Raw genomic sequence first — 144,179 nt, forward strand, 5'->3', positions numbered from 1 at the left:
CCATGTACACACTAAATTAATGAAACACCCGAAAAGGACAGGCGTCCCCATCAACTTCTCGCACAAAGAATCCTCTTTGTGTATGAGCCCCGGTCATCTAAGTTTACAGAATCCACCGTAAAACCTCACGGAATCCACCGTGGAATATGCCTCCTGGCATCAACTATGAATCCATATTTTCATGTAAACTTCATCAGTACACAATCTTTAAACTATATGGTTGCTTCAAAGTAGGGTGATGGGGCTACATGCAAAGTCCCTTTGACCTAGGTTACATATGTAACTAGCCACTAGTAGGGGGTTCGTAGGGGTAGCACTTTGCACCCATATGTGAGTTTCATAATGTCTCATATCGTAATTCCACCCATAGTATGAAGAATGTTGTTAATGGTCATTTTGGTTAAGTGCTTGAGGCTTAGTCCAAGATGGTGCCCCAACCACCACTTACCTCCACATGATATCATGAAAATGAGATGGTTACCACCAAACAGTTTTGGTTGTCAATCACCACTCCATGTGACTAGATCCACAATGATATTTTCTTAGCAACTAGTAAACAAAGAGACAATGATGATATATGTGAAGCTAATTTCATGAGAGCTTTGTGCCATTTGAACCCCTATGTTGTTACATTTTCTAGGATGAAAGGGCCAACAATAGTACATCTAAGGTCTCTTGATTAATAGCACTAGATAATAAAGTTTGGGCAAAAAAGCATGTGTATGGTGCTTGCTTCAAAACCATTTTAGTGACTTTTATTAGACCATGGATGATGAAATTTGGATGCAATGTGTAAAAGCAATAACTTCCTATACATCAACATAATTGGGCTAGTAAGAGCACATCAACACATCAACATTCTATATGTTTTACACTCTTTGAGGCTATCTTTACTTGCTAGAAGGTATCATAGTATTGGCCCTCACTAGTGTAACTTATTTTTGTCATTACTAGTCCTTGTGATGTTATTAACCCTTTATTTAAGATATTCATCTCTTTTTTGAACAAAGTTACAAACAAAAATAGATGCATGAGAATCATTGGCTTGTAATTGATTAGAAGGAGAATGGCTTTCGTGTGGCTTCCTCAAAAGAGTTTCCCCCTCCTCTTGAGATATCTCCACTTCTTTGAGAGGTTTGTTAATGTCATGCTCATTAGAAAGTTTTGAAGGTTTACAAACCCTTGTTTTGGATCCAAGAGCTATTTTCAAACTCTTTTTTATTACATTATGTAAATGAACTTCTCTTTGTGTGTGAGTGTGCGTGAATAGGCATGCATCTATGTATGGATATACATATGTGTATATATATATATATATATATATATGTACATATATAAAGAAAGTGCATTTATGTATATGTACATGTATATGTATATGTATATGTATATGTATGTACATGTATGAAGAAAGTGCATGTTATATTAAAGATAAAGACAAAACATAAGGTTTTTACAATAGTTATTATTAGGAAGCTTAACATGTGCCTTATGATAGTAGGATAATATCAATTTTGAAGGCATATGTTACAAAATCATGTAGTTTATTTACTTACATAGCTACTTGCTAATTATATGTCCCTTGCATCTTAAATTGGAGTGTTCTCAAGATTACTATTTTATACCTCCTAAGAAGAGAAAAGAATGTCATCAATTGTTCATGGTCATACTCCTTTGAGACTTGTTTCATATATATATATATATATATATATAGGTCATATAGAGGAATAAGAAACAGTCACGCTATATACATAATCTATCTATTAATAATAAAAGAAGTATAAAGAATTTTGATAGTCGCCTTCAGAAAGAGAATATTTCTTTTGATTAACTTCTAATAGAAGAAGGAAGATTCATTCCATCTTTTTCACATCTTTGTGAGAGAGAGAGAGAGCATGAGCTCTCATGCAGCTCCACAAAATAATGTAACAATCACTCTTTCTCTTCTTTTGGGCTGGCTTTACAAAATCTAAGTCCAAGTGCTTGACCACTTTAGAGAATGTCTCTTCAATATTATGTCTTTTCACTCATCCTCCACCTCTTGTATGCGAGAGAGAGAGAGAGAGAGAGAGAGAGAGAGAGAGAGAGAGAGAGAGAGAGAGTGTGTGTGTGTGTGTGTGTGTGTGTGTGTGTGGGTGTGTGGGCATAATACCCTAAAGATTAGGGGTACTAGGTTTACTTGTTGATGTTCATCATACCCTTTTGTTAAAGATCCATGTCAGTTTTATGATTTAATAATATCCTTTTGTAAAAACATTACATGTTCAATATAAAGAACCCTTTTGTGAATAGATTTAATGCTTTTAAAATATTTTCTTCTATAAATGTACATCTGTAAGCCTATGTATTTTTATATTCCCTTTTTTTGAACTCACGTTACACACATTTTTATACATAGTCACTACAAGGATATGGAGGCATAGCAACGGTGCTTTCCGATATAAAATAGTGGCATCGCTATTTGCATCGTAAATGCGACGCAAACAGCGATGGTTAACTCGAGTGCGTTATTTTGTGTGAAAAAATGAAAGAGAGAGCGAAACGGAGAGCGAAAGGGAGAGCAAACTCCATCTTGCATTGAGAGGGAGAGGGAAAGAAATAGAGAAAGAGGGAGAAGGAAAGCTTCTCACCACTGCCACCTCCATTTACGAAGAAGAGGAGGAAGTGTACAGAGGGCGAAGAGGAGCCCCCATCGTGACACTACAAGATATAGACCTTATACTGACGTTTAAAGCGACGAAAATACAAACAACAAAATTTGCCCCCGTCATCGCAAAAAGCGTCGTTATTGACGATGCCATAGAAACGTCGCTATTGGTGTCACTATATGCGTTGCATTTGTGACGCATATAGCGACACAAATAGCGACGCATATAGCGATGCAACCAGTAAATTTGCGACGCACATAGCGAGGCCAATAGCGACGCGAGCAGTAAATTTGCGAGGTAAATAGCGACGGTAACAGGGAAAATTTTGTGTGCTGTATGAGAGACATACAAAATAGTTTCTGCACTACTGCATAGAAAGCGCTTGCAAAAAAAAAGAATGTATACTGAAATCATAAAACTGATACATGAAATAAATACATGATCGCATAAAATGCGATTGATACAATCATGAAAGGATATCACTAATACATAGAAAATGTTTACATAGATCAGGCGACTAAAAACTAAAGGTGTGTGAGCTCCAAGGATCCAAGGGCGAGCTATAAATCCTCGTCCCCCAAAATCTCGTCCCGCCGCAAAGGAGCATCGAACGGATTCTGCAGAAAAAGAAACAACATATCAATCCACCATACAATAATGCATTCAAATATCTCATGGTAACTACGGACAAGAAAGATGAGTGACTTACAGGGCCGCCGCGTCTATACAATCAGTTGATCAATGCATTGAGACCGTGCCTCTCTGCATATCGAGTCTCAAGGCCTTGCGGATCGCGATTTGTAATGGAGTGTTGCAAAGAGAAAAAAATGCTAACTGTTAGAAACATGATTGTCAGTACAAAGAATATTTCAAAAAAACAAACAAGCAAAACAAAAGAGAAACTTACAAAGTCCTCCAAATATGTCCTGTGGCTGCCACTCCCAAGATGATGCACCACTCCGGCCTCGAGTCGTGCCCTCGCCGCCTCCCGCTGCTGACTCCAACGTCCTGGCGAATCTGTAGCCTCCTCCCTCAGTCGGTGCTAGTCGTCTGCATCTAATCACTCGGGCTATGTAGCCCCACTCTTGATTGCCTTGCGTGCGTCGAATCATCTATGTGACATGTATGCACGCATGCAATCTATCATCCAGCCCATAGAGAATTTATCTACTGCGGCTGGCACCGGAAACTCCTCGTGCAAGGATGCTACTATGTAGTCCTTGCTTCCCTCCGGTATGTTCTTCCAATGATCCAGGACGTTGTGTCGAAAAACTTGTTGGCACAACTCTCTCATGCGAGCCATCACCCTCCTCCCCTCATCATTCATGATGATGGCTCCTGACCTACTATCAACCAGGTATCCATAACCCCTAGGAGTCTACCTAAGATGGGTCCTCTCCCATCTCCGTCCACGCTCCTGGGCATATCCAGGAGACCCCTCTACATCCGGTGTACTGATGGGGGTAACCTCTCTCAGAGTGGCACTCAAAGGGGTACCACCAAAGGGGATGCCACCAAAAGGGGTGCCACCAAAAGGGGTGCCACCTGTGCTGACGGCTGCGCAAAAGCCAGAGTAACTGGAGTAGACGTCCCCACAGGTGTGACAAATCCTGGAGGTGACGTAGCTCCAGCTGAACGATGAGACGGAGACACCACATCCGTGTCTCCACAGCAACACCCCTTGATCCCGATGCAGTCCCTCCCTCTGGCCCAAGTCGTGAGAGTCGAGATCGTCTCGAAGCTGAAGCATCTGATCGCGCTGAAGCAGATCTAGCAGAGCGGCCTGACGAAGAATGAGACATCTCCTGGTCTACCATCTCTCTGAATCTCGTGAGCTAGTCTGGAGACATGCGTGCCATCATGTCCTGAAACTCCTCATTGCTGATCCCTCGACTCATCCTGAAAATGTCACCTGCACAAATAAAAAATGGTGTTAGAATAATCAATTTAAACTATACAAAGCACAGTAATATAAATCATTTTTGAAAAATCCCTCTTAAAATCCATATCTTATGTACCTTTATGGAAGATCTAAACAACGAATTGAGTAATACAATTCTCCAAGAATGAAGTATTCTATGGTCCCATGTTAATCTCCTGACACAACTCTGCATACACTGGAAGGTCGATAGACATGTCACCACAAAAGAACGAGTCTGCCTCGTTCTCAAAAAATTCTTGGACTACTGTATTTCCATCATTGTTAGCCGATGCGGGCTCCAAGCTTGCGGTGGCCTCCACCCCTTGTAATATCAACTCCTCTATTTGCATATTATCTTCATCTATGCCCGGAACATCGCTTTGATCATATACTCTCGCACTTCAAGGAGTTGAAGGTATAACATACCACCATCGAGGTTGTCGGGGGTTTGGATAGAAGATTACCTGTTCACAAACACGTACAAAGCGAGTTCAAACCATTGTGACATAAACCATGTCGTATTACAATTAGCAAGCAAATGACTCTCTGCACCTGTTCACAATGGGCCGGCAACATAAAGGTGTCGTGCAAATCCGTCCATTTTTTTTCGGAATCTATTTCGAGAAATCCAGATGGACCTCATCGAACTGTTGCTCCAGCTCCTCCAAGTACCACTTTGAACCATTGCACATTGAATAGTATCATGGAGAAGCTACGATAATCTACCGTAATAATACTTTGCAAGTTCCCAAAATACTCCATCTTGTCCACAATCATGTTCGGATCCGTTGCTCCTCGGCGGCTCTCTTTCTCAAACCTTGCCATGACACCACAGTCCATTGTGGAGCGCATTTTGTCAATACGCTCCACGCGAAAATGACGTCCGCGCGACCACGATGCACTATATATTTTGTACTGTACATTGAAACACTCAAATTAGATGTCGCATATAAAATTTAGATATGACATATTCTAAACCCCTCATCACCTTTGGACTACATCCCCTCGAGAACTCCCACTCCTCCATTGAGACCTCTGTCCCTTCGCTGGATGCTGCGGTCAAGGCTCCATGCAACCATCGTGTTGACATGAACCGCGGCATCTCCTCCATGCCTTCGAGATATCGAATCGGTCGATGACGCGTACTGCGTCGGAATTTAGCTCGCGCTTCCTCTCAATCTTGCCTTGCAATCTGGTACTTGGCGAGCCACATCTCCATGGAGGCATGGTGCAACATACAAAAGCGATTCACTTTCTCTTCCATTGAGGCATCCATTCTTTTTTCTACCCCATTTCCAACCACCACATCTCCAGTCAGTCTATCATCGTCCTTCAGCATCCATAGCATTTCATTGTCTGGTTCCACCGTTGGTAGCCATTGTGAGATATGCACTAACGCCTCTGACACCAACCAACCTTCCGCCATGCTACCTTCTGGATGAGCTCGTTGTTGCACAAAGCCTTTCAGGGTTTTCATGAAGCGCTCCAGGAAGAACATCCATCGTGTATGGACAGGTCCAACAATCTCCACTTCGACCACAAGATGCACAAGAAGGTGAACTTGTATCGTGAGCATGCTAGTGGGTAGGTATTTCTCAAAGAGTTAGACCGTCTCCACTGCTCCCCACCTCGCGGATTCAATAGAGGACGTCTTAATCTCTTTTTGTGAGATCCATTGCACCAAAGTCAACAACTTGTAAATGTCCCCGCGAATTTCTGGAGTAAGGCATCCTGCGATCGCGATCGGTAGGACAAACTGCCATAAATGAGAAAGCATTATGAATAATGGCCACTTTTCAAATTGCAAAATTTCCACGCTAATTACAATCCATTCTGTTCACAAACCTGACATATCTTATGCCAATCATGGGATTTTAGCCCCGACAATTGGTCATCTTTAGAAAATGCGGACCTGAGAGAACGCATCGTACCCGTCGGAGTGCGGATAGACTTGATTACTTGCTTCACAATGCGCTCTTCTTTGGTGGACAAAACCCAAGGAGGACGGAAGCTGCACTCACCCTTCAGCACTTGACTGCGGCCAAAGCGCCTCCATCTTACCTACCTCCTTTAAATCCATTCGTGACCCTATAGTGTCTCTCTTTCCTGTGATGTGGTCCCATAGCAAGCTGCCCAGATTCTTGAAAATATGCATGGGATCCAACAAGTAGTTGACCTGTAATAAGTGGGTCCAATATGGCAACTCGTAGAAAACTGAGAACCGTCACATTCCATTTGGATGTGATTCCGGGTTTACCATTTTCAGCTCGTACCAGCTTGCAGCGTTCATACATGTTGGAGGTCGTCCAAGAAAACCTTCCTTGAGTTCATGATCCTCCGGCAAGAAAGCGGCGTGTCCTTGATATACCATCTTCTTCATGGTTCGTGACCTTCAGGAGTCTAACTGTGGCCCACACAATGGACATGCATGATAACCTGAGGTAACCAGACATGTAAGGCGAGCCACGACCTAGTGAATACTTGATTGAATGAAATAAAATATAGATATTACCAGCAAGAACGGAGGTCTGCTCACCTAAGCACTCTTCCAATCTCGGAAAGTCATGCATCGTCCACATGAGAATGGCTCGAATGTTGGCTGACCGCCGACCATCGTGCCTGCTCATATCTTGCACAGTGACCCCCTCCTCCCACAAAGTCTTAAGCTCATCGACTAATGGACGAAGATACACGTTCATATTTTTTACTTTGTAGTGACCCCGGACAAGCAAGCTAAGGATGAGATGTCCTTTCTTTGTAGAAAGCCATGGAGGGATGTTGTAGTTGACAAGCACTATAGGCCATACACTGTAAGAAGTCGAGCATAGACCGAATGGGTTCACACCATCCATGGCGAGACCGAGCCGAAGATTCCTTGGCTCTTGCGCAAAGCTTGGGAAGGTAGAGTCAATGTGGCTCCATGCGCGCGAATCCGCTGATGTTTGTTGAACTCCATCCGTGGACCTATTCTGCACATGCCACGTTGTCAAGCTTGCCATGCCAGACATGCGAAACATGTGGTTTATGCGGGGGATGAGCGGAAAGTGTCTGAGAACTTTTTGAGGGATGGTTTGCCCTTGCAAATCCTGTTGATACCTGTGAGCACCACACTTTGGACATGTCTCCATAGTCTCGTATTCATCTCGAAACAGTATGCAGTCGTTGATACATGCATGGATATTATTGTAGTCCATGCCAAGCTTTCGTAAAACATGTCGTGCATCATCACGAGACTCAGGCATGGTATTTGCAGGTGGTAATATATGATATTTCAATAACCTGAAAAAAATCATAAAACACCTTGAAAAAGCACAAATGTTTGCAATAATACTGTTAAAAACAATAATCAATGAAGCCTATGTGCAAGGTACCTCAGTAACTCAGTCACACTCATATCGCTCCAACTGTATTTTTCTTGCACACTTAAGAGTGCAAGCAATGTCTTCAACCGAGATACTCGGCACCCATCATATAATGGTATGGATGCTTCCTCTCTAAGCGGGTCAGATGTCTCAACATCTATGGGAATCAATGCATCGATCATTGCCTCCATCTCAGGCTCCAAGATTGTAGGTAGGTCGGGAAGGTTGTCTGTCTCCTCTGGCATTGACGGTATAGATGGGCCTTGCGAGTGGTGGATTGGCTCCTACAATCCATCCATCACACATCCACGAACTCTTCTAATTGGCCGCAAAGGGTGCACTCCCCCTTGGGTCGAGACATCACCCCCCTGGATAGAAAATTTGCCAACAAGATCCAATCTTATTATGTATGATTTTCAATTAGCTTGCAAGTATAATGCATGATTAATATTAACTTCAAATTACCGTTTGCTGAAAATCCGCAATCGCCTGATTAATGATCTTAGATTGAAAATCGCCAAATCGTTGTACATGTTCTATAGACAATCGACGTTTTCGTCTAATTGCCAACTTGCATTGAGAGCAAGGACATGGGACACGCTGATTAAGATACATCTCGCGATCTTGAACAATAAGACCTTCTTTGTTTTCCATCTTATCTACATTACAACAAACAAGGCTTAAATGGATAGCTTTATGGAGATGTACGTCAAGTTGCAAGATAACCATAAATCTTGCATTGTACATAGTAGTTGAGAGATTTTTTGATATTATATCTCGGCCTTGTATCATGCTCAAGGATTTGTTTATCCCGGTAGATAATTATTCGTTATTGTAAAAAACTGTACTAGAGGGCTTTGAGTATAAGTAATCCATTTATGAGCATCATTGAGGATCTCTTAGTCTAATAATAAATCAGTCTCAACAAAAAGCATCTTAGAAATGTGGTTTTTTTGTCCTAGGATCGCATATTAAAATTAATGCCATCTATGAAATTTATCAACTATAGTAATAAAATTTATTTCGATCAATTCTACTCATAGTCATAAGACCTGAGAGAAAATATCCTATACTCAATTTAATGGATTCTTCTTCTATAACAATACTTTTGGGTTCATTTTGATGAAGTACCGTAATGACCATTAGCTAGGGTATCATTTTCTTTTAGTCCTTCCGTTGACTAGTTGGCATGATTTCTAATTTGTTATGCCTATAAAGTTAATACAAAAACAATGAATTATGCATATCACAATTAGATCCCCTACTTGGACATTATGAAGGACATGACCAATTTTAAGCCATCTTAAAGAGTCACCAATGTACGTGGCCCATGGCAAGGCACATTTCATACCATTATCGATAAGTCTATTATCGTGCATCTTAAATCTCCTAATTAGACTTTATAAATGGTATGACTAATTTTTAGCCCCCTTAAGGAGTCAATGTAATGGTACCCATAAAAAAAGTAAAGTGGATACCATTACCATAATCATGGATATGCTATCATTCCAATATATGTTATCTTTCTCTTTCTCTCCCTCTCCCTCCCTCTCTTTCTCTTTCTCTCGTATTTCCTCTCCCTCTCACAATATATCTTAACACTCTCCAAAAGCAAAAGGGAGAGGGAGAGAGAGAATGCACTCTCCCTCTCCCTCCCTCTCGCTCTCTTTCTCTTTCTCTCCCTCTCTCATTTCCTTCCCCTCTCTATCCCTCTCTCTCTCTCCCTCTCTTTCTCTCTTTCTCTCTCATTTCCTCTCCTAAACAAGCAAAAAAGAAAGTGATTCAAACATTAAACAAGCAAGAGGGAGAGTGAGAGAGAGAATGCACTCTCCCTGCCTCTCCCTCTCCCTCTCTTTCTCTTTCTCTCCCTCTCTCATTTCCTTCCCCTCCCTCTCCCTCTCCCTCTCCCTCTCTTTCTCTCCCTATCTTTCTCTCTTTCTCTCTCATTTCCTAAACAAGCAAAAAATAAAGTGATTTAAACATTAAACAAGCAAAAGGGAGAGGAAGAGAGACAATGCACTCTCCCTCTCTTTCTCTTTCTCTCCCTCTCTCATTTCCTTCCCCTCCCTCTCCCTCTCCCTCTCTTTCTCTCCCTCTATTTCTCTCTCATTTCCTCTCCTAAACAAGCAAAAAATAAAGTGATTTAAACATTAAACAAGCAAAAGGGAGAGGGAGAGAGAGAATGCACTCTCCCTCCCTCTCCCTCTCTTTCTCTTTCTCTCCCTCTCTCATTTCCTCCCCCTCCGTCTCCGTCTCCCTCTCTTTCTCTTTCTCTTTCTCTTTCTCTCCCTCCCTCTCCCTCTCCCTCTTCCTCTCTTTCTCTCTTACTCTCTCGTTTCCTCTCCTAAACAAGCAAAAAAGAAAGTGATTTAAACATTAAATAAGCAAAAGGGAGAGGGAGAGAGAGAATGCACTCTCCCTCTCCCTCCCTCTCCCTCTCTTTCTCTTTCTCTCCCTCTCTCATTTCCTCCCCCTCCCTCTCCCTCTCCCTCTCCCTCTCTTTCTCTTTCTCTCCCTCTCTCTCCCTCTCCCTCTCTTTCTCTCTCATTTCCTCTCCTAAACAAGCAAAAGAGAGTGATTTAAACCTTAAACAAGCAAAAGAAAGAGAGAGGGAGACTCACCGATGAGATATGGCGAGCGTGGGGCGGCTCCTCTTTGCGATGAAGGCTCCTCCTCTCCTTCGCAAACAATGGCGGCGGCGGCGGCGGCAAGTCTTATTCCTCTCCTTCTCTCACGACGGTCGCTCTCTCCCTCGCTCTCGCTCTCAAAACTCACAAGCCGCAAACGCGAAATGAAAACCGCGCTCGGTTTCAGTCACTTTTTTTCCCTGTGGAGCGTCGCTATTTGCGTCACTATAATAGCGACGCTATTAGCGACGCCGCTATCCGCCGTCGCTAATCGGCGTCGCTATAGCTCAAATTCTTGTAGTGTGAAGAGGTCTTGTTCGGTGAAGAGTCCCCGTAGTAGTAGTATTTTCTTCTTTTCTTGTTTGTTGTTATTATAGTAGTAGTAGTAGTAGTTGTTGTTGTTATTGTTTTTTCTTTTTTTCTTATTTATTGTAGTGGTAGTGGTAGTGGTTTGTTGTAGTCGTAGTCCTAGTCGTAGTCATAGTCATAGTCGTGGTTGTAGTAGTAGTAGTAATAGTTTTTTTCTTTTCTTGTTTATTGTTATTTAGTTTTCTTGTTTGTTGTTATTGTTGTAGTAGTGGTAGTAGTAGTAGTTTTTTCTTCTTTTCTTGTTTTTTGTAGTAGTAGTAGTAGTTGTTGTTGTTGTTATTGTTATTGTTGTTTTTTCTTCTTTTCTTGTTTATTGTAATGGTAGTGGTAGTTGTTGAGATGAGAAGCTCAACACATGCGGACATTAATGATGGACCGCCTAGTTAGATGGGTCCACACATCTATACTTAGCACATCGGTGGTCATTATGACTCTCAAATGGCCACTGACTCATTACTTATTATATTCAGGTTGTTACATCTATTTATATTGGAATAGTTATAGCCCCAATCGACTAGTGTAGTCGGTTATACATTGTTTGACTTAGTAGGCCACTTTCCTTTATGTTGTATATTATCTATAATTTGTCTACATTGTAAAGAGTGTGGAAGAAGAAGAAGAAACTAGCAAAAAAATATTTTGGCCTCCAGCTCTCTTCTTGTCTCTTGAGTGAGCTTCTCCTTGTGCATTCTGTGTGTGTTCGGCGCAGCATCTTGAGCAAGTCCCTCCACCACGTGATTCTTGACATGGTATCAGAGCCACGCCACTAAGAGAGGCTGATTTCGAAGGCTGAAGTGAAGGAGAAGAAGTAAGGTTCGAGCAAGCAAGCCATGGGTGAGAAGCTCTCCCATTCTTCCACTCTTTCTCTTGGACCATGCATGTGGAGGCACTAGAAGCAGGGCAAAGCAAAAATCTTAGATTGCAGTGAGATTTAGTGTGCGCGAAGAGCATTGTGTATTATGCAAATTAACCCTTTATAGCTTTCCTGCTGCTATTTTGGCCATTCAAGGTCATTTCAGGCCCCATTTTAGACTCGCAAGGTTGCGGACAACAGTTCGAGGTATCCTGCAATTTCAGCTATGTCGATCGTATATAGGTGCACAGGTTATAGATTTCAGATCTGTAAGTTCAAAGGTGTTTACCAACGAATAAACACAAGGTTTATCTGCAAACTGCAGATTGCATGTATTGTTGAGCAGACAGTGAAAAAGGCTATCTAGTGTATTACAGTGCACTACAGGTCAAGGGTTGCAAAATATTTGCTTGCTGTTTGATATTAGTTTTGTGATAATGGCAAAGAACAGTACAAACCCCATCATTGAGAAGCTTGACAAGAACAACTACCCTTCATGGAAGTTCCGTGTCACGAACTTATTGGAAAAGGCCTCTATGAGTTTGTTTCAGGTTGGAAAAGGCCTCTATGAGTTTGTTTCAGGTGAAGAAAATGAGCCAGAGGTGAGTGATCCTCCAATTGTAGAAGAGACAAAGGCACGGAATGAATGGAATGCAAAAGACAAAAAGGTCATGTATTGGCTATCTACACTAATTGACAATAATATGCTCGGACATATTAGAAATGCAGAGACTTCATATGCAGTTTGGACCATACTTGAAAGTATGTTTTCCGTAAATACAAAGGCACTAAAAATTCAACTCAAGCAAGAGTTGAATACATTGAAGAAAGGGAAGATGTCTATCAATGAGTATGCACTGAAGGTAATGATCATTGCATATGCCTTGGCAGCGATTGATGCAATGCCTGATGATGATGATTTGGTGTCGTCTACCTTGGGTGGACTTAACAATGAAAATGTTCTCTTCAAGAGGCCGTGGTACAAGACGTAGGTTCTACTCCAGATTTGGTGTGTGCGAAGATCGTTGTGTATTCTGCAGATTAACCCTTTATAGCTTTCCCGCTACTATTTCGGCCATCCGAGGTCATTTTAGGCCCCATTTTAGAGCCGCAATGTTACGAACAACAGTTCGAGATACCCTGAAATTTCAGTTGTGTGTGCCGTATACAGGTGCACAGGTTACAAATTTGAGATTTGTAAGATCAAAGGTGTTTACTAGTGAATAAACACAAGGTTTATCTGAAAATTGATTATAGATTGCATGTATTGTTGAGCAGACAGTGAAAAAGGCTATCTGGTATATTGTTGTGCACTATAGGTCGAGGGTTGCAAAATATTTGCTTGCTATTTGGTATTAGTTTTGTGATAATGGTAGAGAACAGTGGAAACCCCATCATTGAGAAGCTTGACAAGAACAATTACCCTTCATGGAAGTTCCATGTCACGAACTTCCTTAGTGGAAAAGGCCTCTACGTGTTTGTGTCAGGTGAAGAAAAGGAGCTGGAGGTGAGTGATCCTCCAATTGCAGAAGAGACAAAGGCACAGAAGGAATGGAATGCAAAAGACAAAAATGTCATGTATTGGCTATCTGCAGTAATTGATAATAATATGCTGAAACATATCAGAAATGTAGAGGATTCATATGCAGCTTGGACCATACTTGAAAGTATGTTTTCTGTAAATACAAAGGCACAAAAGATTCAACTCAAGCAAGAGTTGAATACATTGAAGAAAGGGAAGATATCTATCAATGAGTATGCACTGAGGGTAAGGAGCATTGCAGATGCCTTGGCAGCGATTGATGCAATGCCCGATGATGATGATTTGGTGTCCTCTACCTTGGGTGGACTTAACAATGAAAAGTCCTGGAAGTCTTTTGTAACTTCCGTATATGTCAGAAAGCCATTTTTATATTTTGATGAGTTGGTCTCCCTTATGATCACTGAAGAGATCAACATGCAGAGTGAGACATTTGAAAGAAGTGGTGAACAGGTCCAAGCTTTCTACTCTAGTTCAGGAAGGGGATGTGGTAGGTTCTCTTCAAGAGGCCATGGTACAAGACATGGTAGTGACAACCAGCAAAACAGATTGAATTAGCAATTTGGCGATATGCAGGTTTCAGGAGGTTGTGGTAACTTTAGAGGTAGGGGGAGCTTTAGAGGAAGAGATGGATGGCAGAACAGAGGTTCTAACAACTCTGGTATTGTGTGTCACTACTGTGGCAAAACAGGTCATATTGCAACCCAATGTTATGCTAAGAAAGATGATATTCGCAGTGGTAAGTTTTAGCAAGGAAACTATGCATCGTCTTCATGACAGAATGAAGACAAAAATGAACATTTGTTTGTTATGCAGCATATGCTGAATGCTATTACAGGAAAGGGAATACATGATGATGTTTGGTATGTTGATTCAAGTGCATCCAATCATATGACCAGCCATGCAGAATGGTTTGGAGAGATGTAAGATTTGTAAAATGTAGGTTATGTGCAGAAGGGTGATGATTCATGCCACCCAATTTAACACACTGGAAAAGTTACCTTATCCTTGCATGATGGTAAGACAAAGAGTCTTTCAGATGTATTACATGTGCCATCTATTACAAAGAACTTGGTGTCAGTTGGTCAGATGGTAGAGCAAGGGCTGCAAGTCAAATTTAATGCAAAGGGCTACTTTGTAGAAAACTTCAATGACAAGTGCAGGTTTGTTGCAAAGGGAGTTGGACATATGTTTAGGATGCTGGAATTCCTACTATGAATGTTGCTATGTATGCTATGTATGCTAAGGGAGTTGGCACAAACGCATTGTACTTGCAAATGTGCAAAGGCTGAAATTAATGCAATCCAAAGGGTTGGTTACAGGTTTGCCTACATTTAGAGTTGCAGAACTTCATAAGGTATGCGAAGCATGTCAGTTTGGTAAGCAAGCAAGACAACCTTTTTCACATGACAGAGATGTAAGAAGAAATATCCTTGATATTGTGCATATAGATATTTGGTGGCCTACAAAAAATGTATCTCTTAGAGGCAGTTCATGCTTTGTCACATTCATTGATGATGGTTCTAGAAAGCTGTGGGTATATTTTATGAAGAAAAAGAGTGAAGCGTTTGAGCACTTTAGAACTTTCAAGGCTATAGTTGAAAGAGAAACATGCTTGAAAGTAAAGTGCTTGAGGTTAGATGGAGGGGGAGAGTACCGCTTGAATGAGTTCAGAGATTTTCTGAGGTCTCATGGGATAAAGAGACAGTTCACATGCAGGTATACCCCACAGCAAAATGGTGTTGCAGAAAGAAAAAATAGGTATATTGCAGAAGTTGCACGCGCCTTGATGGTTGAAAAGAATATGCCTAAGCATTTTTTGTTTGAGGCTGTTCATAGTGCTGTTTATATTATGAACAAAACTCCCACAGCTGTGCAGTTCATGGGAGGACTCTTGAAGAATGCTTTACTGGTAAGAAGCCTGATGTATCACACTTGAAGGTATTTGTCTATGTTGCATATGTTCGTGTGCCAGATGAGCTATAGAAGAAGCTTGATCCAAAGGCAAAAAAATGTGTCTTTATTGGATATTCTTTAGAGCAGAAAGGGTATCGCTGTTATAACCCTGTCACATGTAAGTTCAAAGTGAGCAGGGATGTTATCTTTGATGAAATGAGCAGTTGGTATGCATCTAGCGGTGATGCATTGGATGATGATGATGATCGTGACACTTATGTGCAGGCTCAAAAGCAAGAATCACGAACTCTTAGTGGACTAGAGACATCATCTGGTAGTCCTTGGTCTGGGAGACTAAGGAGTAGCTCTACATCTTCACGTGCATCTAGTAGCACTATAGGTAAAGACAAAGAAAACAATAAAGTGTTAGATGGAATTGATGCAGTTCTTGATGGAGACTCCAGTGGCTTAAAGAGCTTGGACGATGAGCTTGGTATTCCTTCTGTCAAGACACCAGGTGTACAGAGAGCTCATAGTAATTGAAAGGCTCCATTGAGTGATCCCGTGGTACGCAAATCTAGCAGGGTACAATGCTAGGCTGGTTGCAAAAGGCTATGCCCAGACATATGGCATAGATTATGAAGAAACCTTCAATCCAGTTGCTAGGATGGCAATTGTCAGATGTGTGATTGCTTTGGCAGCAGCCAAAGGTTGGAGGTTGCAGCAAATGGATGTGAAGAATACCTTCTTCCATGGTGATTTGCAGGAAGAAGTGTATATGGATAAGCCAGCAGGTTATGAAGATTTAGAGCATCCCACGTATGTGTACAGGTTGAAGAAGACACTCTATGGGCTCAAGCAAGCACCTAGAGCATGGTCTAACAAGATCAGAGTGTATCTTGTCAATATTGGCTTTTATGTTTCTGATGCTGATCACTCACTTTATGTGAGAAAGGGAGATGCAGGTTTGGTCATCATAGTCATCTATGTGGATGACTTGATTATACAAACCACTTTCAGTCCCATTGGAGCAGAATGTAAAGTTGAGTGCTGATGTTGGGGATGAGATAGAAGACCCTACTATGTTTAGTAGGATAGTGGGGAGTTTGATCTACATTACCATTACAAGGCCTGACTTGAGCTACGCTATTGGTCTTGTGATTCAGTTTATGCAAGTATCTAAAAAGCCACATTTGGATGCAGTCATACGCATATTGAGATATGTGAAGTCCACATTACATTATAGACTTTTCTATGAGGTAGGTACAGATGTACAGGTGTTTGGATACATAGACGCAGATTGGGCTAATAGTATGTCTGATAGAAGATCTACCAGCGGGATACATGTTCTCTCTTGGTAGTGCAGCAGTTACTTGAAGCAGCAAAAAGCAATCTACAGTTGCTTTGTCGAGTACAGAGGCTGAGTATAGAGGTGCTATTATTGTAGCACGTGAGGTAGTATGGCTGCAAAAGTTATTGGTTGATTTAGATGTGTAGGTGGAAGGTCCAGTTGTCATTTATTGTGATGACATGAGCAGTATACAGTTGGCTAGGAACCCTATGTTCCATGCTAGGACAAAACATATTGAGGTACACTACCACTTTTGAGAGAGAAGGTACTAGCATGTGAGATTGACTTGGTGTATGTCAGCACAGAGGATCAGAAAGTTGATATCTTCACGAAGGCATTGGGTACAGAGAAGCTTCAAAAGTTTCGAAGCTTACTTGGAGTTGCAAAGATGTAGCTGAGCTTGAGGGGGAGTGTTGAGATGACAAGCTCAACACATGCGGACATTAATGATGGACTGTCTGGTTAGATGGGTCCACACGTCTACACGTAGCACGTCCGTGGTAATTATGACTCTCACATGGCCACTGACGCATTACTTATTATATTCAGGATGTTATAGTTATTCACAGCTGGCATAGTTATAGCACCAGTCGACTAGTGTAGTCAGTTATGCATTGTTTGACTTAGTAGGCCACTTTCCTTTATGTTGTATCTTATCTATACTTTGTATACATTGTAAAGAGTGTGGAAGAAGAAGAAGAAACCAGCAAGAAAACGTTTTGGCCTCTATCTCTCTTGTTGTCTCTTGAATGAGCTTCTCCTTATGCATTCTGTGTGTGTTCGGCGCATCATCTTGAGCAAGTCCCCCCACCACGCGATTCTTGACAGTAGTGGTAGTACTAGAGAGAGAGATGTTTTGTTAAAGGAAATGAGATAGGAATAGGAAGAGAAAAAGGAAGAAGGAATGAGAGAGAGGGAATAAACATACAACATAATAAAGAAAGAGAAAAAGAGAGAGATGGAAGGAGAGAAGACAATGAATGGATTAAAAAAAATAGAGTGGTGGTGAGGTCCGGTGAGGTCTGGTACAATACCATGAGACGGAAAACACTCCGACATATGTTAATTTGGGGGTGGATGGAGACTTTACATATGTTAATTTTGCTGAGTTACAAGAGAAGAAATCCCTTCGCAAACAATTTAAGAAAGAAAAAAAGAATGATAACAAAAAAAATTATTTTTTGTAATGTAGACCAAATGGAAAATGATAAAGGTCATGATGTTCAAGATTCTGAGGCGTATCTTAATCAGCGTGTCCCATGTCCTTGCTCTCAATGTAAGCTGGCAATTAGATGAAAAGATAGATTGTCTATAGAACACATACGACGCTTTGGCGAGTTTCAGTCTGAGATCATTGATTAAGCGATCTCATATTTTGAGCAAACGGTAAGAAAAGTGTATATCAATCATGCATTATATTCGCAAGCTAATTGAATACCATATACAAAAACATTGGGTGTGGTTGGCAAATTTTCTATCCAGGGAGGTGACGTCTCGTCCGAAGGAGGAGTACACCCTTTGTGGCCAGTTAGAAGAGTTCATGGGCATGCAATGGATGGAGTGCCTGAGCCAATCCACCACTTGGAAGATACTACTCAATCTATACTCTCAATACCAGAGGAGACAGGCAACCTTCCAGACTTACCTACAATCTTGGAGCCTGAGATGGAGGCAATGATTGATGCATTGATGCCCATGGATGTCGAGAATTCTGATCTGCTTAGAGAGAAAGTATCCATACCATTATATGATGGGTGCCGAGTATCTCTCCTGAAGACACTACTTGCACTCCTATGAATGCAAGCAAAATAAGGATGGAGCGATGTGAGTGTGACCAAGTTGTTCAGGTACCTTGTACGTACGCTTCGTTGATTTCTTTGTGGCACTATCATTAAAAACATTTGTGCTTTTTTAAGGTGTTTTATGATTTTTTTAAAGATTACTGAAGTATCATATATTACCACTTGCAAATATCATGCATCAGTCTCATGATGATGCACGACATGTTTTACGAAAGCTTAGCATGGACTACAACAACATCCATGCATGTATCAATGATTGCATATTGTTTCGAGGAGAATACAAGACTATGGAGACATGTCCAAAGTGTGGTGGTCACAGGTATCGACGAGACTTGAAATGCCAAATCATCCCTCAAAAAGTTCTTAGATACTTTCCGCTTATCCCCCGCATCAACCACATGTTTCCTACATCCGACATGGTGAGCTTGATAACATGGCATGCAGAGAATAGGTCCAAAGATGGAGTTCAACGAATATCAGTGGACTCACGCGCATGGAGCCACATTGACTCTACCTTCCTAGGCTTTGCTCGAGATCCAAGGAATCTTTGGCTCAGTCTTGCTATGGATGGCATGAACCCATTTGGTTTGCGCTCAACGTCTTACATTGTGTGGCCATGGTCTCATTGCATTGATCGACCGATTGTATGGACACGACGGCCCTGTAAGTCACATATTCTTCTTGTCCATAGTTACTATGTTTAATAAGAATGCATTATTGTATGGTGGGCTGATGTGTATTTGTTTCTTTTTTTTGTAGAGTCCGTTCGATGCTCCTTGGCGGCGAATGAGGTTTTGGATGGTGAGGATCTATAGCTCCCTGTTCGATCCCTAGAGCTCATACACCCTTCTTTTTTGGTCACGTGATCTGTGTAGATATTTTCTATGTAGTAGTAGTGTCTTGCCATGATTATACTGGTCGCTTTCGTTACACGATCATGTATTTATTTCATGTATCAGTGTTACGATTTAAGTACACTTTACCTTTATTTACACGAGCATTGTACACATTGTTGAAACTATTTTGTATGGCCCAAATAAAGCACATAGTGGTTTGTCCTGCCACAAATTTTTTTTTCCATGTTACCGTCGTTATTAGCATTGCAAATTCACTGCACGCATCGCTATTAGCATCGCAAAGTGTCATTATTAGCATCGTTATTTGCATCGTTATCAGTGTCGCAAATAGCAACATTGATAACGATGCTGATACCGTGCTGATACCGACTATTCTATGGCATTGCCAATAACAACACTTTTTGCGACAATAGGGAAAATTTTCTTTATGAACATTTTCGTCGCTTTTAACGTCGGTATAAGGCCTATATCTTGTAATGAGTGACACCCCTCTCCTCCCCGGAGGACATGATTTATGTACTAGGTGGCTCCTAGTATGAGAATGTGCCCTAGAGGGAATAATACCTCTTTGTGCATTAGATACCCCAAGAACTTGTGCAACTCATAATGCTAAAGTGTTCGAGTGTGTAGTGCCTAAGTGACTAAGTGAAGTGACTTAATTGTGGTCAAGTAATCTATATGCCTAATAGTGTTGAGATGACAAGCTCAACACATGCGGACATTAATAATTGACCACGTGGTTAGATGGTTTCACACATCTACACTTAGCACCTTGGTGGTCATTATGACTCTCACATGGCCATTGACTCATTACTTATTATATTTGGGTTGTTACACCTATTTACAGTTGGCATAGTTATAGCGCTAGTCGACTAGTGTAGTCAATTATGCATTGTTTGACTTAGTAGGCCACTTTCGTTTATGTTGTATCTTATCTATACTTTGTGTACATTGTAAAGAGTGTGGACGAATAAGAAGAAACCAGCAAGAAAACGTTTTGGCCTCTATCTCTCTTCTTGTCTCTTGAGTGAGCTTCTCCTTGTGCATTCTGTGTGTGTTCGACGCAGTATCTTGAGCAAGTCCCCACACCACGCTATTCTTGACATGGTATCAGAGATACACCACTGGTTGAGGCTGGTTTTGAAGGCTAAAGTGAAGGAGAGGAGCCAAGGATTCAAGTAAGCAAGCAATGGGCAAGAAGCTCTTCCATTCTCTACTTCTTCTCTAGCCTGTGGAGGCACCGAAAGCAAGGCAGAGCAAAAATCTTAGATTGCAGTGAGATTTGGTGTGCACGAAGAGTGTTGTGTATTCTACAAATTAACCCTTTATAGTTTTCCCGCTGCTATTTTGGCCATCCGAGGTCATTTCAGGCCTCATTTTAGACTCGCAAGGTTACAGACAGCAGTTCGAGGTATCCTGCAATTTCAATTGTGTCTGCCGTATATAGGTGCACAGGTTACACATTTCAAATCTATAAGGTCAAAGGTGTTTAACAACGAATAAACATAAGGTTTATCTACAAACTGGTTGCAGATTACATGTATTGTTGAGTAGACAATGAAAAAGGCTATCTGGTGTATTGCTGTGCACTACAGGTGGAGGGTTGTAGAAGATTTGCTTATTATTTGGTATTAGTTTTGTGATAATGGCAAAGAACAATGGAAACCCCATCATTGAGAAACTTGACAAGAACAACTACCCTTCAAGGAGGTTCCATGTCATGAAATTTCTTATTGGAACAGGCTTCTACGAGTTTGTTTTAGGTGAAGAAAAGGAGTCGGAGGTGAGTGATCCTCCAATTGCAGAAGAGACAAAGGCATGGAAGGATTGGAATGCAAAAGACAAAAAGGTCATGTATTGGCTGTCTGTAGTAATTGACAATAATATGCTAGGACATATTAGAAATGCAGAGAATTCATATGCAGCTTGAACCATACTTGAAAGTATGTTTTTTGTAAATATAAAGGCACAAAAAATCAACTCAAGCAAGAGTTGAATACATTGAAGAAAGGGAAGATATCTATCAATGACTATGCACTGAAGGTAAGGAGAATTGCAGATGCCTTGGCAGCGATTGATGCAATGCATGATGATGATGATTTGGTGTTGTCTACCTTGGGTGGACTTAACAATGAAAAGGCTTGGAAGTCTTTTGTAACTTTCGTATATGTTAGAAAGCCATTTCTAGATTTCGATGAGTTGGTCTCCCTTATGATCACTAAAGAGATCAACATGCAGAGTGAGACATCTGAAAAAAGTGGTGAACAGGTCCAAGCTTTTTACTCCAGTTCATGAAGGGGAGGTGGTAAGTCCTCTTCAAGAGGCCGTGGTACAGGACGTGGTAGTGACAACTAGCAAAACAGATTGAATCAGTAGTTTGGCGATATACAGGTTTTAGGAGGTCGTGGTAACTTTAGAGGCAGGGGAGATTTAGAGGAAGATGTGGATGGCAGAATAGAGGTTCTAACAACTTTGGTATTGTGTGTCACTACTGTGGCAGAAAAGGTCATATTGTAGCCCAATGTTATGCTAAGAAAGATGATATTCGCAGTTGTAAGTTGCAGCAACGAAACTATGCATCGTTTTCAGGATAGAATGAAGATAAAAATGAATATCTGTTTGTTATGCAGCACATGCTGAATGCTGTTACAAGAAAGGGAACACATGATGATGTTTGGTATGTTGATTCAGGTGCATCCAATCATATGACGAGCCATGCAGAATGGTTTGGAGAGATGCAGGATTTGCAAAATACAGGTTATGTGCAGACGGGTGATGATTCATGCCACCAAATCTCACACATTGGAAAAGTTCCCTTGTCCTTGCATGATGGTAAGACAAAGAGTCTTTTAGATGTATTACACGTGCCATCTATTACAAAGAACTTGGTGTCAGTCAGTCAGATGGTAGAGCAAGGGTTGCAAGTCAGATTTAATGCAAAGGGCTACTTTGTAGAAGACTTCAATGACAAGTGCAGGTTGGTTGCAAAGGGAAGTAGAGTTGGACGTATGTTTACTCTGGATGTCGGAATTCCTACTATGAATGCTGCTATGTATGCTAAAGGAAAATGTGTTCTTGTAGATATTGAAATTTGGCACAAACGCATTAGACTTGCAAATGTATAAAGGCTGAAATTAATGCAGTCCAAAGGGTTGGTTACAGGTTTGCCTACATTCAGAATTGTAGAATGTCATAAGGTGTGCGAAGCATGTCAGTTTGATAAGCAGGCAAGACAACCCTTTTCACATGACAGAGATGTAAGCAGAAATATCCTTGATGTTGTGCATACAGATATTTGGGGGCCTACACAAAATGTATCTCTTGGAGACAGTTCATACTTTCTCACATTCATTGATGATTGTTCTAGAAAGCTGTGGGTATATTTTATGAAGGAAAAGTGTGAAGCGTTTGAGCACTTTAGAACTTTCAAGGCTACAGTTGAAAGAGAAACAGGCTTAAAAGTAAAGTGCTTGAGGTCAGATGTTGGGGGAGAGTACCTCTCGAATGAGTTCAGTGATTTTTTGAGGTCTCATGGGATAAAGAGATAGTTCACATGCAGGTATACCCCACAGCAAAATGGTGTTGCAGAAAGGAAAAACAGGCAAATTGCAGAAGTTGGACGCGCCTTGATTGGCTGAAAAGAATATGCCTTAGATTTTTTTGTCAGAGGCTGTTCATACTGTTGTTTATATTATGAACAGAAGTCCCACAGCAGTTGTAGTTCATGGGATGACTCTTGAAGAATTCTTTGCTGGCAAGAAGCCTGATGTATCGCACTTGAAGGTATTTGGCTATGTTGCATATGTTCATGTGCCAGATGAGCTACGAAAGAAGCTTGATCTAAAGGAAGAAAAATGTGACTTTATTGGATATTCTTTAGAGTAGAAAGGGTATCGCTATTATAACCCTGTCACATGTAAGTTCAGAGTAAGCAGGGATGTCATCTTTGATGAAATGAGCAGTTTGGTATGCATCTAATGGTGATGCATTGGATGATGATGATGATCATGACACTCATGTGCAGGCTGAAAAGCAAGAATCACGAACTCTTAGTGGACTAGAGACATCATCTGGTAGTCCTTGGTCTGGGAGACTAAAGAGTAGCTCTACATCTTCAGGTGCATCTAGTAGCACTACAGGTAAAGACAAAGGAAAGAATAAAGTGTCGGATGGAATTGATGCAGTTCTTGATGAAGACTCTAGTGGCTCAAAGAGCTTGGATGATGAGCTTGGTATTCCTTCTGTCAGGACACTAGGTGTATAGAGAGCTCATAGTAATTGAAAGGCTTCATTGAGTGATCCGGTGGTACGCAGATCTAGCAGGGTCAGATACCCTGTTAAAAGATTTGGTTTTGAAGGTTATGCAACTCACCATTATACTTATATGGTGAAACTAGTTGAGGATCTTGAGCCCACTTGTTTTGAGGATGTTGTTGGTCATACTCATTGGGATGCGCCAATGGATGAGGAGATGGTTGCATTAGAGGCCAATAAGACTTGGGATCTAGTATAATTGCCTAATTAGGGAAAGAAAGCTATTGGATGTAAGTGGGTATATAAGATTAAGCACAATGCAGATAGTTCTATTAGTAGGTACAAAGCTAGGCTGGTTGCAAAAGGCTATGCCCAGACATATGGCATAGATTATAAAGAAACCTTCAGTCCAGTTGCTAGGATGGCAACTGTCAAATGTGTGATTGCTTTGGAAGGAGCCAATGGTTGGAGGTTGCAGCAAATGAATGTGAAGAATGCCTTCTTGCATGGTGATTTGCAGGAAGAAGTGTATATGGATCAGCCAGCAGGTTATGAAGATTTAGAGCATCCCATGTATGTGTGCAGGTTGAAGAAGGCGCTATATGGGCTCAAGCAAGCACCTAGAGCATGGTCTGACAAAATCAGAGAGTATCTTGTCAATATTGGCTTTTATGTTTCTGATGCTGATCACTCACTTTATGTGCGAAAGGGAGATGCAGGTTTGGTCATCATAGTCATTAATGTGGACGACTTGATTTTTACAGGTGATAGTGATAGTGGAATTGCTAAAGTCAAGGAATTTTTGAAGAAGAAGTTTGAGATGAAGGATTTAGGTGAGGTAAGGTACTTCCTTGGCATTGAGGTGATCAGATGTGATGATGGTATATGGCTATCCCAAAGACAGTATGGCTTGGATATGTTGTCCAAGTATGGTATGACAACATGCAAACCACTTTTAGTCTCGTTGGAGCAGAATGTAAAGTTGAGTGCTGATGTTGGGGATGAGATAGAAGACCCTACTATGTTCACGAGGATAGTGGGGAGTTTGATCTACATGACCATTACAAGGCTAGACTTCAGCTATGTTGTTGGTCTTGTGAGTCAGTTTATGTAAGTACCTAGAAAGCCACATTTGGATGCAGTTAGACGCATATTGAGATATGTGAAGTTCACATTACATTATGGACTTTCCTATGAGGCAGGTACAGATGTACAGGTGTTTGGATACATAGATGCAAATTGGGCTAGTAGTATGTCTGATAGAAGATCTACCAATGGATACATGTTCTCTCTTGGTAGTGCAGCAGTTACTTGAAGCAGCAAAAAGCAATCTACAGTTGCTTTGTCGAGTACAGAGGCTGAGTATAGAGGTACTACTGTTGTAGCACGTGAGGTAGTATGGCTACAAAAGTTATTGGCTGATTTAGATGTGCAGGTGGAAGGTCCAGTTGTCATTTATTGTGACGACATGAGCAGTATACAGTTGGCTAGGAACCCTATGTTCCATGCTAGGACAAAACATATTGAGGTACACTACCACCAAGAAAATGGATTTGAGAGACTTTGGATCCATCTTGTTGTGCTTGTCCTTGTGAACATGGTAGAAAGAATCACATAAAAATACCGTTAAATGAGTATATGACAGAGGTTTTCCAGACCATACCTCCTCTATAACCTAGTAATTAAGAGCAATGCATGGGGATCTATTAATGAGATGCATGAGAGTAGTAATTGCATCAGTCCAAAAGTAATGTGGTAAACCTACCTAACTAAGCATACTATGAACTCTTTTCTAAACATTCCTATTCACATGCTTTGGGTTGTATGGGACAACCAACTATATCTTAATACCCTATTCATTGCAAAATTGCTCAAATGCCTTAGAGACATATTCACCTCCATTGTCAAAACTTAGGTATTTATCCTATACCTAGACTGATTCTCAAGAAGAGCAACAAGGCACTAAAATGTAGCCAAAACATTCAATTTTTGCATAATACGATAAGTCCAAATCTTATGCAAAAAATCATTAATAAATGTCCCAAATTACTTCCACCCAATGACTACCATGGCATGGGATTACATACATCATAATCCACAAGAGCCAAAGGCTCACCCATGCTCAAAGAGCCAAACTTTTTCTGAGTGCTACATGTCTACATGCCATAAATACAATAATCACATGAATCAAAATGCAAGTAATCAAGAGCTAGAAGATATTGCAAATGAGTAAGGACTTTCATTCCTTTCAAAGGTATGTGCCCAATCTAATGATTCTATAAAGATACATGGAACAAATGGGTCACAACCAATACAAGGTTGATAGACCTAGATACAAATAAAGGATAGAGGTTGCTAGCCTTGGTATCTTGAGCAAAAACAATGCACCTGAGGGTAATCTTCCATACAGAATCACAAAAGAGATATGATAGCCTGCACTATCCAACTATCTAGCATATCTTCAATATTGAGAAATTGGATGGGACCAACTACAACTATTGGAAAATACAGATATGGTAGGTTTTAGCGATGTCATATTGCTGCGCATCCAAGGTGTGGAATCCACCAAAAAGTTGTGTGTGTGACATTTGTTACTTTGTACATACTTAGTCGTTGTGTTTACATTTTTTTTCTGCGTGCAAGTATAGTGGAGAGAAGTTTGGAAGCATAGTGATGGGTATGTATGGGAAGTTTGGAAATATTATGGATGCGGAGATCGTGTTTTGTGAACATGCTGAGCACAATGTTGTATCATGGACTTTATAAAAAGTCTGAGTCTTTATGGCGAGAATGCTATAGTTGAACAAGTTCAGGAACTTTTGGGGATTGTAGAAGGTCAGGCTGGTTTAGATCTTCAGCTTACCACATTTAATCCAGATCATATTGATAGGATCTTATCATGCTTTGATATTGCTCTACATAAGATGATACGATTGATTACAATGAGCTTGGGTGGAGAAGGTTATCTAAACTTTATGGGAAATGAATTTGGTCACCCTGAATGCCAGGGGAGATCAACATCTTCCCAACAGCAAATTTGGCCTGGGGAAAGGAAAAAACAAAGCCACGGATGGCTATTTTCGAAAAGAGGATTTTTTGGGGGAAAAGAAAAAGCGGTGACAGGAAGAACAAGAAAAGCAATCGTAATCAGGGAACAACGTCAACTATGTATAGTGGGAGCGAGGTTGAAAGGGGAGATCATAAGGGAAAGAAATCCAAGGAAGAGAATTGTCTTTAAAGGTCAGTGAAAACTCAGCGTATTTTTTTTTACTGGAGCAACAATTGGGTAGCTCCCATGTCTTGAAATATCAAGTAGTGTGACGAGCTATGGGAGACAGATGATTGAACACACAAAGAAGTTCGTTGAAGATCGGTTTAACCTGAGGAAATGATATCAGTTCGATGCGGAGGTTGTTTATGGAGACACAGATTCAGTTATGGTGCAAGATATGGGGAATCCAAGCTCAGCTCAAACGCGCGCACACTTTGCTAGCGGCACAGGGTATTGTTCTTGATAAAGATTACATTTGTAGTGCATATGTAATTGACACGAGCGTGCGTGCCAGGAAAAATCCACGATGAGAGAGATCATCTCCTCCACCAACTCCATTCGGTCGCTGCTACCAGCAATGCCTGTCATGTGGGAAGTTGATGAATAGAAGAAAGACTATGTGACACAATCGGAATGTTAAGCATATCCGAGGGGTATTGTTGAAGCAGTGGGCTCCTTAGTTTTCACTGTATCTGATTATGGAGGTGCAGACTTGTGGAAAGCCTATCGATTCCCTTCTGGAGAAAGTCGTATGCATGAGCATACTGTCGTCTGACTATTTCAAGGAACTATACAGATTGAAGGCTTACCATGAAATCATCGATGAGATTTACAATGAGGTGGACCATGTGGAACCTTGGATGACTAGGAAAACAGAGGAGTTGTGATCAGATCATGCTTTTCCTTTAAAACAAAAGGAAGTACGCTAAGGAGAGCTCAAGGTTGTGAATGTGAATTTACCAAATACAACAGAGAGCTACCGCAGATACATGCAGCTAATATAAAAGAATCTATTTGCCGTGTTCCAGAATCAAGCTTTGATGAGGCTGCATATGCAAATATTCGGACAACACCATAGGAGCTACCTGACGGACAAGTAATTGAGATTGGAGCTGACCGTTTCAAGATTCCAGATCTGTTGTTCAATCCTTCATTGATCCAGAGATACAGTACAAAGTATATGCAGATTATAATTTTGAGACAGAACCTCAAAATTGAAGGAATGCATAAAAGCCATGTACGATTTGCAGAGCAATACTAAGAACTGTACTTTACCTGCGATTAGAAAGAAGTACAGGCAAGGCAAGAACTGAGGCAAAGGTCTGATGTATGGAGGCTCATTGAATCTGAAAGAGGGATACATTATGTCATTGATTTCTTGTGGAATGTATTTGTGCTTCGTTAATCATGCTGATGGATCTTTGGCGCTCTAAGAGGCTGTGCCCAAGATACTTTCTTCCACACAGCCTTTTAGTAAAGGCTCATGCAGGGTCAAGCAAGTTTTCAACTATGAGAATTTTGCAGATTGAGATAGGTATAACAGTGACATGAGATTTATTGTCAACATCCTAATCTCTTCTAACACCTAAGGAAGTAAGCGCCTGCATTTGAAGACCTTCGGGATTCAGGAATTTTGCAAAACATCTTGTACGATTGGAGTCTTAAAGTGCCTTAGGAATGGACTCCTAAATCTTTTGCTTCTTATTCATTACATCACTTTGACATTATGTATATGTGTGGTTTTGGATATACCTAAGCATCTTCTTAGTAGGACTCATTGTTCAAAGCTTTAATTGACACTAACCTGCACTGCGCAGATTAGAATTGGTCTTCTTCTTTTGGGAAATCTCTGAGATGCATGTTAAATAAACAATCTTTGCATTCAATATCAAGATTCTGGAGTCTACTACTGCATAGCTTGATCTTGCTAGATTGATCTTCTATCTTGGAATTTCTCAAGAACCTCTGTGGTTGCAACTTTGCTTTTGAGAACCCTTCGACATCTTTGGTGAACCTGATGTGAGAGCGTCGCATAAATTTTAGGATTGGAGATACTTCAGCATCAGTTTCAACCTCTTCTACGATTCCTGCTTTGTCCTCTACTTCAGCTCCATCATTGACTGCTGCTTCAAGTACTTCAACGAATGATTTAAAGCAGATTTTAAAGAATATGTCTATGTATATGCAGCTTCAAAATCAGCAGACACAATTGTATATGCAGCAACAGCAGCAATTGCATCAACAACAGTTGTCTCAGCAAAGGCAACTATATTCGGAGCAAGAGAATGCAATCAGCGCGACTAAGGCGATTGAAGCAGTTGAGAATGAGAAGAAGCTATTTGATGGCCGTAATGTTTCAACTTACTTGAAGATATATGAGATCAAGATGGGATTTTTTGGAGTACCAGCTGGACTTATGAGTAAGTATTTCCTTCGTCTTGTCACACCCGCCTTGAGGGCAAAAGTGACTGATCTTTTTATTCAAAATTCACATTGGCAAGATTTTAAGAAGGCCCTGAAAGAAGAGTATTTCCTTGAGGACTTTGGGATGGCTACACGGCGGTCATTCCGAGAGTGAGTTTACATGCCAAATAAAGGTCTAGCTGCTTCAGAGTTGATACGAGAATTTTAAGAGAGGTATAGTCAGCTGGATGCCATTGAACAAAGAGCATTGGATGTTGAAAAAGTTGAGATTTTCTTGCAAGGTGCAGATCTTGCTCTTTAGGAAGAATTAGGAGAGCTTCTTGAGGATCACATGAAGCCTATGGGTCTTAAAATAGATTGGCAAGATGCCCAGGATGCAGTCTCAACTTTGACCAAGAGAAGGATATGGAAGGCCCGCCTACAGATTGGATCTATGACACCGACGCCGTCTTCTGCTCCTGTGCCTGCTTCTATCCCTGTTATTTCTTCTCTTTCTCAACTAGTTTTTTGGCCTATGCCAGTGCCTACTATTTCTACTCCTCCTGTTCCAAGACCAATGCCGGCTCCTTCTGCTTCAAAACCATCCGCTCCGTCGGTGCCTTCCTCTCTTGATGACATAATCAAAGGCATAACAGATTTGACACTGGAGTCAGTTAAAGTAGAATTGGTGGAAAATTTGAAAGAGCAGTTTGCTTCAACTGCGCCTACTATTTCTTCTAGTGCTCCTACTGCACCTAGGAGTGCTCCTAGTGCACCTAGGAGAGATCGAAGATGTATTTGGTGTGATAGTACAGACCATCAGCATTGCAAGGATTGTGAATCTTTTCAGGATGCAAGGAGGAAGAATTTGGTATTTTGGGGACAAGATGGTATGATCTGGTTGACTGAAACAGGAGCTCTGCTTGCTACCAATTTTGGGAAAGGCGGAATGAAGAAATTAGTGGATGACATGGCTGCACGTACTTCATATGTGGCAGCTAGAGGAGATGGTTCCTACTGCACCTAGGAGTGCTCCTAGTGCACCTAGGAGAGATCGAAGATGTATTTGGTGTGATAGTACAGACCATCAACATTGCAAGGATTGTGAATCTTTTCAGGATGCAAGGAGGAAGAATTTGGTATTTTGGGGACAAGATGGTATGATCTGGTTGACTGAAACAGGAGCTCTGCTTGCTACCAATTTTGGGAAAGGCGGAATGAAGAAATTAGTGGATGACATGGCTGCACGTACTTCTTATGTGGCAGCTAGAGGAGATGGTTCTGCATATGGAGTTCAGATTGAGAAAGGATTAGAGAATCAGTCAACATTATGGACTTATGCTATGGAGACGGCAAACAAGGGAAAAATTCAGCAAACTGTTTTGACTAGTGTAGGCTCTAGCATCAGATCTGAGACAGGTTGGGATTCGCCTGTTGACATGTACACTATTTATGCCTACTTGGCTAAGTCTTAGGGAGCAGATGTACTTGTTGAGGAGAAGTGTAAGAGGGATGAAGAAAATCCAAATGCAACTAAAAAGACTAGAGGGGGTGAGTTTGTTACTCCACCTATTGCAGGACCGTCTTTGAGACTAGGGCCAGAACGACAGATGGAAGATGCTTAGAAGAAAGAAAAGAGGCAAGAGCCTAGAGAGAGAAAGCAGCCAGGGTTTAGATTGATGTCCGATATTGAGACATCTATGGACATGAAGAAAATCTTTAATGACAAGATACTTGGTAGTGAGGTGAATTTTACTATTTCTGAGGTTTTGGGCATCTCGAAGAGAGTTTCAAGATCAATTCCAAGAGGTCCTGAAGAGGAAAAGACATGCATTGCCTACTACTGATATACAAGGAGTTTTGATTGGGGAGTTGGATGAGGATGAGGATGAGGTTATGGTTGAGAATGCTTCTGTTTTTCCACAGATAGAAAAGAGGGTTCAGCCTATGCATTATGTTGAAACTGATGAGCCTGTCTTGATACCGCGTAGTCACTTTTCGTGGAGTCATTGGGCTAGGGCAACTACAGAAACGATGGTAAAAATTGGAGAGAAACAGGTGCCTTATGTTGCTTTGGTGGATCATGGTTCAAAGATTAATCTCATAGTTCGTGGAGTTTATGAAAGTAACAGATGGCCTATGGATGTAGAGCATGGGTGGCGTATGAGAGCTGCCAACAACACTGCATGTGATTTGTATACTGCCTGTCCCAGTGTCAGGGTTTCTATTGGAGATGTAGAGGAGGATTTCCATTTCTTTGTGCAGGATTCATGCTCTTATCTCATAATTCTTGGACAGCCATTCATCACAGAGATGCACATGGAAACAAAAGTAATGGATGATGGATCTGCTTATGCACGGATTCGCAGCAAAGATGGTATGAGAGCAGTTCAGTTTATGACTGTGTGTGTGAACCATGTTAGAAATAGGGGTACTCTTAGAGATGCACCTTTGCCCACTGTGAGGGATTCGGGTTTTCATTAGGTACCGCTGTTTCGCGAGACGACGGTGGTACAGAGCAGAGGAGATTGGAGTTCTTGCCTCCTGGCAACAGTGTTTTCTCCTCCATTTTTGTTGGAATTTCAGTAAACAATTCGATGAGTTATCAGAAGATTTCTAAGTTGCCTAGAGCTGCCAAGCAGTACATATGCAGGAAGGAGAAAAAGTTGAAAAATGCAGGTATTTTAGAGGATGATGAGCATATAGATGGGATGTATGATAGTATGATTTGTGTAGATACGATGACAGAGATGGAAAATATGCTGAAAATTGATATGCAGAGTTGTCATAGTAATGTATCAGTGCAATCCCTGGACATGTTTCATGAAATTGCAGATTTTGTGTCACAGATAGAGTAAGAGGCTGAGGTGACTCAGCAAAAAGTATTGATTGCTGAAGAAATTCAGCAAACAGAGTTTCCGGCTGATTATGATCAGCTTACAAAGACACAGAGGGCTGAAAACTTTCAGCTAACAGAGTTTATTGCTAAAATATTTCAGCATCCAGAGTTTAGGGCTATTCCTATGCAGTCCATAGAGTAGAGGGCTAAGGATATTCAGCCACCACTGGAGTGCAGAATTGCTGATTTACAACAAGATTTGAGTAATGCAGAGGATCATAATGAAGCCAAGGTTGACACAAAACACAAAACTGTGGATAAGAAGGTGAAGCCAGTAGCTGTACCGCTTCCACCTGACAGTGATCAGCAAATAGAGAGGGCTGCCAAACAGCCAATTTTGAGGAATCCAGAGCATATAGGCCATAAATTTTTAGCAGAGACTCCTGCTGAATTAAAAGTTGGAAATGGTGATTTCTTGCTACCCACAGAGAAGCAATGCTTTCAGGAGATGCTTGAGTGACATGGAAGGGGGTTTGCTTTTTTCCCACATGAGATTGGATGTGTGAATCCAGATATTGTTGCTCCTATGGTGATCTTTACTATTCCTCATATTCCATGGAACCTTCGACCTATTCCAGTGCCTAAGGCACACCTGCCAAAGCTGATTGATTTGTTGAATGAGAAAATGAGGATGGGAATCCTAGAGCCTTCATCTGCACCATACTCAAATAGGTGGTTTATGGTTCCAAAGAAGAATGGTACTCTCCGATTTATACAGGACATGTAGCCAGTAAATAGAGTTACTATTAGGAATGTTGGTATAGTCCAGTTGTGGATGAGTTTGCAGAAGCATTTTCTGGACGTGCCATCTATTCTTTAGGTGATTTGTATTCAGGATATGATCAGTTTCAGCTGGCTTTGGAAAGCAAGGGCATAACCACTATGAGAACTCCTATTGGGCTTGTCAGGATGTGTACCTTGCCTCAAGGTGCTACTAATTCTGTTGCGCATATGATGAATGCCATGCGTAAGGTCCTTCATGATTACATACCTCAGCTTACCATGCCTTTCTTGGATGATGTGCCCATTTAGGGGTGTGTAGAAGAAGAGAAGAATGAGAGTCTAAATGAGCAGGGATGCATATATTTTGTGGCTGATCATATTTCAGCTCATGAATAGATTTTGGCCAGGTTAGAAGAAGTGAATTTGACACTATCAAGGCAAAAATCTATTTTTGGAGTAAATGAGGTTGTCATTGTTGGACATATGTGTGGGTATTATGGCAGGAAACCCTCACCTGAGAAGGTGGATGCTATAGGAAAGATTACGGAGTATTGTTCTACCACTTCAGAGGTACGGAGATTCATTGGAGCTTGTGTGTTTTATATGATTTGGATATCCCATTTTGCACACATAACAGATTGTTTATATCAGCTGCTTCGAAAGGGGCAGAAATTTTATTGGGATGAGAGCCACACTAGAGCCATGCAGAAATTGAAGAAGTTATTGGAGATTTCTCCTACTCTCAGGAAAGCGGATTATAATTGCGGAAGGCCTATTGTATTGACAGTTGCTAGTCCAATTGGCATAGGTTGGGCTGTGGGTCAAGATGATGCAGATGGAAATAGGTATGCTATTCGGTTTGGGGCGAAAGTCCTAAATGAGAGACAGAGGAGATATCCGCAAATCAAGAGGGAGTTACTGGGGATTGTTACGGCTCTCAAATGTGACAAGGAGTACTTTATTGGAGCCTCAGTTGTGGTAGAGACAGATTGCTTGCCATTGATAGGTATGATTACGAGTTTCTCTACTCCGGATATAGCTGTGCTGAGATGGATTGCATACATCAAGTCATTAAATCCAGAATTTAAACACATATCAGGAAAGGATAATCCAGTAGCAGATATGTTGTCTAGAGCTAGATATGATGATGAAGAGACACTACTTGCAGAAGAGGATGATGCAGAAATTTCAGCCGCTATGGTTGATCATGTTTGCCATGTCTATGATATTGTGGCTTTCATAGAAGAACTCTATGTTGGAGATTGGTTGCAGATTGTCAAGTACCTTAGTACACTAAGCAAAAGAGATGAATGGACAGATGAAGAGTTCAAGAAGATCAGAAGAAAATCCTATGGTTATTTTCTCAAGGACGGATTTCTTTGGAAGCATCTGAAGAAAAGAGGTGGATTACCTTTGCGGGTTGTCTGCGATAGAGAGACACAGTTACAGGTGATGAGGGAGTTTCATGAGAGTCCTTGGGCTGGTCATAGAGGAGTGTGGGCTACTTATGAGAAGATCAAGGAGAAATATTGGTGGAAAGGCATGTATAGAGATGTTTCTCACTTTGTAGAGACTTGCAGAGACAGCCAGATGAATTCGGTAGTGCGTCATCGAGATGAGCTTCATCCGACCTATCCGCTATGCATTCATTATAAGTGGGTAGTTGATTTGGTTACTATGCCTATGGGTCTATGGCACATGAGATATATTGTTTTGGCTAGAGAGGATCTTAGCAATCATGTTGAGGGCAGACCTTTGAGAACGAATACCACTAGTGCAGTGTGTAAGTTCTTATTGGAAGAAATTTTCTGCAGGTATGGCTGTGTGGGTAAGATCACTGCAGATCACGGTGAATTGGATGCAGATGAAGCTAGGGAGTTTTTCTCTCAACTAGGAATCAAGTTGGCTCTAACCACATCATACAATCCACAGGGAAATGGGAAGAGTGAAAGAGGACATTTGCCGATAGTGAAAGCATTAGCCAAAGCATGTAGAGAACAGATTGGAGAATGGCCGAGACTTCTACCATTTGCTTTGTGGGTTGATCGTACGAGTCACAGTGTTACCACATGATATATGCCTGCAGAGTTGATGTATGGTCAGAAATCGGTTATGTCGACTGAGACTTGTGCTTTGACATGGTCAGTTTTACCTTAGCAGGAGGATTTGACGAGAGAGGAGCTCTTAGCTCTTTGGATTCGGCAGTTGGAGAGAAGACCAGAGGATATTCAGCTAGCTATTGACAGGTTGAAGGTTGCTAGATTAAGAAATAAGGACAGGTTTGATAGTAGGCATTGCTTGTGGCCTAGAGCAATAGAAGAGGGAGACTAGGTATTAGTCTTTTATAGCAGCCTTGAAAATCAGTATACTGCACTTCGGAAGATGGTGAAAAGATGGTTTGGGCCGTACATAGTCAGACATGTCTTTGACAATGCAACATATGAGCTGACAGAATTGGATGGGACAGTGCTTAGAGTGCCTATTGCAGGAAAAAGAATTAAGATTTTCAAGAAAAGAGATGATGAGGATTATGCATTGGAAGAATTTGTAAGAGAAGAGCAACGAGAAGAAACTCCAGTAGAAGAGACAGATGATATGACAGATAATCTTGCTGATAACCCGGAAATACACAATGAAGAGATTGATCTATTTGTGGATCTTGATGATAATGATCATGGATAGTTGGCCCATCCGGAGGATGCGCAGGATTAGAGGGGGTGGATGTCGTACTGTTGCGCATCTGAGGTGTGGAATCCACCAAAAAGTTGTGTGTGTGACATTTGTTACTTTGTACTTACTTAGTCATTGTGTTTACGTTTTTTTTCTGCGTGCGAGTATAGTGGAGAGAAGTTTGGAAGCATAGTGATGGGTATGTATGGGAAGTTTGGAAATATTATGGATGCATAGATCGTGTTTTGTGAACATGCTGAGCACAATGTTGTATCATGGACTTTATAAAAAGTCTGAGTCTTTATGGTAAGAATGCTACAATTGAACAAGTTCAGGAACTTTTGGGGATTGTAGAAGGTCAGGCTGGTTTAGATCTTCAGCTTACCACATTTAATTCAGATCATATTGATAGGATCTTATCATGCTTTGATATTCCTCTGCATAAGATGATACGATTGATTACAATGAGCTTGGGTGGAGAAGGTTATCTAAACTTTATGGGAAATGAATTTGGTCATGCTGAATGCCAGGGGAGATCAACATCTTCCCAACGGCAAATTTGGCCTGGGTAAAGGAAAAAACAAAGCCACCGATGGCTATTTTCGAAAAGAGGATTTTTTGGGGAGAAAAGAAAAACCGGTGACAGGAAGAACAGGAAAAGCAATTGTAATCAGGGAACAACGTCAACTATGTATGGTGGGAGCGAGGTTGAAAGGGGAGATCATAAGGGAAAGCAGTCCAAGGAAGAGAATTGGCTTTAAAGGTCAGTGAAAACTCAGTGTATTTTTTTACTGGAGCAACAATTGGGCAGCTCCCATGTCTTGAAATATCAAGCAGTGTGACGAGCTATGGGAGATAGATGATTGGACACACAAAGAAGCTCGTTGAAGATCGGTTTAACCTGAGGAAATGCTATCAGTTCGATGCGGAGGTTGTTTATGGAGACACAGATTCAGTTATGGTGCAAGATATGGGGAATCCAAGCTCAGCTCAAACGCGCATACACTTTGCTGGCGGAACTGGGTATTGTTCTTAATAAAGATTACGTTTGTAGTGCATATGTTATTGACACGAGCGTGTGTGCCAGGAAAAATCCACGATGAGAGAGCTCATCTCCTCCACCAACTCCATTCGGTCGCTGCTACTAGCAATGCCTGTCCTGTGGGAAGCTGATGAATAGAAGAAAGACTATCTGACACAATTGGAATGTTAAGCATATTAGAGGGGTATTGTTGAAGCAGTGGGCTCCTTGGTTTTCACTGTATCTGATGATGGAGGTGCAGACCTATGGAAAGCCTATCGATTCCCTTCTGGAGAAAGTCGTATGCATGAACATACTGTCCTCTGACTATTTCAAGGAACTATACAGATTGAAGGCTTACCATGAGATCATCGATGAGATTTACAATCAGGTCGACCATGTGGAACCTTGGATGACTAGGAAAAGAGAGGAGTTGTGATCAGATCATGCTTTTCCTTTAAAACAAAAGGAAGTAGGCTAAGGAGAGCTCAAGGTTGTGAATGTGAATTTACCAAATACAACAGAGAGCTACCGTAGATACATGCAGCTAATATAAAGAATCTATTTGCCGTGTTCTAGAATCAAGCTTTGATGAGGCTGCATATGCAAATATTCGGACAACACCATAGGAGCTACCTGATGGACAAGTAATTGAGATTGGAGCTGACCATTTCAAGATTCCAGATCTGTTGTTCAATCCTTCATTGATCCAGAGATATAGTACAAAGTATATGCAGATTATAATTTTGAGACAGAGCCTCAAAATTGAAGGAATGCATAAAAGCCATGTACGATTTGCAGAGCAATACTAAGAACTGTACTTTACCTGCGATCAGAGAGAAGTACAAGCAAGGCAAGAACTGAGGCAAAGGTCTGATGTATGGAGGCTCATTGAATCTCTAAGAGGGATACATTATGTCATTGATTTCTTGTGGAATGTATTTGTGATTTGTTAATCGTGCTGATGGATCTTTGGTGCTCTAAGAGGCTATGCCCAAGATACTTTCTTCCACACAGCCTATCAGTAAAGGTGCACGCAGGGTCAAGCAAGTTTTCAACTATGAGAATTTTGCAGATTGAGATAGGTATAACAGTGACATGAGATTTATTGTCAACATCCTAATCTCTTCTAACACCTAAGGAAGTAAGCGCCTGCATTTGAAGACCTTCGGGATTCAGGAATTTTGCAAAACATCTTGTACGATTGGAGTCTTAAAGTGCCTCCTCTTTGCTTTCAAATCCAGATTTCCTACACTTTGGATCCAAGCAATAATTAGGAATGGACTCCTAAATCTTCTGCTTCTTGTTCATTACATCACTTTGACATTATGTATATGCATGGTTTTGGATATACCTAAGCATCTTCTTAGTAGGACTCATTGTTCAAAGCTTTAATTGACACTAAGCTGCACTGCAAAGATTAGAATTGGTCTTCTTCTTTTGAGAAATCTCTCAGATGCATGTTAAATCAACAATATTTGCATTCAATATCAAGATTCTGGAGTCTACTACTGCATAGCTTGATCTCGCTAGATTGATCTTCTATCTTGGAATTTCTCAAGAACCTCTGTGGTTGTGATTTTGCTTTTGAAAACCCTTCGACAACGTAGATGTAGTAGGTTACTACTAAAAAATGAGGATGCCAAACTTGAAAACATTATGGCTTAGGATTGAGTTGAATTGGATGAGTTATGAAAGTCCACAATCATTTTAATACTCTGTAAGCATGTTCACTATAATGTTATAATTGACAATTAGACTACATATGAGCTTTGGACATAGATTAAAAATATTTATAACGAGTAGTGTCTTGCATATCAAATGTATTGGTTGAAATAGACTTTTACATGAAGGAACTTCTATGTCTGTACATTTGAATGAATTTCACTCTATCATTAGCCATTTAGCTTCACAGGAGATTGAGTTCAAGGATGCTTTTCATTCTTTATTCTGCTTGGTACTCTACCTTAGCCTTGGGACACTTTTCATGTAGCTCTATGTGCTAATACCTCAAAGGATGGGCTAAAATTGTAGGATATTGAGAGTGCCCTCTTGATAGAAGAGGTAAATAAAAAGAATGTAGAGGTAAGAGGTCGGTAGGATGGAAATGGCTATGGTAGAGACTCTCAAAGGTCTTCATCTAGGACATGTGGATAGCCTCATCATAAGTCTAGTGGCCATAAGTTTAGTCTTACTTGTCATTATTGTCGAAAAGCATATCATATTTAGCCATAGTGGCATAAAATGCATGAAGATATGTACAAGGAAAAGGGAAAGGATAAAGTGCAAGACAAGAATGATGTTTGTAGCACTGTTCCTATAGTAAGTCTAAAGTCAAGATTGAGAAGATTAATGTGGTGCAGCTTGAAGTGTCTGATATCTCATATTGGGGCAGCCTCTTCCTTGGATGCTTCACAATTCATTGATGCTTTGTCAGAATATACTTAGTGTTGGTTGATAGATTCAAGTGCTTCCTTCCATGTGACCCCTCATAGAGAGAGTGGTTTCACTCCTATCACAGTATGACTAGATCTATTCATTTGGATAATGACCTAGCATTAGAGATAGTCGGTATTGTTGATGTCTAGTCACAATTTGGTTCAAGCAGCATGTTCACTCTTCATGATGTACATCATGCACCTACTCTCAAGAAGAACCTTAGCTTTGCTAGCAACTTGGATCATGCAGGTCATGTTATATCTTTTGGTGATTTCTCATGGAAAATTACTTGTGGAAATCTTGTTATTGCATGTAATGCTAAGTCTAGTACCCCCTCTATCCCTTGCTTGTATATGGGTCAGTTGACCAAGTTTTGGCTATGGCTGTAGTTCCACATATATCTCTTTGGCATTGTCACCTCAAGTACATGTCTTTGAAAGAAATACAAATGCTTACCAGTTTGCACTATCCTCTATCCCTTGATTATGAGTGTTTTGAGTCTTATGATCATTGTTCATATGTTCATATGGTAGGCACACATGTAGTATGTATAAGAAGTCTAGCATTAACCACATGGATGAGCCTTTGGCTCTTATTCATTCGAATATATGTGGTCCCGTGCCCTCTCAGTCACTAGGTGGTGTGAAGTACTTTGTCACGTTTATTGTTATTATATTTCAAAAGGTTTTGAGTATCTTTTTGATAAGCATGATATTAAGCATCACTTGACCACCCCTACACCCCTCTCTAGAATAGTATTTTCAAATGCATGAATAAGATGATTGAAGAGAGAGTCAATAGTATGCTTAGCTAGGCAGGACAGGACAGGTGCACGCAGCATTTTTTGCCAAGATTTCATTGGTGAAATCTGAGGGACCCAATGCACCCTAAGGTCAAGTTTTGTTGAATAAAAATATATGGTAGTTAGAAATCTCACCTTCACCAAATCATCTTGTATCTTCATTTCCTCATGTGTCAATGAGACATCTCTTTGGGTAGAGTGATCTACAAAATCATTGGTAGGAAGCTAGGGCCTTGGTTCGAATAGATCATGTTGTAATTCTTCAAATTCAGCATCTTGCACAAGGTAATCTTCTTCAACTAAGGTAATATGCTTTTGTGATGCTATGATGGCACTCACTGTATCTAAGCTCGTGCCATCATATCTTCCAATGTTTGCCATCCTCGGATGTACATCCATATAATCATAATTGATCAGGTCTTCCATCGAATCCCTAACTAGGACGGAAAACAACTTTTCTTTCTTCATTTCCAAGTATTGCAGCACATCTGACAGAAGCAAGTATTGCACACCATCTATTCACTACAAGGATATCAGGCCATAGCGACACAGATTAGCGATAATAAATAGCCGTGTCACTATTAGCGTCGCAAATGTGACACAAATAGTGATGGTACCGAGAGCAAAAAAACGCAGGCCGAAATCCAAGTCCGTTTCCTTTCGCACATTCACGAAAGAGAGCGAGAGGGAGAGCGAGAGAGAGGGAGAGTGACCGTCTTGCTTAGAGGGAGAGAAAGAGAGAAAGAAGGCTTCTCATCGTCACCACCGCCACTGCCACGGCCGCTGCCATTCGCGAATAAGAGGAGGAGGTGTACGAAGAGCGAAGAGGAGCCACCATCATGAAGGGGAGCTGCGAAACCCTTCTTTGAGTCTTTATGGTGAGTGCATTCTCTCTCTCTTTTACTTGTTTTTTGTATAATTTGTGTATATTGAGAGAGGGAGAGGAAATGAGAGAGAAACAGAGGGAGAGGGAGAGGGGGAGGAAACGGGAAAGGAAGAGGGAGGGAGAGGGAGAGGGAGGGAGAGAGAAAGAGAGGGCGAGGGAGAGGGAGGGAGAGGAAATGAGAAAGGGAGAGGGAGAGGGAGACATTAAACATGATAGGGAAGTGAGAGAGGGAGAGGGAGGGAGACATTAAACATAATAGGAAAATGAGAGAGAGGGAGAGGGAGAGGGAGGAAATGAGAGAGGGAGAGGGAGGGAGAGAGAGAGAAAGAGAGGGAGAGGGAGAGGGGAAGGAAATGGGAAAGGAAGAGGGAGGGAGACATTAAACATAATAGAAAAATGAGAGAGAGGGAGAGGGAGAGGGAGGGAGAGAGAGAGAGAGAAAGAGAGGGAGACATTAAACATGATAGGGAAATGAGAGAGGGAGAGGGAGAGGGAGAGGGAGAGGGAGAGGGAGAGGGAGGGAGACATATAGGAAAATGAGAGAGAGGGAGAGGGAGGGAAAGAGAGAGAGAGGGAGAGGGGAAGGAAATGGGAAAGGAAGAGGGAGGGAGACATTAAACATAATAGGAAAATGAGAGAGAGAGAAAGAGGGAGAGGGAGGAAATGGGAGAGGGAGAGGGAGAGGGAGGAAATGAGAGAGGGAGAGGGAGGGAGAGAGAGAGAAAGAGAGGGAGAGGGAGAGGGAGAGGGAGAGGGAGAGCAAATGGGAAAGGAAGAGGGAGGGAGAGGGAGAGGGAGAGGGAGGGAGAGAGAAAGAGAGGGAGACGGAGACGGAGACATTAAACATAATAGGGAAATGAGAGAGGGAGAGGGAGAGGCAGACATTAAACATAATAGGGAAATAAGAGAGGGTGTAACGTGTCCACTTAGTATCATCTACGACACGTCTTAGCAGTCCATCGGAAAGGATGTCTAGAAAGCTCCGCCAGGCACTCCCATGGAATGTTACGGGATTTGCGATCTAGGTCTTCCTGCGTCTGCCACGTAGCAGGAGTATTCTGGCCGTTCCCACTTAGGATCGACCAAAATTAGGGTTTTCTTGATTGGTCATTACCTAACAGCAACTAGCGTCGGACCTAAGCGAACTAGTTTATGCAGAAATGCCAGATCCGAAGCAAATTTACGTTGCACTTGGTTCAAGGAGAATGGAAAACGAGACGGTTGCAAAGCTCAACCTCTCTGCCATAAGGCATAGTCCCATTCCGTTCCCCTAAAACAACGTAAATCGGTTAAGTCATAACTCTAGGTCATCGCTTTTGTTATTCCTTTCCTTTGACGATCATCCCGCTGTTCTTTGAGATTTTGAGAAAAGTTCCTGGCTAACCAGGACCACCCAACCGTAGGATGGACCCATGGCCCATCCTCCTCACTTTCCTCGGTTTGTTTTAGTTATGTAATTATCTAACACATTAATTTGACATGTAACAATCAGCTTCTTTAATTAATCCGTTAAGTACTGGTTCATTCACGTAATCTTATCACGTGACATAGAAAAACAATATCAAACAAGTTCTTTTATTAACATATCATCATTTTTATCTTTGAAATACAAGGAGTTCCGCCCGTAGGCTTGTCTATAATCTGCCTGAATGCTATCCAGTAATCCATGGGGATCACTAATCCAAGCTTCTGCCCGTAGACTAGTATGCGGCCTCGAGATCCAATCGCGAGTCACGTTAGCCTCTTGTGCAGGACCCGGAAGGCGAGGGATTTACGGCTAGAGCCCCCCCTGGCACCCAAGCGTCCTCCTACTCCAAGTAGAGCTCAACAGAGAGACCTCTCGCGGCGGGTTCGGTCCATGTTCCCGGCACGGTCAACAACCCCCTTGGTTAGGGTCAGGCAGCCAGTCGGGGGTAACTGAAACTACCTCTCCCTTCAGACCTTCAACCTGAAGTATAGATATTCATTTAATTTGTAATCCATAAATCAAACAGTGCTCTAAAATCTCTAGCAAGCACACACATTTCCATTAATCGACCTTGTTGTTTGGCAAACTGCTAAGGAATGATTCTTCCTTTCGAATGCATCAGCACTCGTTCCAGGGTGTCTTGCAACTTGGCAAGATCCCTTATATTTTGGGTTAGGGCGTACCCTATTAACCCAACTTGGTTAACCCTAAAGTTCATTGGATACTTTAGTTTCCGATTTTTAACCTTCCTTATTTAGAAGAATATCAAAGAATACATCCTTTTGCAAGATAACTTGCGTAAGGATCTGCCATCCTTGCTGAGGGTATTCAACCTTCCTTCTTGTGAATCAATCACAAGACCATATGACTTCCTACTTGTTGCGCAAATCCTGCATCGTAATATACGATGAAACAATCCATTTTAGTTTCTTTAAGCTGATGTTTGTCAGACCTAGGATCTCTTTTTAAGAACCTCAGGGACAAACCCTAGTTCTGTTTTATTTACGATTTATTGACCCTACAATCAGGGAAGGTAGTCAAGTGTTTAAGGTATAAACGCTTCTTGGTTTTTAAATCATTTCCAAGATATATTTCGCAGCATAGGTATTTCTAAGTTTACATTAATTCGATTAACTTTTAGAAGGTAATATCGAGATCACCTAGGCACGATTTGTTATCTATGTGACGATTGATTTTTCAGTCCTTAACTTTATTGCATCGAGGTTAGATAAATTCAAGTAATATTCCTTTTCCCCTTGCGAACAAAACTCATGCCAAATAAACAATCTTTTCCTTGCTAGGATATACAGTTAGCAATGATAACTTCCTAGATTTCAAGCAACGTAAGAAACCTTTCATGATTTTTCATCTTCTATGTTGATTCGTTGCAAAGAAGAATAGGGTTAATAGTGCAAGATGCAGTTTTTTTTATACCTTCAAGATTTAACCGAAATATACTACTATAGTAGGTAGATAATCTTGCTCATAATTCGTTTCAAAGCATGATGCTATTTGAAGGAAACTATGTTTATTATATTATCATTTTTGCATGTTCAATTAAACTAAACTCCTTCATCGTAAATAACTAGGACAAAATATATCTTATCTCAAACAATTCATCTTGCATGATTAAATTAAAACCGATATAAAACCAAGAAGGAAAAACCTGGTTTTGGGGTGAGATATCCACATGGATACCGGGAGATGACCCTCCTGCAGCTACTCCTTGGACTTTCTTAGGCGGCATCGCAGTTCGAGCGTGAAGGCAGCTTTTACTCTTTCTTTCAGATTTCCACCGTCTCTCTTTCGAGGCAAGGAGCCGTTTAAATGATTGACCATGAGAAGGAATAATAAGACCTTTAGGTTCTTAGCTTCTTCGGAGAGGAAAAGGTTTATAAAGCCTAAGAAAGCCCTATAGGGTATATACAAGGCAAAAAGGTTATGGGTGAGTGTGGCTTTGCAACCATATGAACCTTGGGAGAACTTTGGGCTTGGGGTAAAAGGTATGGGAAGGGGGATTTTTAATAGGTTTTTGGGATACGAAGTAGTAAAGGTTTTAGGGATTTTAACTTGGGGTGAAAAATGGAAAAAGTAACGGTTGAAGGGCTTATAGCGTGGGGAAGGGAAAAGGGAACACAAGTTCAAGAAGGGCTTAGGGGGTGTGTCGAAAAAAAAGAATATGAGGGGGTGAAACATGGGGTTTCAACACCAGAAGGGACTTATAGATTTAGGCACGGGGTTTTTGCGAAAAGGACCTTACGAATGGTGCTTGCGGGAAAGGAGCTTACAAATGGCTTGTGGCCTTTGAAGCCTATTTGAGAAAAAACCTCTTGCAAATGAAACTATGGGATTTAGGCCTATGGGGAAATAGGTTTTAAGGGAGAGCTTTTAAACCCCCTCCCGGAATGGACCCGTGTGTACAAGGTCTTAGGCCTTGCTTCTTTTAAGAAGCTTCCAAAACTTAGGAAGCTTTTGTTTTTCCCCCTAAAAGCACGTGGTCAAAGAAGAAGAAAAGGAAAAAACACGAAATGGGGGATGACGAAATGCTTGTCAGGGAGTCCGTGGATAAAGATGGCGACGCTAGCGTCTGGTGTGGGCAGTGGCTCGTGGCTCCCTCTCTTCCTTACAGCGTAGCGACTTATCTCTCCCGTCTTTCACCCCGTGAGTTGGAAAAGCTCGTGGGGCCAAAGAACAACGATGTAGAGGCGACAAACGTCTGGATCGTGCTATTTGCGCTTGACTACCTGCACGTCACCGTTCTGATTGGCTGCCACGAGAGTGTCGAGCTGCCTCCTGATTGCATCCATGACTGGCATAAGAAGCTCACGGGGCAGCAGCAGCTATGGTCTCGGCAAGATGCGCAGAAACGCAGGTTGAATAGAGAGGGGAAAACAAAGACAAAGATCTCTCTTGCTTTCTCACTGTCTATCAACCTCACGACCTCCTCACAGTTTTTTTTTTTTTCACGACCTTCCTCCTTCTCACCCCTTAGAGGGGGGTATTTATAGGAAGGGATAAGGCCTCCCCTTCCCCCCATGTGGTGCCCACATGTAGTCCCTCCCTTCCACCTCTTCACTCTCCCATTTTAGCACCATCCCCTTCCCTCAGCCATGCTTCGGCTTGGGGAAGGTAATAAATTTTTTTGCATTAAATCCAATATTTATCCCTCCTCCTCCTCCCAAGAGGAGGTTCTCATGAGAAATAAGCGGTTTTCGTTAAGCTATGTCTCGTTTGGGCTCAGTGGAGAGTGTTTTAGATTAACCCGTCCCAACCCACAATGTAACATTGTCACTTCCCCGAGACTTCACATGGCCTTTATAATATTTTTAACAAAAATTTTACATTCTCTTCCCCTTAGAGGAATTGAGATGACCTCATCTCGAGATAAACGGGGGATATTGATGGTTGAGAGTGCCTTCATCTACCCAAGTGGCATCCTCTTTGGGATAATCTTTCCACTGGACGAGGCATTCTCTCAAGGTTCTGGATCTTAACTGTCTCTCCCTAACATCTAAGATCCTATCCCTCCTTAGTTCAAGGACTCCTTGACTAGGCATTACAATTTGTTGGTCATCAAGTACATGGTTAGGGTTGGGTACATATTTTTTCAATAGGCTGATATGGAATACATTGTGAACCTTTAGGTTCTCAGGGATTTGCAATCTATAAGCATTGGGTCCTAGGATTTTGAGGATTTTGTACGGCCCACAATACCTTGGACTTAGCTTCTTGCAATCTCCTAGGGATAGAGAACTCTTTTTAGGGCGTACGCGAATGAAGACCATGTCTCCTTCTTCCAAGACTCTTTTTTGATGCTTCAAATCCGCATATGCCTTCTGTCTATCCTTGGTCGCTTGTATGTCTTGTCTTATTGACTTTATTTGACCATCCATGTCTTCCAACATCTGTCTTTACGCTTCAACCCTTAGGGTTGGATCAAAAAAGTTTAGGGGACTTCAACCATCATGACCATACAATGCTTGGAAAGGAGTCATTTGAATGCTCTGCTGGTAAGAAGCATTGTAGGAAAATTCTACCAATGTCAAGTATTGAATCCACCTTTTCGACTCTTGACAGCAGTATGCTCTAAGCATATCCTCAATGACTTGATTTACTCGCTCTATTTGGCCATCAGTTTGGGGATGGTAGGCAGTACTAAAACAGAGTTGAGTCCCAATAGCTTCAAAGATAGCTCTCCAGAAGTGTGATGTGAAGAGAGAATCTCGATCAGTAATGATTCTTCTGGGTAAACCATGTAGCTTGAATATCTCCTTGATAAACAATCTTGCAATGTCGGAGGCTTTATAGTTTGTCTTTACTGGAATCAGGTGTGTAACCTTGGTAAGCATGTCAACCACAACCATGATAGAGTTGTATCGTCCCTAGAATTGGGGTAAGCCCACAACAAAATCCATACTGATGAATTCCCATTTCATTTGGGGATGTCAAGCGGTTGCAGTTTCCCTGGCATCATGACATGTTCGGCTTTGATACGTTGGCAAGACAAACACTCAATGACATATTTGAGAACATCACCTTTGAGCCTCTCCCAATGGTAGCTCTTCCTAACTGCGTTAAGAGTCTTAGCATAGCCAGGATGTCTTGAGAAAGGGGAATCATGAGCTTCCCACATTATCTTCTGCTTAAGTGACTGGCTTGCTGGTATACATAGCCTTGTTCTGTAGTAGACAAGTCCATTATCAATGGAAAATTCCTGATATTTAGCTTGCAACTTTTTATTCTGCTCCTTGGTAGAGATTTCCTTTAGCGTTGTTTGGTAGGCCAAATCATGGCATGCTTCCTATCTAGCTAACTCAAGTATAGGGTTGTTTGGCATGGATACTTTTGTAGCTAGAGATTTGGCCGTTGATGGATTCTGTAAGATTAGGGAATTTAGGAATGCCTTGCGACTAAGTGCATCGGCAACTACATTCTCTTTCCTTGATCATTTTTAGGTTGGTCTGTAGATAAGCAAACCGGTGGGCGGCTATATAGTAGATTCCTGAAGACCCCGTCCATCTTCATTCTATGTATAAAGGTGATGGATTATAAATCTGCTCCAAGATGTTCATCATCCCAATTCTTTGTCTATAAAGCGGAGAATGCATTGCAGTCATAAACATGACTTGAAATACCAAAAACTTGTTCCACGCTTCGTAATGCTGCAAGACAGCATTGAAGATAAGAAAATGTTTGGACAACAACAATTTCTTTACTTCATTTTATTGAGATCTCATAAAAACAATTCCGTTGTTGGTCGGCTCTGATACCAACTGTAATATGTCCGCTTAGTATCATCCAGGACACGTCTTAGCACTCCATAAAAAAGGATGTCTAGAAAGCTCCGCCCGGCACTCCCACGGAATGTTACGGGATTTGCGATCTAGGTTTTCCCGCGTCTACCATGTAACGGGAGTATCCTGGTCGTTCCCACTTAGAATCGACTAGAATTAGGGTTTTCCTGATTAGTCATTACCTAACAACAACTAGCGTCAAACCCAAGAGGACTACTTTACACAGAAACGCCAGATCCGAAGTAGATTTACGCTGCACTTGGTTCAAGGAGAATGGGAAATGAGAGGGTTGCAAAGCTCAACCTCTCTGCCATAAGGCATAGTCCCATTCCGTTCCCCTAAAACAGTGTAAATCGGTTAAGTCATAACTCTACGTCATCGCTTTTGTTATTCGTTTCCTTTGATGATCATCCCGCTGTTCTTTGAGATTTTGAGAAATGCTACCGGCTAACCGGGACCACCCAACCATAGGACGGACCCATGGCCCATCCTCCGCACTTTCCTCAGTTTGTTTTAGTTATGTAATTATCTAACACATTAATTTGACATGTAACAATTAGCTTCTTTAATTAATCCGTTAAGCACTGGTTCATTCATGTAATCTTATCACGTGACATAGAAAAACAATATCAAACAAGTTCTTTTATTAACATATCATCATTTTTATCTTTGAAATACAAGGAGTTCCGCCCGTAGGCTTGTCCATAATCCGCCCGAAGGCTATCCAGTAATCCACGAGGATCACTAATCCAAGCTTTTGCCTATAGACTAGTATGCGGGCCTCGAGATCCAATCCCGAGTCACGTTAGCCACTTGTGAAGGACCCAGAAGGCGAGGTATTTACAGCCAGAGCCCCCCCTGGCACCCAAGCATCCTTCTGCTCCAAGTAGAGCTCAACGGAGAGTCCTCTCGCGACGGGTTTGGTCCACGTTCCCGACGCGGTCAACAACCCCCTTGGTTAGGGTTAGGCAGCCAGTCGGGGGTAACCAAAACTACCTCTCCCTTCAGGCCTTCAACCTGAAGTATAGATATTCATTTAATTTGTAATTCATAAATCAAACAGTGCTCTAAAATCTCTAGCAAGCACAAACATTTCCATTAATCAACCTTGTTGTTTGGAAAACTGCTAAGGAATGATTCTTTCCTTTCGAATGCATCAGCACTCGTTCCAGGGTGTCTTGCAACTTGGCAAGATCCCTTATATTCTGGACGGGACATGAGCAGTATACAGTGTGTGATGGCTACTCTAGCTACTTCTAGATTCACATTGCAAAGGAGGGCCACCAAGCACTCAAATATCAAAGTATTACGTTCAAGGAAATAAGACACATCCAATGCACACTAATTCCTTATGAGAAAAAGGAGGATCAATAGGCACCATGACCTCCTGGAGACCACCGTAATGCGCTACAGAGGTTTCCCCCACCTATTTTCAGGTCCAATGGCTTCCACGGCCACCACAGCATGCAGTTTTGCAATTGGCTCCCCAAAGAGACAATGATTGTTGGATACCATCTTCTCATCAGTCCGCTCCTTCAAGAGACAAACGTTGTTCAACTCCTTTCTATTCTTCTATTACACAGGCTGCTCCACTAAGAGATGGTGCCTGTTGTCTTACCCTTGGCTCCCCAAGAGCTCTCACCTCCCTTGTCTTGCTCCACAAACACAAAACTTTCTACTTGTTGCGCAAGTCCTGCATCGTAATATACGATGAAACAATCTGTTTTAGTTTATTTAAACTGACGTTTGTCAGACCTAGGATCTCTTTTTAAGAACCTCAGGGACAAACCCTAGTTCTCTTTTATTTACGATTTATTGACCCTACAATCAGGGAAGGTAGTCAAGTGTTTAAGATATAAGCGTTTCTTGGTTTTAAATCATTTCCAAGATATATTTCGCAGCATAGGTATTTCTAAGTTTACATTAATTCGATTAACTTTTAGAAGGTAATATCGAGATCACCTAGGCACGATTTGTTATCTATGTGACGATTGATTTCTCAGTCCTAAACTTTATTGCATCGAGGTTAGATAAATTCAACTAATCTTCCTTTTCCCCTTGCGAACAAAACTCATGCCAAATAAACAATCTTTTCCTTGCTAAGATATACAGTTAGCAATGATAACTTCCTAGAGTTCAAGCAACGTAAGAAACCTTTCATGAATTTTCATCGTCTATGATGATTCATTGCAAAAAAGAATAGGGTTAATAGTGCAAGATGCAGGTTTTTTTTATACCTTCAAGATTTAACCGAAATATACTACTATAGTAGGTAGATAATCTCGCTCGTAATTTGTTTCAAAGCATGATGCTATTTGAAGGAAACTATGATTATTATATTATCATTTTTGCATGTTCAATTAAACTAAACTCCATCGTAAATAACTAGGAAAAAATAAATCTTATCTCAAACAATTCATCTTGCATGATTAAATTAAAACCGATATAAAACCAAGAAGGAAAAACCTGGTTTTGGGGTGAGATATCCACATGGATACCGGGAGATGACCCTCCCGCAGCTACTCCTTGGACTTTCTTAGGCGGCATCGCAGTTCGAGCATGAAGGCAACTATTAGTCTTTCTTTCGGATTTCCACAGTCTCTCTTTCGAGGCAAGGAGCCGTTTAAATGATTGACCACGAGAAGGAATAATAAGACCTTTAGGTTCTTAGCTTCTTCGGAGAGGAAAATGTTTATAAAGCCTAAGAAGGCCCTATAGGGTATATACATGGCAAAAAGGTTATGGGTGAGTGTGGCTTTGCAACCATATGAACCTTGGGAGAACTTTGGGCTTGGGGTAAAAGGTATGGGAAGGGGGATTTTTAGTAAGTTTTTGGGATACGAAGTAGTAAAGGTTTTCGGGATTTTAACTTGGGGTGAAAAAGGGAAAGAGTAACCGTTGAAGGGCTTATAGCGTGGGGAAGGGAAAAGGGAACACGAGTTCAAAAAGGGCTTAGGGGGTGTGTCAAAAAAAAAGAATATGAGGGGGTGAAACACGGGGTTTCAACACCAAAAGGGACTTATAGATTTAGGCACGGGGTTTTTGTGAAAAGGACCTTACGAATGGTGCTTTCGGGAAAAGAGCTTGCGAATGGCTTGTGGCCTTTGAAGCCTATTTGAGAAAAAACCTCTTGCGAATGAAACTATGGGATTTAGGCCTATGGGGAAATGGGTTTTAAGGGAGCCTGGCTTTTAAACCCCCTCTCGGAACGGACCCGTGTGTACAAGGTCTTAGGCCTTGCTTCTTTTAAGAAGCTTCCAAAACTTAGGAAGCTTTTGTCTTTCCCCCTAAAAGCATGTGGTCAAAGAAGAAGAAAAGGAAAAAACACGAAATGGGGGATGACGAAATGCTTGTCAGGGAGTCGGTGGATAAAGATGGCGGCCCTAGCATCTGGTCTGGGCGGCGGCTGGCGGCTCCCTCTCTTCCTTATGGCACAGCGACTTAAGTTCTCCCCTCTTTCACCCGGTGAGTTGGAAAAGCTCGTGGGGCCAAAGAACAACGATGTAGAGGCGACAGACGTCTGGATCGTGCTATTTGCGCTTGACTACCTGCACGTCACTGTTCCGATCGGCTGCCACGAGAGTGTCGAGCTGCCTCCTGATTGCGTCCATGGCTGGCATAAGAAGCTCATAGGGCAGCAGCAGCTATGGTCTCGGCGAGATGCGCAGAAACGCAGGTTGAATAGAGAGGGGAAAACAAAGACAAAGATCTCTCTTGCTTTCTCACTGTCTATCAACCTCACGACCTCCTCACAGTTTTTTTTTTTTCACGACCTTCCTCGTTGTCACCCCTTAGAGGGGGTATTTATAGGAAGGGATAAGGCCTCCCCTTCCCCCCACGTGGTGCTCGCATGTAGTCCCTCCCTTTCACCTCTTCACTCTCCCATTTTAGCACCATCCCCTTCCCTCAGCCACGCTTTGGCTGGGGGAAGGTAATAAATTATTTTTCATTAAATCAAATATTTATCCCTCATCCTCCTCCCAAGAGGAGGTTCTCATGAGAAATATGCGGTTTTCGTTAAGCTATGTCTCGTTTGGGCTTAGTGGAGAGTGTATTAGATTAACTCGTCCCAACCCACAATGTAACATTGTCACTTTCCCGAGACTTCACATTGCCTTTATAATATTTTTAACAAAAATTTTATAGAGGGAGAGGGAGAGAGGAGAGGAGAGAGAAAAATAGAGAAAAACCATAAATCTAATAGGGAAAGAGAGAAAGAGAGAGGGAGGGAGAGGAAATGAGAGAGGGAGAGAAAGAGAGAAAATGAAATAAGACCTTACAATAAGCTCATCCTAGGCTCATAAGGGTTAGGTTGATCCTCAACAAACCTAAGGGATATATAGCTAGAGAACCCTAGCACAGTTGCGCCTCCTAGCATAATGTTCTTCTTACAAAGAGACCTCTCATACATGGGGCTTGTCCTAGCCTCCACCATGCAAGTATACAACGAAGGCAATCATCCTATCAGTTAGAAAAACATTCATTTTTCATAACGTAAATCCAAAAATAACTTTGGATATTCCATAAAAATCAATCTTTTCTTAAAAAGACAAATACAAAAAACTAAAACAGCATCATTCATATACTTCGCAAAACTAAAACAACATCACCACAATATCTCTTAGGAAACTCATCTTCAACTATCAATTTTAATTAAATAATATAATATAAAATCACTTGCAAGGAAGGATACTCTTTTATTATTAACCCTCGTTCTTCCTTAGAATATTCTTAGGAACAAATTTTTGCTCTAACAAATATATATTTGATCATAATAATTATTTTAAGGTTTATTCCATGAGTAGTAGTAGTATATATGCAACCATCAAGCTAGAGATCATGCTTTGGTATCTGTTGAGATCCCAATCTCATGCCCTCATAGAGATTGTAGTATGCAATAGTGTGGAGAGAAGGTGGGTGAGTTGTAAATGGTAAAGGAGAATTCTATTAATGATGGAGAGAAGATGAGGTGAATCGCCAATTCTATTCTTAGTGAGTGCAACCTACCCATAGTATGGTTTCCATGACTGATTGAAATCAGTAAGACTTTGAAATCCTACCTCGAGTATTATAACTATTGTTTTGTAGTCGTAGTCGTGGTTTTCATCGTAGTCGTAGCCGTGATCGTTAAAGAAAATGAGAGAGGGGGAGGAAGAGAAAAAAGAAGAAGGAATGAGAGAGAGGGAGAGGAAATACATACATCATAATAAAGAAAGAGAAAAAGAGAGAGAGATGGAAGGAGATGAGAACAATTTAAGAAAGAAAAAAAGAATGATAACAAAAACAAATTGTTTGTCGTAACGTAGACAAAATGGAAAACGATGAAAGTCTTGTTATTCAAGATCACGAGGCGTATCTTAATCAGCATATCCCATGTTCTTTCTCTCGATGCAAGCTGGCAATTAGACAAAAACATCGATTGTCTATAGAACACGTACGACGATTCTGCGAGTTTTAATCTAAGATCATTGATCAGGCGATTGCGGATTTTCAGCAAAAGATAAGAAAAGTTAATATCAATCATGCATTGTACTCGCAAGCTAATTGAATAATATATACAACACTACAAAAAAAAGGCCTCTTAGACGCACTTTTAGACACGATTTTTGAATTGAGAGAAAATCTTACGGGCGCGTCTACCCGCCCGTCTATTTGCGTGTCTACAAACTCGCGTCTATAGTCTCATGTATGAAGAAATTTACACGCAGAAATAGATGCGCAATAGACGTGCATATACACGCATGAATACAAGCGCATAAAAAAATCAAAATTTTTATTTATTTAATTTCTTTTTTGCGTTTATCAGTGCGTCTACATGGCAAATTAGATGGGCATATAGACACACCCATAGACACGCTTTTACAAGCGCCCATAAACGTGAACGCAAAACAAAAAATATCTTTTTTTTAAAAAAGATATTTAATTTCTTTTTTTAAATTTGAATTATGTAGTGCGTGTATGAGCGCGTGTACTCTGCATTTTAGATGCGCAGATAGATGCACAAAACAGAACTGGAAAAAAAACCAGAGAGCATGTAGTTGCTTGATGCTCTCTGGTTTTTTTTCCCCCTCCCATACATCAAATTGTGCATTTGGGAAAAACACAATGGATCTGAAAGCATGAGAATTGAAAATAAAAATCCATGTATTCATTATAGATAAAACGCATTTACATGGGGAGTTTAAGTGCTTGCGACCTAAAGTGTGACCGCAAGCAGTAGGCTCAAAGATGGTTAATAGATATACAAGAAAACAAGTCCATAGAGGAGGTATGGTGCTCCTCTACGAATCTGAAGAATAAACATCCTTGCTAGCACCACCATGGCTACTAGCATCACTATCCCTCTCCTCGCTATGCTCCACATTGGGGTTCACCTACACACACAAAAGAGTTGAGGGATGAGCGATGAGGAGTTGCAGGATATCTTCACCCGCATGTCTCCAGATCAAATCGCGAGATTTAGAGATATGGCAGACCAGGAGCTGTCGGGGACATCGTCAGGTCACTCTGCTAGATCTACTTCGGCGCGATCAAATGCTTCAGCTTCTAGCAGACGAGGTGGACACTCCAGACTTGGGCCAGAGGGAGGTAGTGCTTCAGGGTCAGGGGGATGTTGTAGAGATAGGAGACAGTGAGCCCACGATCGGCACGGGATACAAGTGCGACTCCTCGCTCTCGTGGCAGTTCTAGGGAGCGTGGCTCAGGTGGATGCTGTGGAGACACGGACGCGATGTCTCCATCTCGTTGTTCTGCTGGAGTTGCATCACCTCTAGGATTTGTCACACCTGTGGGGATGTCTACTCCTGTTACTCTGGCTTTTGTTCAGCCATCTGCAGGTGGCACCCCTATGGGTGCCACTCCGATAGATATTACCCCGGTCAGTACACCAGATGCACAGAGGTCTCCTTGATATGCCGAGGAGCGTGGACGTAGGTGGGAGAGGACCCATCTTACACATACCTCAGGGGGATATGCCTATCTCGTCGATGATAGGTCAACAGCCATCATCATGAATGATGAGGGGAGGAGGTGTTGGAAACTGCGAGGAAGACGAGAGATGAAAGGAAGAGAGGAGAGAAGAGAGAAGAGAGATATGAGACATCAGAAGTGGAACCCAAGAAGTGTGTCAACTGAGCACACATGATAGGAATATATAGAGGGGACCTGGGGCGCTATATATAGACATACTATATATAGCTAACACACCTGCTCAAATAAAGGTCCCTTACTATGGATGAAAATACCCTTGGGGGCTCAAGGGAAAAACCCACAGCTCTATATAGTCCTACCATTGTATTAATATTCAGAATATAAAATTACAAAGTTGAACTTACAAGAGCCTATTCATAGACATCAAAGGAGCTACATCACTCATGAATTACAACATCAATGGAGAAGGAGCTACATCACTCCTGAATTACAACAGCCTATTTAGAGGTATCAAAAGAGCTTTATCACTCCTAAATATACAACATGTAAAATAAGGATAAGTGACATCACTGCAAACGATAAAATCTCCAAGAAATTCCTTCAACTGAACTTGGGATGTAAGCAGTATGTCTGTCACATCAAAACTTAAAGAAAAACGTTACAGTGACATTAGAACAACATAAGGTCTATAGAGATGGTTCGCGACGCCGCTCTATAGACAACATAACACATGTGGGGCCCCATGAATAGAATATAAATAAAACAATTTTTTATCAACTGGAATATGGATGCTCGTCAACTAGAAAGAATATAAACGAAATAATGTGTCATCAGCTGGAATATAGACCCTCATCAGCTAGAAAGGATATGAACGAAACAATGTATCATCAGCTAGAATATAGCCGCTCATCAATGGAATAACGAACGAGGACCATCATCATAAAGAATGGAAATATCAACATCCAAAAGTAAGCTTTTATTTGTTGCTTTATTTCTAAAGCTTAGCTTTATATGGAGCATTAATTATATCTATCATGCTTTTGTAGCAGTAATGTAGGGAAGAAGCAACATAGACTATATATATAGCTAACAGGACGGTGATGGCTTGCATGAGAGAGTTGTGCCAACAAGTTTTTCGGCATAACATCTTAGATAATTGGAAAAACATACCGGAGGGGAGCGAGGACTACATAGTAGTATCCTTGCATGAGGAGTTTTCAGTTCCAGCCTCAGCAAATAGATTTTCTACAGGCTAGATGATGGACTATATGCGTGCATATATGTCACACAGACGATTGAATACACAGAAGGCACTCAAGAGTGGGGCTGCAAAGCCCGAGTGGCTAGATGTGGAGGATTGGTGCGGATTGAGGGAGGAGGCTACAGATTCTTCAGGACGTTGGAGTCAGCAGCGCGAGGCGACGAGGGCACGACTAAAAGCCGGAGTAGTCAATCATCGTGGGAGTGGCGGCCACATGACATATCTGGAGGACTTTGTAAGTTTTTCTTTTGTTTTGCTTGCTTATTTTTTTGCAATATCATTTGTATTGACAATCATGTTTCTAACAGTTAGTATTTTGTTTTCTTTGTAGCACTCCATTACAAATTGTGATCCGACCGGCCTTGAGACTCGATATGCAAAGAGGCACGGTCTCTCACTGCATTGATCGACCGATTGTATAGACACAGCAGCCTTGTAAGTCACTCATATTTCTTGTCCATAGTTACCATATTTAATTAGAATGCATTATTGTATGGTGGACTAATGTGTTGTTGTTTCTTTTTTTGCAGATTCCGTTTGATGCTCCTTTGTGGCGGGCAGAGCTTTCAGATGGCGAGAATATGTAGCTCACCCTTGGATCCATGTAGCTCACACACCTTTCTTTTTTGGTCGCTTGATCTATGTAGACATTTTTTATGTAGTAGTGATATCTTGTCATGATTGTACCAGTCGCTTTCATTATGCAATCATGTATTTATTTTATGTATTAGTGTTATGATTTCAGTATACTTTGTTTTTGTTTATACGAGCATTGTACACATTGCAGAAACTATTTTGTATGGGCCAAATAAAGCGCAAATTTTTTTTCCTTGTTATCGTCGCTATTAGCGTCGCAAATTTACTATACGCGTCGTTATTATTGGCATCATTATTAGTGTCACAGAGCGTCGATATCAGCGTCGTTATTTGCGTTGTTATCAACGTCACAAAATGTGATGCTAATACCAACGCAAATAATGGCGTTGATATCAACGCTGATACCGACTGTTCTATGGCATCGCTAATAATGACACTTTTTGCAACGACAGGGGAAATTTTTTTTATTTACATTTTCGTCGCTTTTAACGTCAATATAAGGCCTATATCTTATAGTGTTCAATGGGCATCAAAGGAGGCGAGGTTGTATTTTCCAACCTATGGCTATTCTGAAGAAGATGGCACCATGAGAGCCAACCCTTGCTTTGCCACCACCCAATGTTCCTCTTCAATATTTGCAGGCTCTTCAATCGGCTCTTCTCCTGCAAATATTCACTCCATGAGAAGAGGAGAAGAGCCGATTGAAGAGCCTGCAAATATTCACTCTCCTCCTGTAGGAGTGTATCCAATGCAAGGAGGTAAATTGCCAATGCACAATCACACTCCATGAGATCCAAAGGTGTTGTACTTGGTGCACTATGGCCATGGGAAAAATGCATATTATGTGCGAAGGATCCGCTCTTCTCCTGTGTATGTGATAGCAACAACCTGTAGAGTTGCATCTTCATATTCACTCTCCTCCTGTAGGAGTGTATCCAATGCAAGGAGGTAAATTGCCAATGCACAATCACACTCCATGAGATCCAAAGGTGTTGTACTTGGTGCACTATGGCCATGGGAAAAATGCATATTATGTGCGAAGGATCCATGTGGGTCAAACACCTATTCACCACTTTTTGGTGATTCTTCCCTACTTGAAATACCATGAGCTGTTCCAGAGGCACCTAAGTCGTGTCGAATCCCTTGATGAACAGGTAGCAATGGTGCTCACAAAGTGTTCCAAAACATGATGGAGGGGATCCAACGATGAGAGCACACTTTTAAGGTTGAAGTTCTTAGAGAAGCCCTGGCTGGCAAAGACACTCTTGTGGATCCACTCGTTAAAGTGTGCGTGAGCATCCATTGTAGCACGTAGAAGGGATGTGAGAAATGTAAAGAGATAAAGAGAGAAAGTGTGAAATGAAAGAAAGAAACAATAATTAAACTAGTTCTACCTTAAAAACCTTAAGTTTTAAACCATAAAGGGTTGTTCGCATACAATATTTAGTTATGGATTTACTTAACATCTTTGTAAAAGTTCACATGCATATGTACCATCCCACCTCCTTCATTAAACTCAACAGGAATATTTGTCAATATTCGTAAGCAATGATGGCAGAAGACTTTGATCTCCTAGACAAAATTTCCATCTTCTTGCTCAATCACTTTGTATCCTTTGCTCCACCAGATAAGTTTCCCCTGATGGTATCTCTGCTCCAGATATGGGTGCTCCAAATAAGGAATTAATCGCCCCATCAACCAGCTTTAAGCTCTTTTGCAAGTCTCAAATCAGCCCCAGCATGGACTTGCAATGCATTTTTCCGTGTTAGTATACTCAGAAATAATAAGGTTTAATCTTATTAAGATTAACCTTATTTTTAAATTCTACTCCCTATAGATCAGCTAGGAGAGCCATAGACCTATTTTTCCCTATCCCAACAATCTTGTAGGGGCCATCCCATTTAGGTTTCAGCTTCCCTAGAAACAGCTCCCTACGCACATTGTAGTACAGAACTAATTGCCCTTTTTTAAAGGTATACTTCTTTGCTTTAAGGTCATGCAACTGCTTCATTCAAGAGTGGTTAATTGCAAACCGTATGGTTGGCAACTCGATTTCGAGGGGTAACACACACTCTTCCCCATAAACTAATTTACAAGGAGTATGGCCAGTAGCTCGCTTGAACGTTGTATTGTACGCCCATACTGCCACATACAGCTTTCTGCCCCAGTCTCGTTTCTTCTCAGAGACTATTTTAGACAAGATACCCACAAGCTTCTTATTAGTACTTTCAACTTGTCCGTTTGCTTGCGGATTATAGGGGGTTGTTTTATTGTACTTGATTTGCCAAGCTTCAGTCAAGCTTTTGATCACTTTATTCAAAAAATGGGTTCCACGGTCCGACACTAGTTCGTTCGGTGGACCGAAACGGCAGATAATTTGCTCTAAAAGAAAACTTGCAGTCTATTTTGCATTGTCCTACCTCGTCGCCCGCGCTTTTGACCATTTTGTAAAATAATCAGTTACTACTATAATGTACCTCTTCTGGGTAGTAGACTATGGGGTGATAGGACCCACAAAATCAATGCCCCACTTCTCAAATGGAAGGATAGCCATAATAGGCGCAAGTGGGCATTTCCTATTCTCTCTGCTGTCATGTCTTTGACAGGTATCACATCTCTTAACATACTCAAAGGAATCTTGGAAGATGGATGGCCACCAATATCTAACTCTTAAAGCTTTCTGCGCCGTCAACCGTCCAACGAAGAGCTCTCCACACGCAGAGTCATGGCACTCTTCCAAGATGAAAGGAACCTCGTCGGGCATCATACATCGGCGATAGATATCATCAACACCCTGCCGATATAGTGTTCCTGCGATCAAGGAAAACTTCAAAGCTTGTTATCTGATTTTTCTATTTTCTAAATTTGATAAACTAGCTCCAGTCTCTCAAGTTGATAGATAATACATGATAGCAGCATACCAAGAGGGAATAGAAGCTGTATCAATTTTAAACATTTCTTCAATATCACTTTCTTAAGCCAAAGTCTCTTTCGGCTCCCTGAAATCCACAAGGCATTTCACAATACCCTACAACCTCGATGGCTTACTCTTAATCTCATAATCGAACTCCTACAAAGTGGTTAACCACTTTGCCAGACGATCAGGCGGTTGTAGCTTATTCATAAGCAATCTAAGCTCTTCCGTTTTCGTATAGAAAAGTACCTTCTCATAGAGGATGTAGTGCCTGAATGTTTTAGTCCCAAAGACCATCGCAAGGCACAACTTCTCCATGTAGGTGTAATTAATTTTTGATATGCCCAATTTTCAACTAGCAAAAGCTATTGGATGATACCACTTTTCCTCCCAAATTTGGGCTAAACAGTAGCTGATACTGTACATGGTGGCTACTGAAAATATGTAAAATACCTCGCCTGTTTTAGGTGCTTTTAAAACTAGAGCTTTTACTAGCTCCTGTTTCACATCCTCGAAAGCTACCTTACAAGGGTCGCTCCATACAAATAGACACCTAAAGGATAATAAATTCGTTAATGGCAACGTCCTTCTTGCCAAGGCATTTATAAACCTCCAATAGTATCCTATCGATGATAGAAAGCTATGTACCTCTTTCGGAGTGCGTGGTGGACTTATAGCAACTATGACACACTTCCGTGGATTAAGAGCGATACAAAATTGTCTGCAGCGCTCAAAGCACTTTCTTAAAATAATCAACATCCTTTCCCTTACGGTGGCTGTCCCCAGGTCATCGATAAATACTTTCAACTCATCCGAGGAAATGTCACCAAAGGTCTTGTCTGCTGTTCGTTGCCATGATGCAGGTGCATTACACAAACCAAAGGCCATCACATGGTACGCAAAAGTACCAAAGATAGTAATAAAAGTTGTTTTCAACGTGTCCTCTCTTGCAATTGCCATCTGGTTGTATCCTGCAAAGCAATCCATAAACGAATATATTTTCCTACCCACTAATTAATTCAAAATCTAGTCAATAAATGGCAACGGGTAGTAATTCTTAACCGTCTACTTATTCAGCTCTCTAAAATCTACACATAGTCGGATCTGGTTGTTTTTCTTCTTCCTGATAATAACTCGTGAACACCATTCTGTGTGCTGTACAGGGAAAATTAAACCAGCTTTCCGTAACTTCTGTAACTCCTCAAACAGCTTGTTTCTCAATTCAAAAGGCATACACCTTACCTTTTGACGCACAGGACGATTGCCTTCTTTTACAGGAATAGTATGAATAGCCAAGCTGGGAGGAATGCCTCTCAGCTCTCGTCATAACTCCAAGCAAAGATATCGCGGAATTCTTGAATCAAGGACACATAGTCCTCCCTTTCTGCTGAATTGAGCATGGAACCTAATTTAATTGGCCACGAATCATTCGTTGTGCCAAGGTCCAATTCAATCACATCCGCGTCTCTTATCCTATCTTGTGGCTCTATCGGCTCATTAAGAGTTATCTGATAAATATCCTCTGTAGTGGACCCCTCTTTAGATTCGTCACTAGATGATGTCTCACTACCAGATGGATCATCTGTTATTTCTAATTCAGTAGAGGACAAAGGAGCTCTCTCACTCTGAGGAGACTCAGGGTAAGCATCGACTATTACTCGATTAGCACCTCTACCTAAAACCACTCGATCGGTGGATATATCGACTTGACAGTCTGTTCGTAAGATCCAAGGCCTACCTAGCAAGACTCGATAGCTAGGACGTCCTGCAAATCTTATCACCCTAAAGTCCAAGAAGCATTCTACACTTGCAACTGTAACATGGACTTTAGTAACACAACCTTCTGGTTGCCTTAGACTATCATTAGCCATTCTAAGAAGGGTGGAGCTATCTTTTTGGATGGCTAGACCCAACCTCTCCATCAACTCTGAACTCATGATATTGACAGAGGACCTAGTGTCTACGATAGCATGCTCTACCAATATTACATCCACGTATGCTGGAACTCTAGGGCAATTCTTTTTAGCATGATCAAACCAATCTTCCCCTACTCATGCTATGTATGCCCAAAGGTTCTACAATATACCCAATACGTAGGATCTTCCTGAATTTCTTGCGTATTCTTGGAGATAATTTAATCAATTATAAGAGGTTTACATCTAGTTTGACTTCACAAAGAGAGCTTGCTAAATCAAAATCATGATAAGTCACCAAAGCTCTCTTTTATCACCAAAGCATCCTTTCTTTTGGTCTCGAGACCAGCTTTGGTGCTTCTTTTTTAGCACTTCCTCATCCTTCTTAGGATTGAATTTCCTGTCAACAGGCCTTAGAGGTCCACCTTCCATGCCAGGATTCAGGACTTGTGTCCCCTTATCCCCTTGCTTAGGGTTTCCCTTGACTGGTTTTGCATTATCTTTATCAACCTCTTTAGCCTTTTGGCCTCTTGTCACGGCTCATAGGTTAGAGGTTTCAACGTCATTGACGCATACAGCCTCAATAAGACTGACTCCATTGCCTTGTGGCAACTCTTCTATAGTGGTCTTTCACCTTTGCAGTATTTGTCTTGGTCCATCATTTTGCTGCAGGTTACTACCTTGCGCTCTATGATTAAATGGACCTGGTTGTTTACTCCCTTGTTGGAAAGAACTAATCTTACTCCAATAGGTAGTGGCTAAATGGCTCGACTTCCCACAAATATCACATTTAACATTTGGACAGTTTCTAGGAAAATGTTGTCCGCCACACCACTTACAGCTGAATCTTGAGGGTCCACCCTCTTCAGGGCATCGACTCCCTATCAGATTCTGCTGCTTCTTCAGGAAATTGACGTCAACAGCTATCTGCCGATATTATTCAGAAATCATGTCAGTGTAGTGCTTTATCATATCCTTAACTTCACCAAGGACATTAGAGGCACTCGACTCATAGCCTTGATCGTCTATCCGTCATTCCATTGGCCTAACAATTTGATTGGGCATTGGTTGCTGACTCACAAGAACAACATTAGGGTTCGAAACTTGGCCTCCAACATTTGGTGGAGCCAACTGACTAGCCATAGGCATAGTCACACTGGGAGGAGCTCGCAGCAAAGGTACATTTTGAACCATGCTTCCTCTCCCGTTAGGGTTATTCATAGGCATCCCTTGACTTCCATTTATCAATGGTAAATGACCTCCAAGTACTAAACCCGCATTAAGATTTATTCGAGAGGAGTAGTCCATTTGTAATCGTGACTCTACTCCTTCTGCCTCCCTGATGGCGGTGTCTATATCAGCCAAAGCCACACTGCTCAATTGTACCTGAATATTGAAATCCAATCCATGCAAGCAGTATTGCAATTGGACAGCCGGCGGAATAGGAATGTAAGTTTGTAACTTATGAAACACTTCCTTAAGCTTCTTGGCATAGGCTTTCACATTCTCATGGGGGTCTTGGCGTGTTACATTCAAAACACGCAACCAATATTGGCCACCTCTTTCAGGGGCATACTCTCCTCAAAAAGCTGCATAAAATTGGTCGATTGTGGTTATGGTTCTAGTCTCTATGCTATGATACCATACCGCAGCCCTTCCTTTTAATGTCATGTTAAAGAACATCATAAGATGTCCCTCATCTTGGATACGGTAATTAAATATTAATCTTTGGAATTCACATATGTGAAACTCTACATCTTCTTCGGCTAACCCATTAAAAATGGGCAAAGGAACTCCTAAAGCTGGAAAATCTGGTGTCCCTGCAAGAATTGCAATGGGTTGTGCCATGGCGACAATTGGATTAACAATAGGAGTTTGAACTGATGGAATCACACACCCACTTGAAGTGGGTTGACTTGGTGGAAGAGAGGAAGAACTTGCGCTTCCTCCTACACCTAAAGGACTATGTACAACAGTTGGGTTACTAAGACCACTGCCTCCTATGCATATCAGGCTACTCCTTTGAGGAGAATAGCGACTTACAATCTCCAACCGCCGTCTAGCCCTCTTAGCACGTTCTGCTTTTTGTATTTCTTCTTGACGGTCCTTGTCAGAGGACATAAACCAACTTTTTGGTCCCTAAAAAGCCTAGATTCGAAAACCACCACTTGTTTAGCGTCGCTATTTGCGTCGCTATTAGCATCGCTATTAGCACCGCTATATGCATCACTATTAGCGTCGCTATTTGCGTCGCTAATTGGGGTTAGCGACGCTAATAGCGACGCATATAGCGACGGTTGCAGAGTAAATTTGCGACGCAAATAGCGACGGTTACAGAGGGGGGAAAAAATAGGTGGCAGGGCATACAACCCTGCCATCCTTCTAGCTATATGCACTAAATATTCTTGCATAATTCATTTGCCAATGTCAGCTACATCTAATGTCTAAAAATTGTGTATCAGATTATTTAAAAAAAAACTGAATCCTTTGATTGCAAAAGCAAGATATAATTAATTCGAAAAGGTATTTCGCAAGGAGCTTTTTCATCACTTACTTAGGCCCAAGAAAAAAAAGAGATTGTGATTACAAAAACTAGATATAATCAATTAAAAAAAGCATTAATCAAGGAGCTTTTTTATCACTTGTTAGGCCCAAGAAGAAGAGCTTCACTTCAAGCTTTCATTATAGTCCCATTGAATAAGTCCCATTGATCTTCTGCTTACTCCAGCTTATTCCAACATTGTTCAAGTCTTTTTGGGGGAGCATTTGGACATCTGTAAGAGTTATACCATGGTGTTGGAGCCAGAAACCCTTATATAGGGAGTGGTAGTGTCTCTAAGCTCTACTTCTTCCTTTTTGTTTTTACCTACGTCTAAGTCATCTTCTATCTCTTCTTTCTTGTCTTCACCCTCAATCTCAATGGATGGAGGTGTTTTAAGATCAAAATAATCAAGCTCATCCTCCCCCTTCTCAAACTCCATTTTTTGAGCTCAGATTAGTTATTGTACTCCAAGTAGATCCATGAAACAAACAAATTTCTCTTTACCAAGTGATTTGGTAAAGATATCGGCTACTTGGTCTTGTGTCTTCACATGAAGTAGATCAATCTGTCCTACAAGTAACATTTCTCTAATGAAATCGTAATGAATCTCTATGTGTTTGGATCTAGCATGATAGACGGGGTTGCTAGCTAGTATCCATATACACCTCAGGTTGTATACATCTCAATCTCCCTTGTGTTGATCTGTCTCCCTTCTCTCTATACATCTCTTCATCAACAAAAATAAAAAGAAAATTAAATAAAAGAGAAAAACAAAGAGAGAAGATATAATACATTTACCTCAAAGCTTGAAGAAGAATCCTTTCGTGCTTCTCTCCTTCTTTTTCTTCTCCTTCACGGGTTCCCTCATTCTTCTTTGCATTTGTCCCCTTTATTTTTGTGGTGGATTGGCGGTGGCAGTGACATCTCTCTCTCTCTCTCTCTCTCTCTCTCTCTCTCTCTCAATCTCCCTTGCGCACGTTGATCTCTCTCACTTTTTCTCTCTATACACTCTTCATCAACAAAAAGAAAGAGAGAAGTAAAGAAAAGAGAAAAACAAAGAGAGAATAGATAATGTACTTACCTCAAAGCTTGAAGAAGAATCCCTTCATGCTACTCTCATTCTTCTTCTTCTCCTTCACGGGTTCTCTCCTTCTTCTTTGTAGTTGTCCCCTCTCTTTTTGTGGTGGATTGGCGGTGGCAGCGCCCTCTCTCTCTCTCTCTCTCTCTCTCTCTCCCCCCGTTGTGCACGTTGATCTCTCTCACTTCTTCTCTCTATACACTCTTCATCAACAAAAAGAAAGAGAGAAGTAAAGAAAAGAGAAAAACAAAGAGAGAAGAGATAATGCACTTACCTCAAAGCTTGAAGAGCAAAGAGAAAAACAAAGAGAGAATAGATAATGCACTTACCTCAAAGAGAAAAACAAAGAGAGAATAGATAATGCACTTACCTCAAAGAGAAAAACAAAGAGAGAATAGATAGTACACTTACCTCAAAGCTTGAAGAAGAATCCCTTCGCGCTTCTCTCCTTCTTCTTTTTCTCCTTCACGGGCTCCCTCCTTCTTCTTTGCAGTTGTCCCCTCTCTTTTTGTGGTGGATTGGCGGTGGCAGTGACCTCTCTCTCTCTCTCTCTCTCTCTCTCTCTCAATCTCCCTTGTACATGTTGATCTCTCTCACTTCTTCTCTCAATACACTCTTCATCAACAAAAAGAAAGAGAGAAGTAAAGAAAAGAGAAAAACAAAGAGAGAATAGATAATGCACTTACCTCAAAGCTTGAAGAAGAATCCCTTCGTACTTCTCTAATTTTTTTCTCATTCGGGAGTTCCTTCCTTCTCCTTTACACTTGTCTCCCCCCTCTTGATGGATGGTGGCAGTGGCAACGGCCTCTCTCTCTCTCTCTCTTGCTTGTTTACAAACCTGTAAAATGCCATGCTCGGGTTTTGACAAATTTTTATGAAGCCCCTCTCTCTCCTATTTTTTATTTCTCTTCATCTCTCTCTTCCTTCCCCCTTCTTCTCTCTATTTCTCTCCCTCCTTCCCTCCCCACTCTCACTCAACTCATCTCATTGCAAAGACAATCAAAGATAGAAAATAAAAAGCTTAAGAAACAAAGATATTGAAAGAAATGTCACCCCACCTCTCTTTATCTCTCTCTCCCCCCTCTCCCTTTACTTTTCTTTATTAACCTTCTCTCTCATTCTCTCATTGTTTTCCTATTTCTCTCTCCCTCTCTCACGCTCTCTATTTTTTCTCTCTATCTCTCTTTCTCCCTCTCTCTCTCTTCTTTTCACTCTCCTTCCTCTCTTTACCTCACCCTTCTTTTCTACGTCCTCCTCCTCTCTTCCTTCCCTCTCCCTCTCTCTATTTCTCTCCCCCTCCCGTCTCTCTCTCTCTCTATTTCTCTCCCCCTCTCTTTATCTCTCTATTTCCCTTTCTTTGTTTCCTCTCTCTTTGTTTTTTCCCCCTCTCTCTCTCGTTGTTTCTCTCACTCATCCTCTCCCCCTCCCTTCATCTCTCATTTCTCTCTTCCTCTTTCTCTTTATTTCCTTTCTCTACCTTTTTCTCTCTTTCTCTCCCTTTATTCTTCTCCCTTCTTTCCTCCCTCCCTCTCTTTCCATGTATCTCTTTGCAAAGAAAAACAAAAAAAGAAAACAAGATAACACAAAAATAAAGCAAGAAGAGGCAATGTACCTACCTCAAAGGCCTGAAGATGAAACCCTTTGTACCTTCTCTTTGCACCTTCCCTCCCTTCTCCGTTGCACACTTCTCTTTCTTCTTCATATATAGCGGCGGCGGCATGGTGATGAGCTCCCTCCCTCTCTCTCTCTCTCTCTCTCTCTCTCTCTCTCTCTCTCTCTCTCTCTCTCTCTCTCTCTCTCTCTCCCTCGCAAAGCTTTAAGCTCTTTCGCTCTCTTTTTCATTCTTTCTCGCAAATGTTTTCTTGGCGAATGTTACGCTCGGGTTTTTAAAACTTTTTCCCCAGACCACGTCGCTATATGCATTGCTAAAAGTGTCACTATTTGCGTCGCTAAAAGCGTCGCTATATGCGATGCTAATATTAGCGACGCAAATAGCGACACATATAGCGATGCAAATAGCGACGCATATAGCGACGCAAATAGCGACGCTTTTAGCAACACTGCTTTTTTGCGTCGCAAATGGCCGTCGCTATTGCCCCATTCCCTTGTAGTGTTGCCACGACATTTGCAGCTCTCATTTGCCAACCTGGATCAACATCTATGGGCCATCCGCCACTTTCATAGAGATTCCTTGCCACGACGTTTATCTCCGAGCCATGGTCTAAGAGTGCAATACATGGTGTTTCTTTTTCTCCAATTTTAATGACTGTCTTCGTTGTTGCTCTTGCCCAATTCTTATGGGAGTAGTGACTGCTTGAGATGAGCCAAGCCTCTTCCTCCTCATGCATATGCTGTAGACGGCCTTCTTTTTGAGAGGTGGACTACCCAATTGGTTTGGACTAGCCTGTTGAGATATCGAGCTCCACTCGTGATATGCCAGGGTGATCATTGTCCATTTATGTCACCGACTTGTTAGTTTTGCAGATGCGATTGGTACACTGCCCATGAATAATAGCTAGATGACAGCTATCCTTATCTACTCTAGTTCGTGGCTCAGTTAGTATGCCACCTTAGTTAGTTGAGTTTGGTTTGAGACCCATATATAGGGTTCTTCTATTTCTATGTACTTGAGTTCTTTTGGCTTACACAACTAAGAAGAGAAAAACTATTTTCAGCCTCCATCTTTGTGTGTATTCTCCCATTGTGCAAGCAAGAAAGCTACAAGTGAGACTCCTTCCTTCTCTCCCACAATCTTGACATGGTATCAGAGCCTTGTTCGTGGTAAGGAGCTCAAGAAAGCAAGCCAAGTTCGCGGTGTTCTGGTAAGAGGACCAGTGTTGCTTTCATTTTTCTGTTTTGGGAGCAAGTCTCTACAGGTAGCACAGCTGAGAAGTGCAAGAGTGCATTGTCTCAGGTTGAGACGCCCTTCGCGCTGAAGCAAGAGGGCAGTATATCCTGCGAGCAAGGGCTTTAGCCCTTGGTGACCCTATTTTTTTTATTTGAGGCCATTTCGGACCCTGTTTTGGAGGCGTAAGTTTTCTACACGCACTCAGGAAAAGGCCCTATTTTATGCTGTGCGACCACTATTCTATAGGTCGATGAAAAGTTACTGTAGAAATTGCATCGTATGCCTACGCGCAGAGACATTGTAGTTACAGAATCATCCTTGTTGCCTGTTGATGCAAAATCGTCACTAGGAAGTGACTGTGTGGTCAAATACCACTTTCGTCAGTTTTGCAGATTAGCCCTTGTGAGGCTGAAGCTGTGTTCTTTGTAGTGATAGGATTTTTTACAGTGTTCTGTAATGGCGTCTAATTCTCTCTCACAGATTGTCACTGAAAATCTTGACAAGAACAACTTCCAAGCATGAAAGTTTAGAATGACGAATTTCCTTATGGGAAAAGGATATTGGGAGTTCGTTGTAGGAAATGAAGAAGAACTAGTTCTTCCTGATGTTCCCAATCAATAGCAAATGCAGGCATTTAAAGCATGGCATGAGAGAGCCAGGAAAATTATGTAGTGGCTGTCTATCAGCATTTCAGACTCTATGATTGTGCATATTCAAGATGCAAGTAAACCAAAGGAGGCCTGGGATACTCTGTCGAAAATGTATAGCACAAATACGCAAGCCAGGAAAATGTAGCTCAAGCAAGAGTTGCATAATGTGCAAAGAGAAAATATGAGCATCAATGACTACCACATGAAGGTGAAGAAGATTGCATATGCACTTGCTTCCATTGGGTCGCCAGTGGAAGATGATGATTTAGTTTCTGTGACCTTGAATGGTCTAGGAAAGGATTATGCACAGTTCCAAACATCCATTTCCGTCCGTGAAAGATTTCCTGATTTTGAGGAGTTTATTGCTCTTCTAATTTCTGAGGAGCAGAGAAATGGTGGTGCATCTTCTTCAGGAGGAACTTCAAAAGAAGCTGTCTTCTACTCAAATGCTGGAAGAGGTAGAGGCAGAGGTAGAGGAGGCCGATCTGGAGGCCGTGGTAGAAATCAGAATATGCAGCAAACTCAAGAAAACCAGTCCTATGGAGGAGGACGTGGTAACTCTAGAGGCAGGGGGAGCCAAAGAGATGGTGGTGGATGGCAAAGAGGGCAAAATGCAAACAGCAATGTTGAATGCTACTATTGTGGTAAAATGGGTCATATGGCTAAAGACTGCTATAAAAAGCAGAATGACATCATGAATGGAAAATTGCAACAAGGGAATTATGAATCTTCTAGTAGACAGGGTGATGACAGAAATGAGCATTTGTTTATGGTGCAGCACATGAACAATTATGTGATGACAAGTGCAGAAGAAAGCAACGATGTATGGTATGTTGACTCAGGTGCATCAAACCACATGACAGGTCATGCAGAATGGATGGAGGATGCAAGAAAAATGGAAAAACCAGGATTTGTGGAGACTGGTGATGATACTGCACATCCTATTGTGCAGATTGAAAAAATTCCTTTGTCTATGCAGGATGGGAAAAAGAAATATCTGTCCGATGTATTTCATGTCCCGAATATCACCAAGAATCTGGTTTCTGTTGGTCAAATGGTTGAGCAGGGCTTGCAGGTCAGATTTAATCCTCATGGATGCTTTGTTGAGGATATGAAAAATAAAGATCGCTTGATAGCAAAAGGAAAGAAGAAGGGCAGAATGTTTACGTTGGATGCAGACATGTCTGAATTAAGTGCAGCAATGTTTGCACATGGGACCAGTGTAGTTGTAGATATTGAAATCTGGCATAAACGCATTGTTCATGTTAATGTACAGCGACTTAAATCAATGTAGGCCCAAAATATTGTTGCAGGATTGCCTAAATTCAAGGTTGCAGAAATGCATAAGGTATGTGAAGCCTGCCAAATTGGAAAACAGGCAAGGAAACCATTTCCTAGACATGTTTAAGAGAGTAAGAAGCCATTGGAATTAATCCACTCTGATGTGTGGACTACTAAAGCTGCATCTCTTGGAGGCTGTCATTATTTTGTTACTTTTGTTGATGACTATAGCAGAAAAGTTTGGGTGTATTTTATGAAAAAGAAAAGTGAAGTTTTTGGGCATTTCAAAACTCTTAAAGCTATGGCTGAAAAAGAAACAGGCCTGCAAATAAAATGCCTAAAGTCAGATAGAGAGGGAGAGTACCTCTCAAATGAGTTTGCAAGGTTCCTGCAGGAGCATGGCATAAAGCAGCAATATTCATGCAGTCATACCCCACAACAAAATGGAATTGCAGAAAGGAAAAACAGGCATATTGGAGATGTATCTCGTGCCATGCTCAATGAAAAAGACCTGCCAGATTTTTATTGGGCTGAGGCAATTGCTACAGTAGTCTACATAATGAACAGGACTCCCACTGCAGCAATACATGGGATGACTCCAGAGGAGAGGTATACTGGTAGAAAACCAGATATTTCTCATTTGAAATTTTTTTGTTGCATTGCCTATGTTCATGTGCCAGATGAGTTGAGATCCAAGTTGGATCCAAAAGCTGAGAAGTGTATCTTTATTGGTTACTCTTTGCAGCAGAAAGGGTATAGATGCTATAACCCTTCTACTCGTAAGTTTACAGTGAGCAGAGATGTTGTTTTTTATGAGATGAGTAGATGGTATAAACCAGTAAATGTGATTGATGATGTAGATGCACAAAATGGTAATGCTGCACAGAATTCACATTAGCAGTCACAAAATATTAGTGGACCTGGAGCGTCCTCTAGCAGTGGTTCACATTCTTCGCCATGGACAGGTAGATTGAGATCAGGAGAATCTTCTCAAAGCAATGCAGATAATGGTATGCAAGTATCACGAAAAGGAAAAGAGAAGGTAGATCAGCCCATGTTTGATGTGAATGCAGGTCACTCTTATGTGGATGGTGAATCCAGTGGCTCAGAACAGAGCATTGATGATGAGTTGGGTATTCCTTCTATTGTTACACCTGGAGTAAGGAAGACCAGGGATGTTTTGAGAGCACCTTGGAGTGAACCTACTTTGCGCAGGTCTACCAGAGCTAGGTATCCTGTGGATAGGCTGAAATATGATGGATTTACAGCCATTCACTATGCATATATGGTCAAAGTGATACATGAACCAGAACCCACTTCTTTTGAGCAAGTCATGGAAAAAGAAAAATGGGAGAAAGCCATGGATGAAGAAATGGATGCCTTGGAAGCAAATGCTACATGGGAATTGGTACCTTTGCCTAAATGTGAGAATGCAATTGGCTGTAAGTGGGTTTATAAGGTGAAGCACAATGCAGATGGTTCTGTGAACAGATACAAGGCAAGATTAGTAGTCAAGGGGTATGCACAAACATATGGCATTGATTATGAAGAAACATTCAGTCCGGTTGCAAGGATGGCAACCGTAAGAGAAGTCATTGCTATGGCTGCATCAAAGGAATGGTCTTTACATCAGATGGATGTAAAGAATGCCTTCTTGCATGGTGATTTGCAAGAAGAGGTATATATGGAGCAGCCACTAGGTTATGTGCATGCTGTTCATCCTGAGTTTGTTTGCAAGTTGAAGAAAGCATTGTATGGCTTGAAGCAAGCACCAAGAGCATGGTCTGACAAGATAGGATAGTATCTTGTCACTATTGGCTTTCAGATTTCCAAGGCAGATTTCTCACTTTATGTGAGAAAAACAGAGAAATGTATTATGCTACTTGTCATTTATGTTGATGATTTGATTATGACAGGTGACGGTGATGAAGATATCCTTCATGTGAAAATTCTATTGAAGCAGAAGTTTGAGATGAAGGATTTGGGAGAGCTGCGTTATTTCTTGGGCATTGAGGTGATTAGATCACCAAGTGGGATATGGCTCTTACAGAGGCAGTATGGATTGGACATGCTATCCAAATATGGGATGACAGGCTGTAAGCCTATTTCAGTTCCTTTGGAGCAGAATGTGAAGCTGAGCGCAGATGCAAGTGAGCTTCTGGAAGACCCTACTATGTACAGACGCATAGTAGGAAGTTTGATTTATATGACTATTACCAGGCCAGATTTGAGCTATGTTGTTGGATTGGTAAGTCAGTTTATGCAGACTCCAAGGAAACCACATTTGGATGCGGCTAGACGCATACTCAAGTATGTGAAGTCCACATTGTAGCATGGACTATTTTATGAGACTGGGGTTCAGATATAGTTGCATGGATACAGTGATGCTGATTAGGCTGGTAGTATTTCTGATAAACGATCTACCAGTGGATATGTGTTCTCTTTTGGGAGTGCTGCAGTCACTTGGAGCAGCAAGAAACAGCCTACAGTTGCCTTGTCGAGCACAGAGGCTGAGTACAGGGGCGCAGCAATGGTTGCATGTGAGGTAGCTTGGTTGCATAAGCTACTTTATGATATGCATCAGCCTACAGATGGGCCAGTTGTCATTTATTGTGACAACATGAGTAGTATACACTTGGAAAATAACCTAGTCTATCATGCTAGAACAAAGCACATTGAGGTACATTATCACTATGTGCGGGAGAGGGTTTTACTAGGTTTTATTGATCTAGTTTATGTCAACACAGAGGATCAGGTAGCTGACATATTCACGAAGGCATTGGGCGCAGAGAAGCTGCGCAAGTTCAGAGACCTGCTTGGTGTGTAGGAATTGGGATTGAGCTCGAGGGGGAGTGTTGAGATATCCAGCTCCACTCGTGATATGTCAGGGTGACCGTTGTGCATTTATGTCACCGACTTGTCAGTTGCAGATACGGTTGGTACACCACCCATGAATAATAGCTAGATGACAGCTATCGTTATCTACTCTAGTTCATGGCTCAGTTAGTATGCCACCTTAGTTAGTTGAGTTTGGTTTGAGACCCATATATAGGGTTCTTCTATTTCTATGTACTTGAGTTCTTTTGGCTTCACAATTAAGAAGAGAAAAACTGTTTTCAGCCTGTTGAGATATTGAGCTCCACTCGTGATATGCCAAGGTGACCGTTGTGCATTTATGTCACCGACTTGTCAGTTGCAGATGCGGTTGGTACACCGCCCATGAATAATAGCTAGATGACAGCTATCCTTATCTACTCTAGTTCGCGGCTCAGTTAGTATGCCACCTTAGTTAGTTGAGTTTGGTTTGAGACCCATATATATGGTTCTTCTATTTCTATGTACTAGAGTTCTTTTTGGCTTACACAACTAAGAAGAGGAAAACTGTTTTTGCTCTCCACCTCTGTGTGTATTTCCCCATTGTGCAAGCAAGAAAGCTACAAGTGAGACTCCTTCCTTCTCTCCCACAATCTTGACATGGTATCAGAGCCTTGTTCGTGGTAAGGAGCTCAAGAAAGCAAGCCAAGTTCACGGTGTTCTGGTAAGAGGAACAATGTTGCTTTCATTCTTCTGTTTTGGGAGCAAGTCTCTGCAGGTAGCACAGTCGGAAAGTGCAAGAGTACATTGTCTCAGGTTGAGACACCCTTCGCGGTGAAGCAAGAGGGCAGTATATGCTATAGGAGAGGGCTTTAGCCCATGGTGACCCTATTTTTTTGATTTGAGGCCATTTCGGGGCCTGTTTTGGAGGCAGAAGTTTTCTGCACGCACTTAGGAAAAGGCCCAGTTTTATGCTGTGTGACCACTGTATTACAGGTTGGTGAAAAGTTACTGTAGAAATTGCATCGTATGCCTACGCGCAGAGACATTGGGAGTTATAGAATCATCCTTGTTGCCTATTGATGCAAAATCGTCACTAGGAAGTGACTGTGTGATCAAATACCACTTTTGTCAGTTTTGTAGATTTGCCCTTGTGAGGCTGAACCTATGTTCTTTGCAGTGACAGGATTTTTTGCAGTATTCTGTAATGGCGTCTAATTCTCTTTCACAGATTGTCACTGAAAAGCTTGACAAGAACAACTTCCAAGCATGGAAGTTTAGAATGACGAATTTCCTTATGGGAAAAGAATATTGGGAATTTGTTGCAGGAAATGAAGAAGAACTAGTTCTTCTTGATGTTCCCAATTAATAGCAAATGCAGGCATTTAAAGCATGGCATGAGAGAGCCAGGAAAGTTATGTACTGGCTATCTATCAGCATTTCAGACTCTATGATTGTGCATATTCAAGATGCAAGTACACCAAAGGAGGCATGGGATACTCTGTCAAAAATGTATAGCACAAATACGCAAGCCAGGAAAATGTAGCTCAAGCAAGAGTTGCATAATATGCAAAGAGAAAATATGAGCATCAATGACTACCACATGAAGGTGAAGAAGATTGCATATGCACTTGCTTCCATTGGGTCGCCAGTGGAAGATGATGATTTAGTTTCTGTGACCTTGAATGGTCTAGGAAAGGATTATGCACAGTTCCGAACATCCATTTCTGTCCGTGAAAGATTTCCTAATTTTGAGGAGTTGATTGCTCTTCTAATTTCTGAGGAGCAGAGAAATGGTGGTGCATCTTCTTCAGGAGGAACTTCAAAAGAAGCTGTCTTCTACTCAAATGCTGGAAGAGGTAGAGGCAAAGGTAGAGGAGGCCGATCTGGAGGCCGTGGTAAAAATCAGAATATGCAGCAAACTCAAGAAAACCAGTCCTATGGAGGAGGACGTGGTAACTCTAGAGGCAGGGGGAGCCAAAGAGGTCGTGGTGGATGGCAAAGAGGGCAAAATGCAAACAGCAATGTTGAATGCTACTATTGTGGTAAAATGGGTCATATAGCTAAAGACTGCTATAAAAAGCAAAATGACATCATGAATGGAAAATTGCAACAAGGGAATTATGCATCTTCTAGTAGACAGGGTGATGACAAAAATGAGCATTTGTTTATGGTGCAGCACATGAACAATTCTGTGACAAGTGCAGAAGAAAGCAAGATGTATGGTATGTTAACTCAGGTGCATCAAACCACATGACAGGTCATGCAGAATGGATGGAGGATGCAAGAAAAATGGAAAATGGATGAAGATGAGGATGAGGTTATGGTCGAGAATGCTTCTGTTTTTCTGCAGACAGAGAAGAGAGTTCAGCCTATGCATTATGCTGAAAGTGATGAGCCTATCTTGGTACCGCGCAGTCACTTTTCAAGGAGTCATTGGGCTAGGGCAACTACAGACACAATGGTAAAAATTGGAGAGAAACAAGTGCCTTATATTGCTTTGGTGGATCATGGTTCAGAGATTAATCTCATAGTTCGTGGAGTTTATGAAAGTAATAGATGGCCTATGGATGCAGAGCATGGGTGGCATATGAGAGCGGCCAATAACACTGCTGCAGGTGATTTGTATGCTGCCTATCCTAGTGTCAGGATTTCTATTGAAGATGTAGAGGAGGATTTCCATTTCTTTGTGCAGGATTCATGCTCTTACCCCATAATCCTACGACAGCCATTCATCACAGAGATGCGCATGGAGACGAAAGTAATGGATGACGGATCTGCTTATGCACAGATTTGCAGTAAAGATGGTATGAGAGCAGTCCAGTTTATGACTGTGTGTGTAAATCATGCTAGAAACAGGGATACTCTTCGAGATGTGCCTTTGCCCACTATAAGGGATTCGGGTTTTCATTAGGTACTGCTGTTCCGCGAGACGACGGTGGTACAGAGCAAAGGAGATTGGAGTTCTCACCTCCTGGTAGCAGTGTTTTCTCCTTCAATTTTATTGGAATTTCAGCAAACAGTTTGATGAGTTATCAGAAGATTTATAAGTTGCCTAGAGCTACCAACCAGTACATATGCAAGAAGGAGAAAGATTTGAAAAATGCAGGTATTTTAGAGGATGATGAGCATATAGATGGGATGTACGATAGTATGGTTTGTGTAGATACGATGATAGAGATGGAAAATATGTTAAAAGCTGATATGCAAAAATGTATCAGTGCAGTCCGTGGACATGTTTCATGAAATTTCAGATTTTGTGTCACAGATAGAGTCAGAGGCTGAGGTGACTCAGCAAAAAGTGTTGAGAGCTAAAGAAATTCAGTAAAAATTGGAAATGGTGATTTCTTGCTACCCTCAGATAAGTAGTGATTTCAGGATATGCTTGAGCAACATGGAAGGGGGTTTGCTTTCTTTTTGCATGAGATTGGATGTGTGAATCTGGATATTGTTGCCCCTATGGTGATCTTTACTATTCCTCATATTCCATGGAACCTCCGACCTATTCCAATGCCTAGGGCACACCTGCCAAAGCTAGTTGACTTGTTGAATGAGAAAATTAGGATGGGAATCCTAGAGCCGTCATCTACACCATACTCAAATAGGTGGTTTACGGTTTCAAAGAAGAATGGTACTCTTCGATTTATATAGGACATGTAGCCAGTAAATAGAGTTACTATCAGGAATGTTGGTATAAGTCTAGTTGTGGATGAGTTTGCAGAAGCATTTGCTGGATGTGCCATGTATTCTTTAGGTGACTTGTATTCGGGATATGATCAGGTGGCCTTGGAAAGCAGGGACCTAACCACTATGAGAACTCCTATTGGGCTTGTCAGGATGTGTACCTTGCCTCAATGTGTCATTAATTATGTTGCGCATATGATGAATGCCATGCATAAGGTCGTTTGTGAGTACATACCTCAGCTTACCATGCCTTTCTTGGATGATGTGCCCATTAAGGGGTGTACGGAAGAAGAGAAGAATGAGAGTCTAAATGAGTAGGGATGCAGATACTTTGTGGCTGATCATATTGCAGCTTGTGAAAAGATTTTGGCCAGGTTAGAAGAAGTGAACTTGACACTATCAGGGCAGAAATCTGTTTTTGGAGTAAATGAGGTCCTCATTGTTGGACATATGTGTGGGTATTATGGCATGAAACCTTCACCTGCGAAGGTGGATGCTAAAGGAAAGATTACGGAGTATTGTTCTACCACTTCAGAGGTGCGAAGACTCATTGGAGCCTATGTGTTTTACATGATTTGGATACCCCATTTTGCACACATAGTAGATTGTTTATATCAGCTGCTTCGAAAGAGACAAACATTTAATTGGGATGAGAGCCACACTAGAGCCATGTGGAAATTGAAGAAGTTATAGCAGATTATTTATATCAGCTGCTTCGAAAGGGGCAGATATTTTATTGGGATGAGAATCACATTAGAGCCATGCAGAAATTGAAGAAGTTATTGCAGATTGCTCCTACTCTCAGGAAAGCGGATTATAATTGTGGAAGGCCTATTGTATTGATAGTTGACACTAGTCCAATTGGCATAGGTTTGGGCTGTGGGTCAAGATGATGCAGATGGAAACAAGTACGCTATTTGGTTTGGGGCGAAAGTCCTAAACGAGAGACAGAGGAGGTATCTGCAAATCAAGAGGGAATTACTGGGAATTGTTACGGCTCTCCAATGCGACAAGGAGTATTTTATTGGAGCCCCAGTTGTGGTAGAGACAGATTGCTTGCCATTGATAGGTATGATTACGAGTTTCTCTACTCCGGATATAGCTATGCTGAGATGAATCGCATACATCAAGTCATTAAATCTAGAATTTAAACACATAGCAAGGAAGGATAATCTAGTGGCAGATATGTTGTCTAGAGCCAGATATGATTATAAGGAGAAACTACTTGCAGAAGAGGATGATGTAGAAATTTCAGTCGCTATGGTTGATCATGTTTGCCATGTCTATGATATTGTGGCTTTCATAGAAGAACTCTATGTTGGAGATTGGTTGCAGATTGGCAAGTACCTTAGTATACTAAGCAAAGGAGATGAATGGACAGATGAAGAGTTCAAGAAGGTCAGAAGAAAATCCTATGGTTATTTTCTCAAGGACAAATTTCATTGGAAGCAGTTGAAGAAAAGAGGTGGATTACCCTTGCGGGTTGTCTGCAATAAACAGACCCAGTTACAGGTGATGAGAGAGTTTCATGAGAGTCCTTGGGCTGGTCATAGAGGAGTGAGGACTACTTATGACAAAATCAAGGAAAAATATTGGTGGAAAGGCATGTACAGAGATGTTTCTCGATTTGTAGAGACTTGCAGAGACTATCAGATGTATTCCATAGTGCGTCATCAAGACAAGCTTCACCCGACCTATCCACTAAACATTCATTATAAGTGGGTAGTTGACTTGGTTACTATGCCAATGGTCCCTCTCTCATTGTTTTTCAAAAAACTCTTCACGTTTTTGCTTTTTTCCCTATTTTACCAAGCTACCCCTTGCTTCCCCTTAATTGCTAGATGGAAAACATGTCCCTTACAACAAAAAATTCCACTTGGGGACTATAAATCGGAAGTGAGAACATGTTTTTTGTATGAGGATATCTCTTCATGCATGAGGTGCATGTCTCAAAACTGAAATATCACAATCACGTATTGAATATGCATGGTACCACTTGGAATTTCCATGTATAAACCTGACTCACACTATGGGTAAGTTCTAAAAAAACACAAAAATGATATTTTCATGTGTTACCCCACTTGACCCCACACAACATCATGTCCTTGGTCACTCATTTTCACCCAACAACATTGTCTGACATGTTTGTCAAACGAACTCTTGTGTCTTGCCTTTTCACAGATTAGTGCATGGGTAGCTAGGAGTCGGGTCTCATAAATGTTTTCTAGCTCTACCAAGAGTTCTATCCATGCCTCAAAAAACTCCATTGATAGGATCGCTTTAGTCCCATACGTTAGCTTAAATGTGTTTGCCATATCGCTATCTTATAGGATGTCCTATAGACCCATAGTGCTATTATGAATCTATTGTCCATGTCACTACGTGAGGCATAGACTATCTTAGTCAGGACATTCCCTAGGATCTTATTCATGGATTTCACCTGACTATTAGCTTGAGGATAGTATGGTGATGTTTTCTTATAGATGATCAAGAATGTGGATAGTAAATGGGCAATCACTTCATTAATGAAGTGCGTGCCTTGATATCTGAGTAGCTCAATGGGGCAATAGAATCGCAAGATTACTTGCTCCCAAAGAAACTTAGTTATGGTCCTATCATCATTCTTTCTGGTGGCCCAAGCTTTGGCCCATTTCGTGAGATAATCTGTAACTATAATTATGTACTTCACATGTGAGTACTATGCTATGGGGCTAATTGGCCCAATAAAGTTGATCCCCCACTTTTCAAAGGGCTGTCATGCTATTATTGAGGTCAACTCCACCTTGTCCTTGCATCTAGATGGGTACTTTGGTTCTTTAATATTTGTTGCAATGCTTCAGAAACTTAGCAGCATCAGGAAATAGGATGGGCCACCACCACAGCTAAGATTGTAGCACCTTCCATGCCGTAGTGTCTCTGCCAAAGTGTCCTCCTCTAGAAATTTCACCATGCGCTTTAGTAAGCACATCATGCATTTCATTCTCACACATACATCTTTACAATAACCCATCATGTCCTAGCCTATAGAGCTAGCCGACAATTAACTTATATGGTTGAATCTTAAGGATAAGCCACTTTAGCCTAGCCTTTCCTACAGGTCTCTCAGGAAATCCATGCTCTAGGACTTGGACTATGTTATCTACCCAATATGGCATTAGATCTGCTGGCCAGCCCTAAATAGGTCTCTCTCATTGGACATGCTAAACATGTGCACATGAGGTAAGTCCTCTACGATGCCCTATCCAACATCTTCTCCTCTAGGTATGCGAGACATATGGTCTGCCATGTAATCTACTTACCCTTGCGTAAAACCATAGAGAAGTCAAATTCTAGAAGAAGAAGTAACCATATAGCTATGCATCCTGTAGCATAAGGTTTGTTTACTAAATAAAGCAAAGCTTGATGGTCAATGAAGAAGATAAAGGGCTTAGCCAAAAGATAAAGATGAAACTTCTTTACAACAAATACCATGGCTAGGCTTTCCCTCTTCATTGCAGAGTAATTCATCTTTATATTTATGAGTTGTCTACTAGCAAAGCTCACACAATAGTCAAGATTATGTTCACCGGTTGGCACAAAACAACTCCCATAGTGAACTTCGAGGCATGAATGTGTTGCTGTTGTGAAGAGGAGCCGCCGAATCCGTCCGCAGTCCTTTGCGGTGAGTGCATTGTTCCCTCTTGCTTTCTTTTATTTTTTCTCCTTTTCTTTTGCTTGTTTTTGCTAAAAATCATGTGTATTGAGAGAGAAAGAGAGGAAATGAGAGAGGGAGAGGAAAAGAGAAAAAGAAAGAAGGAATGAGAGAGAGAGGGAAAAAACGTTAAACATAATAGAGAAAGAGAGAGAGAGGGAGGGAGAGAAGAGAATGAATGAATAAAAAACAAAGAGTGGGTAAGATCATGTTCTTTAATTTTTTCATTTCTTGTTTGTAGTAGTAGTAGTAGTAGTAGTAGTTCTTTAATTTCTTCTTTTCTTGTTTGTAGTGGTAGTTGTAGTAGTGGTAATAGTAGTAGTAGTTCTTTAATTTCTTATTTTATTGTTTGTAGTAGTAGTAGTGGTAGAAGTAGTAGTTCTTTGATTTATTCTTTTCTTGTTTTTTGTAGTAGTAGTGGTAGTAGTGGTATTGTAGTAGTAGTAGTGGTAGTGGTAGTAGTAGTAGTTGTTGTTGTTGTTGTTTTTTAATTTCTTATTTTCTTATTTGTTGTTGTTGTGGTAGTCGTAGTAGTGGTAGTGGTAGTAGTAGTGGTAGCTCTTATTGTTTAATTTCTTCTTTTCTTGTTTGTTGTTGTTATCATAGCCTTGATAATCGTAGTCGTAGTTGTAGTAGTACTAGTAGTAGTCATAGTAGTAGTATTAGTAGTAGTAGTAGTAGTAGTTGTAGTCGTAGTAGTAGTTTTCTTGTTTGTTGTTTTTGTTATTGTAGTAGTAGTAGTAGTAGTTTTTTTTTCTTTTCTTGTTTGTTATTGTTTAGTTTTCTTGGTTGTTATTTTTGTAGTGGTAGTAGTAGTAGTAGTAGTAGTAGTAGTAGTAGTTTTTTCTTCTTTTCTTGTTTGTTGTTGTTATTGTTGTAGTAGTAATAGTAGTAGTTGTTATTTTTTCTTATTTTTTTGTTTATAGTATTAGTATTAGTACTAGCAATAGTAGTAGTAGGAGAGAGAGAGAGAGAGAGAGAGAGAGGAAGAGAAAAAAAAGAAGGAATGAGAGAGAGGGAATAAATACACAACATAATAAAGAAAGAGAGAAAGAGAGAGAGATGGAGGGAGTGAAGAGAATGAATGGAGAAAAAACAAAGAGACGGTAATATCTTGTTCTTTAATATGGAAATTTTCCATAAGTTTGGGACACCTGGTCAAATCTTTGGATTTGTCATAACTTGAACACTATAACTCTAAATTGAGTGCTCTATAGTTCAATAGATATCATTTTTCAAGCGCTTTCCAATGATAGGTCAAATCATATGGTTTTGAAAAACTTATGGGTATATTATCCGAATGCCACCTTTTTAGTATTAAAAAAATGGGAATTGGGAGATTCCCAAACTCACTAATATTATGTTTTATAGATGATAGGACAGGAGTCATCATCATGAATGATGAGGGGAGGAGGGTGATGGCTCATATGATGAAGGGAGGAGGGCGATGGCTCATATGAGAGAGTTGTGCCAACAAGTTTTTCGGCATGTCTTGAATCATTGGAAGAACATACCGGAAGGGAGCAAGGACTACATAGTAGCATCCTTGCATGAGGAGTTTTCGGTACCTACCATAACAGATAGGTTTTCCACAGGCTGGATAATGGAGTGCATGCATGCATACTTGTCACACAGACGATCGGATGTATGCAAGACATCATGATGGCCCTGTAAATCACTCATCTTTCTTGTGTGTAGTTACTAATTTTAATTAAAATGCATTATTGTATGGTGGACTCATGTAAAGTTGTTTCTTTTTTTTGCAGAGTACGTTTGATGCTCCTTTGCAGTGGGACGAGGTTTTGGATGGCGAGGATCTACAGCTCGCCCTTAGATCTGTGGAGCTCAAATACTCTTCTTTTTTGGTCACATGATTTGTGTAGGCATTTTCTATGTAGTAGTAGTATCTTGCCACGATTGTACCATCGCTTTCATTATGCGATCTTGTATTTATTGCATGTATTAGTGTTATGATGCAAATGTAAATTTTCTTTCCTGTTACCATCGCTATTAGTGTCGCAAATTTACTACATGCATTGCTATTAGCATCACAATATGCATCGCAAAGCGTCGTTATCATCGTCGCTATGTGCGTTTGATAGCGACATTAATAAAGACAATGATAGTGATTGTTCTATGGCGTCACTAATACACTGACGTTTTTTGCGACGACGGGGGAAAATTTCTTTATGAATATTTTTGTCACTTTGAATTTCGGTATAAGGCCTGTATCTTGTAGTGTTCATATTTTAGAAACAAAGCTTTGGAGTGGTGTATCAACTTCGTATGGGCTTTATAAGTATTTGAACCTCAATAGTACAAGCATAGAATGTGCATTGAAACAATCGTGGTGTGATATATGTTAAATTAGATGTGTTATTAATGGAAAGTTTTGGTTATAATAAGTGCAGACAATACATTCTAACGTGAAGTGCCTTGTGGTAGAAAAGCTTGGATGATGAGCTAACATAGAGGAGAAACCAAGATGGTAGAGGCATGGGAGCTCCCAACAAGCTGCCATGCTCCAAAGCCTAAATGCTATGTGATAAAGGTATAAGGACTTCATTTGTTATGATGCCAAAAACAAAAAAGTAGAGAACCACCAACACTAGTACCAAAGTGCCTACCAAGAGCTCCAAACCTAGTTGAAGCCACCACCCACCTCAAAGCAAGATGACAATAGAAAAAGGGTCAATGCTCATTATATAGGAGGTACAACTTATATAAAATCGTACTTGCAATCTCTTATGCCTCTAGGTAAGGTACAACACCATAACTTTTATGATCTGAATCAATTGGAACATGATGCATATCGATGCATCCACATTATGAATCACTCTTTTATGAGTTTGATGTCTATGGCTCTACGAGGAAACTTTTTGGAAATTTCTTCTCCTCAAGCATAGTAATCCAAAGCACCTCTCCACATATACCATAATGTCACTTTCATACTCATATCAGTTATCTAAGAAAATCAAGATCTCTACCCAAGGATCGTATGTACAAAGCATCAATATCACAATTCTCTATAGTTTTGAATAACGCAAGCAACTACAAAACCTTAAATCACCTTCAAAGAAGTCTTAACTTTGAGCTGCTTCCAACCTATAAATACAACTCCGCAAGCCACTCCACAATTCTATAGGCACACTTGTAGTCACTAAAACTTAGACACAAGCATGCATGGCCTTCTAACCTCTACAATTCAAATAGGAATACCATAATGACACCAAAACCAACTTTGAAATATATATCTGGGGATTTTATGTTTGTGAGCTTTCATTTTCGTTCTTTTGCAAATCAATCTTATTTTTTTGAGCTTTTTCGTGCAACTTACATTCATAGCATGATTATTGATTCATAGTCATACAAACTATAGACATGAAGTGACATAAAAATAAAATTATAATTCTTTATTATTACTAAAATAGTATGAGAATTTGTATTTACATGAAAACACATCAAGAAAACAAGACCAATGTGGCATATTCTCAACATAACCAACCAAATCAAATATCCTAATGCATGTGATCCCATGGATAAAGTAATGATGGGGAAAGAAAAACCAATATAGTCACATGCCAACAATATAGTTGAATGATATGGTGTCACCACAACCAACCACAAAGCATAATGTTAAACTAAACAATGTAATAAGTTTGCATACAAGGGTGGATAAACATTCCCTCTCTCCCTCAACACACTACAAGGGTGGATAACCCCCTCTCCCTCAGCACAGTACCGGTTCACAAACAAGGGTGGATAAACATTCCCCATAGAGCATGTCATATAGCTCTAGACACATGCAGTGTCTCATCTCCTCTGCACTTGCCCATGCGAAACCACCACACCCTGCAAACACATCCAAAACATAGTCGTAATGCTTTGTAAATGTGGCCAATAACCACCTAACCATATCACCAATTAAGATACAAAATGTTTGCGACCATGCAAGTAGAAACAATGAAATAGCTATACAACAAAACCTGAGAGCAAAAACATACAAAACTACTTACCGATAAAAAAGATGAAACCTCTCCGCCCCACCTCTAAGAATGGCACCATCAATATTTGTGGGAAAGACACAATCATCCAACATGTAGCTACAATACGCTGGAAACAACCTCTTTGAAATCTTGTCCCCAACCTCTTTATCGTAGCAAGGTACAACATGACCGGCACGATGCCAAAGACACATTGTAAGATCAAGTACCTATTTATGAGTGCAAATAGAATAAGTGATCAAACCTTGTTTGCAACATATAAAAATATGTTTAAAGCATCCAACTTTGTTATCTTATTGCCTCTCTAGTAATAGGGTGCCGATAAGCCTTGGAATTACACATGAGCGTCCAAGTGCGGTGAAGCACAAGCCCCACTCTCATTGTAACCACAATGAATTCACCTATATGCTCTGCCAAGCACATACTAACCAAGAATCCCTCGTCCACCAAATACTCACGAGCAAGATCCATGCAACCCGTACCTAGACCCTTTGAGAATGTATTCCACTTGGGCCCTCTAAAAGAAACACAAGGGTCATAACATATGGGAAGTGATTTTGATGTAAACCTTGTATGAGAGAAAATGTAGCTTACCCAATGAAGCAGGACCTAGAGCATCCACAAGCAAGCTCATAGGAAAATCTGCAAATATCAATCGAGCTACCTCTCAACATGGAATGCCATTTTTGCTATAAAGATGTGTCTTCTATGTTGCAAAAAACTTGTTGATGCTATTCAAAAAACAACACATAGTCATTGATGCTAAGTAAACAATGATGCAATGCTACAAGCAAACAGGTAAATTGAGGTTCTTGCAAAACATGGTCACCATGTTTACCTATCAAGGGAAAATCTATCAATCTGAGTCACATCCTAGCAAAGCATCAATATATGTTTGATATTGGAACCCTACAATAATCATTTCAAGTAATATATTTTTAATTATATATGTAAGTTTTCCTCATGGACGCCAAACAAAGCAAATGAATTTCAACTTAATATAAGAGCTTCTCACCTTACTGAATGAGTTATGGGTCGCCTCTCCCAACTCTCTCGGCCAAGAGATGACTCTGCAACAAAGGAGGTGTTGGGTGCCATAAATGATTGCATCACATTTTTTCTCAATGGATCTATGGAGGTGCATGGTTGGCTCATAAGCCCTTTGCCTCTCTTGTCAACGGGGCTAGCAAGAGGTGTAGCAGTGGCCCGAATGGTAGCTTGAGTAGCCTGCACATTATCATGACTACCTTGGGTGGCTTGTTGTAATATTTCTATTGAGAAAAATTATGAGCCCGCGTGAGTCTCATGCAAGGACAATTCCGGCTTCAAAATTAGGGACAGTGCGATCTTTATGTTGTACATGACGTATCATGACCCTCCACTGGCAAAAATCGGGACCAAGGAAAAAACACGCATAACTGCAGGTGAACTCCCTCTTGGAAGGAGGTCAAGAGGATAATTGATAGATTTATTACAAATTTTTTTAATCCTCTTCCCCCTAGCCGAAGTGTGACTGAGGGAAGAGGATGGGGCTATAATGGGAAATTGTAGTGATGGAAGAAGAGAATGCATGCAAGGTCCATGTGGGGGAGGGAGGCCTTACCCCCCTCTTCCTATAAATACTCTCCTCTATGGGGTGAAGAGGGAGAGAAGCTGCGGAGGGTCGTGAGGCTGATAGTCATGAGAAGAGGGAGGAAGAAGCTGCCGTGTTGCTGCGCCGTGAGGAGGAGCTGCCGCAAAAGAGTCGCACTGCCATTATTTTGCCTCCTGCCACCAACAAACCATCATAAAGATCGTCGCCTCCTCTTCCATGTGGAGTACTGAGGCCACAGAATCTTCCAAGAAACTTCTTGGGAAGCTTCTAAGGGGGCACTCTAAACCCCCTTTTCCCTTGCATTCTTACACAAGGGGTTTTTACCCCCGGGAATTAAGCCTTCCCCATGCCTCCCCCGAGATCTAAGCACCCTTTTCCCTTGCACCCTCCAAAAAGCCACCTTAGCCGGGTTTTTAAAGCCTTTCCATAGCATTTCCACAAAGCCATTCCCGTGGATTCCCCCCATACAAGTCCTTTAAAGCCATTTAAACCCCCTTCATGTGGATTCACACTAGCCGGTTTTTAAACCCCCTTTCTTCCCACTGAATCTCCTTAAGCACATTTTAACCCCGGGTTTCTTTAAAACCCCTTTTCCATTACAATTCCCATAAGCCTTTTTCTCAATAAGCCATACTGGCTTTGAAGAAAAGGAGAAGTTTTTAAATCCCCATTTCTGCAAAGCTATACAACCCTTTCTAGCTGGAATTTCAAGAGAAGAATCTCCCAAGCCTCCGTTTCCACAAGGCTTTTGCAAGAACCCAATCACGAATCCCTCTTTTCCAAAAGAAAGAAGGCCCAAAGCTCCGAACCCTAAGGCCTTCCAAAGCCCAATTCTGCAAGTTGGTACTTTGGTCAAGGAAGCTGTACCTCAAAGGGATTTGCACGTACAAGGGAGAACAGGCCAAGATCGTAAGGCTGCGGCCTAGGCAAGAAGGTCGAATTCACAATGGCCGCTAAAAAGGCACAAGGCACAACCGCAGGAGGATCATCTCCTAACATTCATGTTGACATTTCACTGAACCCACAAGTCCAGGTTTTCTTCCTAATTTTAGTTTACGTCAAAATATTGCAATTTTGCATGGATAATTTATGAAATTAGGATGCACTTTGGCTATTTTAAAGGAAATAACTCTCAATTGAAGAATCGTTGATTTGTATTTTTCAAAGAAATGAACGAAAGAAGGACATAAGATGTCTATGCATTCTTAGCAAGTTGTCTTTATGCATTGCAAAGTAACGAATTTAGATCAACTAATGACCATATTTCAAAGTCGAAATTATTGTTGTACACTTCGATTATGCATGGAAAGATAAAATCGCATGTCGCATTGTTAGACATCTCTTTCTTCGCAATGCTTCATTAAAGAAGGTTGCTAACAACCGTAGGAATTTTCAAGGCAAGGAAAATGATTCTAGGGCTGCATGAAGTAGATTAAACTCTAGTCAATTGGCATAAATCTCAATCAACTACATGAGTAGTTAGGAAAGGTTGTGTAATTCTCATTCAGCGTACAAATATTTCATTCAGAAATGAAGTTAGGAAAAGGCTGCAAGGTTTATTTTAACATAAAACCCTAAAAGTTTAGTGGCATGAATCTTGAATGCATGATCTAGAAGGATCAATAGAAATTATATCATAGCTTAGCATATGCTTTGATCTTAACCAGAAAAGTTAGGGGTTGTAAATCTAATCATACGTAGGCAATGAATCGTGTGCTTACGAGAATGGTATCGTAATGCAACTAGTTTTTCCCCTCTTTGATCAAGACAATATCTTCATGAATAGACAAGTAAATTGGTTTACCCTAAATACCTAAACCACAAAGGAATCGTCTAGGAATGGTTAGAATAATGCAACATATCCCAAGTGTTAACTAGGGTTTAGCACATTGAGGACGTGACCTAGTCACACTTATTGCCAAGTTGAAACTCTCATATCCTAAAGACCTACCCACATTCACAGAATGTAGGGACAATATGTAATACTTCCGTTGACAATATTTCTAACCCATGTGATAGTCATGCAATGGAATTCTCGCATCAAAAATACACTGACGGTGTGATTTTCAAATTATCAACAACGTATCTTGATCTCCACTTGCATAAACGAGTAGTTACGTGGGAACTTCCTCTCAGGAGGCCAAAAGCATAAACTTTAGGAATAATGGAATTTTTTTAAAAATTTTATTATTTCCCCCCTTTTCCCCCAGCCGAATCTTGTGCTGGAGGGGAGGGGAATAGCAAGGATGGCTAAGCATCCTTGCTGGATGTCGTAGAGGGGATGAAACCCATGCATGAACCGCATGGGGGAGGGGGAGGTACCTCTCCCTCTCCCATATAAATCCCCTATGGGGAAGGGAAGGATTAGAGGTGATTGTGGGAGGATAGTGGGAGCTACCATACTGTCGACGACTGATGGAGAGGAGGGAGGCTATGTAAGGCTGTAGGAGGACAGTTGTGAGAGAGGAGAGGAAGCTGAGAAGCTACGTGCCGTGGTCAAAGGGAAAGGTCGTGTTGGAGAAGCCGCTACACTGAAAGCCAGAGCTGCTACTGCCGTGCGAGCCAAGCCGCCTTCAGTCACCAACGCCAGGTTGTTGCCATCAACGCCACAGACTGATGTTGGGCCCACGTGCCACCTTCAAGCCTTTCAAATCGTTCTTCATCCATCCCACTTCACTATTATCCTCTCTCTTCCATGTGGTTACTATCCTTCCCCTTTTCACGAAGTGTTCTGCCCATCCCAGAAGCTTCTTAGAAGCTTCTAAGGGGGGATTCCCTAAGTTCCCACCAATCACTCAATAAGCCCATCCCGGGGCTTTGAAGAAGAGGAAGCTATAAAGCCCCTTCCCATTGGAACCCTCCAAAAACCCAATTTCCTCCCTCGTGCCATAGAGGAGGGAGACTGGGCATTAGTCTTTGATAGCAGCCTTGAAAATCAGCATACTGCACTTCGGAAGATGGTAAAAAGATGGTTTGGACTGTACATAGTCAGACATGTCTTTGATAATGCAACATATGAGCTGGCAGAATTGGATGGGACAGTGCTTAGAGTGCCTATTGCAGGAAAAAGAATCAAGATTTTCAAGAAAAGAGATGATGAGAATTATGCATTGGAAGAATTTGCAAGAAAAGAGCAACGAGAAGAAACTCCAATAGAAGAAATAGATGATATGACAGATAATCTTGCTGAAATACCGGAAATACACAATGAAGAGATTGATTTGTTCATGGATCTTGATGATAATGATCATGGGTAATTGGCCCATCCGGAGGATGTGGAGGATCAGAGGGGGTGGATGTCGTACTGCTGTGCATTCGAGGTGTGGAATCCACCAAAAAGCTGTGTGTGTGACATTTGTTACTTTGTACATACTTAGTTGTTGTGTTTGCATTCTTATTCTTTGTGTCAGCATAGTGGAGAAGGGTTTGGAAGTGAATATATTTGTGGGAAGGCAGTAAGGATTGGAAGATGTTCAAACGGAAGGAGAAACAACATCATCACATGCAGGAGGTTCTAAGAATTCACATGTAGGAGATTCTAAGCATTCCAATGTTAATGTGTTGAAGAGGAGTTCAGCCATTGAAGAGCAATCCAGTGCTGAGATCAAACCTGAAACAACTCGTTTCCAAAAACACACTGTACATTCTAATAGCCACATAGATGGTTCTAAATAGGCTGGTTATGTCCATAAAGAAGATTACTCTATCAAGGCCGGAGGCAAATATGCATCTCTTAATAAGGTCTAGTGGAACAAGGAGCGCCAAATGCCATTCTTCAAGAACACAAGGGATAATGAAAGCGAGGAGCAGTGTGATAACCCAACAATTATGGACCTTTTACAGATCAAAAACGAGTCTCTAGTAGAAAGGCATATGAAAGAATGGAGACTAAAAATGGGAGGAGCTCTTTAGTAAAAAATAGCCGTGATGAACATAGCAGCATGGGGACTGTAAGGAAAAAAGCGGGAAGAAAATCTTTCGAAAAAGCTGGCTGTGATTCATCTATTCAGGGCAAGATGAATCTCAAAAGGGGGGGGGATCTGGACGGCACGAAAGGGGCAAATTGTTTTGAGGGGAAGAACTGGGCGAAAAAGGATTCACGGTGCCAAGAAGAAAAAGACTGGAGATGCACAGAAAGGAAAAAAGAAGAAGTAGAGACGAGGTCCCTTGACTTTTGGCAAAGCTTTATGAGGTGTGTGATCTACATACAATTTTTGTCTTTGGTTTCCAAACACAGTTTGGAGGTGGAAAGTCAACTGGGTTTGGTCTTATTTATGATAATCTGGATACTGCAAAGAAATATGAACCATAGTACCGTCTGATTAGAAATGGACTCCCTACAAAGGTGGAGAAATCTCGAAAGCAGATGAAAGAGAGGATTCTCGAAACGGGGAAAACCAGTGATGAGGATTTGTCTGTTGATTGTGATCTAACGTGTAAGAAGATGCACTATTTGAACCAAAACAGGTACTACTCGATGAATGTTGCAATGTCTTCTCCACCCTGCGGCAGCCAGTATTCCAAAAAACTGAGCAACACAAGGAGGGAAGGGGAAGATCGAAAAGAAAAGAAGATTTCAAAAGGAAAGGAGGGGAAGATTGAGGAGACACAAGGGGGGAGTGATCAATCAGGGGATGTTTTTTTTTAAATCTCGAATGGGGGTGTGATTGAATTTGGAAGGAAGAAGAAGAGAATTAGGCTCGACAAAGATGTTCCTCGGTGCTCTTCCTCGCAGGCCTAACAAGGCAAAGGCCTACAAGCAGCTTCACAAGCATCTCACCATTATCGGGACTTGGATCACAGTCATTCGTGTGGCTCCCTACGTCATGCACTTCCTCTCCAAAAGGGATTCTGATCAAGAGCTCAAGCTGGACTTCTGATCACAGCGGTGGCTTAATCGATTGTCATTGAAACGGTTGCTGTTGTGGTAGCACATTGCCTTGAGGTCTAAGTACAACTTGTTGCTTTGAGTTCTCAACCTCCATTATTTATGACGTAGGCAATCTGAGATTGGAAAAGAACTTTATGCAATGACTCAAAAAGAGAAGAAACTACTCTCTGAGGTTATTCAGAAAATTTGTAATGAACTAGCTCGGCCTTCCTAGAGAGTGGCCATGAATTGCAAAATCCTTTTGTGATCCAGACATTTTAGCGTGTTGGTCTTTTATCCACAAGTACTGAAGCTGCAAAATTAACAGAAGCAAGCTTTCAAATCCTGTTAATGGATACAAATTACCAACTGTGGCAAATTGTTCGAGAATACATCTCTGCTGCTGAGATTTTCAGGACAGAGGGATCAACAATGTGGAGCTGATTCGATTTCTCCTTGAACTTGGACTTCATATTGTTGGGGAGAAAAAGAAAAGGGAAAGCATAGAAGATTTCTTAAAATTTAGAAACATATTCTCAAACATAAGTATGCAGTATATGTGGTGCAAAAGTTCCATACCTTTATGCAAAAACAGGGGAATGTGAAGGACAAAGAAAGAAGAAAAGACTATCAGCTGTATTGTCAAAAAAGGACTATTACCTGCACCTCTTCTTGAATTGAGATCCCATCTTGGTCATCCGACTCCACAGTGTCTAGAAGCTCTTGTAATATATGCATTGCTTGTGACCTGTTAGAGGTGTAGGCGTGGTGAGATCTATATACAAGTAGGATAAACTCTCCCAATCAGGTGTAGCTGACTGTATGTCTCATATTATCTGAAATTGAGCTTTCAAATTGAATCTGATATCGCTAGATTGATCTTCTATCTTGAAATTTGTCAAGGTCCTCTCTGTGGACGTGACTTTGCTTTTGAAAACCCTTCGACATCTTTAGTGAACCTGACATGAAAGCGTCGCATAAATTTCAGGATGGGAGATACTTCAGCATCAGTTTCGGCCTCTTCTACGATTCCTACTTTGTCCTCTACTTCAGCTCCATCATTGACTGCTACTTCAAGTACTTCAACAGATGATTTAAAGCAGATTTTGCAGAATATGTCTATGTATATGCAACTTCAAAATCAGCAGACACAATTGTATATGCAGCAGCAGCAGCAATTGCATCAACAACAGTTGTCTCAGCAAAGGCAACTATATTCGGAGCAGGAGAATGCAATCAGTGCGACTAAGGCGATTGAAGCAGTTGAGAATGAGAAGAAGCTATTTGATGGTCGTAATATTTCAGCTTATTTGAAGACGTATGAGATCACGTTGGGATTTTTTGGAGTACCAGCTGGACTTATGAGTAAGTATTTCCTTCGTCTTGTCACACCACCCTTGAGGGCAAAAGTGACTGATATTTTTATTCAAAATTCGCATTGGCAAGATTTTAAGAAGGCCCTGAAAGAAGAGTATCTCCTTGAGGACTTTGGGATGGCTACACGGCGGTCATTCCGAGAGTGGGTCTACATGCCAAACAAAGGTCTAGCTGCTTCAGAGTTGATACGAGAATTTGAAGAGAGGTATAGTCAGCTTGATGCCATTGAACAAAGAGCATTGGATGTTGAGAAAGTTGAGCTTTTCTTGCAAGCTGCAGATCCTGCTCTTTAGGAAGAATTAGGAGAGCTTCTTGAGGATCGCACGAAGCCTATGGGTCTTAAAACGGATTGGCAAGATGCCTAGGATGCAGTCTGGACTTTGACCAAGAGGAGGATATGGAAGATCCACCTACAGAATGGATCTATGACACCGATGCTGTCTTCTGCTCCTATGCCTGCTTCTATCCCTATTATTTCTTCTCTTCCTCAGCCAGTTTCTTGGCCTATGCCAGTGCCTACTGTTTCTACTCCTCTTGTTCCTCCTGTTCCAAGATCGATGCCGGCTCCTTCTGCTCCAAAACCATCCGCTCCGTCGGTGCCTTTCTCTCTTGATGATATAATCAAAGGCATAACGGATTTGACACTACAGTCAGTTAAAGCAGAATTAGTGGAAAAATTGAAAGAGCAGTTTGGTTCGACTGCGCCTACTATTTCTTCTAGTGCTCCTACTGCACCTAGGAGTGCTCCTAGTGAACCTAGGAGAGATCAAAGATGTATTTGGTATGATAGTATGGACCATCAGCATTTCAGGGATTGTGAATCTTTTCAGGATGCAAGGAGGAAGAATTTGGTATTTTGGGGACAAGATGGTAAGATCTGGTTGACTGAAACAGGAGCTCCGCTTGCTACCAATTTTGGGAAAGGCGGAATGAAGAAATTAGTGGATGACATGGCTGCGCGTACTTCTTATGTGGCAGTTAGAGGAGATGCTTCTGCATATGGAGTTCAGATTGAGAAAGGATTAGAGAATCAGTCAGCATTATGGACTTATGCTATGGAGACGGCAAACAAGGGAAAAATTCAACAGACTGTTTTGACTAGTGCAGGTTCTAGCATCAAATCTCAGACAGGTTGGGATTTCCTATTGACAGATACACTATTTATGCCTACTTAGCTAAGTCTTAGGGAGCAGATGTACTTGTTGAGGAGAAGCGTAAGAGGGATGAAAAAAATCCAAATGCAGCTAAAAAGACTAGAGGGGGTGATTTTGTTTCTCCACCTACTACAAGACCGTCTTTGAGACCAGGGCCAGAACGACAGATGGAAGATGCTCAAAAGAAAGAAAAGAGGCAAGATCCTAGAGAGAGCAAGCAGCCAAGATTTAGATTTATGTCTGATATTGAGACATCTACGGACATGAAGAAAATATTTAATGACAAGATACTTGGCAGTGAGGTGACTTTTACTATTTCTGAGGTTTTGGGAATCTCGAAAACAGAGTTTCAAGATCAGTTCCAAGAAGTCTTGAAGAGGAAAAGACATGCATTGCCTACTACTGATACACAGGGAGTTTTGATTGGGAAGTTGGATGAGGATGAGGATGAGGTTATGGTTGAGAATGCTTCTATTTTTCCACAGATAGAGAAGAGGGTTCAGCCTATGCATTATGCTGAAATTGATGAGCCTGTCTTGATACCGCATAGTCACTTTTCGCGGAGTCATTGGGCTAGGGCAACTACAGAAACGATGGTAAAAATTGGAGAGAAACAGGTGCCTTATGTTGCTTTGGTGGATCATGGTTCAGAGATTAATCTCATAGTTCATGGAGTTTATGAAAGTAACAGATGGCCTATGGATGTAGAGCATGGGTGGCGTATGAGAGCCGCCAACAACACTGCACGTGATTTGTATGCTGCATGTCCTAGTGTCAGGGTTTCTATTGGAGATGTAGAGGATGATTTCCATTTCTTTGTGCAGGATTCATGCTCTTATCCCATAATTCTTGGACAACCATTCATCACAGAGATGCGCATGGAAACAAAAGTAATGGATGATGGATCTGCTTATGCACCGATTCGCAGTGAAGATGGTATGAGAGCAGTTCAGTTTATGACTGTGTGTGTGAACCATGTTAGAAACAGGGATACTCTTAAAGATGCACCTTTGTCCACTGTGAGGGATTCGGGTTTTCATTAGGTACCGCTGTTTCGCGAGACGACGGTGGTATAGAGCATAGGAGATTGGAGATCTCGCCTCCTAGCAGCAGTGTTTTCTCCTCCAGTGTTGTTGGGATTTTAGCAAACAGTTCAATGAGTTATCAGAAGACTTCTAAGTTGCCTAGAGCTGCCAGGTAGTACATATGTAGAAAGGAGAAAATTTTGAAAAATGCAGGTATTTTAGAGGATGATGAGCATATAGATGGGATGTATGATAGTATGATTTGTGCAGATACGATGACAGAGATGGAAAATATGCTGAAAACTGATATGCAAAGTTGTCACAGTAATGTATTAGTGCAATCCCTAGACATGTTTCATGAAATTGCAGATTTTGTGTCACAAATAGAGTCGGAGGCTGAGGTGACTCAGCAAAAAGTATTGAGTGCTGAAGAAATTCAGCAAACAGAGTTTTCGGCTGATTATGATCAGCTTAGAGAGGCACAGAGGGCTGAAAACTTTCAGCCAACAGAGTTTACTGCTGAAATATTTCAGCATCCAGAGTTTAGGGTTGTTCCTATGCAGTCCATAGAGCAGAGAGCTGAGGATATTCAGCCCACTGGAGTGCAAAATTGCTGATTTACAGCAAGATTTGAGTAATGCAGAGGATCATAATGAAACAAGGGTTGACACAAAATACAAGACTGTGGATAAGAAGGTGAAGCCGGTAGCTATACCGCTTCCACCTGACAGTGATCAGCAAATAGAGAGGGCTGCCAAACAGCCAATTTTGAGGAATCCAGAGCATATAGGCCATAAATTTTCAGCAGAGACTCTTGCTGAATTAAAAATTGGAAATGGTGATTTCTTGCTACACACAGAGAAGCAATGCTTTCAGGAGATGCTTGAGGGACATGGAAGGGGGTTTGCTTTTTTCCCGCATGAGATTGGATGTGTGAATCCAGATATTGTTGCTCCTATGGTGATCTTTATTATTCCTCATATTCTATGGAACCTCCGACCTATTCCAGTGCCTAAGGCACACCTGCCAAAGTTAATTGACTTGTTGAATGAGAAAATCAAGATGGGAATCCTAGAGCCTTCATCTGCACCATACTCAAATAGGTGGTTTATGGTTCCAAAGAAGAATGGTACTCTCCAATTTATACAGGACATGCAGCCAGTAAACAGAGTTACTATCAGGAATATTGGTATAGGTCCAGTTGTGGATGAGTTTGCAGAAGCATTTGTTGGACGTGCCATCTATTCTTTAGGTGATTTGTATTCGGGATATGATCAGTTTCAGCTGGCTTTGGAAAGCAAGGACATAACCACTATGAGAACTCCTATTGGGCTTGTCAGGATGTGTACCTTGCCTCAAGGTGCCACTAATTCTGTTGCGCATATGATGAATGCCATGCATAAGGTCCTTCGTGATTACATACCTCAGCTTACCATGCCTTTCTTGGATGATGTGCCCATTAAGGGGTGTGGAGAAGAAGAGAAGAATGAGAGTCTAAATGAGCAAGGATGCAGATACTTTGTGGCTGATCATATCTCAGCTTGTGAAAAGATTTTGGCCAGGTTAGAAGAAGTGAATTTGACACTATCAGGTCAAAAATCTATTTTTGGAGTAAATGGGTTGTCATTGTTGGACATATGTGTGGGTATTATGGCAGGAAACCCTCACCTGAGAAGGTGGATGCTATAGGCAAGATTACGGAGTATTGTTCTACCACTTCAGAGGTACGGAGATTCATTGGAGCTTGTGTGTTTTGTATGATTTGGATACCCCATTTTGCACACATAGCAGATTGTTTATATCAGCTGCTTCGAAAGGGGCAGAAATTTTATTAGGATGAGAGCCACACTAGAGCCATGCGGACATTGAAGAAGTTATTGCAGATTGCTCCTACTCTCAGGAAAGCGGATTATAATTGCGGAAGGCCTATTGTATTGACAGTTGACACTAGTCCAATTGGCATAGGTTGGGCTATGGGTCAAGATGATGGAGATGGAAATATGTATGCTATTCAGTTTGGGGCGAAAGTCCTAAACGAGAGACAGAGGAAATATCTGCAAATCAAGAGGGAATTACTGGGAATTGTTACGGCTCTCAAATGTGACAAGGAGTACTTTATTGGAGCCTTAGTTCTGGTAGAGACAGATTGTTTGCCATTGATAGGTATGATTACGAGTTGCTCTACTCCGGATATAGCTATGCTGAGATGGATTGCATACATCAAGTCATTAAATCCAGAATTTAAACATATAGCAAGAAAGGATAATCTAGTGGCAGATATGCTGTCTAGAGCCAGATATGATGATGAGGAGACACTACTTGTAGAAGAGGATGATGCAGAAATTTCAGCCGCTATGGTTGATAATGTTTGCCATGTCTATGATATTGTGGCGTTCATAGAAAAACTCTATGTTGGAGATTAGTTGTAGATTGGCAAGTACCTTAGTACACTAAGCAAAAGAGATGAATGGACAGATGAAGAGTTCAAGAAGATCAGAAGAAAAGCCTATGGTTATTTTCTCAAGGACGGATTTCTTTGGAAGCACCCGAAGAAAAGAGGTGGATTACCCTTGCGGGTTGTCTGCGATAAAGAAACACAGTTACAAGTCATGAGGGAGTTTCATGAGAGTCCTTGGGCTGGTCATAGAGTAGTGTGGGATACTTATGAGAAAATCAAGGAGAAATATTGGTGGAAAGGCATGTATAGAGATGTTTCTCACTTTGTAGAGACTTGCAGAGACTGCCAGATGTATTCGGTAGTGCGTCATCAAGATGAGCTTCATCCGACCTATCCATTATGCATTCATTATAAGTGGGTAGTTGACTTGATTACTATGCCTATGGGTTTATGGCAGATGAGGTATATTGTTTTGGCTAGAGAGGATCTTACCAATCATGTTGAGGGCAGACCTTTGAGAACGAAGACCACTAGTGCAGTGTGCAAGTTCTTATTGGAAGAAATTTTCTGCAGGTATGGTTGTGTGGGTAAGATCACTGCAGATCGCGGTGAATTGGATGCTGATGAAGCTAGGGAGTTTTTCTCTCAACTAGGAATCAAGTTGGCTCTAACCACATCATACAATCCAGAGGGAAATGGGAAGAGTGAAAGAGGACATCCGCCGATAGTGAAAGCATTAGCCAAAGCATGCAGAGGACGGATTGGAGAATGGCTGAGACTTCTACCATTTTCTTTGTGGGCTAATCGTACGACTCACAGTGTTACCACAGGATATATGCCCGCAGAGTTGATGTATGGTCAGAAACCGGTTATGCCAATTGAGACTTGTGCTTTGACTTGGTCAGTTTTACCTTGGCAGGAGGATTGGACAAGAGAGGAGCTCTTAGCTCTTCGGATTCGGTAGTTAAAGAGAAGACTAGAGGATATTCAGCTAGGTATTGATAGGTTGAAGGTTGCTAGACTAAGAAATAAGGACAGCTTTGACAGCAGGCATTGCTTGCGGCCTAGAGCAATAGAAGAGGGAGACAGGGTATTAGTCTTTGATAGCAGCCTTGAAAATCAGCATACTGCACTTCGGAAGATGGTGAAAAGATGGTTTGGACCGTACATAGTAGTCAGACATGTCTTTGATAATGCAACATATGAGCTGACAGAATTGGATGGGACAGTGCTTACAGTGCCTATTGCAGGAAAAAGAATCAAGATTTTCAAGAAAAGAGATGATGAGAATTATGCATTGGAAGAATTTGCAAGAAAAGAGCAACGAGAAGAAACTCCAGTAGAAGAAACAGATGATATGATAGATAATCTTGCTGAAATACCAGAAATACACAATGAAGAGATTGATTTGTACATGGATCTTGATGATAATGATCATGGGAAGTTGGCCCATCCGGAGGATGCACAGGATCAGAGGGGGTGGATGTCGTACTGGTGCGCATTCGAGGTGTGGAATCCACCAAAAAGCTGTGTGTGTGACATTTGTTACTTTGTACATACTTAATTGTTGTGTTTGCATTCTTATTCTGTGTGCCAGCATAGTGGAGAAGGGTTTGAAAGTGAATATATTTGTGGGAAGGCAGTAAGGATTGGAAGATGTTCAAACGAAAGGAGAAACAACATCATCACATGTAGGAGGTTCTAAGCATTCCAATGTTAATGTGCTGAAGAGGAGTTCAGCCATTGAAGAGCAATCCAGTGCTGAGATCAAACTTGAAACAACTCGTTTCCAAAAACACACTGTACATTCTAATAGCCACATAGATGGTTCTAAATAGGCTGGTCATGCCCATAAAGAAGATTACTATATCAAGGCTGGAGGAAAATATGCATCTCTCAATAAGGTCTAGTGGAACAAGGGGCGCCAAATGCCATTCTTCAAGGACACAAGGGATAATGAAAGCGAGGAGCAGTGTGATAACCCAACAATCATGGACCTTTTACAGATCAAAAACGAGTCTCTAGTAGAAAGGCATATAAAAGAATGGAGACTAAAAATGGGAGGAGCTCTTTAGTAAAAAATAGCCATGATGAACATAGAAGCATGGGGACTGTAAGTAAAAAAGCGGGAAGAAAATCTTTCGAAAAAGCTGGCTGCGATTCATCTATTCAGGGCAAGATGAAGCTCAAAAGGGAGGGGATCTGGACAGCACGAAAGGGGCAAATTGTTTTGAGGGGAAGAACAGGGCGAAAAAGGATTCACGGTGCCAAGAAGAAAAAGGCTGGAGATGCACAGAAAGGAAAAAAGAAGAAGTAGAGACAAAGTCCCTTGACTTTTGGCAAAGCTTTATGAGGTGTGTGATCTACATACAATTTTTTTCTTTGGTTTCCAAACATAGTTTGGAGGTGGAAAGTCAACTGGGTTTGGTCTTATTTATGATAATCTGGATACTGCAAAGAAATATGAACCATAGTACCGTCTGATTAGAAATGGACTCGCTACAAAGGTGGAGAAATCTCGAAAGCAAATGAAAGAGAGGATTCTCGAAACGGGGAAAACCAGTGATGAGGATTTGTCTGTCGATTGCGATCTAACGTGTAAGAAGATGCACTGTTTGAACCAAAACAGGTACTGCTCGATGAACGTTGCAATGTCTTCTCCACCGTGCGGCAGCCAGTATTCCAGAAACTGAGCAACACAAGGAGGGAAGGGAAAGATAAAAAAGAAAAGAAGATTTCAAAAGGAAAGGAGGGGAAGATTGAGCAGACACAAGGGGGGAGCGATCAATCAGGAGATGTTTTTTTAAAAAAGCTCGAATGGGGGTGTGATTGAATTTGGAAGGAAGAAGAAGAGAATTAGACTCGACAAGGATGTTCCTCGGTGCTCTTTCTCACAGGCCTGACAAGGCAAAGGCCTACAAGCAGCTCCGCAAGCATCTCACCATTATCGGGACTTGGATTGCAATCATTCGTGTGGCTCCCTACGTCATGCAATTCCTCTCCAAAAAGGATTCTGATCAAGAGCTCAAGCTGGACTTCTGATCACAGCGGTGGCTTAATCGCTTGTCGTTGAAACCGTTGCTGTTGTGGTAGCACATTGCCTTGAGGTCTAAGTACAGCTTGTTGCTTTGAGTTCTCGACCTCCATTATTTACGGCGTAGGCAATCTGAGATTGGAAAAGAACTTTATGCAATGACTCAAAAAGAGAAGAAACTACTCTCTGAGGTTATTCCAAAACTTTGTAATGAACTAGCTCGGCCTTCCCAGAGAGTGGCCATGAATTGCAAAATCCTTTTGTGATCCAGACATTTTAGCATGCTGATCTTTTATCCACAAGTATTGAAGCTGCAAAATTAACAGAAGCAAGCTTTCAAATCCTGTTAATGGATACAAATTATTGACTGTGGCAAATTGTTCGAGAATACATCTTTGCTGCTGAGATTTTCAGGACAGAGGGATCAACAATGTGGAGTTGATTCGATTTCTCCTTGAACTTGGACTTCATATTGTTGGGGAGAAAAAGCAAAGGGAAAGCACACAAGATTTCTTTAAATTTAGAAACATATTCTCAAACAGAAGTATGCAGTATATGTGGTGCAAAAGTTCCATACCTTTATGCAGAAACAGGGGAATGTGAAGGACAAAGAAAGAAGAAAAGACTATCAGTTGTATTTTCAAAAACGGACTATCACCTGCACCTCTTCTTGAATTGAGATCCCATCTTGGTCATCCCACTCCACAGTGTCTAGAAGCTCTTGTAATATATGCATTGCTTGTGACCTGTTAGAGGTGTAGGCATGGTGAGATCTATATACAAGTAGGATAAACTCTCCCAATCAGGTGTAGCTGACTGTATGTCTCATATTATTTGAAATTGAGCTTTCAAATTAAACCTGATATCGCCAGATTGATCTTCTATCTTGAAATTTGTCAAGGTCCTCTCTGTGGACATGACTTTGCTTTTGAAAACCCTTCGACACCGCACTTCCTCTTGTCATGATGTAGGCTATCACACCAGATACAACGTCTTTTGAAGCCTTCTCGTACAGGTCTTTGGGCAGTTGACCGTCCCCTTTCTTCCACTTTCACATCAAGCCTTTCCACTTTGGAATTAATCTCTGTTAGATTAAGATGGAGATCCCGCATGCTTTTAATTAGCTCGTCCATGACATCCTTCTTTGGAGATGGAACAACAGAATTTCTTGGTTGCTCGGTCATAGAGACAGGAGGTCGAGAAATAGGAACAGGCTCCTTCATGGATTCAATTGTTGCAGGGGTTGATCCCCATCTTAGGCGCAACTGCTCTCTTCGAGCAATCATATTAACTGCTTCAGTGACATCACTCCAAGCAGTCTTCAATCCCGTCTCAGAGTCAAGATCTTCAAGTCGATCAGTTAGCTTCTCTTGAAGGAAAGGATCTGCAGCCTTTAGAAATAATTCAATCTTCTGGCTTTCCATACCTTGCTGATCGTCAGGATCTAGTTGAGCAAAATTGCTTTCAAATTCACAATGAAGAGTAGTGGCGGTTAGACTCTTATTGGGCCTTTCGACCTATTCAGTGAAAACTTTCTTTGTCATAAGGCCAGAATCTTCAAGAAAAATTTCTTCTCGCAGAGCCTTCTTGAATGCAGACCATCCTGCGTCTTTTTGGAAAAGACCATGAATTCGGTCCTGGAGACCATGTACAGCCAAAAGGGCAAAATATCGGCTCCAGGCATGTTGAGGAACTCCAAAGAAGACCATCTTGTCAGTATAGAGGCGGATAAAAGAGGACACATTTAGCCCATTAAATTGCTTGAGCTCTTTCCCAACTGCTTCCAAAGCTTTAATGGCAGCAACATCATTCTGCTCTTCTTCTTGTCTCCGTTGTTGTTGCAATTGCAACGGCTGCTAAAATTGCAATTGTTGTTGTTGGCTTTCATGCATCAGATGAACCAACTGTTGCAAGGCATCTCCTCCCAAACTTGATGATTCTCCCATTGTACTTCTTCTTCCACAGTGGACCTTCACGTCAGGTTCACCACTGTCATCGTGTTAAGGGTTGAAGGTCTACCACCGGGGCTTAGCGTAGAAGAAGAGTATAGGATTCAAGGTATGGAGAAGGGAAAAAGAATGGGGTTTGACAAGATTCGGGTTTCAGAAAAGACTTAGATGAGGAAGAAGATTTCAAGCTTTTTCTATGTATTTAGCATACATGAATGGAATAAATGTCTCTATCTTGACTACATCAAATGCATTTGGAAACATAAACCATAACATGAAGGATATTCTCAAATTTTTAATTCAAATGCAAATACCAAATGCAAGCTCAAATGGCTTTTATCTCATGTACATAGACGGATTACAACTCCAGGAAACAAGTATTATGATGGTAGATTCAAATACATTCAAGATATGGACCAATAGTACATGAAATGATTAAAGGAGCATAATTTTAACTTCAGCCCTGTTTTAAAATAGAACATTCCAGCCCATAATCAAGCTCAAAAAAGAGTACATAAACTCATGAAAAAGCTCCTCCAATCATTAATGGGTAAAGCTTGGATGTTAAGAGGTCATTTTTTTCTATTACAACCACATGAATCACATGTTTGCTCATCAAAATGGACAAGAACAGTGGGCTGCCCTATTTATGATTGGTTTTGTCAGCCCATAACAGCCCATACACCTTCAAAATCCTCACCCTTTGCTTGCGCCAAAGTCACTCAAGTACTTGGGTACAAGTCGGTGGGTACAAGTCGGGCTTCATTGGACCATGAATAAGGTAGATAAAATGAGAGAAGACGTATATAAGAGTAGGCTGAATCCTTTTCTCTCACATTTCCCCCTTTTATAGACTGTCATACCATGCATTTTCGTCAGACCAAATGGACGGATAAGTGGAGCTCTCACCTTGTTTTTATCTTCATCTTCAGCTCTTGCTAATCTTCAGTTTGCATGCTCCAAAGCATGCACCATAGCTCCCAGCTTTCTCCAGATGCAACAGGTTGTGCAGGCCCACATTTTGCGCCAAAAAATGCGGGTTGCATCCTGCTCAGCTCCACACTACTTTTTGACCTACTTAGGTTACTTACTGGTCACATTAGTCCATTACTTCAGGTCCCCCATGAACCTAGTGGACTTTTGGCATTTTTCTTGAGTTCTTAACCATATTTTGCACTTGAATCAATGTGATTTATCCTGCAGACTGTCAATTACTTCTAGCTGACCAAGTTGTAGGTTCCCATAGACTTATTTTTTATCAATATACATGGTACAACTGAAAATTATATGCTAAATACAAAAGAACTTATGTAATTAAGTTGGTTATTGGGTAAGAATGACTGAATTATATATGCAAATTCCTCATATAAATCCCAATGAAGTACTTCTGTATTCATAAGAATCCCATGATTTATATTATGAACATAAAACTCTTTGACAGCGCATGCACGGGGTGGGAGTAAAAAAATTGGCATCGGCGGGATCAGATGGGGCGGGGACGCCGACACGCAAGGCACAAAGGCCACGGGGGCACCCCGAGGCATGTAAAACCAAAAATATGCGTGTTCACATGCGACACGAGAGATGCAACCACAAGTCAAGAGGAAGAAAATTTAATAAAACCCAAACCATACATTGGATTGAAAGACCGTAAAAAGGAAAAATGTGCGGGAGACGAAGGGAAGATGATAGAAAAATGTGACACAGGTTTCGAGGCAAAATCAGGGTGTTCACATGGAAAAAAACGAAAAATGGATCCAAAAATACATACGAGGATTAATATGGAAAAATCCGCTCGCTGAAATGCAGAATGGAAAGAAGGAAAAATTTGCCAAATAATGTGGTCGACAAACCTATCATGTCAATACACGGTTTCGATCGAGAGAAGATGCGTTCACATGGAAATATATCCAATGAGCGAGAACTGCTTCAAAATTTAATAACTCAAGAACCATCAGTCAAAACAGGAGTAGGCAAAAAGGAAATAATGGCAGTTCGAAGGGACAAATAGGATTGTAAGGTTGGATTTGGATTCTGATGAACATAGGATGCATTCATGTGCAAAACATCAAAACAAGGGATAAAGGAAAATAGGGAAGGAACGGCCCAAAGGGTGGGCTAAAGTTAGATGGCTGGGTGGAAAAAGGACCCCATGAGGGCAGAAAGAGGTCATGGCATACATGCATGATCAGCTTGAGGCACATGTAGCGGGTATGCACATCAAATGCGTAGGGACGTGTGCCCACACTTAAAACCTTAACGAACAGAGTAGATTGATTGACACGGCCACAGACTTGTCAAACGACTGAATGCTGGTGTCCCCACACTTAAGACATCACATACACTTGCAAATAGAAAAGTAGAGTTAGGAACACCTGGCATGTTTCACGTATGGTCGAATGAACCGTCACTACTACTACATAAGGGTTGGAGTCAACTGTAGGAGATGTACCACGGCTCACTCTAGCATTCAGCCGGCATGGCAGGGACCATCCAGCAGCACCTAGGGAGGTAGCTAGTTGATAAAGCCCATCGAGGGAGGTGTCGTTGACGAAGGAGAGTCACACAACTCACGGGCACTCAAATAGAATGAGAGAACAGTCGCTCGCCCCATAACTTACATCTCTTGAGGTAATATTGATGCAAATCCAGATCTCACACCCGATTTAGGAATCAACAACGGGGTTGGGGCAGAGGGAGTATGCTAGCGTGCACAATTGATGGTGCTATGCATCAGTGCGTCCAACCTGTTTGGCATAGGCACAAGGAGGAAGGCCAAGGAGCCTTGTCGTGCAATGTATAGAACAAAGTGGCGTGTCCTGTGAGGATGGCAGAGACCCATCCCGTGGGTGCAAAGGGAAATAAAAACGTACCTGACTCCAATTGTCATAACATCCCTCAATCCTCACCTCTCAATAATTGATTGAAGAAACATCCGTCACACTCAATCCACCCTCTGTCTCATGCTCTGCTGAAAGATACAGAGGGTAACCCTTCCTAAAACCCATTGATGTAATCCTCACTGTCACTTGTGCAGAGCTTGTATGCCTTGTGCGCTTTTGATGGTGCAATTGTGCATCCATCTTGTGCCAGCATAAAGTGTAAGACAGAAGGCCAGGGAGCCTTATTATGCAGTAGTGCACAGGAACAAATTGTGCATCGTGTATTAAGAGGCCCATCCCGTGCGTGCAACTCTTCGTTCACACATCTCACCTCTCATTTGATTTGAAGGGAAAGACTCACCCTCTGTCTCACTCGCTGATAGATATAGAGGGCAGCCCATACACATGTCCCCATCCTGTTAGGATGAAAGCTCACATCACTCAAGGGATTGGTGATGAAGATCATGTCGGCTGTTGTTGTCATCAGGATGTTGAAGACGAGGCGTACCCAAGGAGGCAGCCAACAAGTCTGATACTTCAATGATTTGTAAGAAAGGTCTTCTGTTAAGAAGGGCAGATGGACTGATATTGCAGAGATAGCACACCAAGGGAGTTGGCTTCAAATTACATGTTGGAAAGGTTCTTCTTCTTTTTTTCTCTTTTTTTTCGTTAAGAAAGAAAATGGTAGAAATACCATGGGTTAGGACCAACCTCGCCACCGATGTTGGATCAGATGTGAAGAGAACAAGGTCGAATTGAGAGGTATCTGTGAGGGGCTAACAGAACAAGACCACCTCATAAGGAGAATCATAAGGGCTATCAGAAGTATGAAGAGAAGGACAGTGCGATGCCCAAAAGGGAGAGGGTAGGTTGACTGTGATTGTCAAGATCCCCAGGGAGGGAAGTACTTCTTCAAACAATAGCCATTGATCAAGAAAGGATCATCAGAGGCATCAACGGTCTACACGTGAACAGAGCCATTAGAATTGATAGCAAGTACCTTGTACGGGCCCATCCACCATTGTTGAAGCTTGCCAGGAAACTTGCCAAATCTCAAATCATAGGCTAGGACAAGATCACCTTCTTCGAACTCCTTGTGGTTAATGAAATTGTCACGATAGGCCTTGTGTCACGCTTGAGTGGTTTCCATACACTATAGGGCCATCTACTGTATCTCATCCAAGCATTCCAAGTGTAGGAGGCGACGTTGTAGTGATTCATCATCTCCTAAGCATTCTTTAACTGCCACTCGCAAAGAGGGCAATTCCAGCTCAATAGGGAAGACAGCTTCTATACCATACACTAACTGAAAAGGGGTCTATCCTATAGCTTTCTTATGGGAGGTTCTGTATGCCTAGAGGGCCTCTATAAGTCGATCATCCCAGTCGTGACGATGTGCGGCAATTGTTCTTGTCAGGGAGGATCGAGCAAAGGATGCGATTGGTGACTTCAACTTGGTCGTTGGCTCTGGGGTAGTAAGGAGTGGACTTACGATTTGGCTGATCTTATACAACTCTGTTAGCTCCTCCATGATTTTGTTAAGGAAATGAGTACCTCTGTCACTTACCAGCTCGAAGAAAACGGGTGATAATATTCTCAATACATGAACATGGCTACGTTGTTACCATCGTCCCGCTTCAGAGCTTTAGCTTTACACCACTTTGTGACATAATCCGTACATACTAAGATGTATATGTTCTGCTTCCGTCTAGTGGGTGGACCAATGAGACCTGCAAAATCCATCCCCCACTTCTCGAATGGCTTTATGGAAAGAATGGGTTGCAATGGCATGGCACTTGTTTTGGTGGGTTTTCCCATTCGCTAACAAGCATTACGTCTCTTACAATAGTCATATACATCCTTGTGGAGGGTCGGCCACCAGTATCCTGCTAACAAAGCCTTCCTGGCTGTCGCTTTTCCTGCGAAGTGTCCACCACATGGTTCGTCATGGCATGCTTTCAATACTATGCTGATTTCATCCCCTGCAACACATCTTCGCATCACTTCATCTTTGCCTCTCTTGTACAGTGCACCGCCTAGCAAAGTGTAGGGGACTGATTCTAACAGAAGCTTCTTCTTCTCACGACTTGAGATGCCATGAGGATACTGTTGAGTTGCCAGGAGGTTGGCTATGTCTGCATACTAGGGAGTAACTGTTTCAACTAGAAACAAGGAAGCATGAGGAAGGTCTAAATCATCCTATTCCTCTTGTGCAATTTGTGGGATTAGTGAGAGATGATTGGCTAGGACATGGGAACGGCCAGGCTTAGTGACCACTTCAAAATCAAACTCCTGGAATAGGAGCAACCATCTCATCAGTCGTCCTTTAACATCTGCTTTGTTCATCAAGAAGGACATGGCTTCATGATCCACATAGAACTTGAAATGCGTTGACAATAAATAGTGTCGAAACTTCTCCAATGCAAACACCATTGCGAAGAACTCAAGCTCTATCACTGTGTAGTTCTGTTCCCTATGAGTGACCTTTCGGCTTGCATAATATATAGGTTGATCTAATTTAGAGGGGCCCTTTTGAGATAGAACAACACCTAGCCCTTCAACTGATTCATTTGTGTGCACATGAAACTCCTTCGTCCAATCAAGAGGCTGTAAGATAGATGCTTGGATAAGACATTGTTTTAGGGTATTAAAGGCTTCTTCACAGTCATTAGTCCAAAGGAAATCCTCATCTTTCCTTAGGAGCTTGTGTAGAGGGGCTACCTTGGTTGCAAAATGTGCAATAAATCTTTTGTAGTAGCCCACATGGCCAAGAAATCCTCTCAATTGCTTGAGGTTTATTGGTGATGTCAAGGCGGCAATCTTCTCAATCTTCGTTGGGTCTATGGTAATCTTTTGTGTAGAGACGATATGGCCCAAAAGAACTCATAATGAGACACCAAAGACACATTTGTCAGGGTTGAGAGAAATCCCATACTCTCGGCATCGGTCAAAACACTGCTCTAGGTGTCCCCAATGCTCTTAGATCAAACTATAGATGCAAAAGTCATCAAGATACACCTCAATGAAATCATGAAGATGATTCTGGAAGGCAGCCATCATTACTCATTGGAAGGTGGCAGGAGCATTACAGAGCACAAATGGCATCACTCTATAGGTATAGGTCTCCCATTATGTGGTGAAGGTTATTTTGGATTGCTCGTCTTCTACAATTGGGACTTGGTTATATCCATTGAATCCATCCAAGAGGGAATACAGCTCATGGCCTGCCACTGTGTCTAACAGTTGGTTTGTAAAAGGGATAGGAAAATGATCCTTCTTTGGCTTCGAATTGAGCTTTCAAAAGTCTACACATATTCGAAGTTTCCCGTTCTTCTTGGGTATTACCACAATGGGCGAAACCCATTCATTGTTAGCCATGGGATAAATGAACTCGGCTTCAAGAAGCTTCAATAATTCAGCCTTCACGAGAGCAGAATAATTAGGATTCATACGCCTTTATCTTTTCTTTACAGGTTTGGCATCGGGCTCTAGGTCAATATGATGTTGGCATATTGTGGGATCAATCCCCTTTAGGTTTTTATATGACCAAGCAAACATGTCTAAGTTCTCCTTTAGTAGATCTCGTAGGACCACTAGTTCTTCTTTTGGAAGATTGAGACCCACTTTTAGGTGACGTTTAGTACCGTCAATATCCAAGAACGTCACTTGTCTTTCACCTTCCACTTCACAGATAAATGTCCCACGGATTGCTTTTGGATAGAGGTTTGACTCTTTCAAAGGAGTAGTGTCATCATCAGATGTTTCACTAGAACCAATGTCCTCCTTCTGAATAGATGACTCATTTGCTTGTTTAGATTGCTAGAAGGGTATCAGCGCTTTGTTTGCTTCTATGTGAGTGCTGATTTCTTCTAGACTTAGGGATTCATCTTCAGAGGATGCGTCTAGGAATGTCACATAGCACGGACCTTCTAGAAGTCGTGGCTCTGATGATTTTGGCTTCTGTTGACAGGGGGCATCATCATTATCGTTTCTCGAGAATGAATGGTCAGGGTGACAAGAGCCACTGGTGATCTTAATTTTTATGCCTTTGATCCATTGCTTATGCAGATTTTGCATACTTTGTGGTCCATTGGTCAACCCAAATGGAACCATGGTCATTCCATCCAACACCCTGATATCTTCGGACTTTGAGGTCTTTGTAGGGCCATCAACAAGATCATCCGCTATCAGAGGATATTCTTCAACTGCACTTTCATAACGTGCTTCGTTTTCTTCCTTATCATTTTCATCCTCTTCCTCTAGAGGCTCTATCTCTGCTTCTGTAGAGGCTCTGTAGGAGAAGAAAAGATCTTCTGTCTCTGCTTCTTCTTTTGCTTCTATATTTGGCTTTGTCTCTATTAGTGTCTTTGCAACTACCATGTAACAGGAAGAACAGTACATCCATGCTTCTATCTCACTGTCAGAGGTAATTTCAGAAGTCAATTCGAGTTGAGGCAGGAGGTATTCTCCCATGGACAAAGACTTTGCTTCCCTTGGTAGTTGGCTTACAGTGCCCACTGTTAGGGTCTGTGCCTCTGTTTTCTTGGGAAAGATCTATTTAACAGCCTCTTCATCTCCTGATGTACCATCTGTTACTTCATTGGAAGAGTCAGTTATGACTTCGATGGATGTGGATCCATTGCCTTTTTGCGATCCATACAATTTCAACACCACTTTGTTTGGTCCTCTGCCTAGGGTTAGGATTCCTTTGAACCAATCCATCCTAGCTCTTGCTTCAAAAAACCAAGGTCTTCCCAACAACAGAGGATATGAGGTCCCATAAGAATTTGATTTAACCACCACATAGGTCAGCTAGTAATCTTTTCCCTACAAGGGTTATTTAGATCTATGGGAGGATGTCCAATGGTTTAATTCTGCTTTGGTCTGCCTATCTGATAAGCCACTGTGTAGGTTGAATTCCTTGCAACCCTAAATCCTTCATTGTCACATCCATCATTATGTTTACTGATGAGCCTCCATCAATCAATGCATCTGAAATAAAGCATCCTTCAATCCAGACACTAATCTCTGGGGTTCCAAGATCTAGGAAGGCATTAGCCACATCTACTTCCTTCGCAGGTTTTGCGGTTCTGTTGGTATTTATTGTTGTTGGGGGAGCAATCCTTACTCCACATCTTCTTGTCAAGATGCTTTTGAATTTCTTTTGATAGCTGGGAGACAGCATCAGCAACTGCCGGAATGTTAAGTTAGGTTTAAAAGTGACAAGAACGAAGTGGATCCATGCAATGGGGTTCCCCCTCTCTCTCTCTCTCTCTCACAACCAAGGTTTCAAATGAGCCCTCCCTTCGCCTCCTAGCTATTAAACCACTTCCTAGGAAATTTCTTGCCACTCCCACTCCCTCACTCGTCGACCTTAATCCCCTTGAGCACTCTTTCTTTCTATTTTTCTTGATTTGTGCCCTATTCGAGCCTATTTTATAGTAACAAACCTTGTGATTTTACAATGAATCTCTTAACCTTAACCTACTCTAAATGCAATAAAAATGAAAATCAAAGTACTAAACTAATTTCTTCTACTCTCCTATTCATCCAACCATTAAAATAACCACAATACTTAATTGTGAAGATTAAAAACCCCAAACTTCCTACCTATCTCAAGCTTTGGTTTGGGGATGAAACCCTTACTTCGATGCTCGATTTGAAGCACGCAAGCACTCAATCATGAATCTATTGGTTTCCGCAACGGAAGCAAAATGTTGGGAGCTCATGCTCAACCTCCAAGACAGGAAGTAAAGATAGAAGATGGAAGAGAAGAAAAAGAATAGATAAGAGGTAAACACGACAAAGACAAAGCACAATGAATTGAATCAATATGTATTGATAGAACCCGAATTCTTTTGTCTGGTACTACTCAAGAACAATCTCCAAGCATTAGATCTCTTGGATCTTCTTCGTAGAAGAAAATCAAGCATCAAAGTAACAACTCCTTCTCTGTTGTTTGAAACCCAAATCTGATGGCTCCATTGGCTTTGAAAGGGTTATAAAACCCCAGGTTATCTTGTCAAGGATCTCCCAGATCACTTGTTTTTCTTCTTCCCGTTCAAAGTGCAATTTTCAGCCTGTCAACAATGATTGCAACATGCGTGATTTCACCCCTCTGTCTTTTTTATGAAAAATCTAATAACTAGGTGAAAAAATAATATTTTTGCATGCTATCCTAATCTATAAGATTTTCTAACTTTTTCAAATCTTTACAATAAATAATATAAAAAATAGGCTAAAATTATCCAAAATTCTAGTATTTTTAGATAATCCATGCCATAAACACTAGCACTAATGACTCAGATCATAGTGACTTTCTACATTAATAATAAATTCGGATGATGATGCACTCTAGATTTTTTCACACTGTGCCTGTGTAGTGGCATGACATCCACCCCCTCTGAACATGCACATCCTCCGCTATGTGCCACCGATGCACCACCCGGGTCAAACACCCATAATATCAACTTGTCACTTATCATGAATATAAGAAAGCATCCCATTGGATCATAGATCAAAATACTCAATATCAACATAACTCTTGAACCATATCTAGTAACCCCCTCTAGGGGAATAAGGCCTTGGGTGTATATCATACACTTGAGGTTGTTGAATGTCCCTATACATGTTATCAATACACACATCAATAAATACATAATATCATGACGGCTCTTTCAAAGTCCATCGCATGGGAAGTTGCTTCTAATAACCTTTTTGCTCCACATCCAACATAAACTGAGCCTCACTTAAATTTAACACATCCTTACCATCACCAAAAATAGTGAAACAATCCATATCGTGAAGCATCTTAGAATTGTCAATCAAGGCCTTTGACAAAGCATCCAAAACATTTTCCAGTTGTAAAGCATTACATCTAACATCTTGTAAAGGCATATCCTCGAGCTCATGAGCTGTTTCAGAAACAATAACTGTATCATCTTGGAAATCATGTACATCCAACAAGTCACTAATCTCTGTCTGAGTCCTTGCATCAAGTAAAACATTATCTTCACAAACCTCTTCAGATGCATTAAGAAAATCTATAAGTGCAATGGCTGAATCTTCTAGCATAGGATCTTCCAAGGTATCCGTGGTTATCTCAATATCAAACTGCAACTTATAACCCAACTGTTTTCCCTCTTGCTTGCTATCATGTTTTTGCTCCTGCTCAATCTCTTCCATAACATGCTCGGGAGGTGGCTGATTTGCAGCTTTAGGTAAATCCACACTTCTTGTCACTCTCTTAGATATCACTGCATTATCTACATGTCTCCTATGTTTCTCTTCCACAAGTACATCTTGTTTTTTCCTTTTGTTGAATATGCATCCACCAAATATGCATCTACCAATGATTCCCAGCCAGTTATGTCATGAATGTCTTGCCTTGCATGAGACATTATCTTCAGCTTTCATCTGTTTCCTAAGGAAGTGACAAGAAGAAGTTTCCACACTTTTTCTTCTTGTTGCACTTGTTGAAGTGACTGCCTTACTGAGTTGATAGATGTAAGCTTGAGAAAAAATTGGCTAAAATCCACACTTCTTCTTGTCACTTCCTTAGATATCCGTGCATTATCTTCGGCTCTCATTTGTTTCCCTTCAACAAGTGCATTAGTGTTTGTTCCTTTTTCTAAATATACATCCACTAATGTAACGTGTCCACTTGTATCTTCAAGAGCTTAGCAGTCCATCGGAAAGGGTGTCTAGAAAGCTTTGCCCGGCACTCCCGTGGAATGTTACAGGGTTTGCAATCTAGGGCTTTCCGCGTCTGCCACATAGCAGAAGTATTTCGGCCGTTCCCACTTAGGATCGACTTGAATTAGGGTTTTCCTTATTGACCATTTTCTAACGGCAACTAGTGTCAGACCCAAGTGAACTACTTTACGTAGAAACGCCAGGTCCGAAGCGGATTCACGCTGCACTTGGTTCAAGGAGAATGGGAAATGAGAGGGATGCAAAGCTCAACCTCTCTGCCATAAGGCATAGTCCCATTCCATTCCCCTAAAACAACGTAAATTGGGTTTAATCATAACTCTAGTTCAACGCTCTTGTTGTTCATATTCTTTGACAATTTTCTTGCTGTCCAACGTAATTTGAGAAAAGTTCATGGCCAACCGGGACCACCCATCCGTAGGACGGGGACCTATGGCCCATCCTCCGCACTTTCCTCATGTTGTTTTAGTTATTTAATTACCTAACACATTAGTTGGACATGTAACAACCAGCTTCTTTAATTAACCTGTTAGGCACTGGTTCTTTCACATAATCTTATCACTTGACATAGAAAAACAATATCAGACAAGTTCCTTATTAATAGGTTATCATATTTATCTTTGAAATACAAAGAATCCAGCCCGTAGGCTTATCCATAATCCGCTCAAAGGCTATCCAGCAATCCACAGGGATCACTATTCCAAGTTTCTGCTTGTAGACTAGTATACGGGCCTCGAGATCCAATTGCGAGTCACGTTAGCCTCTTGTGCAGGGCCCGGAAGGCAAGGGATTTACGGCCAGAGCCCCCCTGGCACCCAAGCATCCTCTTGATCCAAGTAGCGCTCACCGGAGAGACCTCTCGTGGTGGGTTTGGTCCACTTGCCCGGCGCGGTTAACAACCCCCTTGGTTAGGGTCAGGCAGGCAGTCGGGGGTAACTGAAGCTGCCTCTCCCTTCAGGACTTCAACCTGAAGTATAGATATCCATTTATCATTTAATTCATTGATCAAACAAAGCCAAACAGTGCTCTAAAATCTGTAGCAAGCATAAACATTTCCATTGATCGTTTTTGTTGGCAAACTGCTAAGGAATGAATCCTTCCTTTCGAATGCATACAGCACTTGATCCGGGATGACTTGCAACTTGCCAAGATCCCCTATATCCTGGGTTAGGGGGTACCCTATTAACCCAACTTGGTCAAACCTTAAGTTCATTGGTTACTTCAGTCTATCCACTGGTCTTTAGTTTCCAATCAATCTTTTTTTTTACTCAAGGAAGACCACTAAATTAGGATGATTATTCATCGTCTTGCAAGATAACTTGCGTAAGGACATGTCAACTTCATTGCGAGAACTTGGCCATTCCCTTGTGATCCAATCACAAGATCATATGACTCCGCACTTCTTGCGCAACTGTCACTTCGAACGATGAGACAATGGAGTCACGAAACAATCTATTTCAGGTTACTAGGCTGGCGTCGTTAGACCTAAGGTTTCCAAGTTTCATCTTGTAAGATTCTTAGGGACAAACCCTAGCTCACTTTACGATTACATTTCACTGTCCCTACATTAAGTGAATGTGGGCAAGTATTTAAGGTATAGGCATTTCTTGGAATTTAACTTATTCCGAATGAGTATTCCACAGTTTAGGTGTTTTAGGTTTATGCCAATTTGTTTAACTCTAGAGAATAATTATTGGATCATTTCTACATGACTTTTTGTCTATGCGTAAATTTATTTTTCAACCCTAAATTATCGATTTGAGGTCAGGCATAGGTTAGGTTAATCTCAACTAATCTTCCCTTTTCTTTGCGAACAAAATTCATGCTAAATAAGAAACCTCTTTCTTGCTAATTTATGCAGTTGACAACGATAATTTCATAGAGTTTATGCATCATAAGACTCATTTCATGCTTTGCACTTTCCATGTTGATTCATTGCGATATGGGTTAATAGTGCGAGATGCAGTTTATACTTCTAGGCTTAACCGAAGTATACTATTTTAATGGATAATAATCTAGTCTTATAATTCATTTCAATGCATAAGCTATTTGCTAGAAATGCGTTTATGCTTTCTTAATTTTCATGTTTCATTTAAAAGTATTGATGACTAAGTTCCTTCGTCGTGAACAACTAGGATGAAAATATATCCTATTTCTAACAATTAACCTTGCATGATTGAATTACAACAATATCAAATAAAAATTAAGAAGGAAAACCTGGGCTTGGGGTGAGTTATCCACATGGATGCTAGGAGACGACCCTTCCACGGCTGCGCCTTGGACTTTCTTAGGAGGCATCGCAATTGTAGTCCTTCGGACGTGGAAGCAGCTTTACAACTCCTCTTTGGAATTCCACCGTCGCTTCCTTGCATTGTCCGTCGAAAGTAGTTTTAGAAGGCTCCCTCGAGGCTTTTTGAGTGGAAAAGGGAGGTGTTTAAAAAAAACCTTCAACACTCTGCTTCTCTTTTACGAGTGGGGAAAAAGAACAAAAGCCCCAAGGGTATGTTATATAGGCAAGGAATGGGCTAAGAGGTTTAATCACAGGGGAAAATGGGGAGTAATCCCAAAGTCCAAGGGAAAGGGCTTAAGGAAATTTATAAAACGGGGGGGGGGGGGGGGGGGGGGTTCAAAACCCACGGGAAACATGGGAAGGCTAAGGGGGAAAAAGGGCTTACGAGCTTTGAACACGAGGGGGGGTGATAAGAGGCACAAGAAGGGACCCTTGTAAGGTTTTACGACGGGGGTGGGAAGGGTTTTCAAGAGATAAAACACAGGGGTAATAAGACCTTTAAGGCCTTAGTTCCCACCCTTTTCCCCCTTTTTTAAAAATTTTGACAAATTTTTTTTCTCTCCCTCTCCCCCTGCCGTGTGCACGGCGGGGAGAGAGAGAGAGTGTGTGTATGTGTGTGTTATGTGGGAGATGGGGGGGGCATGCAGCTCCCCAGGTGGCTGGTGGCACCGCCATGCCACCCGCCGCCCCCTCCACCTATAAACCTCTCTCTCCCCTCCTCCGTTGAAGACCCCGCAGCATCCTCTGACTGGCAAAACAGTGTCCTTCCCCCCTGTCACTGCAAGACAAATCTCTTCCCACTCTGTGCTGGTGTGTAGTACAGGCCCCCCCTCCAACGGATGTAGTAGAGAGCTCCCCCTCCCCTTTTACCGTCAAACCACAATGAACCCCCCTATCTGCTGGCGATAACACTGGTTCCCCCCGTGATCTACGTGAAGGAGGAGAAAGAAGAGAATTAATGGGAAGAGAAGAGAATTAAGGGGAAGAGAAGAGAAATAAGGGGAGAGAAGGAGAATAAGAGGAAGAAGAAGAAGGAGAAGGAAGAGAAGGAGAAGAATAAGGGTGAGAGAGAAGAGAGAGAAGAGGAGGAGAAGGAGAAGGAAGAGAAGGAGAAGAAGAAGGGTGAGAGAGAAGAGAGAGAAGAAGAGGAGAAGAGAAGGAAGAGTGGAGAAGAAGAAGGGTGAGAGAGAAGAGAGAGGAGAGGAGGAGCAGAGAAGGAAGAGAAGGGAAGAAGAGTGATAGAAGGAGAAGTAGAGGAGGAGAAGAAGAAGGGTGAGAGAGAAGAGAGAGAAGGAGGAGAAGAGAAGGAAGAGAAGGGAAGAAGAGTGAGAGAAGGAGAAGGAGAGGAGGAGAAGAAGAAGGGTGAGAGAGAGGAGGAGAAGAGAAGGAAGAGAAGGGAAGAAGAGTGAGGGTTTTTGGCTAGCTACTTACCATGGCCCCCAAGCACAAAGAAGGAGTGACGACCGCGGGAGCTACCCTAATTGCTCAAGGGACAAGTACAGATGGAATTCATGGTGCAGTTGGAGCCGTTGGAATTGCGGCCATTAATGGAGCACCGTGTATAGCCAACACAGGAATTAGCACAACTCCAAACCCCGTCTTGTGGAACCAGGTCCTCCTTGGCCTAGAGAAGAACTATTGATTTCATTCCGCCACATGAAATGATAAGGTTTTCATAATATGTCACATAAAATGATAGAATTTCACTTAGTTTAGTGCATGATTTGTTCACTATAATTCATGGTTTACTTACGCGATTAAAATAAATACATGAAATGTTAGTTTCCATTCATAGGATGCAACTGCACAGAAGCATAGAGAACTTGTAATCTATCTTGTATTCCACATGGAAGATAAGTCTTGATCTTGCTCACCATGAATAGGTTGTCTTAACCTATGATAGCCAATGTTTATGTTTGGAGACCACATGAAATATTAGGAAAAATTTGCATTTAGAATACTAACAGGTTCTTAGACTTTCATGGATCACTTACAAGGAAATATTTTTATGCATTACATGATTATCTTTTACCTATGTTAGGACATAAAGGTGATAAGTGAATTGAGTTTAAACTTTTATATACTCAAGTCACATGGGACCCCGCACTTTAGGAACAAGTACTCATTGCCAGATATGAAGAGAGTTAAAGATTGTTTAGGCTGTACTAATATATTAAACGCACCATGTGCATGCAAGATAAGTTTGATTAGAAAATTCTGCATAGCATCACACTAAGAGAGAATAGAAAGAATGTATGACAAGTCATGCAATATATTTAATGTGCTTTAAAGATTACAAAGTATGTTGAAAGACGTGCAAAGAATTGAGGGTTCACAACTTGGAACCCTAGGGTAAAACCCAAGGGAAAGAAAGATTCAAAAGAAGTTGAGTGATTAAACACACGTGCTGTGAGTTTTTCTTAATGATCTTATCTTGGTCTATTGGAAGTAGATACCCTCCAGGCTTAAGCTAGGCTAGTAGGCTGACTCTAATGTTGATCAAGGCTTGTGCTTGGATGTTTCGAAAATGATATTTCTAAGAGAATTGACAAGTTTCCTTGGTAAGAGGAGATCCCTACTAAGGACGAGTGGTTTATAAGCAAAATGATTGCTTGATGTAGAAAATGATATTTTCTTGATTGGAAATGAAAGGGATGTTTTCCTCAGTTATTGTTTGTAAGTTGGGTGCTTCAGCTGTGATTGATTCCCTAGAGGAATAATTAAGGAAGGATGGCACTAGCTACCCCGTGCGAGTAGCCAAACCCTAACCAAGGGGGTTATGAATCCGCGCTGGGAATGTGGACCGAACCCGCCGCGAGAGGTCTCTCCGTGGAAATAACTTGGAGTAGGAGGACACTTGGGTGCCAGTGGGGGCTCTGGCTGTAAATCCCAATGCCTCCGGGCCCTACACAAGTGTTCTACGTGACTCGAGATGGGATCTCGAGGCCTTGATACTAGTTATAAGGCGGAATCTTGCGAGGATAAACCTTCGGGTTTTATTGCCGGGAAACATAAGGATTTTTCTACGGAGGCAGAAAGGAACACTTAATTCTCCTATATGGGAAGGAGACAAACATTAATCTGAAGATAAGTTAAGGAAGTGTTTGATCTTGTTTTCGTGTCAGTGCCCTAAATTTTGTAAAGGAACCTGTGATTAACATGGTTAATTAAGGAAGCTCTTTTTATGTGTCAAACATAATGTGGTAGGTAATTAGATAACTAAAACAACCCCCAAGGGAAGCGTGGTGGATGTAACCAATGGGTCTATCCTACAGAAGTGTGGTCTTTGTTAACTGAGAGCTTTCCTCAAAAGGAAATGTTAACGAGGAGTGTTAGGGAAAGACGGATGATGACCTTAGACAATGTTGGTTAGTATCCTGATTCATACCGTTTTAGGGGACCGGAATGGGACTATGCCCTATGGGTAGAGAGGTCGAGCAATGCATCCCTCTCTTTTCCCATTCTCTTTGAACCAAGTGCAGTATGAGTCTCTTGGGTCCATTTGTATCTAGAAAAGTGGAGCGGCTATGGACCGATGCTAGAAGGCTGTTAGGAAGACTCGACTGCTAGGAACCCGCAATTTAGGTCGATCCTAGTGGGAACATCCGGATAAGTTCCGTTGCGGGGCACACTCAAGAGACCCTAGTTGGTAAATCCTGTTTCATTCCTTGGGAGTGTCGGGCGGTGCCTTCTAGATTGATCTCTCGGTGGGCTGCTAAGACGTGTCCCACAATTTGAGGGGCGCACATGTTACAAAACAGTAGATCTTCACGCAGCATCATAGTAGATATCTCCCATGGATTTGATAGAATCAACATCTTCATAGAATCCATCAATAGAATAATGAAAATAAATAAATACACCATTTTTGAATGAAAATCAATCACATATTATTCATCTTCAATGTCTTCATAGTTCTCTCTCTCAATCTCTCATATACAGTTACACTGTTTTGATAGAATTGACTATCTTTGGCTCTCTCTCTCTCTCTCTCTCTCTCTCAATAGTACATCATCTCCTCACTACAATACTCAATAATGACTCTCAATAATCCTTCTTAGGTTATGGATGCACCTCTGAAGAGGTATATCTGATGCAAAGAGGCACCAGAGCCACTACAGTGTCTCTTCATAGCTCACTACTGTCTCTGTCACACTTCGGTCTTCAACAATTGCTTCTTCCATTTTTTTTAGCTCTTTTGAACTTAGATTCATCATTTCCAAAAGTTAGAAAACTTTTCCAAAGTCACACATAAATTCTACAAACCACTTATAGAAGATCTACAGAACAAAACATAATAGATACAGAGCAGAGACAGAACAGAGACAGAGGCTCTATAGAAGGTTTACAGAGGGTTACAGAAGATCATCAGAGAACATCAGATCCTCATAACTCATACTAAAACCATTCCAAACTATAAAAAACTATTCAATAGGCTTCGAAAAGATTTCAACCTTCATCAATCATCAATCCTGCTTCATACAAAAGAAAATCAGAATAAAACAGAATCTATATAGAAGGTATCATAACCAATCAAAACCTCAACAGAACCTATCAGAACATCACAAAGCTTCATATTTCTACTAAGAATCATCATGAATTTCAAAAACATAATCAATATCATCCAAAATACTCTCAAAAACTTCCATTAACAACCATTCATCACTCTAAATCCATCAAAAATCAACCATTCAGACCTCAAAAACAACAAAAATCAATAAAAATTTTAGTCTTTTTTCACTCTCAATATATCCCCACACTTAGAAAGGAAGCATCCTCGTGATCTAAGGAAAAGAATAATGTAAGTTCAGTAAAGAGCTCAATTTGATCTTCTGTAGTACCTTCAACAATCACCCCAAACCACAACCCCAACTTATCACCTATATCTCTAGAAAAGAATACTACTAAAGGAAAACTTCATTATTCATTAACACATCTGATACACAATAAAAAGTCATAACAAATTTGTAAAGGATATAAGAGGTTCTTCAGCTTTCCATCGTAGGCTTGCCATCCATCATCACCATCAATAATTGAAAAGAGAGCTCTCGAACAAATTATTCAACTAGCACGAACTCATCATATACAAATTATTACAACACACACACAAACACAACCATCTGAATGGCACCTCCAAAAGATGTCTCATTAAGAAGCACAAAAGATACATCCAAGGGTATCAATGAAGATGATCCCTCTTGAAGGCTTGATGATTTCGAAAGTGATCCAGGGATAAAGACTCATCTACAAAAGATTTTGGAGGATTCTGAAAGAACTGAAGACAGCACATCCGTTCTCACAAAACAAGGTATCTGCTAGGTAGACAAAGGGCATGAAAATATAGGACATCCAACTGTTGGGAATCAATCTTCACATTGACATTCATACAAAGCTTTGTAATGGCTTTTTGATCGTTATGGGAATGCCTATGCATATATGCTAAGTACCAAGAAAAATGGACTATCAATCTCACTGAAGGATCTAGAGATTGTAAATAATGTTGAGAAAAATGGAGGTAATTTTGGTATGCTTGACTACATGTAATATATCAAATTAAAGAAAAAGGGGGAATTTTTTTTCCCTTATCCTCCTGTCCGCAACGGTTGAGCTGGAAGGGGGGAAGGGAATAGAAGAGCCAGCAAGCTCCTCGCTGGAGCTTGCTTGGCTTCTCGACCATGCACTTGGGCTGCGTGGGGGTGGGGAGGTCCCCTCCCTTCACCTATAAAAGACCCTATGGGAGGGGAGTAATGGAAGAAAAAAAAGAAATACCAGAACGCTTTCTATCTACCGTGAGGGAGGGAGAGAGAATGACATCATTCACCGTGTGCCGCCTGATGCAAAAAAGCCGCCGCTGTTGAGGAGGAGCGGTCCTGCCGCAAAACGCCAGCTACTGCCGCTATCGCCATCTCTATTTCCTGCCACCGCCTTGAAGTGATTCCCCTTCCCTCCACGTGGCTGCCCACAGAAGCTTCTCAGAAGCTTCTTGAGAAGCTTCTAAGGGGGGGGTCATCTAAGCCCCCCTTCCTATACCTTCATTAATCCTTTTCCTCCCCCCCTCCCGGTTTTATCTCCTTAGAACCCTTTCACCCCCCTTATATCCCTTTTTACTCACCCTTTTCCTTCCCCCCCGTTTTTTAAACCCTTAAATCCTTTTCTCCTTTAAAGCACCTTCCTGTGGAGGCCTTAACCCCTTTCCTAGGAACCCTTAACCCTTCCCGTGGAGCCCCCATAAAACCCTTCCCATGGATGGAATCCCCAAAATGAACTAAGGCTTGAAAAGACTTATTACCCTTTCTCCCCCATGTTGCACCCCCCTCATATTCCTCTTTTAAACACACCCCCCTAAGCCCTTTTTAACCCCCGTGTCCCCTTTTCCTTACACACCCTTTTCCCTCTCCCCCGTGCTATAAGCCTTCACCCTTCACCTTTCCCCTATCACCCCGAGTTAAAATCCCTAAAACCTTTACTACTTCGTGTCCCAAAAACTTCTCCAAAAATCCCCCTTCCTATACCTTTTACCCCAAGCCCAAAGATCTCCAAAGGCCCTTCATATATGTTTGTGAAACCACACTCACACACACCCTTTTCACCATTTGTTACCCCTTTCTCGTGGTTAATTCTCTAAATGGCTCCTTGCCTCGAAAGAGAGAAGAAGAGTATTGAAGCGACAGTGGAATTCCGAAAAGGAGTGTAAAGCTGCCCTCACGTTCGAAGGATTACAACTGCGATGCCGCCTAAGAAAGTCCAAGGAGTAGTTGCGGGAGGGTCATCTCCCGTTATCCATGTGGATATCTCATCCCAAAACCAGGTTTTTCCTTCTTGATTTTACATCGGTTTTAATTCAATCATGCAAGATGAATTGTTAGGGACAAGATATATTTTGTCCTAGTTATTTACGATGAAGGAATTTAATTTAGTTCAACATGCAAAATGGATAATGTATAAAACATAGTTTTCCTTCAAATAGCCTTATGCACTGAAACGAATTATGAGCAAGATTATTTACCCACTAAAGTAGTATATTTCAGTTAAATCTTGAGGGAATAAAAACTGCATCTTGCACCATTAACCCCTATTCTTTTTACAACGAATCATCATAGAAGGTGAAATTCATGAAAGTTTTCTTACGTTGCTTAAACTCTAGGAAGTTATCATTGCTAACTACATATCTTAGCAAGGAAAAGATTGTTTATTTGGCATGATTTTTGTTCGCAAAAGGAAGTTTAATTGAATTTACCTAACCTCAAAGCAATAAAGTTTAGGACTGAAAAATCAATTGTCACATAGATAACAAATCGTGCCGAGGTGATCTCGATATTACCTTCTAAAAGTTAATCGAATTAATATAAACTTAGAAATACCTATGCTGCGAAATATGCATTGGGAATGATTTAAAAATCCAAGAAATGTTTATACCTTAAATACTTGCCTACCTTCCCTGATTGTAGGGTCAATAAATCGTAAATGTAAAAGAACTAGGGTTTGTCCCTGAGGTTCTTAAAAAGAGACCCTAGGTCTGACAAACTTCAGCTTAAAGAAACTAAAACGGATTGTTTCATCATATATTATGATGCAGGACTTGCGCAACAAGTACGAAGTCATATGGTCTTGTGATTGATTCACAAGAAGAAAGGTTAAATATCCTCAACAAGGATGGCGGATCCTTACGCAAGTTATCTTGCAAAAGGATGTATTCTTTGATATCCTTCTAAGTAAGGAAGGTTTAAAAAACCAGAAACTAAAGTATCCAATGAACTTTAGGGTTGACCAAGCTGGGTTAATAGGGTACGCCCTAACCCAAAATATAAGGGATCTTGCCAAGTTGCAAGACACCCTAGAACGAGTGCTGATGGATTCGAAAGGAAAGAATCATTCCTTAGCAGTTTACCAACAACAAGATCGGTTAATGGAAATGTTTGTGCTTGCTAGAGATTTTAGAGCACTGTTTGATTTATGAATTACAAATTAAATGAATATCTATACTTCAGGTTGAAGACCTGAAGGGAGAGGTAGTTTCAGTTATCCCCGACTGCCTGCCTAACCCTAACCAAGGGGGTTGTTGACCGCGCCAGGAACGTGGACCGAACCCGCTGTGAGAGGTCTCTCCGTTGAGCTCTACTTGGAGCAGGAGGACGCTTGGGTGCGAGGGGGGCTCTGGCCGTAAATCCCTTGCCTTCCGGGTCCTGCACAAGAGGCTAACGTGACTCGGGATTGGATCTTGAGGTCTGCATACTAGTCTACAGGCAGAAGCTTGGAATAGTGATCCCTGTGGATTACTGGATAGGCTTCGGGCGGATTATGGATAAGCCTACGGGCAGAATTTCTTGTTTTTCAAAGATAAATATGATGATATGTTAATAAAGAACTTGTTTGATATTGTTTTTCTATGTCACGTGATAAGATTACGTGAAGGAACCAGTGCTTAATGGATTAATTAAAGAAGTTGATTGTTACATGTCCAATTAATGTGTTAGATAATTACATAACTAAAACAAACCGAGGAAAGTGCGGAGGATGGTCCATGGGTCCGTCCTATGGTTGGGTGGTCCCGGTTAGCCGAGAACTTTTCTCAAATCTCGAAGAACAGCGGGATGATCGTCAAAGGACACGAACAACGAAAGCGATGACCTAGAGTTATGTCTTACCTGATTTATGTTGTGTTAGGGTAACGGAATGGGACTATGCCTTATGGCAAAGAGGTTGAGCTTTGCATCCCTCTCGTTTCCCATTCTCCTTGAACCAAGTGCAACGTGAATCCGCTTCGGACGTGGCGTTTTTGCATAAAGTAGTTCGCTTAGGTCCGACGCTAGTTGTTGTTAGGTAATGACCAATCAGAAAAACCCTAATTTCGTTCAATCCTAAGTGGGAACAGCCAGAATACTTCCGCTACGTGGCAGACGTGGGAAGCCCTAGATCGCAAAACCCGTAACATTCCATGGGAGTGCCGGGCGAAGCTTTCTAGACATCCTTTCCGATGGACTGCTAAGACGTGTCCTGGATGATATTAGTGGACACGTTACAGTTGGTATCAGAGCCGACCAACAACGGAATTGTTTTTATGAGATCTCAATGAAATGAAGTAAAGAAATTGTTACTGTCCAAACATTTCCTTACCTTCAATACTGTCTTGCAGAATTACGAAGCATGAAACAAGTTTCTGGTATTTCGAGTCATGTTTATGACTGCAATGCATTCTCTGCTTTATAGACAAAGGATTGGGATGATGAACATCCTGGAGCAGATCTATAATCCATCACCTTTGTACATGGAACGAAGATGGACGGGTGCTTGAGGAATCTACTATATAGCTACCCACCGGTTTGCTTATCTACAGACCAACCTAAAAATGATCAAGTGGTTGGAAGACTTGAAAGTCGTAAAGCTGTTCATTTTTGTGGAAGCTCATGTAAATTCGACTTTACATATTTGAGGTCGGAGGGTTGAAATGAACTCATATGTATATGAGAAAGTAACCCGTATAATCCCCGCTAACAGGATTAAAGTGTTGGGCTACCATGAGAAGTATGGATTCCAATGGAAAGGATATCCTGAACTTCCAATGACTTATCGATTCCTGAAGATCCATGACCTAAAACCTTACTATTACATAGTTCCTGTAGATAAATGCAATACAACGTTGTTCTCCCCAAACAAAATGTAACAATTGGCTTATCATCACATGAAACGTTATATTCGAAAGGGCTATGCCCATGTAAATACAAATAAAGACTTCTTTTTATCAATGTCTGGCTGTGCATAAGAGTTGATAAAAAGTTAAGTAGCTACATTGTTTATGAGATAGTTGAATTAAAGATAAGCTAATGTCGATTATCGTATAATAGCATTAAGAAAACCTTTATTTAGGCATAACCCCAGGTACAGGTTCCTAATTCGCCTCCTACATCAAGTACTGCTGTGATCCAGGAGAAGAAGTTCCTTCTCAAGCAGATTAAGCTACCGGAGTTTGATGGGAGAGGCAGATTCGTTTAGGCTGATGCTGAAATTTGGATTGATTCCATGGAGGATTACTTCGAAGCAGCCGGTACTGCACCCGCCAATCAAGCAATGCTTTCCAAGTTAAAACTCACCGACGAAGCCAGACTTTGGTGGAAGCAATGGTGCAGGGATCAAGGGATCGCAGAGGGATCCGTTACCTGGGAGAAGCTGAAGAAAGCCGTGCAGGGTAGATACTTACCACCTGCATATCGTACGCAGAAAATGAACGAGTTCTACGAGCTAAAACAGCTAGGACTCACTCTTGACGCATACTACTCTAAATTCGTCTCACTTTTAAAGTATGTGCCACAGATGGACATGACACAGCAGGTGTCCAAGTTTTGTGCGGGCTTAAATCCACAAGTAAATACCCATCTCGAATCTATGCGTCCATCAGATCTTCAGGATGCACTCATTCGAGCGGCGCCTATAATTCAGGAGGTGCAAGCTAGACCAAGGGGTAACAAAACTTAGTCTTATAATGACCCGAACAGAGGAGCATTCAGACCTTAAATGAAGAGAGTTCAAGGTCATAATCAGGGACAAAGAAAGAAAGCAAGGACGAATAATGTCAACAAATTTGTTCCTACTCAAAGTAATGGCCGAAACCTTCGTTGTTTCCACTGCAACGAACGCGGTCACTTCAAGAGGCAATGTCCCAAGCTCGGCGGAGGACATCGACAAGCACCTTTCCAAGGAACAGGCCGTGGTCAAGGAGCCGCTACCCGAGGAAGAGGAAGAACCGCTTGCATTGCCAATAGGCAAAGAGGTGAGGAAGAAGAAGAAGAAGAAGAAGATCCGACCATGGAAGCAGAGTTTGAAAGAGCGACAGTCCACGCCGCTTTACACAAGAAAGGGCCGAATCGCCAGTTCTCAGTGATTCAGACACCATCAAACTATCAAGGTAAAGGTTTCAAAACCTTGATTGATTGTGACAGTACGCATTCCTTTATCTCACCAGCATGTGCAAAAGATTAGGAATAGCCACAGTAGAAGCACCTACCCTGCTTGTGGAATTGGCAAATGGTTGTGAGGTTACTTGTACCAGGCAAACTGCTAAGGTGGAATTCTTTCTGGGAGGAAAGAAGACTTCGATTAAATTCAGAGTCATGAATTTAGGTATCTATGAGTGTCTACTCGGAATGGATTGGCTTAAACCCAACGACGCCCACATTCACTGTGGAAAGGGTCAAGTTTCCTTTCGAAACTCTGAAAGGGAATTAATCACAACTCAAGGTGAGGTAGGAGTGCCAAGAATCCAATTGGCCAAAGTATCTCGGATCATAAAAGGAGTCAGAAAAGGATTACCAGTTTACTTGATCAAACTCAACAAATTAGATCAAAAGCAAGAATCTCATGAATGGCCTTCTTGGCTAAAGGAATACGCGGATGTATTCCCTGAAGAGTTGACTGAGCTTTCGCCTCAAAGAGAAGTGGATCATGAGATTACGTTAGTGCCTGGAGCTGCACCAATTGCCAAGAGACCTTATAGAATGTCCATACCTGAAGCAATTGAGTTGAAGAAACAACTCAAGAAACTATTAGATCAGGGCTACATCCGCCCTAGCAATTCACCATGGGGAGCTCCAGTACTATTCCAGAAAAAGAAAGATGGGACACTTTGACTATGTATTGATTAACGAGGGTTGAATCAATCAACAATCAAGAACAAGTATCCTATTCCTAGAATAGATAAGCTTCTTGATCATCTTCAGGGTGCAAAGATCTTCTCCAAGATTGATCTCAGGTTAGGTTACTATCAGAAGGATCAAGGAAGAAGATATCACAAAGATAGCCTTCAATACAAGATATGGGTACTTTGAGTTCTTGGTTATGTCATTCGGGCTTACGAATGCACCTGCCACCTTCAATAGGTTAATGCAGGACATCTTTAGGCCATATCTTGATGATTTCGTCCTTGTCTTCTTCGATGACACTTTAGTCTATTCTAAACAGGAAGAAGATCATGAACCTCAACTTCGGATTGTCCTTTAGACAATAAGGTCACATAAGCTATATGCTAAAATGAAGAAGTGTGCATTCTTCAAGCGTCAGATTGAATATCTGGGATTCATAGTATCGTCAGAAGGAATATCAGTGGACCCAGCCAAGGTCAGAGATGTGCTTGAGTGGCCAACACCAGTATCCGTCAAAGAGATACGTAGCTTTCTTGGATTGATAGGATGGTATAGGATCTTCATCAAAAACTATGCTTTGATTGCAGCACCTCTGACAGATTTACTGAAGAAGCAGACTTCCATTACATTGTCAACTCCCGAACAAAATAGCTTCGATAGATTGAAGCAAAGTTTGGTATTAGCATTCTTGCCTTGGGGTGTGTACTTATGCAGGTTGGTCATCCAGTAGCATACTCTTCAAGGAAACTAAAGAACCATGAAAAGAATTATGCTACGCATGATTTGGAATTACTAGCTATCATCCATGCTCTAAAGCTTTGGAGACACTACCTGTTGGGTAACAAGTTTACTCTAGTAACTGACCATAAGAGTCTCAAATGGATCTTTACCCAGAACGAGCTCAACATGAGGCAACGTCGGTGGATTGAAGTGTTGGAGGAATATGACTTTGAAATCAAGTACCAACCAGCGAAAGAGAATGTAGTTGTCAATGTAGTTAGTCGCAAGGCATTCCTAAATTCCCTAATCTTGTAGAATCCATCAACGGCCATATCTCTAGCTACAAAAGTATCTATGCCAAACAACCCTATACTTGAGTTAGCTAGAGAGGAAGCATGCCATGATTTGGCCTACCAAACAATGCTAAAGGAAATCTCTACCAAGGAGGAGAATCAAAAATTTCAAGCTAAGTATCAGGAATTTTCCATTGATAATGGACTTGTCTACTACAGAACAAGGCTGTGTATACCAGCAAGCCAGTCACTTAAGCATAAGATAATGTGGGAAGCTCATGATTCCCCTTTCGCAGGACATCCTGGCTATGCTAAGACTCTTAATGCAGTTAGGAAGAGCTACCATTGGGAGAGGCTCAAAGGTGACGTTCTCAAATCTGTCACTGAGTGTTTGTCTTGCCAACGTATCAAAGCCGAACATGTCATGATGCCAGGGAAACTGCAACCGCTTGAAATCCCCCAAATGAAATGGGAATTCATCAGTATGGATTTTGTTGTAGGCTTACCCCAAGTCCATGGAGGATACAACTCCATCATGGTTGTGGTTGACATGCTTACCAAGGTTGCACACCTTATTCCAGTAAAGACAAACTATAAATCCTCCGACATTGCAAGGTTGTTTATCAAAGAGATATTCAAACTACATGGTTTACCCAGAAGAATCATTAGTGACCGTGATTCTCTCTTCACATCACACTTCTGGATAGCTATCTTTGAAGCTATTGGGACTCAACTCTGTTTTAGCACTGCCTAGCATCCCCAAACAAATGGCCAAACATAGCGAGTAAATCAAGTCATCGAGTATATGCTTAGGGCATACTACTGTCGAGAACCGAAGAGGTGGATTCAATACTTGCCATTGGTTGAATTTGCCTACAATGCTTCATACCAGCAAAGCATTCAGAACCCCTTTCCAAGCACTGTATGGTCATGACTGTCGAAGTCCCCTAAACTTCTCTGATCCAACCCTAAGGGTTGAAGCGTCAAGGCAGATGTTGGAGGAGATGGATGATCAAATAAAGTCAATAAGACAAGACATACAAGCAGCCAAGGATAGACAGAAGGCATATGCGGATTCGAAGCATCAAGAAAGAGTCTTCGAAGATGGAGACATGGTCTTCATTCGCGTATGCCCTAAAAAGAGTTCTCTATCCCTAGGAGATTGCAAGAAGCTAAGTCCAAGGTATTGTGGGCCGTACAAAATCCTCAAATTCCTAGGACCCAATGCTTATAGATTGCAACTCCCTAAGAACCTAAAGGTTCACAATGTATTCCATATCAGCCTATTGAAAAAATATGTACCCAACCCTAACCATGTACTTGATGACCAAAAAATTGTAATGCCTAGTCAAGGAGTCCTTGAACGAAGGCCTGATAGGATCTTAGATGTTAGGGAGAGACAGTTAAGATCCAGAACCTTGAGAGAATGCCTCGTCCAATGGAGAGATTATCCTGAGGAAGATGCCACTTGGACAGATGAAAGCACTCTCAACCATCAATATCCCCAATTTATTTCGAGATGAGGACATCTCGATTCCTCTAAGGGGGAGAGAATGTAATATATCAAATTAAAGAAAAAGGGGAAATTTTTTTTCCCTTATCCTCCTGTCCGCGACGGTTGAACTGGAAGGGCGGAAGGGAATAGAAGAGCCAGCAAGCTCCTCGCTGGAGCCTGCTTGGCTTCTCGACCATGCACTCGGGCCGCGTGGGGGTGGGGAGGTCCCCTCCCTTCACCTATAAAAGACCCTATGGGAGGGGAGTAATGGAAGAAAAAAAAGAAACACTAGAATGCTGTCTATCTGCCGTGAGGGAGAGAGTGAGAATGACATCATTCGCCGTGTGTTGCCTGATGCCAAAACGCCACCGCTGCTGAGGAGGAGCTATCCTGCCGCCAACCGCCAGCTGCTGCCACTGTCGCCATCTCTATTTCCTACCGCCGCCTTGAAGTGACTCCCCTTCCCTCCACGTGGCTGCCCATAGAAGCTTCTAAGGGGGGGTCATCTAAGCCCCCCTTCCTATACCTTCATTAATCCTTTTCCTCCCTCCCTCCCGGTTTTATCTCCTTAGAACCCTTTCACCCCCCTTATATCCCTTTTTACTCACCCTTTTCCTTCCCCCCTCTCCCCCCCCCGATTTTTAAACCCTTAAACCCTTTTCTCCCTTAAAGCACCCTCTCGTGGAGGCCTTAACCCCTTTCTGAGGAACCCTTAAGCCTTCCCGTGGAGCCCCCATAAAACCCTTCCCATGGATGGAATCCCCAAAATGAACTAAGGCTTGAAAAGCCTTATTACCCTTTCTCCCCCGTGTTGCACCCCCCTCATATTCCTTTTTTAAACACACCCCCCTAAGCCCTTTTTAACCCCCATGTCCCCTTTTCCTTACACACCCTTTTCCCTCTCCCTCATGCTATAAGCCTTCACCCTTTACCTTTCCCCTACCACCCCGAGTTAAAATCCCTAAAACCTTTACTACTCCGTGTCCCAAAAACCTCTCCAAAAATCCCCCTTCCTATACCTTTTACCCCAAGCCCAAAGATCTCCTAAGGCCCTTCATATATGTTTGTGAAACCACACTCACACACACCCTTTTCACCGTGATTATACCCTATAGACCCTTTTTCTTTTAGGCTTTATAAACCTTTCCCTCTCTGAAGAAGCTAAGACCTTAAAGGTCTTGTTACCCCTTTCTCGTGGTTAATTCTTTAAACGGCTCCTTGCCTCGAAAGAGAGAAGAAGAGTATTGAAGCGAAAGTGGAATTCTGAAAAGGAGTGTAAAGCTACATTCACGTTCGAAGGATTATAACTACGATGCCGCCTAAGAAAGTCCAAGGAGTAGCTGCGGGAGGGACATCTCCCGGTATCCATGTGGATATCTCATCCCAAAACCAGGTTTTTCCTTCTTGATTTTATATCGGTTTTAATTCAATCATGCAAGATGAATTGTTAGGGACAAGATATATTTTGTCCTAGTTATTTACGATGAAGGAATTTAGTTTAATTCAACATGCAAAATGGATAATGTATAAAACATAGTTTTCCTTCAAATAGCCTTATGCACTGAAACGAATTATGAGCAAGATTATTTACCCACTAAAGTAGTATATTTCAATTAAATCTTGAGGGAATAAAAACTGTATCTTGCACCATTAACCCCTATTCTTTTTACAACGAATCATCATAGAAGGTGAAATTCATGAAAGTTTTCTTACGTTGCTTAAACTCTAGGAAGTTATCATTGCTAACTGCATATCTTAGCAAGGAAAAGATTGTTTATTTGGCATGAGTTTTGTTCGCAAAAGGAAGTTTAATTGAATTTACCTAACCTCAAAGCAATAAAGTTTAGGACTGAAAAATCAATTGTCACATAGATAACAAATCGTGCCGAGGTGATCTCGATATTACCTTCTAAAAGTTAACCGAATTAATATAAACTTAGAAATACCTATGCTGCGAAATATGCATTGGGAATGATTTAAAAATCCAAGAAACGTTTATACCTTAAATACTTGCCTACCTTCCCTAATTGTAGGGTCAATAAATCGTAAATGTAAAAGAACTAGGGTTTGTCCCTGAGGTTCTTAAAAAGAGATCCTAGGTCTGACAAACGTCAGCTTAAAGAAAATAAAACGGATTGTTTCATCATATATTACGATGCAGGACTTGCGCAGCAAGTACGAAGTCATATGGTCTTGTGATTGATTCACAAGAAGAAAGGTTAAATACCCTCAACAAGGATGGCGGATCCTTACGCAAGTTATCTTGCAAAAGGATGTATTCTTTGATATCCTTCTAAGTAAGGAAGGTTAAAGAAACTGGAAACTAAAGTATCCAATGAAATTTAGGGTTGACCAAGTTGGGTTAATAGGGTACGCCCTAACCCAGAATATAAGGGATCTTGCCAAGTTGCAAGACACCCTGGAACGAGTGCTGATGCATTTGAAAGGAAAGAATCATTCCTTAGCAGTTTTGTTAAAGATGCGGGATCTAGGACATGGCAGGGAGTTATGGTGGATGGAAGGGGAAGTGTGGACTCATGATGGAGAAGACAAAGACACTGTTTGTTACACAAGTGAATTAGGTTCCAAGATTGAGACTTGGACTCATAAACACAATCTTGTGTATGTGGAAAATTACATTGACACTTCACTGAAAAGAAAAGAGTACTATCATTGCATTAAGAAAAGGAAGCAAGTACAATGCTTTATAGGAAAGTAGGAAACTGCAGTAGGCACCACTGTGCATATGGGATAGGTTAGCCTGCATGTCCTTGGCCCTGAAGCTCCATACAAAGAGGCTGTCAATGAGTGTGATTGTTGAATCTCAATAGCCCTCCTCAATCACAACTAGAAAGGCACAAATTGTGTAGAGGCTGTAATGAGAACCACCTGTAAAGTGTTGGCACACCACAAACATGGTAGACACCAGAGGCTGTCGTAGAAAAGGCTAAGTGTGGGCACCAAAACATGATGGACATCCAGAGGCTGTAACAGGGGCCTCACAAAGTGTACAGGGACTGTAATGCCAAGTTACATAAGGAGTTTACAAAGCTTATGGCAGGAAGCATTAGGGCAAGGAAATACAAGGCTTTTAAAACAGTCTATCAAAGTAATGAGAGTAGAAGGACTGATGAGTCTTGTCCTTCCGATCCTGGTGGTCTTCATCTTCATCTTCATCTTCATCTTTTGGTCCATGGTCTTCTTTTTCTTTCACAGCTGCAAGATAGGCCTTTTGGGATCTCTTTCTAGCATGACAGAACTTCTCAGTATGTCCGGTCCTTTTGCAGAAGTCACAGAAGAGCGGTTCCTTTTTACCTTTGTATCTGTTGTTTACATATAACATTTGTTCATCCTTTGAAGTGCTAGGCTCTTCTTTGCTTTTAAGTTTCTTTTCTTCCTCTAGCAGAGAGGCTTTAATATCAACAAGTTGAGGATTAGGCATATTGGTTAGAGTGGTTGATACATTATCATAGGCAAGAGGCAAACTTTTTAACAAGACACCAATACAAACATCTTCATCCATTTTTAGCTTTATCCCTGCAAGTTGAGTAAGTAGGCTTTCCATGTAGTTCAGATGGGATGCCAGGGATGTATGAGGCTTCATATCAAGTCAGAAAATTTCAATTAATAGACCATACTTAGACGACTTTGACTGTGCACCAAATAGGGTATCCAATTTATCCCAAGTGTCATGGGACGTGTCACAGGCATCCACATGATGGATGTAGATGTCGTCCAATTCCAATTTGATGATGGCTTGTGCCTTGTCATCATTCTTCTGCCAAGTAACTGCAAGGTCCGCATCTCGAGGTTTCTTCTCTTTGCCATTTGTGATGGCCCAAAGACCCTTCTTCATCAGAATGAGCTTGATGCAGGTTTACCAAGTGTGAAACCCGATTCCTTTGAATCGCGTATTTGTTGAGTGTTGAAATGACTTGTTTTTTTGGCTGATTTTTGTTGTTTTTGAGAGTTGAATGGTTGATTTTATGAGATGATTGATTGGTTTGGAAGTGGTTTGAGAGTGTTTTGGATGATATTGATTGTGTTTTGGAAGTTTATGATGTTTATCAGTGGAGATATGAGGTTCTGTGATGTTCTGATAGGTTCTAATTGGTTCTGTATAGCTTCTGTTTTGTTCTGATTGTCTTCTGTAAGGAGGGATGGAGTATTGATTGATGAAGATTGAGATCTTGTGAAAGTTTATTGAATGGTTTGTGAGAGTTTGGAATGGTTTGAGTATGAGTTATGTGGTTTTGATGACCTTGTGTAACCTTCTGTAGGTCTTCTGTAGAGCTTCTGTCTCTGTTCTGTTCTGTACTGTAGCTGTTCTGGTACTGTTGTGTGACTGTTCTGTATGCTTTTGTATATGTTCTGATGGATGAGAGTGTAGCTTGGGAAAGTTTTCTAGCTTTGGAAAGAGGTGAATACAAGTGCAAAAGAGCTGAAAGAAGTAGCTGCTGAAGACTCAAGTGAAGACTAGAGTGAAGTGACAGTAGTGAGCTATGAAAAGACACTGTAGTGGCTCTAGCGACTCTTCATATCAGATATACCTCTTGGGAGGGGTATCCACGACCTAAGAGGGATTATTGAGAGTGATTTTTGAGAGATTGTAGTGAGGATATGATGTATTATTGATAGAGAGAGAGAGAGAGCGTCAGAGATAGCCAATTCTACTAAAACAGAGTGATTGTATATGAGAGATTGAGAGAGAAGACTATGAAGATATTGAGGATGAATACTATGTGATATATTTCCATTCAAAGATGGTGTATTCCTTTGCTTTCTTTGTTCTATTGATGGATTTTGCAGCCAAGGTTTACATTGATGTCTGATATTGAGACATCTACGGACATGAAGAAAATCTTTAATGACAAGATACTTGGCAGTGAGGTGACTTTTACTATTTCTGAGGTTTTGGGCATCTCAAAAAGAGAGTTTCAAGATCAGTTCCAAGAAGTCTTGAAGAGGAAAAGACATGCATTGCCTACTACTGATACACAGGGAGTTTTGATTGGGGAGTTGGATGAGGATGAGGATGAGGTTATGGTTTAGAATGCTTCTGTTTTTCCACAGATAGAGAAGAGGGTTCAGCCTATGCATTATGCTGAAACTGATGAGCCTGTCTTGATACCGCATAGTCACTTTTCGCGGAGTCATTGGGCTAGGGCAACTACAGAAACGATGGTAAAAATTGGAGAGAAACAGGTGCCTTATGTTGCTTTGGTGGATCATGGTTCAGAGATTAATCTCATAGTTCGTGGAGTTTATGAAAGTTATAGATGGCCTATGGATGTAGAGCATAGGTGGCGTATGAGAGCCGCCAACAACACTGCAGGTGATTTGTATGCTACCTGTCCCAGTGTCAGGGTTTCTATTGGAGATGTAGAGGAGGATTTTCCATTTCTTTGTGCAGGATTCATGCTCTTATCCCATAATTCTTGGACAGCCATTCATCACAAAGAGATGCGCATGGAAACAAAAGTAATGGATGATGGATCTTCTTATGCACGGATTCGCAGTAAAGATGGTATGAGAGCAGTTCAGTTTATGACTGTGTGTGTGAACCATGTTAGAAACAGGGATACTCTTAGAGATGCATCTTTTCCCACTGTGAGGGATTTGGGTTTTCATTAGGTACCACTGTTTCACGAGACGACGGTGGTACAGAGCAGAGGAGATTGGAGATCTCGCCTCCTGGTAGGAGTGTTTTCTCCTCCAGTTTTGTTGGGATTTTAGCAAACAGTTCAATGAGTTATCAGAAGACTTCTAAGTTGCCTAGAGCTGCCAGGCAGTACATATGTAGGAAGGAGAAAAATTTCAAAATTGCAGGTATTTTAGAGGATGATGAGCATATAGATGGGATGTATGATAGTATGATTTGTGCAGATACGATGACAGAGATGGAAAATATGCTGAAAATTGATATGCAGAGTTGTCATAGTAATGTATTAGTGCAATCCCTGGACATGTTTCATGAAATTGCAGATTTTATGTCACAAATAGAGTCACAGGCTGAGGTGACTTAGCAAAAAGTATTGAGTGTTGAAGAAATTCAGAAAACAGAGTTTTCAGCTGATTATCATCAGCTTACAGAGACACAGAGAGCTGAAAACTTTCAGCCAACAGAGTTTACTGCTGAAATATTTCAGCATCCAGAGTTTAGGGCTATTCCTATGCAGTCCATAGAGCAGAGGGCTGAGGATATTTAGCCACAATGGAGTGCAAAATTGCTGATTTATAGCAAGATTTGAGTAATGCAGAGGATCATAATGAAGCCAGGGTTGACACGAAATACAAGACTGTGGATAAGAAGGTGAAGCCGGTAGCTGTACTGCTTCCACCTGACAGTGATCAGCAAATAGAGAGGGCTGCCAAACAGCCAAGTTTGAGGAATCTAGAGCATATAGGCCATAAATTTTCAGCAGAGACTCTTGCTGAATTAAAAATTGGAAATGGTGATTTCTTGCTACACACAGAGAAGCAATGCTTTCAGGAGATGCTTGAGCGACATGGAAGGGGGTCTGCTTTTTTCCCGCATGAGATTGGATGTGTGAATCCAGATATTGTTGCTCCTATGGTGATCTTTACTATTCCTCATATTCCATGGAACCTCTGACCTATTCAAGTGCCTAAGGCACACCTGCCAAAGTTAATTGACTTGTTGAATGAGAAAATCAAGATGGGAATCCTAGAGTCTTAATCTGCACCATACTCAAATAGGTGGTTTACGGTTCCAAAGAAGAATGGTACTCTCCGATTTATACAGGACATGCAGCCAGTAAACAGAGTTACTATCAGGAATGTTGGTATAGGTCCAGTTGTGGATGAGTTTGTAGAAGCATTTGTTGGACGTGCCATCTATTCTTTAGGTGATTTGTATTCGGGATATGATCAGTTTCAGCTGGCTTTGGAAAGCAGGGACATAATCACTATGAGAACTCCTATTGGGCTTGTCAGGATGTGTACCTTGCCTAAAGGTGCCACTAATTCTGCTGCGCATATGATGAATGCCATGCATAAGGTCCTTCGTGATTACATACCTCAGCTTACCATGCCTTTCTTGGATGATGTGCCCATTAAGGGGTGTGCAAAAGAAGAGAAGAATGAGAGTCTAAATGAGCAGGGATGCAGATACTTTGTGGCTAATCATATTTTAGCTTGTGAAAAGATTTTGGCCAGGTTAGAAAAAGTGAATTTCACACTATCAGGGAAAAAATATATTTTTGGAGTAAATGAGGTTGTCATTGTTGGACATATGTATGGGTATTATGGTAGGAAACCCTCACCTAAGAAGGTGGATGCTATAGGCAAGATTACGGATTATTGTTCTACCACTTCAAAGGTACGGAGATTCATTGGAGCTTGTGTGTTTTATATGATTTGGATACCCCATTTTGCACACATAATAGATTGTTTATATCAGCTGCTTCGAAAGGGGCAGAAATTTTATTGGGATGAGAGCCACACTAGAGCCATGCGGAAATTGAAGAAGTTATTGCAGATTGCTCCTACTCTCAGGAAAGCGGATTATAATTGCGGAAGGCCTATTGTATTGACAGTTGACACTAGTCCAATTGGCATAGGTTGGGCTGTGGGTCAAGATGATGCAGATGGAAATAGATATGCTATTTGGTTTGGGGCGAAAGTCCTAAACGAGAGACAGAGGAGATATCCGCAAATCAAGAGGGAATTACTGGGAATTGTTATGGCTCTCAAATGTGACAAGGAGTACTTTATTAGAGCCTTAGTTCTGGTAGAGACAGATTGTTTGCCATTGATAGTTATGATTACGAGTTGCTCTACTCCGGATATAGCTATGCTGAGAAGGATTACATACATCAAGTCATTAAATCCAGAATTTAAACATATAGCAGGAAAGTATAATCCAGTTCTCAATTGCCTTCCAAGCAATATACCCGCGCTCGACTCTCAAAAAATGCACCACCTATCAAGACCTAAAACGGGCCCGACATGGACTCTAAGCACTAGCCAAGCCTCTACTACTCACGTAAAACCAACCCACATGGCCTTGCGGCTAGGAGCATCTAAGAACTTTGCATTTGTAGCATTTTTCGTAGTCTAACAAATATCTCTCTCCACACTCCTCAAAGGGAGTTTCTAAACTTCTTGGTGTTATACACCATGTAGCACACACATAGGGGACACTCCTCAATTGATCACCAGGACTCCACTACAGCTCTCCTACACCTCAAGGATTGGCTCCAAGATGCACCGTGAGCATAAAACACTTTCGAAAAAAGTCTACTCTTTTGATAAAAAATCCAAGAGATGATATATAAATGTAATATTTCCGCACACTGCGTACCGTAAATATTAACTTTCCGCACGCCGTGTAAACCCTGTGCAAGGGTATCCCCTACTTCGAAATTATTGGAAGCTAATCCATACCATGCACGCTCAAAAAAAAAAAAAGAGGCCTCCGCATTGTAAATAAGAGGCTGAGGTTGAGGACCGTAAAAAAAACCGCGTGGGAACACCCTTTTTGAAGGGGCAATTGGATAAATTCAAGGCAAATTTTTTTATTATTATCCCTTCCCCCAGCCGATGCATGGCTAGAGGAGAGGGAGTGTGGGGGGGGGAATGGCCAAGGAGGAGTGAAGTCGAACTGCATGAGGGGGAGTCCTCCACGTGTGTGGAGGCCCTCTTCCCCACCCCCCAAGGCCTATAAAAACTCCCCCTCCCAAGGGAGAAGGGAAGGAGGGCGACCGTGCTGTGTGAGGGAGCTGCCGTATTGACAACGCCAAGGCCTGCCGTGGTCGCCATCCGCTGCCGCGTCCAGGAGCTCCGCCGCCTGGCTGAAAGGCCCAGGTCGCCGCCCACCCTCGCCGTGATCATGGCCTCCTTCCCAATCATTGGGACCCCCCCCCCCCTCCTCGTCATCGCTGCTGCCCAGAAGCTTCTTAAGAAGCTTCTTAAGAAGCTTCTAAGGGGGGGCTTCCTTAACCCCCCTTCCCACTACATTCCCCATAGACCCATTCATACCCCCTCCCCGGGACTTTGAAGAGGAGAAGGTGATGCCCATAAAGACCTCCCACAAGACCCTTCGAAAAAGGCTTTTCGCAAAAAGACTTCAAAGCCCACAAGCCATCCGTGAATCAATTCCGTGCCAAAAGAACTCATAAAGCCCTCTTCCGCAAGCACCATTTATCCAAATCCCGTAAAGGAATCTCCGACGTACAAGGGAAGAAGGCAAAGGTCGGGAGGTTGCATGCCAAGGCAAGTCAATTCGTAGACCGCAAAAGCTAACCAGAAGCCGAGACCACGCCTACGATGGCCCCAAAAAGGACACAAGATGCGACTGCGGGAGGTTCATCTCCGAGCATACAAGTGGATATCTCCCCGAGCCCACAAGTCCAGGTTCTTTCAAGTTTATTTTCGCTTAAAGAAATGATTAGGTGCGCTTAGTTCCATAGGGAAGAATGCATTTTACGCTTAATTTTAATGCATGTGTCAGTGGTAAAAATACATTTGATAAAGTATCTCTTGAAACGTTAGGCAAGGTTGAAGTATGTCATGAATTCGAAACGGGTTGCCCGCCTTAGGAGACTAGCTGCATGATGCTATTTTGGTACATTATCAAAGTAATGAGTCTAAGCATATATTACTTAGGCAAAGAAATGGAATTTATAAGTGCATTTTTTTCTTCTTAGACATGGTAGGAATAAGTATGTGCCGCATGTTAAGCAACATCCTCCTCGTAATGATTTCATGAGGAAAAGTTAACACCCATAAGATATTATCCGAAAGGAAATAGAAGAGAGTACGGAAATGATCTTATGGGCTTGCAAGTGGCATGTAAAATGGAATAAATTATCACTAGCTGTAGTTTTGTATGAACTTCATTGTAGCTAGGAGAACGTTGCGTATTGCATAGTCATCATGCAAAAATGTCATTCATTAGGAGCCGCATTTAGGAATCAAAGCATAAGATTCTAAGTATAGACAATAAGGTTGTAGGCATGACTATTTGACGTAAGTCCTAGTAGGACCTAGAAAAGTTAGTGTGTCCAGGTTATCAGGCATTTTTACCTTACCAAGGAAGGATAGGGTTATTGTGAACCATGTAATGCGTAGAAGCAGTGAATCGCATGTTTACACGTATTGGTGTAATTGTAACTATTAATCTCCACTAGATCTAGTTTATTACCTTTAGGAAAGGTTCATCCGTGACGCAAGACAAGTATATTGAGTTGACTAAATCACCTAAACCACAAGGATTCTTATGGACATGGGTGGGTCGATATGATAGGTATCTCAAGTGCTAACTAGGGTTTAGTGCAACAAGAATTCAACCTAGTTTTACACTGGTTGCCAAGTCAAAACCCACAAAACCCAAAGATCTTACACACATTCACGAGATGTCAAATCAATTGGATGCTCATGCATAAAATGATCTAAGGTTTATCCTAAGGATCATTCGTTCAAATGATGAAACTCCGACTGGGTTGGAAATTCCTAGGACCGTGGACCAATATAATTAGGAATGGGTTGGGTAAGAAGACACCCTAAACCCTGCTACTCGCCTGAAGTTAATTCCGTAACCTGAATACGCCATTCAATGGGTGAAATGATCCCGTGGAATAGATACAACACATGTACAAAAAGTTGCAACATCGCATAGACTTGAGATTTGTCCACAAGAGAGTTTTGTCATTTCTTGGAAATGATGTTGGCAAGTTATTGCGCTAAGTTAACCTACAAAAGGATGAGTAATCATCCTGTTACATCACCTTTCCTGGGAAATAGTTGCTAAGGAAAAGGAAAGTTAGGTATTTGCCTGGAAGCATGAATTGACCAATCAATAGATTGAAGCGACATGGTCGCTGGAATCTACCATTTTAAAAAAAAAACCTAAAGTATTGGTAGGGTATGACCCTAACCCAAGAATGATAGGAATCTTGCCAAGTTGCAATTGATTCCGGATCGAATGCGGGTTGCATTCGGAGAAAAGGAGTCACTCCTTAACAGTTTGCCAGCTAAACGACCATTGGAATTGATTGTGCTTGTAACAGTTTAGAAAGCACTGTTTGCATTGTTTGCTCAATGAACTAAAGGATGAAAAGATATCTAAATACTTCAGGTTGAAGGCCTGAAGGGAGAGGCAGCCTCAGTTACCCCCGACTGCCTGCCTGACCCTAACCAAGGGGGTTGTTAACCGCGCCGGGAACATGGACCGAACCCGCCGTGAGAGGTCTCTCCGTTGAGTTCTACTTGGAGCAGGAGGACGCTTGGGTGCCAGAGGTGGCTCTGGCCATAAATCCCTCGCCTTCCGGGCCCTGCACAAGAGGCTAACGTGACTCGGGATTGGATCTTGAGGCCCGCATACTAGTCTACGGGCGGAAACTTGGATTAGTGATCCCTGGTGGATTACTGGATAGCCTTCGGGCGGATTATGAATACGCCTACGGGCGGAACTCCTTGTATTTCAAAGATAAAATGATAAAATGATAATAAAGAAGTTGTTTGACATTGTTTTCTTTATGTCCTGTGATAAGAATTACATGAAGGAACCAGTGCTTAACAGGGTTAATCAAGGAAGCTGTTTGTTATATGTCAAATTAATGTGGTAGGTAATTACATAACTAAAACAAACCGAGGAAAGTGCGGAGGACGGACCATGGGTCTGTCCTATGGATGGGTGGTCCCGGTTAGCCGGGAACTTTTCTCAAAGTCTTCAACGAACAGAGGATGATCGTCATCACCGAAACAAGTAACGAGAACAATGACTTAGAATTAACTATTACCCGATTCACGTTGTTTTAGGGGAACGGAATGGGACTATGCCTTATGGCAGAGAGGTCGAGCCTTGCATCCCTCTCGTTTCCCATTCTCCTTGAACCAAGTGCAGCGTGAATCCGCTTCAGACCTGGCGTTTCTGCGTAAAGTAGTTCGCTCGGGTCTGACGCTAGTTGCCGCTAGCTAATGACCAAACTAGAAAACCTTAATTCCGATCGATCCTAAGTGGGAAATGGCCAGGACACTTCCGCTACGTGGCAGACGTGGAAAGACCTAGATTACAAAACCCGTAACATTCCATGGGAGTGCCGGGCGGAGTTCTCTAGACAGCCTTCCGATGGACTGCCAAGACGTGTCCTAGAGGATTCTAGTGGACACATTACAATAAACCTCACCAAATAGAAACAAAGTCAACTATTTTGATAAACAATCCACGAGATGATATATAAACCTCACCAAATAACTCCCAAGGAACTGAACCTAATATCTAGCTCTATGGCTTGGGATACGTCACACTTTTAGCTTCGGGTCATCACTCATATAAATAGGTGCTATGCATCCAGGATACGATACCATGAGGTGCATCAATGCAAGTGTGAATATGACCATCATGCTCAAATAAATATTCATTGAAAATTAATTTACGTGCGAAGACAATTCTTTTCATGATTTCCTTTTCTATGTGAATGGTTCCTTGCTAAGGGCTAGCATCAAGTTTCCTCATGCTACTAGACCCTTTAAATTGAAACAACTGCAAACTCTATATGATATGCAACATCAAACATTAACATTTAATGTACTTCAACCCTCGACAACCCCTTTTCCCCGTACCGTTTAAGATTTTGCTTGTGTTGATAGGTGTATACATGGTTTGTAAAATGTATTTTTTCTTTATTGAAAGTGGTAAAAACTCACTCTAACAAAGAAATGGGATTGAAATTAGGCTAAACCTCATGCTCCAGCTCCATTATACAATTACGCACATTAATCTTATTTTTATGATGTGAAAAAACCTACTTTTTTCTTTTTTTTTCTATTTATTTATAAAAAAGTACCGATTTTTAGATGTAGGCTGATTACTCTTATAAAAAATCGTTTTCTTAGCATATTTCATTCCATGGGAATGGCAAATGCACACCAAAAACCCAAAAATCGCATATTTTTCCTTAAATTGCCTTGTCTTCGATTTTGCATGTTTTGCCTACAATTATTATAAGACTGATTTTTCATGATTCTTTCAACATGTCTGATCAAGCAGAGAATTGGTAATCAAATCCAAGCATTACTAACCATTTCAAACAAGAATCCACCATAAAACAATAAAATCTATATTTTTCTCATAAAATTGCTCATTATGATGCATGTATCTCGATGTTGGAGACCCAGTGACGTTCTTTCATAGCCGTTGATGATCTGTCCAACTTTGATTCACATGTCTCTCCACTCCTGCTTCATCATTTGACAAAAAATGTCCATATCAGCCGATTCCCCTCTCTTTTACATTGATCCATAAGAACAATCCACAAGAGGAGAGGGGAGGGAGGAGGGAGAAAGACTAAAAATAGATCTCTTTGTTTAATGCATCAAATCTGGTGATTTCAACAGGATGAAGAGCAAAAAAGTGTTGGATCTCACAAGCTAGAGCAATCCTCATGAGGTTGCTGATAAAAAAAATGGATTTTTTAATGATTGGAGAGGGCGATGAAAAATTCCCCCCCAAATAAAAATTATATTCTATGTATATTACAAGATTATGACTCCAATAAATATGGCAAAAAATTATCTTACCTAGAATGGGATCTTATAACCTTACAAGGATAGGTCATATGCAATCGTTATCTCTAATAATCATAGGAGATTTATGAGCTGAAACACTCATTAAGATCTCTTGCATCTCAATAGCCATCCTAAATCATGGGGGCACTACATTCAATGAGTCACCACCCTACAAGGTATACAAATAGCCTTTATACACACTCACACCCTATAACATGAGTGTCCAATCTCTCTCAAGATGGTTAAAAATCATTGGCTTGGGTATTCGGATGGTCCTTGCCATGAAATCTTATTTTTCATCATTTAATCACAAGTATGGATCCAAGATCAATCATAACATCTAAAAACAAAAGCAATAATTCCAAAACTAACAATTCAAAAATTTATCTTAACAAAACACTCTATAATCTACTAGTTTTATCCCTTACTTTTTGCATTTAGTTTTTCCTATCAAATATAGTTTCTCTTCATGTTAGGGTTTCTTTGATGTTTCTATGGCTCCTCTTTAGGTTTTCTGGATTATGTTGTTTATAGATCGTTCAAGCTATTTGGATTATCTTTTCTCGTAACTTTGGGTTATGATAATGCTTTTGAATATCATTGCGTTTTGAAGTTCATTTTCTTGATATTTCATCCTATTGGAATTATAACAACTCAATTTATTCAAAAGAATCTAAGTGTCTTGGTTATGCCATCACTTTGGATCTACTACATTGGCTACAGTTGGTTAGTAGCATTATCTAACCTTATCTCTATGTTTCTTCATGTCCATAGTTTTGTGAGGCTCTTTCAAAAATATCTACATCAAACTAAGATTGGAATTATATCACATGGATTGGCTATGCTAATTGATGAAAGGACTTCATTAGTACCTTTTCAAATGATAAATTTGGAAGATTTCTATAGTTAGGTTTCTTATGTTTTCATAGGATAAAGCTCTTGGATGATCTTTTTTCATAACTTGCAAAATATTTATGGGATTTCCAGATATCTATAGAGGGAATTTTAGGGTTGCTAGATTTGTATAAGGAACATGATTCAATAAATTTTAATGATGGACAACCTAGTTAGATGGATCCATACATCTACATTTTTCACATCGGTGACGATCCTCACATGGTCATTGACTTATCACTTACTATATTGGGTTTATCACACCTATGTATAGTTGGTATAGTTATAGTGCCACTCAATTAGTATAGTCAAATATGCATTGTTTGACTTAATAGTAGGCCACTTTCCTTTGTAGTGTGTCTTATTTATCTTTGTATGCATTGTATTGTGACAGGAAGAGGTAGAAAAAGTAGTAAGAAATTTTTTTGGCCTTCATCTCTTTTTCGATTCTTGTATGAGCTTCCTCTTGTATATAATTGTGTGTGTTTAGCCCAGCACCTCACGTAAGTCTTTCTACCATGGATTTGTGACATGGTACTAGAGTGGCACTACTAAGAGAGTCAACTTTTGAAGGCTAAAGTGAAGAAGAAAGAGAAAGGATTAAAGCAAGAAAGAAATCAATAAGAAGCTCTCCCATACTATTTCTCTTTCTCTTGGATAGTCCCTATGGAGGCACCAAAAGTGGGGTAGAGCGAAAATCTGAGGTTGCTAGGAGATTTCATGAGTAGAAAAAACTATGTATATTCCATAGTTAGAATCTTTAAGACTTTCTTGATATGTTTTTAGCCATCTGAGTCAATTTTGAATCCCATTTTAGGTCCGCAGAGTTGTGAAGAATAATTTATTACATTTATCTACGGGAACTAGATAATAGTATGGTTTCGGGTCATGGATCTTCACGAATCGATAAGTCATCGAAAGATTAGGGTATCAAGGCATGTTATAGTTTCGGCTATGTCGGCTATTTCCAGGTACATAGGTTTCAGAATTTGAATCTAGAAGTTTTGAGATATTTGCTAAGAAGAAAAAACAAGGTTTATTTGCGAAAATAACTTGTAGATTGTATGTATTATTGAGAAATCAATGAAAAACATTTCTCAATATATTGTTGTGTACATTCCAAGCATTTTACTCAAGTTCAAGAAGGGGGCGTGCCACATATCTTCCTTAAGAGGTCATGGTATGGGTCATGCTCGTGGTATCCCACAAAATAGATTATATCAATAATTCAATGACATCTAGATTTTGAGAGGTCTTGATAATTACAAATACCATGGGAGCTCTAGAGGAAGAGGCGGATGGTAGAAAAGAGATTCTAATACGTGTTATATTGCATCTTATAGTTCTGATAAGAAGGATTACATTTCTAGTGGCAAATTGCAATAGGGAGGAAATTATACATCATCTTCAAGCCAACGTGATGATAAAAATGAGCATTTATTTGTTATGTAGCATATGATAAATGTTGTTATAAGAAATGGAGCATGTGATGGTATATGGTATATTGATTCTATTACATCTAATTATATGAGCAACTATGCTAAATGGTTTAGAGAGATGCAAAATTTACAAAGTCTAGGTTATATAGAGATAGGCGATGATTTATGTTATCCAATTTTACATATTGAAGAAGTTCATTTTTCCTTGTATGATGGTCAAACAAAGTGTTTGTCATAAAGAATTTGTTGTATATTAATCAAATGCGTCGAGGGCCGAATGGTCCAAGGGCCAAGGGCCGAGTGCCAAGTTGGGCAAAATATTAAGTTCGTCCGAGTGGTCAATTCGGACGGGCTAAGTAGTGGGTGTTCGAGTTAAGTGGGCCAAGGGCCGAATACAAGACGGGGCCAAGGGCCGATTTGGGGGCCGGCCCAGAATCGCCATCACTCGGACGGTTCGAGCACGATGCATTTTTCATTGAACTCCATAGAATTTGTCATGCCTAGTGATCGAGGCCTTCCTAATGGCCAAGCACTTCCAGATCTAA

Source organism: Lygodium microphyllum, chromosome 27 (genome assembly GCF_053477565.2).
Source record: "Lygodium microphyllum isolate KBCC chromosome 27, Lygodium_microphyllum_v1.1.10, whole genome shotgun sequence".
Taxonomy (NCBI): Eukaryota; Viridiplantae; Streptophyta; class Polypodiopsida; order Schizaeales; family Lygodiaceae; genus Lygodium; species Lygodium microphyllum.